Source organism: Cotesia glomerata, linkage group LG7 (assembly GCF_020080835.1).
Source record: "Cotesia glomerata isolate CgM1 linkage group LG7, MPM_Cglom_v2.3, whole genome shotgun sequence".
NCBI lineage: Eukaryota > Metazoa > Arthropoda > Insecta > Hymenoptera > Braconidae > Cotesia > Cotesia glomerata.
This window is the reverse complement of record NC_058164.1, coordinates 25627380-25755808: the sequence shown is the minus strand read 5'-3', so window position 1 is coordinate 25755808 and position 128429 is coordinate 25627380. Positions and strand designations below refer to the sequence as shown.

Sequence of the window (128429 nt, the reverse complement as noted above, 5' to 3'; positions counted from 1 at the left end):
ATTAAGACTGAAATATTTTATTTTATGGTTAAGTTTTACTTAACAGGACACTTTTGGGGGGAAATGGTAATTGTACAGAGGTAAGATTGTAAGCGTATACCTGCGTGAAAAGATAATGCAAAAGTATGAATTTTAAGATGGTAATTGTTCTATTCTTAGAAGAGTCCTTAGTAAATTCTCGGGTGATAAAATGCTTATTTAAAAGAAAGTTTAGAATTTTAGAAGGCATCTTGGATTTATTATTTTTACAATTGTAAAAGGATTTAGTAAGATTTGAGTGATGGTTAATAAATTATTTATTAAAGCTTATTTATTTCTACTAAATAAATTTTTAGTAGTATTTAATAAATGATTTATTGCTACGCAATAAATCGTTTGTTAGAATTAAATAAATTAATTTTTTTAACTAATTTTAGGGTATATAATTTTTGAAGTTAAAATTGAAATAATTAAAATAAATAATTTTGAGTAAAAATATAAGGTATTATATAAAGAAAAGAATCTTGAATTAGAATTTTTTAAAACTATGAAATTTAAAATTAAACAAATTTTTAATATATCGATGATCTTTATTATTAAGAGAATAAAAAATTTTTAGGGAAATTTAGTGTCATTGCGAAGGTTTTAAATTTGTGCCTTTTTGAAGTTTCATAGCATTCTAGATAATTTATTATGATTATTTAGGCTGAATTCGAAAATTATCTCTAGATACATAATTAAAAAATGGGCTTGTATCTTGTAAACTCTTGACATTTTTAAAGATATAAGCTCATCCTGATGTTAGATTCATCAAGAGCTTTCATTTGAGTACCCACATCAATTTTTCATATATTTTATATATATATATATATATATATGAATATATGAAAAATATATAAAAATGCATGTGGGTACTCAAATTAAAGCTCTTGATGAGTTTAAAATCGGAATGAACTTATATCGTTAAAAATTTCAATACTTAAGAAAGTACAAGGCATTCTAACAAATATCTTGTGAACTATTGATATTTTTAAAGATATAAGCTCATTCTGATGTTACTCTCATCAAAAGCTTTCATTTGAGTACCCACATGCATTTTTGATATATTTCTCATATATACATATGTATAATATATATAAATATATAAATAAATGAAAAATTGATGTGGGTACTTGAATGAAAGCTCTTGATGAGTATAACATTAGGATGAGCTTATATATTTAAATATATTAATAGCTCACAAGATATTTATTAAATTGCACTGTGATTTATTAACTATTTACATTTTTAAAGATATAAGCTCATCCCGATGTTACATTTATCAAGAGCTTTCATTTGACTACCTTATGCATTTTTAATATATTTTTCATATATACATATATATATAATATATAAATATATAAAATATATGAAAAATTGATGTGGGTACTCAAATTAAAGCTCTTGATGAGTTTAACATCAGAATGAGCTTATATCTTTAAAAATGTCAATATTTAAGAAAATACAAGGCATTTTAACAAATATCTTGTGAACTATTGATATTTTTAAAGATATAAGCTCATTCTGATGTTACTCTCATCAAAAGCTTTCATTTGAGTACCCACATGCATTTTTGATATATTTCTCATATATACATATGTATAATATATATAAATATATAAATAAATGAAAAATTGATGTGGGTACTTGAATGAAAGCTCTTGATGAGTATAACATTAGGATGAGCTTATATATTTAAATATATTAATAGCTCACAAGATATTTATTAAATTGCACTGTGATTTATTAACTATTTACATTTTTAAAGATATAAGCTCATCCCGATGTTACATTTATCAAGAGCTTTCATTTGACTACCTTATGCATTTTTAATATATTTTTCATATATACATATATATATATATAATATATAAATATATAAAATATATGAAAAATTGATGTGGGTACTCCAATTAAAGATCTCGATAAGTGTAACATCAGAATGAACTTGTATTTTTAAAAATGTAAATAGTTCACAAGATATTTCTTAAATTCCTCTGTACTTTCTTAATTATTGACATTTTTAAAGACATAAGCTCATCCCGATGTTACAATCATCAAGGCCTTTTATTTGAGTACCCACATCAATTTTTCATATATTTTATATATTTATATATTATACATATACATATATATGTATTTATGAAAAATATATCAAAAATGCATGTGGGTATTCAAATGAAAGCTCTTGATGCGTATAACATCGGGATGAGCTTATATCTTTAAAAATATCAATAATTAAGAAAATACAGTTTAATTTAATAAAAATCATTATTTAATAAACCAAAATAAATAACCAAAAATTTTGTTACTAAAATCAGTAATAGTACTCTATACTTAAACCTTCTATCAGCGTACAATCCATTTTTGCATTGTCATTTCAGGCAGGTATACGCTTACAATCTTACCTCTGTACAATCAATTACCATTTCCCCCCAAAAGTGTCCTTTTAAGTAAAACTCATCCATTAAATAAAATCTTTCAGTCTTAATTTTTCCTTGTGAGTGCACACGTGTTGAAAAATTTATTAAAATTTTAAAAAAAAATTTCTAAAATGCAAATCGATCAAGTTGCCAGATTGCATAAAGAATTGCGATTAAACCTCGCGAAATTCAGGGAATTCCGTGAAAATAAAGATTCAGACAAAGAAAAATTAAATAGTGATGTTAAAAAAATCGATAGTGAAGTTAATGAAGTAGAATGAAGCTTTAAGAGCGAAGAATTTGAATCAGTGGACGTAATTTTGGAAGAAGTGACGTTAATAAAAGAAGAAATAAAGAGTGCGAGGGAGGAAATGAAGAGTGAGATAAATAAACTCAGCGAATTAATTGTCAAGCTCGATCAAAAGTGCCGGAGGATTAACGACGGCTCGGAGGATCTTCAGGTTCGTCTAAACGCGGCTTTAGAGAAGGCGAAACTCGCGGAGGAGCAGTTGCAAAAAGAAAGGAAGAATAACATTTTCAGAGAAGAAACGGAGAGAATGTTGAAGCTTTCGGCAATGGAGAATTATGAAAAAATCTTGAAAGGATTTGAGCAAGAAGATGAAGAAGATGAAGAAGATGAAGGAGATAAAGGAGATGAAGAAGATGAAGATGAAGAAGATGAAGAAGCATCACCTAAATTCGACTGGGTAAATTACAGGTTTCGTATAAGGAATCTAATGCAAGAGCTATTTCACTCAGAGAATGCTCAGTTTTAATTTTTTAAATTACAAGGTCTCGAAAAAAGTCAGAGAGGTGGTCAGTGGAGTTTACTTACAATAATTATAATTATCTGTAATTAAAAAAAGAAATTTTGAATAATAAAAATTTTAATGTAAATTTAAATCAAAGGCTATTAATTATTTAAATGAAAATTAATTATTTACAAATTAAAATTATTATTTTTAACTGAAAAAAACTAAGTTATAATAATAATATTAAATTAAGAATTTAAATAAATCTGTATTATTAAGAGTAGACTGTAAAAAATTTGCGGAGTGAACGCGGAGTGAATGAAGAGTGAATGATTTTTAATTGAGTGATATTTACTCCGAGAAGGAGTTAATTTTTATTAATAATAAAATTCACTCCAAAAATAAATGAATTTAGAAATAAATAAATTTTTGTAAAGAAAATATTTTTATGAACCCCTTTTATATTTAATTATTAAAAATTTAATCTATTATTTTTAATAATATTTCATTTTAATTATTATTATAATGTTTTTATTTATTTTTTTTTATAAATTAATTATTATTAAAAATTGTCAAAAAAAAAAATATATATATATATATATATATATATATATATATATATATATATATATATATATATATATATATATGTATATATATAAATGTATTTATTTTATACATTTTAGTATATATATATATAATATATAAAATGACCGTGTATCTTGTGAACTATTGACATTTTTAAAGATATAAGCTCACTCCGACATTACACTCATCAAGACCTTTAATTGAAGTACCCACTTGAATTTTTGATATATTTTATATACTTATATATATATTATATATATGTATATATGAAAAATATATCAAAAATGCATGTGGGTACTCAAATGAAAGCTCTTGATAAGTGTAACACCGGAATGAGCTTATATCGTTAAAAACATCATTAGTTAACAATATACATTATCATTCGTTAATTATTAACATTTTCATAAATATAAGTCCATTATGATTTTATACTCATCGAGACCTTTCATTTGAGTACCCACATGAATTTTTTCATATATCTTGTAGATATAATATTTATAAAATATATGAAAAGTGCATGTGGGTAGTCAAGATCAACAACAATTTATAAATAAAAAATTAGGAAAACGGTTGACCCTGAAGGCCATCCCTGCAACTTCCCGCCAATTCTATACCTAAACGCTTGAAATTGAACTTATGACGTTTTAGAGCTCTCCGAGCTCATAAATACAATTTGTGTATTATTTTGAGCTCTCCGAGCTCAAAAAAATAGCTTTTGTATGCTTTTGAGCTTTTCGAGCTCAAAAGTTTGATAAAACACTATTTTTTTAATTTTCAAATCGCAATAACTTTTGAATGAATGAACCGATTATTCACGCGGTTGGTAGCATTCGACGCAGTTTTTTAAGCTTCATAAAAAATCTTTAAGTTTATATTGACAGAGTGGAAAACTTCGGAGTAATTCCGAAAAAACACTTTTTTCGGTTTTCTTTCGTCAACGATAACTGACGAACGAATCAACCGATTTTGACCGGACTGGCGGCGATCGACTTGGTATTTTTACAGTGTACAAAAGATAAAATTGTTTAAATAAATTAACTATTTCATTTTTAATTTTTTTTTGTTTATCGTTTTATTCAAAAACTCCGGCTATATATTTAGGATTAATTTTCGGGGATATTTTGTCGGAGAATCAAGAATCATAGAACCAATATACTAAATTTTATTTTAAAATTTTCTTCTAAATAAGCTTTCTATTATCCAAAAATGAATGATAAATCTTCAAAGTGAGTGATTTAAAATTTACTAATGACTTTCTTCCAAGAATAGAAAAATTACCGTCTTACAAATTTATTTTGCATTATCTTTTCATGCAGGTATACGCTTACAATCTTTCCTCTGTACAATACAATTACCATTTCCTCCGAAAAGTGTCCTTATAAGTAAAACTTAACCATAAAATTAAATATTTCAGTTTTTATTTTTCCTTGTGAGTGTAAACGTGTTGAAAAATTTATAAAAATTTCAAAAAAAAAATTAGGAAAACGGTTGACCCTAAAGGCCATCCCTGCAACTTCCCGCTAATTCCATACCTGGGCGCTTAAAATTTTACTTATGATGTTTTTGAGATTTTTGAGCTCAAAATCTAATTTATGTGATATTTTGAGCTCGCTGAGGTCAAAGAGATAGTATTTATATGCATTTGAGCTCTTCGAGCTCAAAAGTCTGATAGAAGTTTCATAGAACACTACTTTTGGAATTTTCAAACCGCAATAACTTTTGAATGGATCCACCGATTTTCACGCGGTTGGCGGCATTCGACGCAGTTTTATCAGCCCCATAAATAATTTTCAGGTTTTAATTGTTCGAACCGAAAATTTCGGAGTAATTTCGAAAAAACACTTTTTTCGGTTTTCTTTCGTTCACGATATCTCTCGAATGAGTAAACCGATTTTGACCAGCTTGGTGACGATCGACGTGGTTTTTCATTGTCTAAAGCTGATGAGTTTTTGGAATCGATCGGTAGAGCCGTTTAAAAGTTATCCAAAAAAAACCACGTTTGAAAAAATTTTTTTTCTTAGTTTTTTTAAGATTTCTAAGTTGGGCCAAGCCCTTCCAAATGGCACCAATCGCGATAAAATCGGATGAGTCGTTCAAAAGTTATAAGTGGTTCACATACTTTCACACACACATACACACGTACAATCTTGGACATTAATTTGTGTCAGTTTCTAAGTTTAAGGATTTATGGCCATCAATAAATTTGGCCGTTTCTAAACTCTAAAATTGGAAAATATGATATTTATATATTTTATATATATATATCATATATATGTATATATGAAAAATATATCAAAAAAGCATGTGGGTACTCAAATGAAAGCTCTTGATGATTGTAATATCGGTCTGAGCTTATATTGTTAAAAATGTCAATATTTAAGAAGGTACAGTGCAATTTAACAAATATTTTGTGAACAATTAACATTTTTTAAAATATAAGCTCATCCTAAAGTTTCACTCATCAAGGCCTTTCATTTGAGTACCCACATCAATTTTTCATATATTTATATATTTTATATATATATCATATATATGTATATATGAAAAATATATCAAAAAAGCATGTGGGTACTCAAATGAAAGCTCTTGATGATTGTAATATCGGTCTGAGCTTATATTGTTAAAAATGTCAATATTTAAGAAGGTACAGTGCAATTTAACAAATATTTTGTGAACAATTAGCATTTTTTAAAATATAAGCTCATCCTAAAGTTTCACTCATTAAGACCTTTCATTTGAGTACCCACATCAATTTTTCATATATTTCATATATTTATATATATTATATATATATATATATATATGTAAATATGAAAAATATATCAAAAAGGCATGTGGGTACTCAAATGAAAGCTCTTGATGATTGTAACATCGGTCTGAGCTTATATCGTTAAAAATGTCAATATTTAAGAAGGTACAGTGCAATTTAACAAATATTTTGTGAACAATTAGCATTTTTTAAAATATAAGCTCATCCTAAAGTTTCACTCATTAAGACCTTTCATTTGAGTACCCACATCAATTTTTCATATATTTCATATATTATATATATATATATATATATATATATATATATATATATATATATATATATATATATGTAAATATGAAAAATATATCAAAAAGGCATGTGGGTACTCAAATGAAAGCTCTTTATAAGTGTAACATCGGGATAAGCTTACATTTTAAAAAATGTCAATAGTTCACAAGTTATTCGTTAAATTGCACTGTAATTAAAAAAGTAAAGTTTAATTAAAAAAGTACAGTGCAATTTACCAAAAATCAGTATTTAATAAAGCAAAATTTTATTTATTTATAGCTATAAAACTAGTTTACAAGTCACAGCAGTCACGTAGTGACTGCAAGGTTCCTAGTTAATAATTATTTCAATAATATTTCACTATTTAAATTTTATATAATTATAAAAACTTTCTAACTCTTTTTTTTAGAATAAAATTATATATAATTTTCTAAAAAAAATTTTTCCCGCCACATTTCAAATCTTACTTTCAAAAAAACTTAATACAAAAACCTTTTCAAATTTAACTAAAGATGTCGCTAGTGTTCTCCAAGGTCACTGTCATTTTCAACACAAAAACCTCACTTATCAATTTCATTTAAAATTTTTAACAATAACAACAACAATCAAAATAATTTTCTACTTTTTTAATAAAAATCCAACTTACCCCAGTTAAGACTTGTAAAAAACATTCAGGTAATATAAAACTAATTTTTAATATTTATAATCTAACCTAAATTACAAAAATTATTAAATTTTAATTAATATAAAAATATATGAAATAAATAATTATTAACATATATGATTATTATATAATTTATAAATTTATTTATAAATTTGTAAAATTTTATTTTATAATTTTTGTTTTATTATTGCGTCAGGTTGTGACACAATAATTCCTTAGCAATGGTGCGCCCATGGAGTTCCGATTTAATTGGAGTAATAAAAGGCGCTCAATTAGTCGGAAATGCATTTTTAAAACACCAAAAAGATTGTATTAAAAATGTTGTTGTTAATTCAAGTGTAAAATCTGCTGCGGAGGCGAATTTAAAAGGAGTTGTTGAAAAATTTCGAGATATTGATCCAAGTAAGGTTCCAGTAAGTTTAGAAATTTTTTTTTTTTACTATTAAATTAAATTTTTTAACAATACTAATTTATTTATTTTGATAAATTTTTAATTTTTAATTATTAATAAAAATTTTATTAATAATTCTTTAAAATTACTTTATGTAAAATTTTTTTTTATCAATTATTTAATATTTAAAATTAGGATTAAATTTTAAAATTTACCTTGTTAATAAAATTACTCAAAAAAAATTAATTCTACAAAAATTATTAATTAAATTTTTGATAATAATTTTTTTTAACTAAATTATAACAAAAACAAATTTTATTTTAATTAATTAATTTTAAATAATCATTTTTTATTTTATATATCTAATTATTAATAAAAAATTTTGTAATATTGAAATTTTTTTAATAAAAAAAATTATTAAAATTTTAAATGAAATTTTTAAATAAAAATTTTAAATAAAATTTTTAAATAAAATTTTTTTTATTTATTTTATTATTTATTAAAAATTTTAAATAAAATTTTTAAATAAAAATTTTAAATAAAATTTTTGAATAAAAATTTTAAATAAAATTTTTTTTATTATTTATTAAAAATTTTAAATAAAATTTTTAAATAAAATTTTTAAATAAAAATTTTAAATAAAATTTTTAAATAAAATTTTAAATAAAATTTTTAAATAAAATTTTTAAATAAAATTTTCAAATAAAAATTTTAAATAAAATTTTTAAATAAAAATTTTAAGTAAAATTTTTTTTATTTATTTTATTATTTATTAAAAATTTTAAATAAAATTTTTAAATAAAAATTTTAAATAAAATTTTTAAATAAAAATTTTAAGTAAAATTTTTTTTATTTATTTTATTATTTATTAAAAATTTTAAATAAAAATTTTAAATAAAATTTTTAAATAAAAATTTTTTTTATTATTTATTAAAAATTTTTAAATAAAAATTTTTAAATAAAATTTTTAAATAAAATTTTAAATAAAATTTTTAAATAAAAATTTTAAATAAAATTTTCTTTATTTATTTTATTATTTATTAAAAATTTTAAATAAAATTTTTAAATAAAAATTTTAAATAAAATTTTTAAATAAAAATTTTAAGTAAAATTTTTAAATAAAAATTTTAAATAAAATTTTTAAATAAAAATTTTAAATAAAATTTTCAAATAAAAATTTTAAATAAAAGTTTTAAGATTTTAATTATAAAAAAATTTTTTTAAATTCCAGCAAAAATTATACACAGAGACAAAAGATCTTCTGGATAGGCTTTGCGTAGTTGAAAAAGGAATCCGAGAGTATACAAAACAATCAGCCTTAGAATTAACAGGAGTACCTTTAGAAAAAAGTCATTTAGGTTCTAAGTTAGAAGTTTTAAATCCCGCAAAAGACCCTCGAGAAATAAAGCCAAAAAATGAAGAGCCACCACCAGCATCACCAGCATCACCAGCATCACCACCATCTACTGAACCAACTGTCGTAGAAGTTTCCATCAAGTACAGCAGCGTCAAAGAAAAAATAGAGACGATTGGTACCCTGGAAAAAACTATTCCTAAAATAGAATTGAGTGATAAAGACAAACAACTGCTAAGGAAACTCGAAATTGAACATGAAAAAAAAATTGGTGATAAGACAGAAGGTGAAATTATTGAACCGAAGGTTCAAGTAACTTTGAGTGAGAAAATTATTGAACCAGATGCTAAGAGACCTGTTGTTAAACCACGAGTTACTGTAAGAAATTTTTTTTTAAATTAAAATTTTTTTCCAAAAAATTTTATTAATTTTTTTTTTTTGATTTTGTTGAAATTTTTTTCCAAAAAATCTATTATTAATTTTTTTTTTAAATTTTATTCTTTCAATTTTATTGAAATTTTTTTTCAAGAAATTTACTAAAATTTTTTTTCAAAAAATTTACTAAAATTTTTTTTCAAAAAATTTACTAAAATTTTTTTTCAAAAAATTTACTAAAATTTTTTTTCAAAAAATTTATTATTATTTTTTTTAGTTATCAACAGAAGCAAGAGAAAGAAAAGTACCAAGCACTAGAATAGGAAGAATGGCTAGTTTTGCAACTCTAGGAGTTGGATTAGGTATTGGAACTCTTGCTGAGTTCAGCCGAAGGACTTTTGGTCTCAAAGAAGAAACTAGCGTTGGAAATACTTTGGATAATGTTTTTTTGACTAAAGCTAATGCTGAGAGAATTGTTGCTACGCTTTGTAAAGTTAGAGGTTGATAAAATACTTGTTTCATTTTACATTAATCTAAAGAATTTGAAATACTTATTTTATTTTACATTAGTCTAAAGAATTTTTAATTCTTTGATTAATGTAAATATATTTATTACTTTTTTTTTTTGTTTATTTATGTATGGTTAATTTTTTTAGGAGCTGCATTGAAAATCGGACAAATTTTAAGTATCCAAGATAACAATGTAATCAGTCCAGAACTTCAAAAAGCTTTTGAAAGGGTCAGACAAAGCGCTGATTTTATGCCAACTTGGCAAGTTCATGTAAGTATTTATTTAAGTAAATATATATTAAATAATGACTTTTGTTAAATTGCACTGTACTTTCTTAACTATTCACTTTTGTAAAGATATAAGCTCATCTTGATGTTACACTTATCAAGAGCGTTCATTTGAGTACCCACATGCATTTTCATATATTTTTCATAGATTAATATATTCATATATATATATATATATAAATATATTAATCTATGAAAATGAATATATATATATATAAATATATATATATATATATATATATATATATATATACTATATATATATATATATATATATATATAGAATATATATATATATATATAACATATATATATATATATATACATATATATATATATATAATATATATTTTAAAGATATAAGCTCATCCCGATGTTACACTCATCAAGAGCTTTCATTTGAGTACCCACATGCATTTTTGATATATTTTTCATATATACATATATATAATATATATTAATATATAAAATATATGAAAAATTCATGTGGTTACTCAAATGAAAGGTCTTAATTAGTGTAATGTCGGAGTGAGCTTATATCTTTAAAAATGTCAATAGTTCACAAGATATTTGTTAAATTGCACTGTTCTTTCTAAACTATTGACATTTTTAAAGATATAAGCTCACTCTGACATTGCACTCATCAAGAGCTTTCATTTGAGTACCCACATGCATTTTCATATATTTTTCATATATTCATATATATAATATTTATTTTAAAGATATAAGCTCATCCCGATGTTATACTCATCAAGACCTTTCATTTGAGTACCCACATGCATTTTTGATATATTTTTCATATATACAAATATATAATATATATTAATATATAAAATATATGAAAAATTGATGTGGGTACTCAAATGAAAGGTCTTAATTAGTGTAATGTCGGAGTGAGCTTATATCTTTAAAAATGTCAATATTTCACAAGATATTTGTTAAATTGCACTGTACTTTCTAAACTATTGACATTTTTAAAGATATAAGCTCACTCTGACAATACACTCATCAAGAGCTTTCCTTTGAGTACCCACATGCATTTTTGATATATTTTTCATATATTTATATATATGTATATATGAAAAATATATAAAAAATTGATGTGGGTACTCAAATAAAAGGTCTTGATGAGTATAACATCGGGATGAGCTTACATCTTTAAAAATGTCAATAGTTCAGAAGATACAAGGTCATTTCTTAATGATTGACATTTTTAAAGATATAAGCTCACTCTGACATTGCACTCATCAAGAGCTTTCATTTGAGTACCCACATGCATTTTTGATATATTTTTCATATATACATATATATAATATATATAAATATATAAAATATATAAAAAATTGATGTGGGTACTTAAATGAAAGCTCTCGACGAGTATAACATCAGGATGAGCTTATATCTTAAAAAATGTCAATAGTTCACGAGATACAAGATCATTTCTTAATTATGTATCTAGAGATAATTTTCGAATGCAGCCTTAATTTCTTATCATCATAAATTGACTCTTATTGTTATTATTCCAGAAAGTGTTAGTAAATGAACTAGGTCCCGATTGGAGATCCAAAGTATCAACTTTCGACGAAAAGCCATTTGCAGCAGCATCAATAGGTCAAGTTCATCTAGCGACTCTCTCAAATGGACAATCAGTCGCTATGAAAATCCAGTACCCTGGAGTCGCAGAAGGAATTCAAAGTGACATTGATAATTTGGTGGGTGTATTAAAAGTCTGGAATATTTTCCCCGAGGGAATGTTCATTGACAATGTAGTTGAGGTTGCTAAGCGTGAATTATCCTGGGAGGTTGATTATATCAGAGAAGCTGAGTGCTCCAAGAAGTTTAAAGAATTATTGGCGCCTTATCCTGATTATTATGTCCCTAAAATTGTTGGTAAGTTTTTTTTTTTATATTAATTTAATTATTTATTATGTAAATAAAAAAAATTATTAATTAAAAAATACAAAAAAATTTTTTATTAAAAAAATTATTTAAAAAATAATTTAAAAAATAAAAAAAATTTTTTAATTAAAAACTAAAAAAAAAAATTATTAATTAAAAAATACAAAAAAATTTTTTATTAAAAAAATTATTTAAAAAATAATAAGAATTTTTTATTAAAAAATTATTTAAAAAATAAAAAAAATTTTTTAATTAAAAACTAAAAAAAAAATTTTTAATTAAAATATTATTTAAAAAATAAAAAAAAAATTTTAATTAAAAAAAATTTTTTTTTTAATTAAAATATTATTTTAAAAAATAAAAAAAATTTTTATTTTTATAGATGAGCTGTGTTCTAATCAAGTATTAACCTCAGAATTAATCGACGGAGTACCAGTAGACAAGTGCATAGAAATGGATATAGAAACTCGCGAGCACATATGCAAATTAATAATGCATTTATGCCTAAAAGAACTCTTTGTATTTTACTACATGCAGACGGATCCTAACTGGGCGAATTTTTTCTACAACCCAGAGACCAAAAAAATGATTCTTCTGGACTTTGGAGCTTGCAGGTCTTATGAAAAAAAATTTATGGATAATTATATTGAAATTATCAACGGAGCGAGTTATGGAGATCGAGATAAGGTGCTCAGATTGTCCAGAGAAATGAAATTCTTGACCGGGTATGAGTCTAAGCTCATGGAAAAGGCTCATGTAGACGCTGTTATGATTCTCGGGGAGATTTTCAGCGAGAAAAATGACGCTTATGACTTCGGCGGGCAAAATGTTACCAAAAAGTAAGAATGTTATTTTTTATTATTATTTATTTAGGCTGCATTTAAAAATACTCTATCCCTAGATATATAATTAAGAAATGATCTTGTATCTTGTAAACTATTGACATTTTTAAAGATATAAGCTCATCCTGATGTTACACTCATCGAGAGCTTTCATTTGAGTACCCACATCAATTTTTCATATATTTTATATATTTATATATATGTATATATGAAAAATATATCAAAAATGAATGTGGGTACTCAAATGAAAGCTCTTGATGAGTGTAACATCAACATGAGCTTATATCTTTAAAAATGTCTATAGTTTAGAAAGTACAAAGTAATTTAAGAAATATCTTGTGAACTATTGACAATTTTAAGGATATAAGCTCATCCTGATGTTATACTCATTAAGACCTTTCATTTGAGTACCCACATCAATTTTTCATATATTTTATATATTTATATATATGTATATATGAAAAATATATCAAAAATGCATGTGGGTTATCGAATGAAAGCTCTTGATGATTGTAGCATCAAGATGAGCTTATATTTTTTAAAATGTCAATAGTTAAAAAAGTACAAAGTAATTTAAGAAATATCTTGTGAACTATTGACAATTTTAAGAATATAAGCTCATCCTGATGTTATACTCATTAAGACCTTTCATTTGAGTACCCACATCAATTTTTCATATATTTTATATATTTATATATATGTATATATGAAAAATATATCAAAAATGCATGTGGGTACTTAAATTAAAGCTCTTGATAAGTGTAATATCGGAATGAGCTTATATCTTTAAAAATGTCAATTGTTATGAAAGTACAGAGCATTTTAACAAATATCTTGTGAACTATCGACATTTTTAAAAATATAAGCTTATCCTGATGATACACTCATCGAGACCTTTTATTTGAGTACCTACATCAATTTTTCATATATTTTATATATTTATATATATTATATATATGTATATATGAAAAATATATAAAAAATGCATGTGGGTAATCAAATGAAAGCTCTTGATGAGTGTAGCATCGAGATGAGCTTATATTTTTTAAAATGTCAATAGTTAAAAAAGTACAAAGTAATTTAAGAAATATCTTGTGAACTATTGACAATTTTAAGGATATAAGCTCATCCTGATGTTACATTCATCAAGACCTTTCATTTGAGTACCCACATGCATTTTTGATATATTTTTCATATATACATATATATATAATATATACAAATATATCAAAAATGCATGTGGGTATTCAAATGAAAGCTCTTAATGAGTGTAACATCAAGATGAGCTTATATCTTTAAAAACGTCAATATTTAAGAAAGTACAGTGTAATTTAACAAAGTCATTATTCAAAAAAGTAAAATTTTTTTTTCTTATAATAATAATTTTTTTTTAGAATGCAAGCTTTGGTGCCAACAATTATTACTCACCGACTCTGTCCACCCCCGGAAGAAATTTACAGCTTACATAGAAAACTCTCAGGCGTGTTTTTACTATGTGCAAAATTAAAAGTCAAAATTAATTGCAGAGACATGTTCCGTGACATTTATAAAAATTATCGCTTCGGATAATTATATATTTTACTTACAAATTGTTGAATATTTTTAATTTTTTTGAACATAAAATATTGTAAATAAACGCTTGCTATTATATAAGTAATTTGACCATTAAGTTTTTCAACTGATCAAATTTAATTATATAATTGATGAATTTACTAGTACTATAATTTATTTACATCCCATATAATAATCTTTTACAAGGCTTGCGCAAAACTACTCTAAAGTTCGATAGTTAAGGAGCTGAGTTTCAAAAGGGTATCTTTTCATTTTTGATTAATCGAGACAAAAAAGTGGTTATCTTCAATTGTAAATATTTGTATTGAACTTTTTTTAATTTAGCTATAAAGTTCTATCAGTTATGAAGCTGCAATTAGATTTTCATTTATAAATCTTAATAATTCTCCAAGTAATTAATATTTAAAAGTTCAGAAAACTGGTCTTTTGAAATATGAAAAGATACCCTTTTGAAAATCAGCTCCTCAGTTGCTAATTTCGTTAGAAATTAGCTAAGTATTTTACAATAAGCAAGACTATTTTTTTTTTTTTAGTCTCGAGTGAAAAAATGTCAATTTTTGATGTTTTAAGAGCCCTCTCCAAAGAACAGCTCAAAAAAAAATTTTTAAGAGGTCGCTCCAAATTCTTTAAAATTTCAAAAATCGAAATTTTTTTTTTTTTTTTTTTTTTCTCGTTACGTTATATAATTTTATAGACAAAAAAAATAAGTTCCTGAAAGTTTCAATTCAAAATTTAAATTTTAAAAGGTCGCTCATAATTTTTTTTAAATTTCAGAGAAAAAATGCTAATCCAATTAAGTAGTCACTAATAAATTTAAAAAAAAATTATGAGCAACCTTTTAAAATTCAAATTTTGAACTGAAACTTTCAGGGAAACCTTTTTTTTTGGTCTATAAAATTATGACGTAACGAGAAAAAAAATTAAAAAAAAAGAAATTCGATTTTTGGCGATTTTTAAAATTTTTAAAAATTTGGAGCGACCTCTTAAAAAATTTTCTTTAAGTTGTCCTTTGGAGAGAGCTCTTAAAACATCAAAAACTAACATTCTTTCACTCGAGACTTAACAAAAAAAAATAGTCGGTTTTTTTGCGCCACCCTAATATATCGCGTTACTAGAACCATAAGGGCGTATAAAAAAATTTTTTTTGCTCCAATCAATGTAAAAATATTGAAAACATTAACATCTATGGAAAAAACGAAAAAAAAAATTTTTTTTTGTGATACGCCCTTATGGTTTTAAGAAAACATTTTTCTAAAACCATAAGGGCGTATCCTGTTTCTTCGGTTTATTATCAATTATGGGTCAGAGTAAGAAAAAAAATTGCAAAGGTGATAGAAATTATCACTCCACAACTTAATTTATATCAACAAATATTTATTTGAGTGAAAAAACGAATGAAAAATTAAGAAAAAATAAATTCATAACAACTTGAGAACAATCGGTATGTCTTCAAGTTAATAAAATTAGCCTCAAAGTTTTTCAAAATTGATTTTTTTTTTACTTCAGACCTATTTACAATTAACAAAAGAATTTTGTAAGCCATTTAGAACTGTAATTTTAAAAAAGTCATTCAAAAAGAACTTTGTTCTTGAGAATTGTTATGACCCTTCAATACCAATATCTTCAAGCAAGTTTGATGATCTAAATCATTTTTGTACATCAGGCACTGTCCCACAAAATATCATCGGTATTATCAAAGTTTAATTTTCAGCCATGGTCATAGTTTATAAATTTTTTTGTCATTATCTAGTTAAAAAAAAAGTTAACAAATCTTTTTTTTTACTTTTATAATCTTAGACACAGATGATCCTGACGATAGCGATGGCATTGGAGTAATACTCTGATGAATTTATTTTTCCTTAATTTTTTATTAGTTTTATCACTTAAGTAAATATTTGTTGACATAAATCAAGTTGTGGAGTGATATTCTATTACCTTTTGCAATTTTTTTTCTTACTCTGACCCATAATTGATGATAAACCGAAAAAACAGGATACGCCCTTATGGTTTTAGAAAAATGTTTTCTTAAAACCATAAGGGCGTATCACAAAAAAAATTTTTTTTTTTCCTTTTTTTCATAGATGTTAATATTTTCAACATTTTTACATTGATTGGAGCAAAAAAAAATTTTTTTATACGCCCTTATGGTTCTAGTAACGCGATAAGGTAAAGGGCCCAATAGCGGAACGACAAAGACCGTGTATCAGTATTTATTATTTTAAAATTATACAGGCAACTTGGAAAAAAAAATAATTTAATAGATCGGTTGAAAAAAACATTTAGTTGTGTGAAAACAAATTCAAATATAAGTTTAATAAATAAAAAAAATATTTTTCGAAAAAGTCCAAAAGACCCAGTACCGGAACGCTAAAAATGACTAGTCCTAATAGCGGAACATAGTTGTCCCAATACCGGAACAGTGAATCATAAAAATTTCTCCAAATGCTAAAATTATGCTTCATCTAAATTATAATGAAGTTAATGATTAGTTGAGGAATTAAACTTGTTAAAAATAGTATTTAATTATAAAAGAGATAATTTTATTTATAAAAAATATAATTTTTATACTGAACATTTATTATTCCCTTTGACCTTTGGCATCTTAATAAAACCTGTACACAATTTATTAATTGATATATAAATTTAACGACGAATATTTTTTCATAGTGTGAAATACTCTTGAATTAAATAATATTTCATGAAAAAATATATCATTTCAATTTGGTAATACAAATAAACACAAGATTTGGAGGTTGAACTTTATAAATTAGTTTTAGAGAAAAATATTAACTACAAAAATTTAGTTTTATTTTTAAAACTGAAGTTTATGCATATTTGATGATATTGTTATAACAAACGTACGCACTGTATTAATTATTAAACCACAAATAATTTTTTTATTGCACTAAATCTTGCTCTTTAGTACAATACACTGCATGTGTCAGGCAGCAGAGTGAACATGGCAGTCTGTTCCGGTACTGGGTCGAGCTAATTTTAAGTGTACCAATAGACGAACAGCAACAATTAATACTTTTAATTAATTTTGATTTTATAAACACTTAAGACTGTGAATTCTTAATAGCTCTACGAACACATAAAAAAAAATGACTGAAAAAGTTGCTTTTTAAATTTTTTACAAGCTTAAGACTACTGACTATTTTCTTAGCAAATTCCTTAAGGAATCGAGGTAAGTCATAGGACTCAGCTTGGTCCGATAACTTTTAATTTTTTTTAATATTTTTGATAGACTTGTAAATTTTACTTATATTTTATTTCATACCCAAAACATTGAGATTTCGAAAAAATAAAAATTCTTAAAATTCCACATCATACTCAACAAGATATAATATAATAATCCTGAAATCGTTCCGGTACTGGGTCTCGTTCCGCTATTGGGCCTTTTACCTTATACGTAGATAAACTTAATCAATTAATTTTAATTTCAATTAAAAAATCAACTTCAAAAGTTCAAAAAATCGTTATTATTCCAAACAATCTTAAATACTTAACTTTTAGTCTCATCGTCTTCAAGCTTGTTATTTTCTCCGCAAAATCTTCATTTAAAAACACACTTTTTATCCTAAAACAAAAAAAAAACAAAAAAAATTACCTTTTTATTCTTCAAAATTAAGGATCCAAAAAAACAGCCAAAATTTCAAAATAAAAAATCTTTAATAAACCTTCTACACAAAAAATTAAACCCTAAAATTTAACTCCTGTTGTATCTATTTCCCCACCCGCGTTTATGAGTGTCCTTGTACTCGTCCATAGCCCTGATTTTATCCAAGTACTCCTGATCATCCTTCTCAGCCAGCTGCTCCTTCTCCAGCACCTCAGGATCCTCTTGTCCTTGACTCTCAGCCATATCCTGAAGACTCTTCCCCCCAACATTAGTCCCAGGAGCAGCCCACTCTCCATCAGCAATCTTCTTCTCATAAAACTCCTCCACAGTCATCACCGGCAGGCTAGGATAGCCTGCACCCATAACCTGTTTCTGGAGCTGGTTCTTAGTAATAATAATCGGCTGGAGTTTAGGAGGCTTGTAGTTCAAGTTGTCCTTGTTATCCTTCTTCTTATCCTCCGGCTTGATCATCTTCATCTGCTCCAAGATTGCTTTCTCTTCCTTCAAAGAATTAATCTCATCAACTGCCTCAAGCGCGTAGAGATTAATTAAAGTGGTAAAATAATTCCTCTTTGTTTCATCATCAAGGTTTGGGTTGTCCATACTCTTCTGGTAGACTTCCAGCTTCTCCTTAAGGTCCTTTTGCTCCTTATAACGCATTAACTTGAGCTTCCTGATGCTTACCATGTCTTCAATCTTCTCCAGGTTGCTTGTTTTCTTTTTTTCACCTTCTTTTTTAGAATCTTCTCCATTGTCATCATCTTCTTGGCTCTTTTTCGGAATTTCAAAGTTGATAACTCCGTAGGACTTGACTCGCTCCAAAAAATCATAGAAATAAACTTCAGACACTTTAAGATAATGCATTCTATTCTCCCGGTCGCAGATTTTACTCGCTAAAGTACCCAGTAATGCAGGAAGTAAAAAGTACTTGATATTTTCAGTAGGAACTTCGCTGAATTCTTCATTCCGGCTGAACATGTCGGCAAGGGACACTAATTTTGTAGCGGTTTCGAAGGTACTTATGCATTTTTTTACGTCCAGCTGCACTTCAAGGCTGTTGGTGGCTGATTGGGTGTTCTGGATGCTGGTGAATAGCTTGAAACCGCTGTCGAATAGGTCTGATAGGTTTTCTTCACTTTCTGCACTTGCCATTTTTGATAATTGGGGATAAATACTGAGTTACGGAGTTACTGAGTTACTGAGTTACTTTTGAGGTTTGTTTTTAATGATAGGTTAGGTTTGTTGTTGGTGGTACTATGATTATTATTGTTATTATTAGTAGTAGTGTTATTATTATTATTATTATTATTATTATTATTGGTACTTACTGGGGTGAAGTTGGCGACGGATGAAGCTTCTGAAAGGTATTTAAATTTGTAGAATTAATTTTGTGGATTTTTATTACATTGAAAAAGAAAATTTTGTGTTTTATTTTTATTAAATTTAAATTAATTTAGTAGATATTTAATTATTTAGAAAATTTTTTTAATCATGAAATTATGGAGAGGAAAATGATTTTATAAAATTGACAAGTAGGAATTTTAAAAAATTAAAATTAAAATTTTTTTTAAGTGTCAAGTTTTTAAAAATTGAAAATTTTGTATGAAAATATTTATTATAATAAAAAATCCAAAATTTTGGACAATTTAATTTAATAAAAATAAAATACACTAAATTTTCTAAATTTTAACTGTAAATTTGATTTTTTTCTGTGAAAAATTAAAAAAATAACAAATTTTTCAATTTTTGAAGTTTGAAAACTTATTTTTGTGTGATTTTCTCAAATTTTTGGAATTAAAAATTATAATTTTAGATAAATTTATTAAGAAAAATAAAAAATTCAAAATTCTTAACACTTGTTAATTAGAAACTAAAAATTCGCAATTTTTGACACTGTTATTAATAAAAAACTAAAAATTTATAAATTTTCTAAATATTAACCTTAAAAATAATTTTTTTCAGTCAAAAATTTTGAAAAATACAAAATTTTTAAATTTTCTAAATTTTAAAATCAATTTTTATGTTATTTTGTCAAATTTTTAGAATTAAAAATTTTAATTTTACACAAAATTATTATTAAAAATAAATTATTGTAAATTCTTGACACTATTAATAATAAAAAACTAAAATTTCAAAATTTTTGACACTTTTATTAATTAAAAAACTAAAAAATCATAAACTTTTGACGCTTTTATTAATAAAAAACTAAAAATTGATAAATTTTCTAAATATTAACCTTAAAAATAATTTTTTTCAGTCAAAAATTTTGAAAAATACAAAATTTTTAAATTTTCTAAATTTTAAAATCAATTTTTGTTATTTTGTCAAATTTTTAGAATTAAAAATTTTAATTTTACACAAAATTATTATTAAAAATAAATTATTGTAAATTCTTGACACTATTATTAATAAAAAACTAAAAATTCCAAATTTTTAAATTTTCTAAATTTTAAAATCAATTTTTATGTTATTTTGTCAAATTTTTAGAATTAAAAATTTTAATTTTACACAAAATTATTATTAAAAATAAATTATTGTAAATTCTTGACACTATTAATAATTAAAAACTAAAATTTCAAAATTTTTGACACTTTTATTAATTAAAAAACTAAAAAATCATAAACTTTTGACGCTTTTATAAAAAAAAAAACTAAAAATTGATAAATTTTCTAAATATTAACCTCAAAAATAATTTTTTTGTCAAAAATTAAAAAAAATACCAAATTTTTCAATTTTTTAAATTTGAAAACTAATTTTTAATTTATTATCAAATTTTTAAGATTAAAAATTTTAATTTTACTTAAAATTAATGATAAAAATTAAAAATTCAAAATTTTTGGCACTTTAATTAAAAAATTTGTGAATACTAACCTCAAAAATAATTTTTTTGCCAAAAATTAAAAAAATATCAAATTTTCTAAAATTTATTAATCAAATTTATGAATTACCTAATTGTGACATTAAATTTTTAATTTTGTCTGCTATAATAATTAAAAATTGAAAATTTTTAGATAATTTATCCAAAACGAAAACAAATTTTCAAATTTTGACAAGTAAATAATAAATAAACAAAAAAAAACTAAATAAATAAATAAAAAATGTCTGACCAGTCTGAAGTTGGCGCTAGCTCCGTTAAATTGAAAATAAAGAATCGATAGTCGAAGACAGGCCAGCAATTTTGTTGGTCTTGAGTCTTGATCTGTAAAAAATAATAAATAAATAACAATTAAAATATATAAAATATAAATTTATTATTGATTAATAAAATAAATAAATAAGATGGTAGTTACGGAAAAAACACCATTACCTACTGAAGAAGAATTAACTGTGCCAGAAATAAATTTATCTTGGCCAGTTCTCCACGCTGCTTCATTTTATCTTGGAAAATATTGCGAAAACCAAAACAATGTAAGTCTCAATTATTTTTTTTAATTATTGAAGTTCTTAATTATAATTAATTTTGTAGAATTTTCAAGATTATATATAATAAAATTATATATATTTTTTTTTTAATTGTTTAAGTTACGTAATTTAATCATAACCAAGAAATTTAATCATAATAATGAATGTCAGATTTATTAATTGATTTATTGTTAATTGTTTTTTGTTTTTTTAGGAATTTATGCTCTGTCGAAATGAACTTGATGAAATCAAATGTGTCAATGAAGGAAAAGCTGTCACGGCGTGCGCTTTTGAGTTTTTAAGGAAACTTAAGAAACATTGCTACCAGGAATTCGATCAGTACTATAATTGTGTTTATAAATCAAGTCGGAATAGTTCTTTTATGCCGTTAGTATTTTTATTTATTTTATTTTTTGATAGTAGAATTTTCTTTTATTATTTTTTAATACGAAAATTTTATTAGTAAAAACATTTTTTATCAATTTTATTAAATTTGTTGATGAAAAAAATTTCTCACTTGTTTTTTAATCAAATTTTTTATGAAAAAATTGATGTCTTGAAAATTGTCAATAATATATATTATTAAGAGAATTAGAAAAATTTTGTCTCCTGGATACATAATTAAGAAATTACATTGTATCTTGTGAACTATTGACATTTTTAAAGATATAAGCTCATCCTGATGTTATACTCGTCGAGAGCTTTCATTTAAGTACTCACATCAATTTTTCATATATTTTATATATTTATATATATTATATACATGTATATATGAAAAATATACCAAAAATGCATGTGGGTACTCAAATGAAAGCTCTTGATGAAAGTAACATCGGGATGAGCTTATATTTTTAAAAACGGCAATAGTTAAGAAAGTACAAGGAAATTTAACAAATATCTTGTGAACTATTGACTTTTTTGAAAATATAAGCTTACTCCGAGATTACACTCATGAAGAGCTTTAATTTGAGTACCCACATCAATTTTTCATATATTTTATATATTTAAGTATACTATATATATGTATGTATATATGAAAAATATATCAAAAATGCATGTGGGTACTCAAATGAAAGGTATCGATGAGTGTGACATCAGGATGAGCTTATATCTTTAAAAATGTCAATCGTACACTAGATACTGGTTAAAATTCCCCGTATTTTCTTAAATATTGACGTTTATAAAGATATAAGCTCATCCCGACATTAAACTCATCAAGACCTTTCATTTGAGTACCAATATGCATTTTTTATATATTTTTCATATATACATATATATAATATCTATAAATATATCAAATATATGAAAAATTGATGTGGGTACTCAAATAAAAGGTATTAATGAGTGCAACATCAAAATGAGATTAGATCTTAAAAAACGTTAATATTTAAGAAAGTACGGGGCATTTTTACAAATAGCTTGTGTACTATTGACATTTTCAAAGCTGATTTCAAAGCTTACAGATATAAGCTCATCTTGACATTACTCTCATCAAGACCTTTCATTTGAGTACCAATATGCATTTTTTATATATTTTTCATATATACATATATATATATAGATATGAAAAATTGATGTGGGTACTCAAATGAAAGGACTTGATAAGTGTAACATTAGAATGAGCTTATATCTTTAAAAATGTCAATAGTTCACAAGATATTTGTAAAAATGCCCTGTACTTTCTTAAATATTGACATTTATAAAAATATAAGCTCATCCTGATCTTATACTCATAAAAAGCTTTCATTTGAGTACCCACATGCATTTTTTATATATTTTTCATATATACATATATATATATAATATCTATAAATATATCAAATATATGAAAAATTGATGTGGGTACTCAAATAAAAGGTATTAATGAGTGCAACATCAAAATGAGATTATATCTTAAAAAACGTTAATATTTAAGAAACTACAGGACATTTTAACAAATAGCTTGTGAACTATTGACATTTTCAAAGATATAAGCTCATCTTGACATTACTCTCATCAAGACCTTTCATTTGAGTACCCACATGCATTTTTATATATTTTTCATATACACATATATATAATATATATAAATATATAAAATATATGAAAAATTGATGTGGGTACTCAAATGAAAGGTCTCGATGAGTGAAACATCAGGATGAGCTTATATCTCTAAAAACGTCAATATTTAAAACAGTACAGTACAATTTAACAAAATTTATGTTCAATTAAACAAAATTTAATTTATTTAAAGCTTACAACTTTTTGCAGTCACGTAGTGACTGCAAATTGCTAGTACAATTTTATTAAATTTGTTACTAAAAAATTTTTCTTACTATTTTTTACGAAAGATTTAATATCTTTTAAAAATTCATTTTTTTTTTTTTTTTTTTTCATAAATTCCCAAAAATTAATTTATTAAAAATTGCAGATGCCGCAATACACAAGAAGCACTAGACAAATGCGTCCTAAAACACATGAACCTTGAGCGACCACCCTACGGTTACTTCTGCGAGGTAAAAATCCACGACACTAAGCGACCCAAGCCCGTAGAAGAGCTTCCAGTCTACGAGCCGATTCAGTCGCTTCCTGAGGACGCTCCTAAGCCACCAGCCAAGTTCGGTCCCAGATGGATGCTCTAAACAAACTCTTTAAATTTAGAATTATTGGGAGCAAAGATTTCCAATTATTATTAGTCCTTAAGTCTGTACACCGCCCGAACATCAGAGGTTTGTAACATAACACAATATATATCTTCGATCTAAAATAATAATAATAATAAAATTCAATTTTATTTATTCTGTCACCCGTCTTGTAACAGGATATTTAAGTTGTACAGACAATAAATAAATCATACTGTAATTAATTTTATTTATTATTTATATTGCACATTTAACATAAATTGCATTAAAATAATAATATTACGTCGGAAGACTTTTTTTTTATTGAAATTTGATTTAATTTTTTTAATAAAAAAATTTTATTAAGTTTTTTTAATCGATAAATTCTATTTAATTTATTAAAAAAAAATTATTCTAATAAAATTTTTTTTTAAAAGAATCTCTAGACGCATAATTAAAAAATGACCTAGTATCTTGTAAACTATTGACATTTTTAAAGATATAAGCTCATCCTGATGTTACACTCATTAAGACCTTTCATTTGAGTACCCACATCAATTTTTCATATATATATATATATATATATATATATATATATGTAAATATGAAAAATATATCAAAAATGTATGTGGGTACTCAAATTAAAGCTCTTGATGAGTGTAATGTCAGAGTGAGCTTAAATCTTTAAAAATGTCAATAGTTAAGAAAGTACAGTTCAATTTAACAAATATCTTGTGAACTATTGACATTTTTAAAGATATAAGCTCGTCTTTATGTTACACTCGTCGAGACCTTAAATTTGAGTACCCACATCAATTTTTCATATATTTTATATATTTATATATATTATATATATATGAACATATGAAAAATATATGAAAATGCATGTGGGTACTCAAATGAAAGCTCTCGATGAGTGTAACATTAAGATGAGCTTATATCTTTTAAAATGTCAATATTTAAGAAAGTAAAGAGCAATTTAACAATTATCTTCAGAACTATTGACATTTTTAAAGATATCAGCTGATCTTGATGATACACTCGTCGAGACCTTTAATTTGAGTATGTACATGAATTTTTCATATATTTTTCATATATACATATATATAAATATATAAATATATAAATATATGAAAAATGTTTAAAAATGCATGTGGGTACTCAAATGAAAGCTCTTGATGAGTGTAAACTCGGGATGAGTTTATATCTTAAGAAATGTTAATAATTAAGAAATGACGTTGTATTTTGTCTTCCAATGACATTTTTAAAGATATAAGCTCACCCCGACATTGCACTCATCGAGACCTTTCATTTGAGTACCCACATCAATTTTTCATATATTTTATATATTTATATATATATTACATATATGTATATATGAAAAATATATAAAAATGCATGTGGGTACTCAAATGAAAGCTCTTGATGAGTGTTACATCAGGATGAGCTTATATCTTTAGAAAAGCAAATTTTTAAGAAAGTACAGTGCAATTTAACAAAAGACATTAATTAATAAATCAAAATTTTAATTTTTTATAGTTCACAAATCAAGGCAGTCTCAAAGTGACTGCGAGGTTGCTAGTACCAAATAATTTATAAAAAAAAAAATTGTTTTATTTAAATAATTATTTTTTTTTTTTATACAACTGCACTAAAATATATTTACAAAAGCAGCAGATAAAAAATTCAAAAATCTAAAATTTTTTTTTAACAAGCATAAATAAACTCGTAAGAAATTTCTTCCGAGCTCTAGCTATTTTTTATAAACTATATTAATGTATAATATATATTTGTATATATATTTATTTATAATGGAATTAAGAGGTTACTTTAAAACTCGACTCAATTACAATTACAAATTAGCTAATTTTAAAATTTACGGGAGGTAGTCGATCGGCAAAGTTTTCCCTTTGGCTTTTCCAACAGTACATTGGAGTGTTGGATCCCTTTGCCAGGTACGAATTTATTGATTTTTTTTTTTATTAATATCATATTAATATTAATATTTTTTTTTTAATTGTCTCGTTCTCTCTCTTCTTTTGAATTTAATTTAATAATCTACAATTTTTATTTTAAATGAACTGGTAAGCTATCACTGGTTCCAGATTACGGGACTGTTTAGAGTGGCGCACTTTGTGTTAGCTCCAACTTATGTCGTAACCTTTCCAGTTCATGTTTGGTGCGAGGTGCACTCGTCTTTTGTTGTAAAAGAAGGTTATTATGCCTCTGTAGCCGGTTCTTGGAACTCCGCTCTGAAAAAATAGTTTTTTTTTTTTCAATTATAATTTTTAATTTAATTGTAAACTATTGACATTTTTAAAGATGTAAGCTCATCCTGATGTTACACTCATCGAGACCTTTAATTTGAGTACCCACATCAATTTTTCATATATTTTATATATTTATATATATTATATATATGTATATATGAAAAATATATCAAAAATGCATGTGGGTACTCAATTGCAAGCTCTTGATGGGCGTAACATCATGATGAGCTTATATCTTTATAAATGTCAATATTTAAGAAAGTACGGGGCATTTTTACAAATATCATGTGAACTATTGATTTTTTTTAAGATATAAGCTCATCCTGATGTTACACTCATCAAGAGCTTTCATTTGAGTACCCACATCAATTTTTCATATATTTTATATATATTATATATCTAAATATATGAAAAATATATCAAAAATACATGTGGGTACTCAAATGAAAGCTCTTGATGAATGTGACATCGGGATGAGCTTATATCTTTGAAAATGTTAATATTTAAGAAACGATCTTGTGTCTCGTGAACTATTGACATTTTTAAAAATATAAGCTCATTACGATGTTACACTCATTAAGAGCTTTTATTTGAGTACCCACATGTATTTTTGATATATTTTTCATATATACATATATATAATATATATAAATATATAAAATATATGAAAAATTGATGTGGGTACTCAAATGAAAGGTCTAGATGAATATAACATCAGGATGAGCTTATATCTTTAAAAATGTCAATATTTAAGAGAGTACAGTTCAATTTAACAAATATCTTGTGAACAATTGATATTTTTAAAGATATAAGCTCATTTTGACGTTACACTCATTGAGACCTTTCATTTGAGTACCCACATCAATTTTTCATATATTTTATATATATTATATATCTAAATATATGAAAAATATATCAAAAATACATGTGGGTACTCAAATGAAAGCTCTTGATGAATGTGACATCGGGATGAGCTTATATCTTTGAAAATGTTAATATTTAAGAAACGATCTTGTGTCTCGTGAACTATTGACATTTTTAAAAATATAAGCTCATTACGATGTTACACTCATTAAGAGCTTTTATTTGAGTACCCACATGTATTTTTGATATATTTTTCATATATACATATATATAATATATATGAATATATAAAATATATGAAAAATTGATGTGGGTACTCAAATGAAAGGTCTAGATGAATATAACATCAGGATGAGCTTATATCTTTAAAAATGTCAATATTTAAGAGAGTACAGTTCAATTTAACAAATATCTTGTGAACAATTGATATTTTTAAAGATATAAGCTCATTTTGACGTTACACTCATTGAGACCTTTCATTTGAGTACCCACATCAATTTTTCATATATTTTATATATTTATATATATATTATATATATAAATATATGAAAAATATATCAAAAATACATGTGGGTACTCAAATGAAAGCTCTTGATGAATGTGACATCGGGATGAGCTTATATCTTTGAAAATGTCAATATTTAAGAAATGATCTTGTGTCTCGTGAACTATTGACATTTTTAAAAATATAAGCTCATTCCGATGTTACACTCATTAAGAGCTTTTATTTGAGTACCCACATGTATTTTTGATATATTTTTCATATATACATATATATAATGTACATAAATATATAAAATATATGAAAAATTGATGTGGGTATTCAAATGAAAGGTCTAGATGAATATAACATCAGGATGAGCTTATATCTTTAAAAATGTCAATATTTTAGAGAGTACAGTTCAATTTAACAAATATCTTGTGAACAATTGTTATTTTTAAAGATATAAGCTCATTTTGACGTTACACTCATTGAGACCTTTCATTTGAGTACCCACATCAATTTTTCATATATTTTATATATTTATATATATATTATATATATGTATATATGAAAAAAATATATAAAAATGCATGTGGGTACTCAAATAAAAGCTCTTGATGAGTGTAATCTCAGAATGAGCTTTTATCTTAATTTTTTTAATAAAGAAATTAAATTAAATTTTGCGGATATTTTTTACTAATAAAAAAAACTTACTCTAAAATCATCCATCAATCCCAGCATCTTGGCAGTATTTTTAAACGCTTGCCGTGAATGATAAGGAATTCTCACGGATCCAGAAGTTATAATATTACCGCTTTTTAGTTCCGAGTAACTTACTACCGTCGAATGATAGACTTCATTAACAAAATTAATGTCATAATTATCCTAAAAAAATAAATAAAAGAAATTATCTTGTAAAATATTTTACACTTTACTCGAAAAATATAAAAAAAATTATTAAAAAAGAATATTACTTACTTTCAATAAATAACTTAAATTCATTTTAGTAAAAGGCACAGATTGATCGTTGAGTTTAATATACTTAAGATGTTTTTCATAAAACAATCCACTAAAAAAATTATTATTATTATTATTATTATTATTATTATCAAGAAAAAAATCTTATAAATAGAGAAGAAAAAATTAAATAAAATTCTTACTTGCTAACGCCAACTTTTCCAAAAGTTCTGGTCCTAGAGAGTTCCGGCCGGATGCATGCTCTATTTTTTCGTTGTTCCGGTTGACGAATCCAGTCGTCCCAGTACCTACAAAATTTTTTAATGATAAAAAATTGATTAACAATTTTTTAAAATAAAAATAAAAAATTACTAACGCTTTGGGCCACTTGTCAGATAATTCCTGCCAGAGATCTTTGGTGAGCATCCAACCTAGACCAGGAAAAAAATCAGTGCGATAAAGCAAGTGAGGCGCGTTTTCATCAACTAGCCCGGATTTGCCATTATCGTTCCAGGCTGACACGCACCATAGTGATTTATCGGCTACTAGGAGCGGATATGTGCCTAGGAAATATTCGTAGAAGTCTGGAGCGACATCCAGATCATCTGGAATTATTTTTGAAAAATTTATTAACTTAATTAAATTCATTAATAATAACATATAAAATATTCAATATAAGGTAAAAGACCCAATAGCGGAACGATTTCAGGATTATTATATTATATCTTGTTGAGTATGATGTGGAATTTTAAGAATTTTTATTTTTTCGAAATCTCAATGTTTTGGGTATGAAATAAAATATAAGTAAAATTTACAAGTCTATCAAAAATATTAAAAAAAAATAAAAGTTATCGGACCAAGCTGAGTCCTATGACTTAACTCGATTCCTTAAGGAATTTGCTAAGAAAATAGTCAGTAGTCTTAAGCTTGTAAAAAATTTAAAAAGCAACTTTTTCAGTCATTTTTTTTTATGTGTTCGTAGAGCTATTAAGAATTCACAGTCTTAAGTGTTTATAAAAACAAAATTAATTAAAAGTATTAATCGTTGCTGTTCGTCTATTGGTACACTTAAAATTAGCTCGACCCAGTACCGGAACAGACTGCCATGTTCACTCTGCCGCCTGACACATGCAGTGTATTGTACTAAAGAGCAAAATTTAGTGCAATAAAAAAATTATTTGTGGTTTAATAATTAATACAGTGCGTACGTTTGTTATAACAATATCATCAAATATGCATAAACTTCAGTTTTAAAAATAAAACTAAATTTTTGTAGTTAATATTTTTCTCTAAAACTAATTTATAAAGTTCAACCTCCAAATCTTGTGTTTATTTGTATTACCAAATTGAAATGATATATTTTTTCATGAAATATTATTTAATTCAAGAGTATTTCACACTATGAAAAAATGTTCGTCGTTAAATTTATATATCAATTAATAAATTGTGTACAGGTTTTATTATGATGCCAAAGGTCAAAGGGAATAATAAATGTTCAGTATAAAAATTCTATTTTTTATAAATAAAATTATCTCTTTTATAATTAAATACTATTTTTAACAAGTTTAATTCCTCAACTAATCATTAACTTCATTATAATTTAGATGAAGCATAATTTTAGCATTTGGAGAAATTTTTATGATTCACTGTTCCGGTATTGGGACAACTATGTTCCGCTACTAGGACTAGTCATTTTTAGCGTTCCGGTACTGGGTCTTTTGGACGTTTTCGAAAAACATTTTTTTTATTTATTAAACTTTGATTAAACTTATATTTGAATTTGTTTTCACACAACTAAATGTTTGTTTCAACCGATCTATTAAATTATTTCTTTTTCAAAGTTGCCTGTATAATTTAAAAAAAAGGCCATTCGGCAGCCGAAATGGAAGTAGATTTTTCAAATAAAGAAAATTGATTTTTAATAAAATAATATAATAACACTAATAATGGATAACTTAATTTATGAATTAAAAACAAAATTCAATAATAAATTTAAAACTGTTTGGAACAAATTTTGGAAAAAAAATTAACTTTTGAAGAAAAAGTTTCTCAAAGAATTGCAAAGATTATAAAATTTGAATTATAAATGACCAAATTTTAAATAACTGCTTAGGAACAACAATTTGCAAATCAATCAGATGTTTGAAACCGGATAAAATTTTAATTGAAGAAAACAATATATAGAACTAATTTATGACATATTTACTGACAAATTACCTGAAAACATTACACGAGAGACTAATCATTATCGTAATTATTGAATTTACATCATGATTAAGCTATGATGCAGACAATAATTCTAAAACGGCTGCAACAGTAAAACTGTTTCATTAAACGAATTCTAAAAGGAGTAATATTGAGGCTATTACCACTTCTGAGTAGTGGAAATTGAAGCTTATTAAAAGAGCTTTACGATGCATTTTACCGAATTTTTATATCTTGTCTCGATCAGTAATTATATCAAGTTGAAGTAGTAAAAACATCAATTTTTACGATTTTCAAAATTTCAAAATCCTGTCATTTCCAAATTACTCGCCCGATTAAGCTCATCTTCGAACTTAACCTTGGTCTTGATTGATAGATAAAGCATGTTGAGTTTGAGAAGAATCGGTTATAAATTGAAAACGCTATCGTGCTGACAAGCCGCGTTATATCGTATAAATATATATATATATATATATATATATATATATATATATATATATATATATATATATATATATATATATATATATATAATAGGGTGGCCCAAAAAAACCAACTATTTTTTTTTTTTGAGTCTCGAGTGAAAAAATGTTAGTTTTTGATGTTTTAAGAGCCCTCTCCAAAAGACAGTTCAAAAAAAAATTTTTAAGAGGTCACTCCAAATTTTTTTAAATTTCAAAAATCTACAAAAATCGAACTTTTTTTTTAAATTTTTTTTCTCGTTACGGTATAATTTTATAAACTAAAAAAAAATAACTTTCTTAAAATTTCACTCCATAACTAAAATTTCAAAAGTTTGCTTATAATTTTTTTCAATTTATTAGTGCATTAGTTTAGATTTTTCGGAGCGACCTTTTACTATTCAAATTAAAATTCCATGCATTTTTTTTTTATTTAGTACCATAATTGATAAAAATACATCACGAGATGAACTAAAAATCAAGCACAACATAGAAAATATAATTTTTTTTTAATTTAATAATTTTATTTAATCAACTGCCAGGCGTGGGTTCGAATCCCAAGCTGGTCTTAGAAACCAGCTTGGTTGAGATTTGACCTTGCCGCGTAGGTTAAGATTTTTACAAACCAAAAAGACCCCAACGTACCACTCCCAACATTTAAAGTCAGCGATATGACTAATTAAAGAAAAAAAAAAAAAAATTATGAGCGACCTTTCAAAATTTAAATTTTGAACTGAAATTTTCAGAAACTTATTTTTTTTTGGTCTATAAAATTATACCGTAACGAGAAAAAAAAAATTAAAAAAAAAAAAATTCGATTTTTGACGATTTTTGAAATTTTAAAAAATTTGAAGTGACCTCTTAAAAAATTTTTTTTTGAGCTGTCTTTTGGTGAGGGCTCTTAAAACATCAAAAACTAACATTTTTTCACTCGAGACTAAGAAAAAAAAAATAGTCGGTTTTTTTGGGCCACCCTAATATATATATATATATATATATAAACTTTTGAACTATATACATTTTCTGACTCAGCTCGACAAACTGAGTCAGAAAACGACTAAATTTTTTCAAAGTTGCGCCATGAGGACGGCTGCAATAGTTAGATTTTTATAAAATCTACTAATAATAAATACTGATACAAGGTCTTCGTCGTTCCGCTATTGGGCCCTTTACCTTATGATTTTAAAATCATTAAAATAAATTTTAAATATTTTTATCTTCAATAAATAATTACCTTCAACGATAATTGTAGTATCAAATCCAAATTCAAAGAATACTTTATTTAAAGCCCAGCCGTAGTGGCGAGCTATTTTAAAATAGCCTTTGAATTTTTTCTCTCTTGGTGGAATGTCAATATCTGATTGATCTGGTTGCTAAATTAATTCATTAATCAATTAATTTATTTATTTATTTAACCAAAAAAAAGTATTTATTAATTTTAATTTATTAAAAAAAGTATTTATTAATTTATTTACTTGTAAATAAATAAAAAAAAATCTTACTTGTATATGCACAACTTGATCACCGTATGACTTAATAACATCAGCAGTCTGTTTATGCTCGCAGTCTTGTGAAACAATTATTGGAAATTGATCGGCATTAGTCCGTAATTTTATCAACTGGTCCAAGCATCTCTGGACTGTGATTCTGTTGCAAGAAATAACTAACACGGCTATTATTGGCGAGTCGTTAACTAATTTTTTTGATGATAGTGCTTGGAGTCTTTCACTTATTATTTCTTCCTGAAAAATTTAATTATAATTCTTACAGTAATTTAATTAAATAAAAATTATTAATTAGTTAAAAAAAATTATAGAAATTTTCTTTTAATAAATAATATTATTTAAAAAATTACCTCTGTTTTTAATTTAACAGTTGAAGCTACTGGGTAAGTAGCATTTAAAATTTCTTCTATTAGCGGACTGCGTGTTTTGATTTGTTCTGCAAGTTCTAAAAAATTAAGGGATAAGTATCATAAAAAATTAATGTAAAATAATAATAAAAAAACTTACTTTTTTGTTGCAATTCAATAAGACGTTTCAGCAGAATTTGATTGTCAGCAATCCTCCTTTCAACTTGTGCCTTTAAGCTGTTTATCTGATTCGAGAGTACATTCTACAATTAACAGTGTTTATAATAACAATAATATTAATAATAATTTTCAAAAAAAATTAATTATTTAAAATTAAATTTTTAGGATTTTTTAATAAATTTTTTTATTAACAAATTTAATAAAATTTTATTAATATTATTATCATTTTTATGATTTATAAAATAATAATAATAATAATAATAATAATAATAATAATAATAATAATAATTTTTAAGAGTTTGGAGCATTATTATAATTTTCATTATTATTATTATTATTATTATTAATTTGTGTTGATTTTAAATTGTTAACAATATAATTATAAAAATGATAATAATATTAATAATAAAAAAAAAATAATAATAATTTTAAGAGTTTGGAGCGTCATTAAAATTTTCATTGTTATTATTATTATTATTATTCTGCGTTGATTTTAAATTTTTAACAATATAACGATGATATTTATAATAATTTTCAAAAAAAATTAATTATTAAAAAAAAAATTTCCAAGATTTTTTAATAATTTTTTTTATTAACAAATTTAATGAAATTGTACTATTATTAGTATTAGTTATAAAATAATAATAATAATAATAATTTTTAAGAGTTTGAAGCATTATTATAATTATTATTATTATTATTATTATTATTATTCTGTGTTGATTTTAAATTGTTAACAATATAATGATAATAATAATAATAATAATAATAATAATAATAATAATAATAATTTTTAAGAGTTTGGAGCATTATTATTATTATTATTATTATTATTATTATTATTATTATTATTATTATTATTATTCTGTGTTAATTTTAAATTGTTAACAATATAATGATGATGATAATAATAATAATAATAATAATAATAATAATAATAATAATAATAATAATTTTTAAGAGTTTGGAGCATTATTATTATTATTATTATTATTATTATTCTGTGTTAATTTTAAATTGTTAACAATATAATGATAATAATAATAATAATAATAATAATAATAATTTTTAAGAGTTTGGAGCATTATTATTATTATTATTATTATTATTATTATTATTATTATTATTATTATTATTATTCTGTGTTAATTTTAAATTGTTAACAATATAATGATGATGATAATAATAATAATAATAATAATAATAATAATAATAATAATAATAATAATTTTTAAGAGTTTGGAGCATTATTATTATTATTATTATTATTATTATTATTCTGTGTTAATTTTAAATTGTTAACAATATAATGATGATGATGATAATAATAATAATAATAATAATAATAATAATAATAATAATAATAATAATAATAATAATAATAATTTTTAAGAGTTTGGAGCATTATTATTATTATTATTATTATTATTATTATTATTCTGTGTTAATTTTAAATTGTTAACAATATAATGATGATGATAATAATAATAATAATAATAATAATAATAATAATAATAATAATTTTTAAGAGTTTGGAGCATTATTATTATTATTATTATTATTATTCTGTGTTAATTTTAAATTGTTAACAATATAATGATGATGATAATAATAATAAATAATAATAATAATAATAATAATAATAATAATAATAATAATAATAATAATAATAATTTTTAAGAGTTTGGAGCGTTATTATTATTATTATTATTATTATTATTATTATTATTATTATTCTGTGTTATTTTTAATTTGTTATTAATATAATGATGATGATAATAATAATAATAATAATAATAATAATAATAATAATTTTTAAGAGTTTGGAGCATTATTATTATTATTATTATTATTATTATTATTATTATTATTCTGTGTTGATTTTAAATTGTTAACAATATAATAATAATAATAATAATTTTTAAGAGTTTGGAGCATTATTATTATTATTATTATTATTATTATTATTATTATTATTATTATTATTATTGTTATTATTCTGTGTTGATTTTAAATTGTTAACAATATAATAATAATAATAATAATTTTTAAGAGTTTGGAGCATTATTATTATTTATATTATTATTATTATTATTATTTTGTGTTGATTTTGAATTGTTAACATTATAATGATGATATTAATGATAATTTTCAAAAAAAATAAATTATTAAAAAAAAAATTTGCAAGATTTTTTACTAAATTTTTTTATTAATAAATTTAATAAAATTGTACTATTATTATTATTATTATTTATAAAATAATAATAATAATAATAATTTTTAAGAGTTTGAAGCATTATTATAATTTTTATTATTATTATTATTATTCTGTGTTGATTTTAAATTGTTAACAATATAATGATAATAATAATAATAATAATAAAATGTAAAAAAATAAATAAAGATTAAGAATAACTTAAAATTCAAAATAAAGAAGTTTAAACATATATTTATATTAATAAATAAGTCACCTTATCTCTATTGTCAGTTGTTCGTGTAAGGAAAAGGAAGTATGTAATGATACCCCATACCAATAACGACAGCAGTAATAAACTAATAGACTTTTTCCGCATTGCAGAATTAAATGTCACCTCATCTAAAAAAAATTTAAACAATTAATAATAAAATTTTTTTTTTCAACAAAATAACTTTATAAAAAATATATAAATTTTTTTTTTTTATCAAAAAAAAACTAAATTTTAGTGTCTCATTGTAATAAAATTGACTCACCATTCTGGTTGAAAAATATTTGACACAAATTTTAAAATAAAAAATTTGTTTATTAAATAAATAAACTTGATGGAAGTCAATATAATATAAAAGTGCAGTTTGGAGTCTTGAAAGTCTTAGCTTTCAAGTTAAGTGTCAATACTTAGTCGCTTTAAATTAAGTCCGGTGTTAATATTGAGCTAGGTCTGGAACTGATAATTAAGTAATTAACAATTGATAATGGTTTGTTGATTAATTGATTAATTGTTGGGTAATGATGCTCGAGTGAAACAATTATTAGTTTTTAAACGATTAAAATACCACATGACGTATCACTTGTCATATAACTATATATATGTACACGATGTCATTATTTTAAGGCGGATTTCCAAGAATTTTTATTGATTTACAATTATCTGCTGTTTTTAAAAAAAATTTTTAAAATTAATTAAAAGTCAAAATTATTTATTAAATTTTATTAAAAATTCTAAAAAAATATTAAAGTATTTTTTTTTAATTTTATTAAAAAAATTTAAATGTCACAAAAATTTAAATAATTTCACTGTTTTATTATTTTAATAATAAAATTTATCAAATTAATTTATTTATTAACTAAAAAAAAATTAATTAATAATTTTACTAACTAATTTTTAATAACAAGAAATTTTTTTTTAATTTTATGACAAAATTAAATTAAAAAGTTCCACGTGAAAATTAATTAAAATTTATGACATTAAAGTTTTGACAAACAATTTTGTTTGAAAAAAATAATAAAGTCAGCCGACATTTTTGATTTATTTTATTTTGCTTAATTTATTAAATTATAACTAAAAAATATTTTTTAAAAATTGTATTTATAGTTTTAGAAGTTTTTAACAAATGAAAAAAATTTTTTTTAACTTTTCTGTTATAATTATTTAATAAAAAAAATCATAAAAATTTTTAGATGTCGGCTAACTTTATTTTCATTCCAAAAAATTATTTTTAAAAAAATAAAAATGAACCCGTGTAAAAAAAAATTGTCCCAAAAATGTCCCAAGCGTGGGACATCCAAACGTGACACAATTTGGGACAATTTTGGGAAATCTTAAAAAAAATTGAAATTTTAAAATAGTGCGTTTAAGTAATTTTTCGTCGATTTTAGGTATTTTTTTGAAGATTTTCAGAAGACTTCACAATTTCATGACAATTTTACTACAATTTTAAACGGTTTTTAAATGATTTTGAAGAAGATAATTTATTTTTGCACAGCTGTAGATTTGTCTAGAAATTAATGGATGAAACATTTATTGAACATTTTTGGGACAATTTTAGGACATTTTTGGGACAATTTTAGGACATTTTTGGAACAATTTTAGGACATTTTTGGGACAATTTTAGGACATTTTTGGGACAATTCTGTAATGTTTCTACAACAAACTTTGAAAATTTTTAGAACTATTTCACGACACTTTTGAAAAAATATTTAAAAAATGTTCGAAAATTTCCTAAAATTGTCCTAAATTTGTCCCAAAAATGTCCTAAAATTGTCCCAAAAATATCCTAAAATTTTTCATCTATTAATTTTAGTACAAATCTACAAGCGTGCAAAAATAAATTATTTTTCTTGAAATCGGTCAAAAGTGTCGTGAAATAGTTCTAAAAATGTTCAAAGTTTGTTGTAGAAACATTACAGAATTGTCCCAAAAATGTCCTAAAGTTGTCCTAAAGTTGTCCCAAAAATGTCCTAAAGTTGTCCCAAAAATGTCCTAAAGTTGTCCCAAAAATGTCCTAAAATTTCTCATCTATTAATTTTAGGACAAATCTACAACCGTGCAAAAATAAATTGTTTTTTTTTTTTTAATTATTTGAAAAACTTTCAAAATTGTCTTAAAAATATTAAAAAAATGTTCCGAAAATGTCCTAAAATTGTCCCAAAAATGTTCAATAAATGTTTCATCCATTAATTTCTAGACAAATCTACAGCTGTGCAAAAATAAATTATCTTCTTCAAAATCATTTAAAAATCATTTGAAATTGTTGTAAAATTGTCATGAAATTGTGAAGTCTTCTGAAAATCTTCAAAAAAATACCTAAAATCGACGAAAAATTACTTAAACGCACTATTTTAAAATTTTTAATTTTTTTTTTAGATGTCCCAAAATTGTCCCAAAAATGTCCCAAATTGTGTCACGTTTGGATGTCCCACGCTTGGGACATTTTTGGGATAATTTTTTTTTACACGGGAAGTTAGCTGACATTTTTAAATTTTTAGAAATTTTTTATTGAAAAAATTTCAATTAAACAATTAAAAAAAAATTGTTGCATGGAAAAAACTTGAGAAACTTTTATAAATATCTTTTTAGTTGTAATTTAATTAAAAAAAAAAAAATCAAAAATTTTTAATTATTTTAATTTTCTACATGTCAATTTTTTTTCCATTATTTATTTGTTAAAAAAAATTATTAAAATAATTAAATATCTGCTAAATTAATTTTCATAATATTTTTACAAGCATTTTTTTATTGTAATTAATTTGTTAATAAAATTTTTAAAATTGACAGCTGACGGCTAACTTCAGACGTAATTTATAATTAAAAAATAAATTTCTAACTTACCGAAAAAGTCCATAGTTCACTAGCTAACTTCAGAGCAGTCAAGTCTTAAAATAAAAAGCCAACTTCAAGTAATTCTCCAAAACGTGTGCCGGCACGCAATAGTTTCACTAATTTCGTAATAACTCAGCACTTTTGCAAATAAATTTTTAGATCGTTGATTTAAAAACTCTAAAATGGCACAAAGCACTTTGAATGACCTGGCTGGGAAATTTGGAGGAAATCCTCCTAAAGGAGTTGGAGTCGGTCTCAAGGTTCTGGCTGTAGCTGGAGCAGCGGCCTATGGAATTTCACAATCTATGTTCACAGGTTAGGTTCTAAAAAAATTTTTACAATTATTAAAAATTAATTAATTAATCTATTAATTCACTAAACAATTATTTAGTTAAAAATCATTTTTTTTTAATTAATTAATTTTTATAAAAAATTAATAAATTAATTTTTTATTAAAAAATAAATGATTAATTTTTAGTAAATTAATTAACAAATTAATTTTTGATAAATTAATTTTTATTAAAAATTAATTTATTAATTTAATAAATATTATTTAATTAAAAATCATTTTATTAAAAATTAATTTATTAATTTTTAGTAAATTAATTTTTAATAAATTAATTAACTAATTAATTTTTGATAAATTAATTTTTATTAAAAATTAATTTATTAATTTATTAAAAATTATTTAATTAAAAATCATTTTATTGAAAATTAATTTATTCATTTTTAGTAAATTAATTTTTATTAAAAATTAATTTATTCATTTTTAATAAATTAATTTTTATAAAAAATTAATTTATTAAAAATTATTTAATTAAAAATCATTTTATTGAAAATTAATTTATTAATTTTTAGGAAATTAATTAATCAATTTTTGATAAATTAATTTTTATTAAAAATAAATTAACTTTTATTAAAAATTGATAAATTAATTTTTTGTAAATTAATTTTTATTAAAAATTAAATGATTAATTTTTAGTACATTAATTAACAAATTAATTTTTATTAAAAATTAATTCATTAATTTATTGAAAATTATTTTATTAAAAATCAATAAATCAATTTTTATCAAAAATAAGAAAATTAACTTTTATGAAAAATTAATTTATTAATTTTTAGTAAATTAATTTTTATTAAAAATTAATTTATTAATTTTTAATAAATTAATTAACAAATTAATTTTTGATAAATTAATTTTTATTAAAAATTAATTTATTAATTTATTAAAAATTATTTAATTAAAAATCATTTTATTGAAAATTAATTTATTAATTTTTTGTAAATTAATTTTTATTAAAAATTAAATGATTAATTTTTAGTGTATTGATTAACAAATTAATTTTTATTAAAAATTAATTTATTGAAAATTATTCTTTTAAAAATCAATAAATCAATTTTTATCAAAAATAAATAGATTAACTTTTATGAAAAATTAATTTATTAATTTTTAGAAAATTAATTTTTATTAAAAATTAATTTATCAATTTTTAATAAATTAATTAACTAATTAATTTTTGATAAATTAATTTTTATTACAAATTAAATGATTAATTTTTAGTAAATTAATTAACAAATTAATTTTTGATAAATTAATTTTTATTAAAAATTAATTTATTAATTTATTAAAAGTTATTTTATTAAAAATTGATAAATCAATTTTTACTAAAAATTAATAAATTAATTCTTAATAAATTGATTAATTCATTAAGAATTAATCAATTAAGTTATTAATAAATTGAAAATTATGTCATTAAAATTCATTTTATTGAAAATGATTCAATAAAAATTAAATAATTAATTTTTAGCAAATGAATTTATTATTTAATTAATTAATTTAAAAATTTATTTAAATTCAACAGTTGAAGGAGGTCACAGAGCAATCATTTTCTCCCGTCTTGGTGGAATCCAAAAAGACATCTTCACCGAAGGTCTTCACTTTAGAATGCCCTGGTTCCAATACCCAATCATCTATGACATCAGAAGTCGTCCCAGGAAAATTTCTTCCCCTACAGGATCCAAAGATTTGCAGATGGTTAATATTTCTCTGAGAGTTCTTTCACGACCTGACGCCATGGCACTGCCTGTTATGTACCGACAATTAGGATTGGACTATGATGAAAAAGTATGTCATCTTTATAATTTTCATAATCATAAGCAAGGCAAAAATTTATTTAATTAATTATTAGTTTTTTTTTATTTTGAAAATTCATTTTGAGAAATTAATTTTTGTTTTTTAATTGAAAGAATTTGTTGTTTTTTTTTTTATTAATTAATAAAATAATATTAAGGTTCTGCCGAGCATCTGCAACGAAGTCTTGAAATCAGTCGTCGCTAAATTCAACGCCTCCCAGTTGATAACAATGAGACAGCAGGTCTCGATGTTGGTCCGCAGAGAGCTGACCGAGCGCGCCAAAGACTGGAACATTGTCCTGGATGATGTTTCTATTACCGAGCTTAGTTTTGGTAAAGAGTACACTGCTGCTGTTGAAGCCAAGCAGGTTGCTCAGCAAGAGGCTCAGAGAGCTGCTTTTGTTGTTGAGAGAGCTGTTCAGGAGAAACAGCAGAAGATTGTTCAGGCTGAGGGAGAAGCTGAAGCTGCTAAAATGATATCCTTTTTTAAAATTTTTTATTTAAGAATTTTTCAATTCAGATTATTTTAAGTTAAAATTTTACTTGTACATAATTAAGAAATGACTTTGTATCTTGTGAACTATTGACATTTTTAAAGATGTAAGCTTATCCTAATGTTACACTCATCGAGACCTTTCATTTGAGTACCCACATCAATTTTTCATATATTTTTCATACATACATATATATAAATATATGTATATATGAAAAATATATCAAAAATGCATGTGGGTACTCAAATGAAAGCTCTTGATAAGTGTATCACCGGTCTGAGCTTATATCGTTAAAAATGTCAATATTTAAGAAGGTACAGTGCAATTTAACACATGTCTTGTAAACTATTGAAATTTTCAAAGATATAAGCTCATCCTGATGTTATACTTATCGAGAACTTTAATTTGAGTACCTAAAACAATTTTTCATATATATTTACGTATATTATATATATCACAAATACTATATATATAAAATATATAAAAAATGCCATGTGGGTACTCAAATAAAAGGTCTTGATGAATGTAACATCGGGATGAGCTTATATCGTTAAAATTGTCAATTTTTAAGAGAGTACAGTTCAATTTAACAAATATATTGTAACTTATTGACATTTTTAAAGATATAAGCTCACTCCGGCATTACATTTATCAAGACCTTTCATTTGAGTACACACATCAATTTTTCATATATTTTTCATACATATATATATATATATATATATATATATATATATATATATATATATATATATATATATATATATATATATATATATATATTTAAATATACGAATATATGAAAAATATACCAAAAATGCATGTGGGTACTCAAATTAAAGCTCTTGATGAGTGTAACATCAGGATAAGCTTATATCTTTAATGAAGTCAATAATTAAGAAATGACCTTGTATCTGGTAAACTATTGACATTTTTAAAGATATAAGCTCATCCTGATGTTACACTCATCAAGACCTTTAATTTGAGTACCCACATCAATTTTTCATATATTTCTCATATATACATATATATAAATATATAAATTTATGAAAAATATACCAAAAATGCATGTGGGTACTCAAATGAAAGCTCTTGATGAGTGTAACATCAGGATGAGCTTATATCTTTAAAAAAGTCAATAATTAAGAAATGACCTTGTATCTGGTAAACTATTGACATTTTTAAAGATATAAGCTCATCCTGATGTTACACTCATCAAGACCTTTAATTTGAGTACCCACATCAATTTTTCATATATTTTACATATTTATATATATTATATATATATGTATATATGAAAAATATATCAAAAATGCATGTGGGTACTCAAATGAAAGCTCTTCATGAGTGTATTATCAAAATGAGCTTATATCTTTATAAATGTCAATAGTTAAGAAAGTACAGTGCAATTTATCGTCTCAATTTTAGTATAATTTTTTTTTACAAAAAAAAAATTAATCCTTAACTCCACAGCACTTAGGTATAGCAGTAGGTCAAAACCCTGGTTACTTAAAACTGAGGAAACTCCGTGCAGCTCAAAGCATTTCTCGCACAGTAATTATTATTATATTTTTTTTAATTAATATAAAAATAAATAGTATAATTAATTATTTATTAATTTCAGATCGCAAGTTCTCAGAACCGTGTTTACCTGAACGGTAACAACCTAATGATGAACATCCACGACTCGTCGTTCGACGAAGCCGCTGAGAAGTTAAAAAGTAAGAAGTAAAAAAACCGCAAGCTGATTAAAAGTCCAAAAAAAAAAAACAAATGTTAAATAAATGTATTAAGCTCAAAAATTTCCGGTGCTTTCAACAAACAATTATTTTCCAAACAGCAAAGGAAGTATCTGAGCGGCATTTTTATTTCTATTCCTGATTGTTAATCACTGTAGACCGTCAATAAGACCTGTTTAGATATAAAACAATTTATTGAGATTTGTTTAATTAATTTGTAATCCTAAAACAAGGACAAGACACCTTTTGAGAAGTTTGGATGTTTTTTAGGTCGCACCGGGAATAAATGGAACAAAGCTGCGAATGATGCTCTCGAGTCATTTAAAAAACAGAGTACGAAGGTGCATGTTAGTATTGATAAACCCAAATCTGAATCTGGAAACAACAATAGTAATTTTTATTTGACAAATGCTGCTGATGCTGCTAGAATTATTTTATAAAAGTGTCTTGTCCTTTCCTTGTTTCTTTTTTTAAGTGTAATAAAAATTATCTTTCAAGTTATTTTATTATTTTTATTTTTTATTTAATTTTTAAGAAATTCGTTTTTATTTTTAAAATTAATTCAATTTTTAAATTTCATTTTTTTATAAAATTTATTTATTTTTAAAACTAACTAAATTTTTTTTTCTATTAAAGAATTTAATTTTTTTCAATATGAAAATTTAAGTAATTTTTCATCTAAAAAATTATTTTTTTAATTTTTTATTCAAGGATTTTTTTAGTATAAAAAAGTTTTTTTTTTTTTTCATTTTTGATCTTAAAAATTAATTTTTACAAAAAAAATTTTGTAATTTTAATTTTTTTGTTAAATAATTAAAATATAAATATCTTTCAAGTTCTTTTATTAATTTTATTTTTTATTTAATTTTTAAGAAATTTACTTTTATTTTAAAAATTAAATAAAATTTATTTTTAATTATTTTTAAGTTTAATTTTTATTAAAAAATTTTTTTTCAACTTTTTTTATCTTAAAAATTTATTTTTTTTTATCTTAAAAATTAATGAAAATTAAATTAGTCATCTGAAAATGTTTTTTTAAATTAATGTATTAAAAATTATTGAAAAAATTTTACATATAAAAAGTTATAAAAATTATCCGTGTAATTTTTTAAAAATATTTTTCTAGCTCTAATTTAATTAATAAAAAAAATTATAAGTTGTTGAACGTCGTCTAATTTTAATATTACTAAAGATAGCCGACAATTTTAATTTTTTGGCTATTTTTAATTTATTTAATTAGAACAAAAAAATATTTTTTTAAAATTGCACATGATGATAATATTAGCAGATATTTAATAATTTTTTTTAACAAATAAATTATGTAAAAAAAAAATTGACATTTAGAAATTTTAAAAAATTAAAAATGCAATTTTTTTTAAATAATTTTTTGGAGCAAATTTTTTTGTTAAAAAAAAATAAAAAATTCTTTAGTGACTGCTAACTTTGATGTCATAAATTGCACTGCCACCCGTGTAAAAAAAAATTGTCCCAAAAATGTCCCAAGCGTGGGACATCCAAACGTGACACAATTTGGGACAATTTTGGGACATCTCAAAAAAAAATTAAAAATTTAAAAGTAGTGCGTTTAAGTAATTTTTCGTCGATTTTAGGTATTTTTTTGAAGATTTTCAGAAGACTTCACAATTTCATGACAATTTTACAACAATTTCAAATGGTTTTTAAATGATTTTGAAGAAGATAATTTATTTTTGCACAGCTGTAGATTTGTCTAGAAATTAATGGATGAAACATTTTTGGGACAATTTTAGGACATTTTTTTAATATTTTTAGGACAATTTTGAACGTTTTTCAAATAATTAAAAAAAAAAAACAATTTATTTTTGCACGATTGTAGATTTGTCCTAAAATTAATAGATGAAAAATTTTAGGACATTTTTGGGACAACTTTAGGACATTTTTCGGACAACTTTAGGACTTTTTAGGACAACTTTAGGACATTTTTGGGACAATTTTAGGACATTTTTGGGACAGTTCGGTAATGTTTCTACAACAAACTTTGAACATTTTTAGAACTATTTCACGACACTTTTGACCGATTTCAAGAAAGATAATTTATTTTTGCACGCTTGTAGATTTGTACTAAAATTAATAGATGAAAAATTTTAGGACATTTTTGGGTCAACTTTAGGACATTTTTGGGACAATTCTGTAATGTTTCTACAACAAAAGTCAAAAATTTTTAGAACTTTTTCACGACGTTTTTTTTTTTAATTATTTGAAAAACGTTCAAAATTGTCCTAAAAATATTTAGAAAATGTCCTAAAATTGTCCTAAAGTTGTCCCAAAAATGTCCTAAAATTTTCCCAAAAATGTCCTAAAATCTTTCATCTATTAATTTTAGGACAAATCTACAACCGTGCAAAAATAAATTGTTTTTTTTTTTAATTATTTGAAAAACGTTCAAAATTGTCCTAAAAATATTAAAAAAATGTTCCGAAAATGTCCTAAAATTGTCTCAAAAATGTCCCAAATTGTGTCACGTTTGGATGTCCCACGCTTGGGACATTTTTGGGACAATTTTTTTTTACACGGGCAATTTTTCAAGTTTTTTACAAATGAAAATTTTTTTTATTTTTCTGTAGTGATTTTTTCAATAAAAAAAAAAATTCTAAAAACTTTTAGATATCAGCTAACTTAATTTTAATTATTTTAATATCATTAAAAATTAATTTTTTCTGAGAAAAACAAATTTTTTAATTTTTTTTTTACTTACTAAAATAATTAAAATTGAAATATTTAAAAATTATTTTTTTTTCTCTGCTCGAATTTCAATTACATCACTTATTTTCCCGAGTTCAGTGAACGCAACACGACAGTGACACGTGATAGGTATTTTCTCGGCAAATTTGACATTTTAATACTTAAAAAATATTTTTAATCTATTAAATACTGTAAGGTAAGTAATAATTATTAAAATTTTAAATAAATTTCCAAATAAATTGCATAAAAAATACTTTATTTTTAATTTTGTAAAACTTAACCTCAAAATCTGATAAATTTTCAATTAAAAAAAAAAGTATAAAATTCTTGCAATATAAAATTATAAATTCTAAATACTTGCAACCCAAAAATATAAAATTATTGTTAATGACAGTGAAAATTGATTTTAATAATTAGAATTGACAATTGAGAAAAAAAACTGATGCAATTTTTATTTATAATTTGCAGATGGTGGAAGGAAAAACAGAAGGGTAAGTTTTATCTTTAATTTATAAATAAATATATGATATTTGATAAATTGAGAGGTTGTTAATTATTGCGTTTAATTATTTACTGGACAATGGACGATCAATTTATAAATAATTTTGTATTTGTTCGTTCAAAGTAAATTTTATAATTTGTAAATTTTATTTTTAATATTTTTTAGTTTAATTTTTTTATAAAAATTATTTTTATTTTAGAACTGAGCCATCCAAAAAGGCTTTAAAAAAGCAACAAAAAGAAGCTGAAAAAGCTGCTAAAAAAGCTGAACGTCAACCTCAGATGGTAAGTACATTATTTTATTAAATAAATTCATTAGAATAGAATAGAATAATTTATTGAGCTTCTAGGACAAGTACATAATCCACTTTTACAATAAACATAAAATAATTAATAAATTTACAATTAGACGAATAAATTGATTAAAAAAAAAATTGAATAAAAAAAAGGCCATTCGGCAGCCGAAATGGAAGTAGATTTTTTAAATAAAGAAAATTGATTTTTAATAAAATAATATAATAACACTAATAATGTATAACTTAATTTATGAATTAAAAACAAAATTCAATAATAAATTTAAAACTGTTTAGAACAAATTTTGGAAAAAAAATTAACTTTTGAAGAAAAAGTTTCTCAAAGAATTGCAAAGATTATAAAATTTGAATTATAAATGACCAAATTTTAAATAACTGCTTAGGAACAACAATTTGCAAATCAATCAGATGTTTGAAATCGGATAAAATTTTAATTGAAGAAAACAATATATAGAACTAATTTATGACATATTTACTGACGAATTACCTGAAAACATTACACGAGAGACTAATCATTATCGTAATTATTGAATTTACATCATTATTAAGCTATGATGCAGACAATAATTCTAAAACGGCTGCAACAGTAAAACTGTTTCATTAAACGAACTCTAAAAGGAGTAATATTGAGGCTATTACCACTTCTGAGTAGTGGAAATTGAAGCTTATTAAAAGAGCTTTACGATGCATTTTACCGAATTTTTATATCTTGTCTCGATCAGTAATTATATCAAGTTGAAGTAGTAAAAACATCAATTTTTACGATTTTCAAAATTTCAAAATCCTGTCATCTCCAAATTACTCGCCCGATTAAGCTCATCTTCGAACTTAACCTTGGTCTTGATCGATAGATAAAGCATGTTGAGTTTGAGAAGAATCGGTTATAAATTGAAAACGCTATCGTGCTGACAAGCCGCGTTATATCGTATAAATATATATATATATATATATATATATATATATATATATATATATATATATATATATATATATATATATATATATATATATATATATTTATACGATTTTATAAATTTTTTATAAAAACTTAAATTTTTTTTATGTGCCCTTTTAGCTTTAGGCACTACTTTTCTAAAACTATTCTAAAAGCTAAAAGGGCGCATGTCTTGAGTTACGTCCTTTTAGTTTTAGGATACTCGAATTTTTTTAACTTCCCGCTAAGAAAATCGAAGATTTTCAAAAATCGGGAAGTTATTGTTTTCACCCCGTTTTGCAAAAATCGAGTTTTCATCAGATTTCGACGTTTGAAGGTCACAGGAAGCTTCCCTGACTATCCCCGCGAGGTTGTCACGGTGTCTGTATGTGTGTGTGTGTGTGTGTGTGTGTGTGTGTGTGTTGTGTGAAAGTATGTGAACCGCTTATAACTTTTGAACGGCTTGACCGATTTTATCGCGGTTGGTGCCATTCGAAAGGGCTTGACTAAACTTAGATTTTGAAAACTATTTGGACCGATTCAGATCAATAGATTTTGAGAAATCTTCAAAAAACTGAAAAAAAAAATTTTTTCAAATGTGGTTTTTTTGGAATAACTTTAAAACGGCTTAAAGGTTCAATTCCAAAAACTAATCAGCTCTTAACCTCAAAAAACCACGTCGATCGCCACCAGTCCGGTCAAAATCGGTTGATTCGTTCGAGAGATATCGTGAACGAAAGAAAACTGAAAAAAGTGTTTTTTCGGAATAACTCCAAAATTCCTAGCGCGATCAATTCAAAATTTGAGATTCTTTGTGAAGCTTGAAAAACTGCGTCGAATGCTTCTAACCGCGTAAAAATCGGTTTATTCATTCAAAAGTTATTGCGGTTTAAAAATTCAAAAAATAGTGTCATCAAATCTCTATCAGACTTTTGAGCTCGAAGAGCTTTAAAGCATAGGAAAGAGATCTCTTTGAGCTTGGAGAGCTCAAAATAACCCAGAAATTGTATTTTTGAGCTCGAAGAGCTCAAAAACGTCATTGGTGCAATTTTAAGCGCCTAAGTATGGAATTAGCGGGAAGTTGCAGGGATGGCCTTTAGGGTCAACCGTTTTCCTAATTTTTTTTTTTACAGATCTTTTGAGCGATTTCAAGAAGAATGGCAAAAAAAAATTTTTTTATGCGCCCTTTTAGCATGGATCCCTACTAACCTGTAGCTATGCGCCCTTTTTGCATTAGTCACGCGATATATTTTTGTTTAATTGTATACTTTTAGCGCGAGCGTAGGTATGCTCTACTCGCTTAAAAATTCAAACCACCGATTCCGTTGCGTAAAATTGGAGTTAAAATCCATAATATGTATGTATAGAATGAAAAACACCTTAACGGAAAGTTAAAAATTATACGCCCTTTTGGCTTTGGAAATTTTATTTTTATTTTTAGGCTTAGAACATGTTTACAAAACGATTGGCAGCAAAAAAAAAAAAATTATACCCCCTTTTGGCATTAGGCACGCGATATTATATTATATTGCAAGTATTGTATAATTAGTTGTAAGAAAATTTATACATTGTACATTGTATTAGCTAATGATTTTTTAACTTGATGTTTATATAATTAAATATAATTGTATTTTTCTGGTGTCTATGCACAGGTCTCATGCACTTCTATAGAATGTACACCAGAAGTAAAATAAATAAATAAATTATTAAAAATTAATTAATTAATTTTTAGCCTGAACAAGAAGCGACTGAAGATGTTTCCGTCGGACTTTACGGAAATATGGAGATGATTCGGAGTACAGAATATCATTCAGATAGAAAGTATGTCCACATAAAAGAATTAAATTTAAAACTTACCGATGAAACTGTTTGGATTCGCGGTCGCTTGTATACCAGTCGTGCAAAAGGTAAACAAGTTTTTATAGTGATAAGACAAGAAGGCTCGACGGTCCAAGGTTTAGCTTCAGTCAATGACAAGATCAGCAAGCAGATGATTAAATTTATCTCTGGGTAATTTTTTTTTCCTACAAAATTATAAAAAATTATTTTTAAATAATTAATTAATTATATTTATACAGGATTACAAAGGAGTCAATAATTGATTTAGAAGCTACCATAAAAACAGTTCCAACAAAGGTGACGTCTTGCTCGCAGCAAGACGTCGAGTGCTCGATCCAAAAGATATTCGTAGTGAGCGCAGCCAAGTCTCAGCTTCCAATTTTAGTGGAAGACGCCGCGAGGCCGGAGAATGTTGAGAGTGGGCCCGCGATCACTGTCAACCAGGACATGCGGCTGGACTATCGCTTCTTGGACTTAAGGACTCCCGCGAACCAAGCGATTTACCGCTTAGAGTCCAGGATTACTAATTTGTTCAGGCAAATTCTTTTGGAGATTGGCTTTGAGGAGATTCATACTCCGAAGATGATTTCTGCCGCTAGTGAAGGCGGTGCTAATGTCTTTGAGATGCCTTATTTTGGAAAAAAAGCTTATCTTGCTCAGTCACCTCAGTTGTATAAGCAGATAGCTATTGCTTCTGATTTTGATAAAGTATTTACTGTTGGTTCAGGTAAATTATTATCTATATTATTAAGAGAGTAAGAAAAAATCTGGAATTGAAAAATGACCTTGTATCTTGTGAACTATTGACATTTTTAAAGATATAAGCTCATCCTGATGTTACACTCATTGAGACCTTTCATTTGAGTACCCACATCAATTTTTCATATATTTTATATATATTATATATATGTATATATGAAAAATATATTAAAAATGCATGTGGGTACTCAAATGAAAGCTCTTGATGAGTGTAACATCAGGATGAGCTTATATCTTTAAAAATGTCAATATTTAAGAAAGTACAGAAAATTTTAACAAATATCTTGTGAAATATTGACATTTTTAGAGATATAAGCTCATCCTGATGTTACTTTCATCAAAAGCTTTCATTTGAGTACCCACATCAATTTTTCATATATTTTATATATTTATATATATAGTATACATGTATATATGAAAAATTGATGTGGGTACTCAAATGAAAGCTTTTGATGAGTGTAACATCAGGATGAGCTTATATCTTTAAAAATATCAATATTTAAGAAAGTATAGAGCAATTTAACAAAAATCTTGTGAACTATTGACAATTTTAAAGATATAAGCTCATCCTGATGTTACACTCATCAAAAGCTTTCATTTGAGTACCCACATCAATTTTTCATATATTTTATATATTTATATATATGTATTTATGAAAAATATATCAAAAATTCATGTGGGTACTCAAATGAAAGGTCTTAATGAATGTAACATCAGCGTGAGCTTATATATTTAAAAATGTCAATAATTAAGAAAGCACAGCTCCATTCAACAAATATCTTGTGAACTATTGACATTTTTAACGATATAAGCTCATCCTGATGTTACACTAATCAAGACCTTTTATTTGAGTACCCATATCAATTTTTCATATATTTTATATATTTATATATATGTATATATGAAAAATATATTAAAAATTCATGTGTGTACTCAAATGAAAGCTCTTGATGAGTGTCACATCGGAATGAGCTTATATCTTCGAAATATATATATATATATATATATATATATATATATATATGAAAAATATATCAAAAATGCATGTGGGTACTCAAATGAAAGCTCTTGATGAGCGTCACATCGGGATGAGCTTATGTCTTCGAAATATGTATTATATATATATATATATATATATATATATATATATATATATATATATATATATATATATATATATATATATATATATATATATATATATATATGAAAAATATATCAAAAATGCATGTGGGTACTCAAATTAAAGCTCTTGATGAGTGTAATCTCAGAATGAATTTATATCTTTAATAATGTCAATATTTAAGAAAGTACAGTGCAATTTAACAATATATAAGATACATAATTAAGAAATGACCTTTTATCTTGTAAAATAATGACATTTTTAAAGATATAAGCTCATCCTGATGTTACATTCATCGAGACCTTTAATTTAAGTACCTACATCAATTTTTCATATATTTATATATATTATATATATGTATATATGAAAAATATATTAAAAATTCATGTTTGTACTCAAATGAAAGCTCTTGATGAGCTTATATCTTCGAAATATGTATTATATATATATATATATATATATATATATATATATATATATATATATATATATATATATATGAAAAATATATCAAAAATGCATGTGGGTACTCAAATGAAAGCTCTTGATGAGTGTAACATCGTAATGAGCTTATATCTTTAAAATCTATTTGATTTTTTAATAATAATAATAATCTATCGAATGTTTTAAAGTTTTCAGAGCCGAAAATTCAAACACCCATCGTCACTTGACAGAGTTCATAGGTCTTGATTTAGAAATGGCTTTCAAATCGCACTACCACGAAGTGGTAGACACCATTGGTTACATGTTCACAGAAATGTTCAGAAGACTTCGTGATAAGCACTCTGATCTAATTGCACTAGTGAACCAGCAGTATCCAGCCGAGCCCTTTGAGTGGCTGGACCCGGCGCTGAAGCTTGAGTTTTCTCAGGCCAGAGAAATGCTCGCCGAAGCTGGGGTTGCACTTGGAGAAGAGGATGATCTTTCCACTGCTGATGAAAAGTTGTTGGGAAAATTGGTCAAGAAAAAATACTCTACTGATTTCTTTATACTGGACAAGTTTCCTTTGGCTGTCCGTCCTTTTTATACTATGCCTGATCCTAAAAATCCTGTAAGTATTTTTTTATTTTTAATTTTATTTTTTTCAATATAATGACATTTAAATTAGGTGTTACTTGACAATTTTTTGATTTTATTTAAAAAAATTTGTTCCAAAAAATTATATTTAAAAAATTGCATTTTTTATTTTTTAAAATTTTTGTATATTAATTTTTTTTTTGTATATTAATTTTTTTTTTTGCTGTAATTTATTTGTTATAAAATTATTAAATGTATGCTAAATTAATTTTTATTCAATATTTGTAATTTTTAACTGTAATTTATTATTAATAATTTTTTTTTTATTTATAGAAAGCTTCAAATTCATATGACATGTTTATAAGAGGAGAAGAAATTTTATCAGGCGCTCAGAGAATTCACGACCCGGCATTTTTAACTGAGCGCGCAAAACACCATGGAGTTGGTAAGAAAATTTATTTTAAATAATTAAATTAAGATACCCAGTTATTAACACTGGCTTAATTAATTGACACTTGCAATTTTATTCTGATTAAAAAAATGAAATTTTTTTAAAAAAACAAATTATCTTAAATAGATACGAACACGGATAGAACAAGATGACACTGGATATAATCCCAGATTATACTCAGTGATATCTGTGGTGAAAAATTTTTTTAGATAGTAGCTAGAAAAATCCCGATTATACTGCGTGATATCTGGATTATACTCATTGTAATCTGGATTATACTCATTGTAATCTGGATTATACTCATTGTAATCTGGATTATACTCATTGTAATCTGGATTATACTCATTGTAATCTGGATTATACTAGCTACTATCTGAATTTTTTTTCACTGATTATAATCCAGGATGATATCCAGTGCCATCTCGTTCTTTATGTGAAGTTAGCCAACATCTAAAAATTTTTATAATTTTTTTTATTGAAAAAATTATTTTAAAAAAATTTTTAAAAAATTGCAGTTGTAAAAAATTTTAAAAACTTTAAATGCATTTTTATAAAAATATTTTTTAGTTCTAATTTAATAAATGAAGTCAAATTAAAAATTAAAAATTAAAAATTAAAAATTAAAATTTATAATTTAAAAATTGTATTTATTAATTTATTAAAGTCGATTTATTTTATTTTATTAAAATAAAATTGCAAGTGTCAATAATTGGGTCTTTTACCTTATTCTTATTAATTAATAAATTAATTAATTATTAATGTTGTTGATATTTTTTTTTAGAAATTGAAAAAATAAAATCATACATAGAATCCTTTGAGTACGGCTGCTCTCCACACGCAGGTGGAGGAATTGGTTTAGAGCGCGTGGTGATGCTTTATCTCGGCTTGGATAACATCCGGAAGACTTCTATGTTCCCACGCGACCCTAAACGCCTTACACCTTAAATAATTATAATGATTAAATTCATTTAATTATTCTGCTTTATATTTTCATAATTAATAAAGTTCAATTATATAATAATTCATTTTTTATTTATTTTTAATCACTCATTATTTTTTTTTCAAAAATTTTATAATTTTTTTTTTGTAAAAAAAAATTATAAATTATTAAAAAAAAATTTTTTTTTAATTATTTAACCTCAATTTATTTAAAAAAAAAAAATAATTAATTTTTTTTTAATTTATTTAAAAAAAATTAAATAATTAATTTTTTTTTCATTTATTAAAAAAAAAATTAAATAATTAATTTTTTTTTCATTTATTAAAAAAAAAATTAAATAATTAATTTTTTTTAATTTATTAAAAAAAAAATTAATTCTTAATTTCAAATTTCAAAATTCCCGCCTTAGAATTTTAGTGCGCATGCGCGCCGCGCCGCGCCGCGCATGCGCGCAGTATAACTTGTAAAAATTTCCACGAAACATTATTCAGGTTATGTTCATGCTTTTAACAAGTTCTAAATAGTTAAAATTTAATAATATTTCCAATTATTGTTATTAAATTAAATATATAAACTTAAAAAATATTAAAAGTGCATAATTTAAATTATTAATTTGCCATCAGCTGTTTAAAATAATAAAAAATTATCAGAAGTATAAAATAAAATGCAAAAAAAAGAATCTGGTGACTAAAATTAATAAAAAATAAATAAACAATTAAACAAAAATGGCGTCAACACTGTGCCGGTCTTTTCATCGGCTGAGAGTCTCCATCGGTGAGTAAATAAATAAATTATTATTATTATTAAAAAAATAATATTAAATTTAGTAGACGAAATTAATTATATAATACTAAAGTTAGCTGACATTTTTAATTTTTTCTTTATTAAATTTATTAAAAATATTTTTAAAAAATTACACTTTCAATAATAATAATAATAATTTTTTTTTAATAATTTTTTGACATTAAATTTAGCTGTCATTTTTTTTAATTTCTGTCAATTTTTTTTTGCCACAATTTATCATTATTATTATTATTAAAAAAATATTAATTATTTAAAAAATTGCATTTTTTATTTTTTAAAATTTTTACGTCAATTTTTTTTTATAATTTTTTTTTGCTATAATTTATTTGTTATAGAATTTTAAAAATTATGAAATAAATGCTAAATTTATTTTCATCTAAATTTCTACATATGGAAATTTTTTGTTAAATTTTTTTCATTATAATTTAATTACTAAATTCAGTATCTTAACCTCTAAATAAAATAATAATAAAGTTAGCCGAGATTTTTGATTTTTTTATTTTGCTTAATTTGTTAAATTATAACTAAAAAATATTTTTAAAAAATTGTACTTATAGTTTTTGAAGTTTTTAAGAAATAAAAAAATTTTTTTTTTAATAATTCTTTAATAAATAAAATTAACAAAATTTTTAGATATCGGCTAACTTTATTTTCATCTAAATAAAAATACTTCCAAAAATTTTTAAATGTCAGCTAACTTAATTAAATTAGTTAAAAACTAAAAAAGCTAACCTCAACATGGAAAAATTTCATGTTCAGGTTTAATACCTAAGTCAAATTACTCTTCTCTCCACCAATCACGGAGTAGTCCAACCATAATTCCGCTAATCGACCCAAAGTCATGCCAATTGTTGTCATTGAGTCCATCACTGAGCTCCCTGGACCTAAACATCCGGAACCCGGGTCTGATTTCGCAAATCATAGATCTACCGGTAGTAGATCACAGAAACGAAGTGATCAACCCTCGGAAGATCATAGACCAGGTCGAGAAAGGCTCGCCTGGATCTGCTCCAGTAGAGCTTCCGACGAATCAAATTATTGAGAAGGAAGCTGCTAGATTGATTGTAATCCGGCGGCACAAGATGAAGAAGCACAAGAAGCGCAAGCTTAAGAAGAAGATGAAGTTCCTCTGGAGGAAATATAAACAGAGAAGAGTCCTAAAGAAGGAAAAGAGGTTCCACCGGGAAATGTTAGCTCAGATCCGGAGGGCTGAGAGGTTTGACCCGGCAACTTACATCCGCTCCAGATTGGATATCCTGGACAATGTTAGGATCCCCAATGTATGGAAGGGAGAAGTCATGTCCGAATCGATGGTAAAGAAGTTTATGCAGGAAGAGGAAGAGAAGAAGCTTAGAAGACTCAATCGCCCTAGGCTCACTTTGGATTGAATTTTTATAAGCTTTAAAAGTATCTAATGTAATATTAAATAAAGTAAATAAAGTAAATAAAATGGTTGTTAAGAATAATTCTGGAGTTTTATTATAAATACTTTACAATAAATTAATTTTAAGTCTTAGTTTTAATATTTACAAATGGCTTGGTTAGATTTTGTAAAGTTATAGGCTAAAAATTTAGGAATAATTGACGCCATTTTGAAAAAGGCGTTAAAGATTTTAAATGGTTGAACAGTCTGTAATTTTATTTACAAATGGCTTGGTTAGATTTTGTAAGGTTATACGCTAAAAATTTAGGTAGGAAATATTTTACGCCATTTTGAAAAAGATGTAAAATGGCTGTAATTTCTTTATAAATTAACAAGGATTAATTTATTATTTAAGCTATCAAAAATTGACAGTCGTATAACCCTTAAAAATAAAATAAATTTAATACATAATTGGCACATTATTAAAAAAGTATAAAGCAGCTTTTGGCACGCTTAGAATACTTCCAGAGCCTTGATATCATTTTTGGTTATTGATAATCTATCACAATAATTACTAACTAAAAATTTATCATTAGTACCAAAATAATTTGTCTTTTTAAGGATAAAACCAATCTAAAAAAGAGTAAATCTATAAAAACGCCCAATTACTTGGGCAGAACATTCCCTTTTTGAATCTGCAGACTTTTCTTCCTACTACAAAGTCTTCCGGTCTTAAGAGTAGAACTTCTGCCTGAAAAATAGTCCTCAATCTCTTGGAGCGACTTGTTTTTCGTCTCCGGTAGGCAAATGTAAAAGTAAATGGTCCCAAACAAAGAAATGAACCCGTAAAGCAAGAAAGTTCCATGCTCCGTAATGGCCGCTCTCAAAAACGGGAATGTTTTGACCACCATGAAGACAAAGCAATGAGCAGACATGGTGGTGAGTCCCCCGATGATGCCTCTGACTTGGACGGGATACACTTCGCCAATCATAACCCAAGGGATCACCAAGAATCCAATTGTGCAAGCGATCGTGTACGCAAAGATGCAGACTACTGGCACCCAAGTGAAGGTAGCGGGTATGTTGTTGGCCTTCCAGACGTCGTTGAGCCACATATAGGTGCCAAGACCTAGCATAGACAGACCGCAGCCTATGGAAGATACCATGGTCAGTGGCCTTCTTCCGCACCTTCTGCACAAAACGCAAGCCAGGATGGTCGAAAGTAACCTAACAACGCCTAGAATTGTTGTAGCAAGGTACTTATTCATTGTGGCACCAGATTTCTGGAAGATATCCACTGCGTAGAAGGTTACCGCGTTGGTTCCCGACCACTGGTAGATCAGGAAGTAGAAGAAGAGCAGCGCGAAAGGCTTGAGAGCGTTTGGCTGCATGATGGCATGCAAGATCTCCTTGGGATTGGTCAGTCTTTTGAGGTTGTTCTTGTTGGAGAAGTTTATAAGCGTGTCCATCTCCTTGGTCAGGTTGTAAGAGCTGCCCCGAAAGTGTTCTAAAGCACGACGCGCTTTTTCGGGCTTGTTCCTGGAGATCAGGTACGAAGGCGTCTCCGGGAACATGAACATTAGGATCAAAGCTGATGCTGGAATCAGACTGCTGACCATCGCACAAATCTTCCAGGTGGTCACTCCACCCATCGCGTATTCTAGCAGGACACCTGTACTGACTCCCACGCTGGAAATTGCAGTTAGCATCCCTCTTAAGTGAGGTTGGGTCACTTCGCTGGTGTAAACTCTAGCTGGCGCTCCAACCATCCCGGATCCTAGACCGGTGAAGAATCGCCCGGCGTAGATCATGTCGATGTTGGTTGCGAAGCTTATTAGCAACCAGCCGAGTAAAGCTGGGATTTCGGTGATGATCAAGGAACGCTTTCGGCCTATTTGGTCCATCAGGTAGCCCGATAGGAGGCAGCCTATTGGCGTTCCTATTGATGACATGCTTGCTGGAAGATAGAAGGTTTAATTAGTTGGATCTAGAGAATTCTTGTATTTATTGGATAGTATAGCTAAAGCGATTTGTTTTAGCAATGAAATATGAGCAAGACTAAGTGAAAAGAGCAAAGGTTACCTCTTTAACCAATTTTGCATTGCAAAAATAGTTATTTAATGATTGGTATCAATTAGAAGTCAGTTAGATTGCAGATTAGTATCCGACTAAATTTTATATAAAATGATTTTGCATTGAAGTAATATTTCCTAATCTTTGTCCTTAATTAGGAGACGTGGTAAGTTAGCCAAATTTACTTATATTTCATTGGAAAACAGGAATTTTAATATAATAGTAGTTAAAGTCGATTCTAAATATTGAAATCTAATTTATAAATCATAAGATAGTAACTTTTGAGCTTGTAAACTAATTATTGGAACAAGATAAGGGTTAGAGTATTTTTTCTTACCAATCCAAGACTCCTGAACGTCATCAATAGGCATGGTGCTGTTGACCGCTCTTAGCTGCGGAATTGCAATGGCGGAGAATCCAAAGGCCATGCCGGTATTGACGGTTCCCAATTGGGCGACAAACGCCGCAAGGATTTGTCTGGTGGCGCTCCCGTGGGATAAATGCGGATTGGCTGGTTCCTGTTCCAGGTGGCCATTTTGGGGCAGTGGCTTGTCCATTACAAAGGAGCCTTGGATCTTCGGCGGCTTTGTGTCCACCATCAAGGCTTCCTTCTCTTTAGAGTCTGCTTTGCTGTAAAATTCGTTTTGAAATTGCTTTTTAATTTGTTAATTTGGATTTTGGTAAAAATTGCACGCCTTAAAGCGCGTGAGCGCTTTATTCCTTCGTCAAGGTCAAGCAGTTTTGTAATCACGATAATTCCTAGACGAAATCATATATTAACACCGGGTTTTCTTTATTAGGTCTAGAATTTGATAAACTTGTGCCGTATTTCATATCATTATTCTATTATATTTTTTTTAATCAATTTTTTAAAATTTATTATGATACACATTTTAAAAAAATTTCTTAGTTCTCTAACGTAAAAATTATGGCGCTACTTAATCAAGCTAAATTTTTTTAAACTGCGCGCGCATTTGACAAAAATAAAAGGCGCCAATAATTTAAATTTATAAATTTTATGGCGGCAAAAATTGAATTAAAAATTTTTTTAATTGGAATTATAAGAATTTTTTAAATAATTATTATTTTTTAACAAATTTTGAAATTTCTTGTCCCATGTATTCAAAAGATTCTTTAATTTTCTCTTAAAGAAATTTTGTTTTTTTTTCTCAAAAATCTACACAATTTATTTTTAGCTTAAAAAATGAATCAGCGTTATCAGGCGTGCACTTTTAGATTTTCAAAATTTTTTTAGACTGCGCGGCAATATGATAAGAAAAAAGGCGCCAATATTTAAAAAAAAAATAATTTTATGGCGCCAAAAATTGAATTTAAACTTTTTTAATTTGAACTAAATAAAATATTAATTTTAAAAATATCATAATTTTTTAACTAATTATAAAAATTTAATATGTTTTGTCCCATGTATTCAAAAAAACTTTAATTTTCTCTTAAAAAATTATTTTTTTTCTCTTAAAAATCTACGTAACTTATTTTTAGCTTAAAAAATGAATCAGCATTATAAGGCATGCACTTTTAGACTTTTCAAACTTTTTTAAATTGCGCGCGTATATAAGAAAAAAAAGGCGCCAATATTTAAGAAATAAATTTAATTTACAAATTTTATGGCGCGAAAAATTGAATTTTAACTTTTTTAATTTGAATTAAAAGAATTTTTTAATTTTTTGTCCCAAGTATTCAAAAGATACTTTAATTTTCTCTAAAAAAATTTAAGCTAAAAATTTGTAGATTTTCAAAAGAAAAAAAATTTTTTTTCGAGAAAATTAAAGTACCTTTTGAATACTTGGGACAAAAAATTGAATTTTAACTTTTTTAATTTGAATTAAAAAATTTTTTGTCCCAAGTATTCAAAAGATACTTAAATTTTCTCTTAAAAAAAATTTTTTTTTTTTTTAATTAATGTAATTTATTTTTTGCTTAAAAAATAAAAGTTTAAATTTTTCTAAATTTTTTTCCGTCTCTAAAATTTCAAAGTAAAATTAAGTATCAATTAAAAAGAAAAATAAATAGAATAATTGACCGGTCAAGGAAATATGATAATTTGATCTGCGATTAAACCCAATAAACCGTCGATTAGACGTTTTTAAGAGTAGCGTATCCCAACAAATAATAATCTTGTTAGTAGAGTTTATTGTTGTACGCTCGAGTCACTATCAATTACATCACACGCTGTAAATTTTATCAACACACACCTTAATACTTATTATTTGATATCATTGACAACTTATTAAATGAAATAAAAAATAATATCACAAAAAAATATTTATTCAAAATTTATAATAATTTTTTTTTCTAATTAATAATCATCGACTTTATTTTATTGCACGAATAATAAACAATATAAAATAAAAATATAAGAGGATTAGATTTCAAGGATAAGCGATCAAACGTTTGAAATGTTGCCCAAAGTTAGCTAATAATAGGCGACCTCATCTATTTATGCTCAATAAAATTTAGTAATATTATAATTGCAACTTGTGAATCCATATTTACGTTTTTATTTTGCTGATTAGATAAAATATTTGATTAATGTGTAATTTTTGAGTTGAATAAACTGTAATACTGTTAATTATATTAATTTATTGTTTTATAAAGAATGTTGGCATCTCTGTTAATGCTTAGACACGGATATTGTTGTAACTTCAAACAAAGAAGTTTGTAAGGTTCGAGATAATGATCTAGAAAACGGTTATTATGTACTTTAATAAAAGACTAGAGTTTAAATAAAGTAGGAAGGTTGGGATACGTATATCGTCTATTTTATTTTACTAATTTCTTTTTATTACATCCCTGGGATGATTCATGAGACGAGCTAGCTTGTCTATGATATTTTTATTGCGGAAATTTTTCACTTTTTTATTAAATTGTTTGTTTATTAATTTTTTAGGATTTTAGGTCAATTTTTTGCAGCAAAGAATTTAGTTTTTATAAATTCTTTAGCTTAATTCTAATTTTTGAGGCATTAATTTTCATTAATTTATTAATTTTATTTCAATAAATTGAATTTTGATAAATTTTATAGCCAAAAAAATTGAATTTTAGTAAATTTGTGAATTTTAAGTGTTAAAAATTGAATTTTGATCAATTTTATGGCTGAAAAAAATCGGATTATAATTAATTTTTGAATTTTAAAGCTTAAAAATTAAATTTTAATTAATTTGTGAATTTTATGCCACAAAAAATTGAATTTTAATCAATTTTATGAGACAAAAATTAAATTTTGATTAGTTTATTAATTTTATGGCACGAAAAATTGAATTTTAATCAATTTTATAGGACAAAAAATTGAATTATAATAAATTTATAAATTTCGAGTCTTAAAAATTAAATTTTGATCAATTTTGAAGCCAAAAAAATTGAATTTTGATCAATTTGTGAATTTCAGGTGTTAAAAATTGAATTTTGATAAGTTTTATGGCTAAAAAAAATTGGATTTTGATAAATTCATGAATTTTAAGTCTTAAAAATTAAATTATGATTAATTTGTGAATTTTATGGCACAAAAATTGAATTTTAATCAATTTTATGGGACAAAAATAAAATTTTGATTAATTTGTGAATTTTATGGCAGAAAAAATTGAATTTTAATTAATTTTATGGGACAAAAAATTGAATTATAATAAATTTATAAATTTTGAGTCTTAAAAATTGAATTTTGATCAATTTTTAAGCCAAAAAAATTGAATTTTGATATTCATGAATTTTATAGCGTAAAAATTGAATTTTAATCAAATTTATGTGGTAAAAAATTGAATTTTCAATAAATTTATATATTACAAGTCTTACAAATTGAATTTTGATAAATTTTATGGCTAAAAAAATTGGACATTGATAAATTTATGAATTTTATGTCTTAAAATTGAATTTTGATGAATTTTGTAGCCAAAAAATTGAAGTTTAATTAATTTATAAATTTTATAGCGCAAAAAATTGAATTTTAATAAATTTATAACTTTTATGCCGTTAAAAATTAAATTTTGATCAATTTTATGCTGCAAAAAATTGAAATTTAATAAATTTATTTATTTCTTATTTTAAAAATTACATTTTGGTTTATTTTATCCCACAAAAATTGAATTTTGATAAATTTATAGATTTTCAAGTCTTAAACGTTGAATTTTAATAAACCTATTAATTTTTTTTGCGCAAAAAATTGAATTTTGACAAATTTTATAGTGGAAAAAATTGAATTTTAATAAATTTTTATATTTTTAGTCTTAAAAATTAAATTTTGATGTATTTTACGTAACAAAAAATTGAATTTTGATAAATTTATAGATTTTCAGTCTTAAAAATTAAATATTGATAAATTTTCTCGTGCAAAAAATTGAATTTTAGTAAATTTATCTATTTTAAGTCTCTTTTTTTTTGCGTAATAAATTTGAATTAATTTATAAATTTTATGCGACAAAAAATGGAATTTTATGAATTTATAAATTTTTATATCAATTAAATAGAACAAAAAAATTCTAAAAAATTTCTTTTGATAAAAATCAAACAAATAAAAATTTCCAACAAGCACATTAATAAAACTTAACAAAAAGATAAAACTTCTCAGTCTCAAAAAAACTAAAAGATGTCATCAGAAACCGACAAAAAATTTCCAACTTATTTTTGCTTTATCTTAGTTTAATGCTCCCTCTCTCGCAAGGTCAATCCGGCAGCATTTACCCAACACGTGCGCACAGTGCAATAATTACACGAGTGACATAATTCAAAAGTTGAAAACAAAAATTAAATTCACGGATTTTAATGACACTGCTCTAAAAAAAAGTCACCCGTCGCGTAGTTACTTATATATTGCCCAAGAAATAAAGAAATAAAGAAATAAAAAATAAAAATAAAATGATGGAAACATTAATAGTTGTGTGCTCATGTGTGTTTATCATTTGATAAAGAATTAGCGGAATTTTTCATACATCTGGTGAATAAATTTAAGCGAAGGACATCGAATAACAAATTGCAAATAGCAAATAACATTAAATATTCATAATCGATTCAATCGAGCAACATTATTGATTTAAATACAATTTATCAACAGTTTGTAAACTTACGTGTCCATTGTGCCGTTAATTCAAACAAATAAGTATAAATAGTCACACAATTTTATTTTTTTCTCGTCCGATTCATTTGTAATTTATTTATTTATTTATTTTATTTTTAGTAAAACTTTTTACAACTTATCATTCTTATTTTTACTATTTATTAAGAGTTAATTGGTGATATTTTTGTTCACTGAGGAGCGTTAGACTCGTACAAGTTACTTTTATGCAGAAACAAGTGTATTTTGCCTCTAGCGCGAACTACAAAGAAATAAAAAATATATAAAAGCATGATAAAGACGTTTCAACCGCTAAAGCTAGTGGAGGGGATTCCCAGCTTGTTTTATTTTATGTTTTTCGTTGCAATCGCCCGGTTTAAACTTTCACCTTCAGAGGGCGTCTTTTTTAGATTTTTTTTATCTGTTTTTTTGTAAAATTGTTTTCGGTTTTTTGGGAATTTTTTTTTAGTCGACTTTGAATCATTTTTTATTAATAAAAAATAAAATTTATGTTATTTTTTGGGAATTGAAATTAAAAAAGGTCTTAATAAGAATTTTTGGTGGAAAATTTTGCAATTTTGTAAAATAAAAATAATTTGGAAGGTTAAAATGTATTTAAGAAATAATTTGAAGAGTTTTTTTAATTAATAATTGAAGTTTTTAATGTTTTAGTTTAAAACATTTAAAGTTTTATAGAATATGCTTAAAAAAGTTGAGAAAAATTCACTAAAAATAATTTTGAGTCTTGTTTTTTGGTATTATAAAGTAAAGTTTGAGAAAAAAATTAATTTTGGGGATATAATTTCAACAAAAGTTAGAATTTTTTTAATTTGAAGGATTTTTTGTTGCCAAAAATGGAATTTTAAATAAAAATTATATTTTAGAGGACTAATAAGGTTGAAATTAGTAATTTCTTAAGATTTTTCTGATAAATAAAATTTAAAGAGTTATTTTTTAGGAATTTAAGTCGAATTTTGATTGAAAATTTAATTTTGGCGCTCTAAAAAGGTCAAATTGAATAATTAACTTGAAATTTTTTAGTAAAAAGACTTTAACGACTTTTTTTTTATACTAAAAATGGATTTTTGATCAAAAATTTCATTTTGACGCTTAAAAAAAGCCAAAAATTTTATAATTTCTTCAATTTTTTTGAGTAAATGAACTTATAAGCTTGCTTTTTGTATTTAAAATTGAATAATGATTAAAAATCAAATTATTGCGCTTTAAAAAGTTAAATTTGATAAATTATTCAAATTTTATCAATAAATAGATTTTGAAACTTCTTTTCTTACAAAAAAATTCATACTTCGATCAAAAATAGCATTTTTACGCTTCAAAAAAGCCGCAAATTGATCATTTCTCCAAATTTTATCAATAAATAACACTTAAAGATTCATTTTTATAAATTTAACCTGAACTTTGATTAAAAATTTAATTTTTTCCCCCGAAAAAGCCAAAAATTGATAATTTCTTCAACTTTTTTTGAATAAATAAACTTTTAAGCTTTTTTTTTTGTATTTAAAATTAATTAATGATTAAAAATTCAATTTTTCCGCTTTAAAAAGTTCAAATTTGATAATTTATTCAAATTTTATCAATAAATAAATTTTTTAATTATTTTTTTTTACAAAAAAATAACATTTTAATTAAAAATTACATTATCATGATTCAAAAAAATTAAAATTCAAAATTTCTTGGATTTTTTTCAATAAAAAAGAATTTTAAGACAATTTTTTCACTAAAAATTGTACTTTTTAATTAAAAATTCAAATTTTATTGCTTTAACACTTAAAAAATTTTCCAAATTTTTATAATAATTATTTATTTTTTTTTTTCAAAAAAATTAATCAATTTAAAAAAAAAATTAATATAAAAATTTTAAAGCTTGCTTAAGTTAAATTGAACTTAGATATATAATCCTTCAACATAAATTTATTATTATTGATATAATCACATAATCCATAAAAATGAGTCTAAATTGTACTAAACAATTTGTTTATCAGCACATCAAAAGCGAGACTTAGATAATACATTAGAATATTAAAATGTTAATGCACGAGCAGAGGATAATCACGCATGTTGAACGTGAAGGCAACGTGATAGTTTTTTTTTAATATATTATATATTTATAGTTTTTAACATTATAACCAACTAAACGTTTCACGGCTTATTTACTTATTTACTGAATAATTAGCATGAGTTTCGTAATTAATCGCTCATTTTACTCAATTCACTTAGTTCAATTAACAGCTCATTAAAATTAAATTTTTATCAAAACTCACCCTGATGGGCCGCTTCCCTCGAATGTATCATAATTTTTAACCATTTTTTAACTTTTAAAAATTATTGATTAATTTTAATTAATAAAAAAGTAAACATCAACATGCTCACAAGCTAAACTTAAATCAAACTGTGAATGCTTAATATAATTATCGTCGTTTTATATTACACAATTATCGTTTAATAGATTATTCTTATAATTCTAATCGCTAGATGATATTATTATTTTATTATTATTATTATTATTATTATTATTATTATTATTATTATTATTATTATTTTATATTATTATTATTATTATTATTATTATTATTATTATTATTATTATTATTATTATTATTATTATTATTATTATTATTATTATTATTATTATTATATAAAAATATTAAATTAATATTAATAATAACAATTTTTACAAATTTAGAGTATATTTACTATTTTTTTTAAAGAATCAAAATCAAAATAAAAATAAAAATAATAATAATAATAATAATAATAATAATAATATTAATAATGATAATAATAATAACAAAAATTTAATTTTATAAATTTCACATTTATATTTATTTACATATTCTATTTGATCCTTTAAATTAAAAAAATATATTATTATTATTATTATTTCTAAAAAATGAAAATAATAATAATAATAATAATAATGTGTCATTGCAAAGATCTTAATTTGAATTTGTGCTTTTTCAAGGTTTCATATCATTCTCACAAATTAAATAGTTAATTTATGATGATAAGTATTTCGGCTGCATTCGATAATAATCATTAGGCCCAAAATTAAGAAATTACCTTGTATCTCGTGAACTATTGACATTTTTGAAGATATAAGCTCATCCTGATGTTATACTCATAAAGACCTTTCATTTGAGTACCCACATGCATTTTTGATATATTTTTCATATATACATATATATAATATATATAAATATATGAAAAATTGATGTGGGTACTCAAATGAAAGCTTTTGATTAGTTTAACATCAGGATGAGCTTATATCTTTAAAAAGCTCAATATTTAAGAAAGTACAGTGCAATTTAACAAATATCTTGTGAACTATTGACATTTTCAAAGATATAAGCTCATCCTGATGTTACACTCATCAAGACCTTTCACTTAAGTACCCACATCAATTTTTCATATATTTTATATATTTATATATGTTATATATATGTATATATAAAAAATATATGAAAAATTGATGTGGGTACTCAAATGAAAGCTCTTGATGAGTGTAACATCATGATGAGCTTATATCTTTAAAAATGTCAATATTTAAAAAATTACACTGCAATTTAACAAAAGTCATTATTTATTAAAGTAAAATTTTATTTATTCATAGTCCACAATTCACTGCAGTCACGTAGTGACTGCAAGGTTGCTAGTTATTATTATTATTAAAAAATATCAAATTTTAATAATGACTTAATAATTGATTAATAATTAATTAATAAATTTTTTATCATTATTTCAACGAATTTGGAGTATTATTATTATTATAATTATTTTTAAAAAATAAAAATAATAATAAAAATTTAATGAAATGAATCTTACATCAACATTTATTTATAAAATTTGATGTTTTAAACTTTTAAAATTAATAATTATTATTATTGTTGATATATTTTTTTTTAATAAAAAATTCAGCACTTTAACGGTTAGAAACATTTTAAATAAAATCCTGGAAAATTTTCCCGTCAATAATAAAGGTAATAAAATTACCTTCAATATAAATTCGAAGCCAGTATATAAAAATAAATCAAAAAATATTTATTTATATGTGAGCATAGCTTGTTATCATTATTGTATTAATTTTACTCATTGCTTATATTTATGAACTGGTCGGCTATAAATATAAACCGTGTAAATTAAATTAAATATCAATATAAATATTATCCTTTTTTTTTTTTTTTTAAAAAAAAAGAAGTATTTATTCCTATTGCATCACTTTCTCGTGCATGGATTTATTGCAAAACTTTCACGAGGTGCGTGATTATTGCGTGTGCAGGACTGCACCGAAGGATATGACTTTTTTATTTCCCTGAAAGACTGGCAGACGTGAAGCACATATTTGATGACTCTCAAGCTTTTCCAGTTGATGTTGATGTTGATGATGGAAACTCGTTTTATATTAACGATGAGAATGTTAATTTTTTCGCTGATTGGAACTAAATGCTCCGTGCATTCCGAGGTCGGCTAAATGGATTACAAATGTTACACAAGGTCATAATAATATTGTTGACGGGTGATGTTTATCTCCAATTTATCAATTTGTTAATTTGGGGTAGTTGTAGGTCACTGTGAATTTGTGATAAGGTTAATTAAATTTATTTAAGTCACCTTAAGAGTTATTAAAAGTTTTCTTCAAAAATTCAATTTTACTCACTTTTAATTTTTATCTTAAAAAATATTTATCCTAGAAAAAAAATTTGAAACTAAATTTGTAGCTCTCCTCTTTATTTTATTATTTAATCTTTATTTTACTTACCTCTTTATTTTATTATTTAATTAGTTCAAAAGTTATAAACACTTAAAGTTTGCCCAAAAACTCAAATTTTTACAAAAATTCAATTTTACTCACTTATAATTTTCTTTGATTTTTATCTTAAAAAATATTGGTCCTAGAAGATAAAATTCAAAGCATTAATTGTAGCTAAAAGTCTCCTCTTTACTACAAAATTTTTCTGGTTCCAAAATATCAATTAGTTCAAAAGTTATGAACATTTAAAATTTGCCCAAAAATCCAAAAGTTCAATTTTACTCACTTTTAATTTTCTTTAATTTTTATCTTAAAAAATATTCGTCCTAAAAAAAAAATTTAGGACGAAATTCGTAGAAAAAAGTCTCTTATTTACTACAAAATTCATCCGGTTCCAAAATATCAATTATTTCCAAAGTTATGAACATTTAAAATTTGCCCAAAAATCCAAAAATTTAATTTTACTCACTTTTAATTTTCTTTAATTTTTATCTCGGAAAATATTTGCCCTAAAAAAAAAGTTTGGTATACAAATTGTAGCTAAAAGTCTCTTCTTTACTCCAAAATTTGTCCGGTTCCAAAATATCAATTATTTCAAAAGTTATGAACATTTAAAGTTTGCCCAAAAATCTTAATTTTTTTCCAAAAATTCAATTTTACTCACTTTTAATTTTCTTTAATTTTTATCTTACAAAATATTCGTCCTTAAAAAAAATTTTGGGATAAAATTTGTAGTAAAAATTCTCCTCTTTACTACAAAATTTATCCGGTTCCAAAATTTCAATTATTTAAAAAGTTATGAACATTAAAAGTTTGCCCAAAAATCCAAAAATTCAATTTAACTCACTTTTAATTTTCTTTAATTTCTATCTCGAAAACTATTGGTCCTAAAAAAAAAAATTTGGAACAAAATTTGTAGTAAAAATTCTCTTCTTTACTACAAAATTTATCCGATTCCAAAATTTAAATTATTAAAAAAGTTATGAACATTTAAAAATTGCCCAAAAATCCAAATTTTTCCAAAAATTCAATTTTTATTTTCTTTAATTTTTATCTTGAAAAATATTCGTCCTAGAAAAAAATTTTTGAAACAAAAGTTGTGGCAAAAAGTCTCCTCTTTACTACAAAATTTGTCCGGTTCCAAAATATCAATTATTTTCAAAGTTATGAACATTTAAAGCCTGCCCAAAAATCCAAATTTTGAACTTTCACTATTAAAACCCACTTTTTCACTACAAATCTTCAATTTTAAATATCTCAAGACCTATAAACGCTATAAAAAAACTTTCTTAACAAAAATTGTAGCCCAAAGCTTCCTTAATCCCCCAAAATTAACCCAGCTCCTCAATTAAAATTCCTCACAAAGTTACAGAGGTTCAAATAATTTGTAAAAATTTGGAAATTCAAATCTTGAAAAAAAACATCGAATTTGTTTACGCAAAAAATTTATTTTATAATTTATAAGGAAGCTTGACCCAAAGTTCATTGACTTAATAGTTCAAGAAGATTACAAACTTTCTATTTCCATGAAAAATATCCAAATTGACCTGTAGATAACGCAAGAGCTAGAAGTTATCTATAAAAAAATAGAATTATTAAAAACTAATAAATTCAAATGTAAAATCATCAGACTGCGTGGCGGCAATTACAATCGATTACATCACCTTCCAATCCAACACATCAAATGCCACACGCTATATAATAGCCGACCGTAACCTATATAACAAAAAGATTTCGCTAGATAATAATCCTTCTTATCAAATTGTAAATCAATCTATCCGGTTTTTAATCCTCCGTATGGATTTTTATCCAATAAATTAATTACAAGACAAATAACGATAGCTAGCTTATCAATCACGAGGATATTGAGCGAACTGTTACTCTTACATAATTGCTTTTTAATTAACAAGGGATAGATTCAGATCATAGGAATTAAAAGCGCGGCATTTATTGCAATCATAGATTTTTTAATTTATTTATTTTTTCCGCGGGTCTATGTTAGAGAAAGCTGATTTTGCAAGTCAAAGGTTCAGTATAATAATATAATAATAATAATAATATAATGAACAATATTGATAGCGATATATTTATCAATACTTGTACATTATACTATTTACATGTGATGAGTCGTCACGTGCCTCAGTCCAAATACCTCTCCTCGGGCTTTATCATATCTCAGACAAAACATCCATGTGACTCGTCATGTGATTTTGAAAGTAATCTGTAAACTTTTTTTTTCCCTTTATTAAACTCATTTTGATGTAAATATTTATTATTAAATAATTTTTTAAATAGGTCAATTTGTTTTAGAAATTTGTTTTATAACAATAATAATAAGAAGAATTAATTGATATATCCAAGATTTTAATATCAATTTTTATGTATTAAAAAAGCCCCTACAATCTTTTAATTTGACTGAAATAATTATTTTAAAATTTTTAATTTAAATTGTTACAATTGATTAAAAATTTTTGACTTTTTGGTAGATTAATAATGAGATTTAAAAGTTAAATATATATTATATACTAAAAAGTATATAAAAAAAAAAAAAAAAAAAAAAAAAATTGGTATTAGACCGAGCCGGGTTTCGAACCCTGGTCTTTACGAATACCTCTAAGGACCTGCTATTATTTATTTTTTTTTTTAAATTCAACAGCTAAAAGCCACTAAGGATCACATAACTTTACGTTTGATATATTGTACATAACTTTTATAAAATTACATTTTTACATATTGTTTAGTTACAAAATAAATTGTGCACTTAGGTACCATAGCTTGGGTATTATCGTCAATTCCTAAAAAATAATGATTGATTTAATTGAAACCAAAATTTGATTTATTTCAGACCTAAAAACAATTTTTTTCTGATTTTATATCATTTCTATAATTATGTAATTTTATTTTTTTTTTTTATAGATATTTTTTATCCTATAATATAAAATAAATTATTAAAGTGAAGTTAGTTTAGTATCGAAATTCTTGATAATAATTGAAAAAATGGACCTTAATTCCTTACTGGTTTAAAATTAGTGCGCGCAATTTAAATTTCTAAAATTTATTTAAATTTAGAAGCATCTAACATGTAATATTAAAGATCTGGGTTCGATTCCCGGCTTGGTTCAATCCCAATTTTTTTTTTCGATTATTCTATATTTTTTTTTTAATTTTCAATAATTTTACATTAATAATTTTTATTGTTAATTAACAAAAATGACAAAAACCGCAAAAATTGTGAATAAAGTTTACATTAAAAATATAAAACCAAATAAAAAAATTTTGACAGCTTTAATATTTTAAAATTAGTATATTAAAAGCTTAATTAATAATAATTTTAATAAAATTTAATTATTTAATTTTTTTTCATCATAAATAAAAATAAAAATAATAATACTTAATTAAATAATCTTAAATTATATGCAATAAAAGTAATAAATGTCATGGTCACACAATTCTCTGCATTACTGGTCGTCCGTAAACATGAAAAATTCATAAAATGCATTAACCTACAAGTTGTTACTCCGTATAAGTTTGTTATTGTTATGAAGTTTGCATTACAATTATAAAATTAGTTATTCTAGAACTAAAAAAACTATAAATAAGAGTTTGTTTACCTAATCATCAATACAATCAATAAATAATAAAAAAAAAATGCGTCTATTGTGTGCTAATAATACGACACTTGCAATGTTGCGATCTATTTGCAATGTTTACAAAACAATCGGCTCAGAAAAATATCTCAGAAAATCTCCTAATTTTGTGATTAGCATCCGGACGGTAACTAGTCAAATTCACAGAATTTCTGAATTTTTTCCGGTAAGTAATATATTTTTATTTGTATTTAAAATTCACGAGTTTTATTTATAGCATACATTTATTATAACTTTTTTATTTATTGACAGAATTATAATAAATAATTTTGCTAATTTATTAAATTTAATCTTGTTTATTATTTCTTTTTAGATTTTAAATTAAAGAAAAAATTATTTTTAATATTTATTAATCAGTTTCATGATTTATAACCCGGAAAACAATAAATTATTGTATAATTCTTACAAATATTGATTAATTTACATATTTCATTAACATTACAATAAATTATTTAAAAAATAATATTTTTCTCTAAAAATATAAATTTATTTATAAAAACACTAAAAATAACTTTTAACATATAATAGATATCAATATTTTTATTAAAAAATTTACACTATTTTAAAAATTTTAAAAAGATAAATAAATTATATAATTGATTTAAAGTAAAATACTTATCACTTTTTAATTTTAAAAAAAAAAAAATTGGATCCCGAGACCGGACTCGAACCCTGTTCGGTCCGGGATATTACAAAAGAGTATTACCATTTAGCCAGTAAGCATAAGTTAACCCACGACGGATTTTTTCCAAAATAATTTTATTTTTAAATCCACAAAATTTCTTTGATGTTTTCAAGGAATATAATACTAAATACACTATTTTAGCAAATTTAAAATTAAAAAATAAATAAATTATAAAATTAATTTAAATTAAAATACTTTTTTTTTTATTTTTCAATTTTTAAATAGTATTTTTTAATTATAAAAAAAAAATAAAAAAAATTGAACCCCGCGACTGGACTCGAACCCTGTTCGGTCCGCGCTGTTAAAAAAGAGTAATATCGCTTAGCAACTAAGCATAAGTTGACCCATTACGGATTCCTTTCAAAATAATTTTATTTTTAAATCCACAAAATTTCTTTGATGTGTTCAAGGAATATAATACTAAAGACACCATTTTATAAAATTTTAAATAAAAAAATAAATTAATTATAAAATTATTTTTATTATTTTTCAATTTTTAAATAGTATTTTTTAATTATAAAAAAAAAATTGAATCCCGAAACTAGATTCGAACCCTGTTCGGTCTGCGTTGTTAAAAAAGAGTAATACCACTTAGCCAATAAGCATAAGTTAACCCACGACGGATTCCTTCCAAAATAATTTTATTTTTACCTCCACAAAATTCCCTCGATGTTTTCAAGGTAAATAATAAAAAAACTCCAAAAATAAATGGTTAAATTGAGTAAAATAAGTAATTTGTACAAGGAAGTAACTATAATTGAATAAATAAAAATGAACTAATAATAAGAACGTCTAAAAATGTTGGAAACCTAGCACGTGCCTAACTAACTAAGCAGAATAAGGAAAGACCGAAAAAAACACGTGTATCAATAATAAAGTGTTTATAAGGCTTCAATTGACCGAGGGGGGTAGATTAAGTGATTACGCTCTAGCCGGCTGAAGGTCACATAAAGATTCCCTTAAAAGGTCACGCTCACGGCCAGTGTTGTAATTTAAATTTAAATACTCGTCGTGACAACATTCCAATAAAAAAACAGTTCTAACTTTTACCAAATAAAACTATGGACTTGCCGAAGAAACACATTAAAAAAATTCTGTCCGCTATTCTGAGACCGCTGATTACTTCCGCGACTGAAAACCGGCTACCGATTGACGAAGACAGTGATTAATTAAAAATTTAATTACGTGATTAGTTACCGTGATAATGTTTTGCAAAAAATCTCGTTCGGTTGATAATATATCAGGTTATGGGTCCAAGACTATTGATAGATACTTTACGCCCAAATTACAGAAGGATATCAACAATAATACCAAGCCGAAATTTAAAGATGCCGGTGAAGAAGTTGATTATTATCCGAATTGTGATACTTCCGTTTGGATGAGATCTTGTGAGAAGGAAGTTGTCGAGCCGATTTTTGGAAAGACTATAGGTGAGATTCCTAAATGGCTTAAAGGAACTTTGCTAAGAAATGGACCGGGGAATTTAAAAGTTGGGGATCATGAATTTGATCACTTGTTTGACAGCTCTGCGTTGTTACACAGGTAATTTTCTTTTTAGTTTGTTAAAAGTGAAGCAAAAAAAATTTTTATTTTATTTTAATATAAATTTTGATTTAGAAAATTGAAGAACAAGTAGTTTATTAAGAAGAGATTTTTTTAGCTGAAATGTAGAAAATTAATCAACGATTCAAAATAAAATTGATTTTTAGTTAAAAATCTTTTTAATTTACTTTTTTTTTGCATAAATTGAAAATTTTTTTTAAAATCGACCTTATTAGGAACATATTTAGGTTAAAAAAGCTTAATAAGCATGAATATTAATTTTTTATAAAATTTAGTACCAAAAATTTCCAATAGGTGGCGCATGATCGCTAAATTTTCTCACTACTAGAGAGTTAAGTTTCAAAATATAAATAATAATTATTTTTTTTTTCTCTAAAAAGCTTATCTGTCATTAATTATCAGTTTAATAAATTATTCAATCAATTTAAAAGTAATATACTATAATTGACGTGGAAATTCTCCTAAAAAATCCAAAATAAATATTTTTTTCCAATTTAATCACATAATTTTCTAATTAAATAATATTTTGCTATGACATGTTATGAAAATAGACCTTATTAGGATATATTTAGATTAACAGGGCTCAATATGCTTAAATATAATTTTTTTATAAAATTTAGTACCAAAAATATCCAACAGGTGGCGCATGATCGCTAAAATTTCTCGCTACCAGAGAGTTTAATTCTAAAGTATAAGTAACTTTTTTTTTTTACTTTAAAAAGCTTATCTATAATTAATTATCAGTTTAATAAATTACTCACTCAATTTTTAAGCAATAAAAAATTATACTGGATAATTTAGCTACAAAATTTAAAGAGTTTCTTTAGTAATTTATTACAAAATTTTTGCTTCATTTTTAATCCCCACCAAATTATCAAAATACAAAAAGTAAACTAATTGATAGGTTCCACATTTCTGACGGAAAAGTGACGTACCAAAGGCGCTTTATCCAAACAGACGTTTACAAAAGAAACCAACAAGCCCAAAGAATTGTCTTGACGGAATTCGGAACAAAAGCAGCTCCGGATCCTTGCCAAAGTATTTTCCATCGGTAATTGTCTTTCGCAAAAATTATTTAATCCAATCCTAGTAGAAATAATCAAATTTTCACTCGAATCTAACCAATAACTGGCAAGTCTAGTTAAACTAGCTAATTATTAGCCAAAAACTTAATTTCATTTCTACACTGTAAATCCAAGTGTTTTAAAAATGACTACAAATGGGCATTTAAAATAGGAAATTTAAAACACGTGGAAGTGTTTTAAAAGTGACTATAATTCTTTAAGATAGAAACAAAACACTTTATGTGTGTTTTGTTACACTGTAAAAAAAAACCGGTGTGAGTCCATGCGGTGTACGGTGTTAAAAATTCCGGTGTTAAATTCAACACCGAAATCGGTGTAAATATTTTTAACTTCCCGCTAAGAAAATCGAAGATTTTCAAAAATCGGGAAGTTATTGTTTTCACCCCGTTTTGCAAAAATCGAGTTTTCATCAGATCTCGACGTTTGAAGGTCAAAGGATGCTTCCCTGACTATCCCCGCGAGGTTGTCACGGTGTCTGTATGTATGTATGTATGTATGTGTGTGTGTGTGTGTGTGTGTGTGTGTGTGAAAGTATGTGAACCGCTTATAACTTTTGAACGGCTTGACCGATTTCATCGCGGTTGAAGCCATTCGAAAGGGCTTGACCAAACTTAGATTTTGAAAATTATTTGGACCGATTCAGATCAATAGATTTTGAGAAATCTTCAAAAAACTGAAAAAAAAAATTTTTTTAAATGTGGTTTTTTTGGAATAACTTTTAAACGGCTTGATGGTTCAATTCCAAAAACTAATCAGCTCTTAACCTCAAAAAACCACGTCGATCGCCACCAGTCCGGTCAAAATCGGTTGATTCGTTCGAGAGATATCGTGAACGAAAGAAAACCGAAAAAAGTGTTTTTTCGGAATAACTCCAAAATTCCTCGCGCGATCAATTCAAAATTTGAGATTCTTTGTGAGGCTTGAAAAACTGCGTCGAATGCTTCTAACCGCGTAAAAATCGGTTTATTCATTCAAAAGTTATTGCGGTTTAAACATTCAAGAAATAGTGTCTTATCAAATCTCCATCAGACTTTTGAGCTCGAAAAGCTCAAAAGCTTAGGAAAGCAATCTCTTTGAGCTTGGAGAGCTTAAAATAACCCATCAATTGTATTTTTCAGCTCGAAGAGCTCAAAAACGTCATTGGTGGAATTTTAAGCGCCTAAGTATGGAATTAGCGGGAAGTTGCAAGGATGGCCTTTAGGGTCAACCGTTTTCCTAATTTTTTTTTTTAATTTCCGGAATACTTCTAAGATAATTTTAGAATCAATGCAATTTATTTGAAGCAATTTAGTTGAAATTATGTCCTTAAGGGGTTATACGCAGTTGCAAAGCTAAAAAAACAACATTTTTTTATGAATTTTTTCTAGACACAGTTTTTAATTATCAATTACAAGTGATGGTTATTTAAATAGAGCCTACTTTCAAGAATACAATAGTGCGTCAATCATGTAAAAATATAAATGTGCACCGCTCCTGTAGAAGATGTTCTGAACGACCTCTAAAAAAAAGGCCCTTGGCGGTGATCTCTATTTCGGTGGTTTGGATTATCTGAAATCAAAAAATATGGTGAATTCTTTTACAGGATAGATTAATGCAGGTATTGGACGAAGGAATAAGATTCAAAAAAATTATTACTATTTTTTTTTTAACAATTTGGAAAATTGTTTTTCAACAAAAACGCAAAATTTTTTACAAATAGACGCCATTTTGTCAAAAATCAAAATTTTTCTTATTCGTATAAGAGACACTTAGAGATCGGCACGCTCAGTAGCTAATAAGTGTTTATAACAACTTGTTTTAAATATTGCTAGTGAGTCAGCTGCTGTTATTGATGGGGGCAAGGAATTCCAAAAGGAAGTCCCCAGAACCACAAAGGAGTGCTGAAGAATTGAAGTACGTGGAATCGGCGCCAGAAGTGTATCAGTCAGATTATTGTCCCTATGTCTCGCGACATTATGGTTCATCCTTATTCTATCCTTTAACAAAGCATTTTTATTCACGACTAACATTCCGTAATAAATGCAGCCCATCAGGTGAAGCCGACGATGATATGGCGAAAGCCACCCAACATCAAGCCGCGGTCCATTAATGTGTTCTCCAAGTCGTTTACGCAGCACAAAGCGCGCACAGTTGTTCAGAGCAACTTTCAGCTTTTTCTCAAGGCCCTGATTTAGGTTAGTGAGAGCTACGGCACAGTAGTCAAAAATAGGAAGCACCAAACTAGTTACTAATTAGTTACTAACTAGTTACTAAGTAGGCACTATTTAAATAACCATCACTTGTAATTGATAATTAAAAACTGTGTCTAGAAAAAATTCATAAAAAAATGTTGTTTTTTTAGCTTTGCAACTGCGTATAACCCCTTAAACCTTATGTGGAACCTTTTTTGAATAATCTTAAAACATTTTTTTAACTATTTGAGAACAAATTTTGAATACTTTTGAGACATTTTTCGGATATTTTTGAGTCAATTTTGGAACATTTTTTGGACAGATTTAGTGTTTTTACAACAAATTTGAAACATTTTTAGAATAATTTTACGACAATTTTGAACGTTTTTTAAATGATTTTCATATAGATAATTTATTTTTGCACAGCTGTAGATTTGTCATGTTTAAAACATCCATTATACTATGAGAAACATCATGGTTACGATAAAAATAATTATTATATTGTTCCTAAACATCTAATATTGTAAATACTATTTAACTTGTTGTATAACATTCATTAAATCGATTTCTGCGTAATTTAATAAATTGAAAATTCTTAAATAAATGTTACTTGTCTTATTTTGATAAATATTGAATATTAATTGTGTTTTATTGATCATGTAATATTCATACTCCAATACGGTGTAAATTTATTCTACTGTTACACCGGTATTACACCGGTTTAACACCGATATTACACCGGTTTAGGACCGGATTTTTAACACCGCAAAAGAGCACCGCTACACCGGTGTTAATACACAGGTGTTACATAGCGGTGTCAAAATGAGTCCATTTTAACACCGCTTTTTTAACAGTGTAAAACACTTGGATTTACAATAAACTAGGAAGAATTAATAAAAATTGAAACTTTCGTAGAGTTTCTGCTATTTTCAACCCAGCAGACAACGCATCAGACAACACAATGATATCCGTCTACCCTTTCGACGATGAGTTCTACACATTCACGGAATTCCCAGTAGTCCACAAAATCGACCCAGTAACTTTAGAAACCAAGAAAAAGGTCAACATCTCGAAACACGTGGGTATTGTAAACCACACATCGCACCCACATGTGATCAAAGATGGGACTGTTTTCAATGTGGGACTAAGTGTGGGTTCCAAGGGCCCGGAATATAGCGTCATCAAGTTCCCAATTGCTCGGAACGCTGGTACCCAAAATTAATCAATAGATTTGCTTATCAAAGCTAATCATTAGATTAGCTTACTTTCTATTTTAAATTTGATGTCTTACAATTAATGTTTGATGTTAAAGACAAATCGATGTTCGACCAAGCCGAGATAGTTGGTAGCGTCCCTGCTAGATGGCGCATGAATCCATCCTACATGCACACTTTTGGAATTACCGATAACTACTTCGTTATCATCGAGCAGCCGCTGGCTATTTCATTCACCAAGATGGTCAAGTGTCATTTGATGAACCAGCCGCTCTGTACTTGCCTCAAGTGGCATGATGATCAAAATGTAAATAACTATTGTTTAGAGAAAGTCTCTTCTTTACTAGAAAATTTTTCCGGTTTCTAAATATCAATTAGTTCAAAAGTTATGAACATTTAAAGTTTGCCAAATAATCAGAATTTTTCCAAAAATTCAATTTTAATTTTCTTTCATTTTTATCTTGAAAAATATTCGTCCTAGAAAAAAATTTTGGGACAAAATTTGTAGCTAAAAATCTCTTCTTTAATACAAAATTAGTCCGGTCCCTAAATATCAATTAGTTCGAAAGTTATGAACGTTTAAAGTTTGTCCAAAAATCCAAATTTTTCCAAAAATTCAATTTTACTCACTTTTAATTTTCTTTAATTTTTATCTCGGAAATTATTGGTCCTAAAAAAAAATTTATATCAATTTATATCAATTAGTTCAAAAGTTATGAACATTTAAAGTTTGCCAAATAATCAGAATTTTTCCAAAAATTCAATTTTAATTTTCTTTCATTTTTATCTTGAAAAATATTCGTCCTAGAAAAAAATTTTGGGACAAAATTCGTAGCTAAAAATCTCTTCTTTACTACAAAATTAGTCTGGTCCCTAAATATCAATTATTTACAAAGTTATGAACATTTAAAGTTTGCCCAAAATCCCAAATTTTGAACTTCATTATTAACACCCACGTCTTCATTACAAATCTTCAACCTTTAATATCTCAAGACCTATAATCGCTATAAAAAAACTTTTTCTACAAAATTTGTAGCTGAAATTCTCTTTTTTACTACAAAATTTGTCCGTTTCCAAAATATCAATTAGTTTAAAAGTTATGAACTTTTAAAATTTGCCCAAAAATCAAAAAATTAAATTTTACTCACTTTTAATTTTCTTTAATTTTTATCTCGGAAACTATTGGCCCTAAAAAAAAAATTTGGGACGAAAGTTATAGCTAAAAGTCTCTTCTTCACTACAAAATTTGCCCTGTTCCAAAATTTCAATTATTCAAAAAGTTAAGAACATTTAAAAATTGCCCAAAAATCCAAATTTTTCCAAAAATTAAATTTTAATTTTTATCTTGAAAAATATTCGTCCTATAAAAAAATTTTGGGACAAAATTTGTAGCTAAAAATCTCTTCTTTACTACAAAATTTATCCTGTTCCAAAATTTCAATTATTTAAAAAGTTATGAACATTAAAAGTTTGCCCAAAAATCCAAAATTTCAATTTTACTCACTTTTAATTTTCTTTAATTTCTATCTCAGAAACTATTGGTCCTAAAAAAAAAGTTTGGAACAAAATTTGTAGCAAAAATTCTCCTCTTTACTACAAAATTTATCCAGTTCAAAAATTTCAATTATTTAAAAAGTTACAAACATTTAAAGTTTGCCCAAAAATCCAAATTTTGAACTTTCATTATTAACACCCACCTCTTCATTACAAATCTTCAACCTTTAATATCTCAAGACCTATAATCGCTATGAAAAAACTTTTTTCACAAAATTTGTAGCTAAAATTCTCTTTTTTACTACAAAATTCGTCCGGTTCGAAAATATCAATTATTTCCAAAGTTATGAACATTTAAAGCCTGCCCAAAAATCCAAATTTTGAACTTTCATAATTAACACCCTTTTTTTCATTAGAAATCTTCAACCTTCGATATCTCAAGACCTATAATCGCTATAAAAAAACTTTCTCAACAAAAATTGTCGCCGAAAGTGTCCTTAATCCACTAAAATTCACCCGGCTGCTCAATTCCAATTCCTTAGCCCAGTGACAGAGTTTTGAAATTTTTGGAAAAATTTCTATTATAACTATTGTTTAGTTTTTAGCAATACATTAATCATAAATGTATTTCTAGACGCTTATTCATCTAATATCAAGAACCGACGGGAAATTAAAAAGAACATTTACCGCTGAAAAATTCTTTTTCTTCCACACTATAAATCAATTTGAAACGCTTGATAAAGATTACATTGTTCTTGATTTGTGCTGCTATAAAGACGCTAAAATGCTTGACTGCATGTACATAGAATCGATTAAAAATATGCACAAAAATCCTAATTACGCTGAATTGTTCCGCGGACGGCCTTTGAGATTCATTTTGCCGATTGGCAAGCCAAAAGATGGATATGATCATACAAGCCAGGATAATTTGATTAAGATTGAATCTGTCCACCAAACTCTCAATTCTAATGACAACAAAAACAATTGTAACATTAGAGACACAAAGGATATGTTAAGCCGCAAAGCATCAGCTTATAAACTTCCCGACGGAAAAATTTTCGTAAAACCAGAACTAATTTGCGATCTGGGTTGCGAAACTCCAAGGTTCAATTACGAACTTCTCGGTAAAGAGTATCGTTATTTCTACGCTATTTCCAGCGATGTTGATCTTGATAATCCCGGAACGGTAATTAATCATACCTAATGCTGCTTTGTTTTATATCTTGGATTCGGTATCATGATTCTTGATCTTCCGACAAAATATCTTAAATAATTAAATTACCAACACATTAGGTAGAAGTACTGTTTATGGCCATTTATTGTTCAAATAAACGATAGAAATGAATTTATAATAATAAACCATTATGATCTCACTTTATTTTAATATAAATTTTTTGAAATTCAACAAAAATATGGTTATAATAAGGTAAAAGACCCAGTTATTGACACTGGACTAGTTATTGACATTTGCAATTTTATTTTAATTAAAAAAAACAAATCAACTGTAATAAATAAATAAACATAATTTTTGAGCTATAAAGTTTAAGAAAATAGGTTCTTTGAAAACATTTAATTTTTAACTTCCCGCTAAGAAAATCGAAGATTTTCAAAAATCGGGAAGTTATTGTTTTCACCCCGTTTTGCAAAAATCGAGTTTTCATCAGGTCTCGACGTTTGAAGGTCACAGGAAGCTTCTCTGACTATCCCCGCGAGGTTGTCACGGTGTCTGTATGTATGTGTGTGTGTGTGTGTGTGTGTGTGAAAGTATGTGAACCGCTTATAACTTTTGAACGGCTTGACCGATTTCATCGCGGTTGGTGCCATTCAAAAGGGCTTGACCAAACTTAGATTTTGAAAACTATTTGGACCGATTCAGATCAATAGATTTTGAGAAATCTTCAAAAAACTGAAAAAAAAATTTTTTTCAAATGTGGTTTTTTTGCAATAACTTTTAAACGGCTTTATGGTTCAATTCCAAAAACTAATCAGCTCTTAACCTCAAAAAACCACGTCGATCGCCACCAGTCCGGTCAAAATCGGTTGATTCGTTCGAGAGATATCGTGAACGAAAGAAAACCGAAAAGTGTTTTTGCCCTCCGGGCGGAAAGTGGCAGCTTTCGTCCCGCTGCGCTAAACTAAGTTGCCGCTTTCCACCTTCGTCGGACAAAAATAGTATACACTCCTCGGGAAGTAAATAAAGCCTCAGATCACATGTTTGTTGACCTCGGCTTCGCCTCGGCCAACAATTACATGTGATCTGAGACATTTCTTACTTTACTTCCCTAGGTGTGTAATATACTATTTTCGGAATAACTCCGAAATTCCTAGCGCGATCAATTTAAAATTTAAAATTCTTTGTGAGGCTTGAAAAACTGCGTTGAATGCTTCTAACCGCGTGAAAATCGGTTTATTCATTCAAAAGTTTTTGCGGTTTAAAAATTCAAAAAATAGTGTCTTATCAAATCTCTATCAGACTTTTGAGCTCGAAGAGCTCAAAAGCATAGGAAAGCAATCTCTTTGAGCTCGGAGAGCTCAAAATAACCCATAAATTGTATTTTTAAGCTCGAAGAGCTCAAAAACGTCATTGGTGCAATTTTAAGCGCCTAAGTATGGAATTAGCGGGAAGTTGCAGGGATGGCCTTCAGGGTCAACCGTTTTTCTAATTTTTTTAATTAGAATAAAATTGCAAGTGTCAAACAACTAGGCCAGTGTCAATAACTGGGTCTTTTTCCTTATTATAATTTTTTATAAATTAATTCAAATGTTAACTGGCCAAAAATGGTGCTAAGGTGGCCAAAAACGGTACTTCTACCCTAAGCTTATTTATTTCTTTTATTTCTTTTCTGTTTTTTGTTTTATCAGCTATAGTCATTTGTACTAAGCAAATTATAATTTATATCGACTTTGCTTTGAGACAACGTTATTTATTATTAACATTATTATTATTATTACTATTTTATTTGTTATTATTGATATTTATCTCTTTTGTATTCATTTTGTAAGGCTCTTAAGGAGCTACGGCTTCAGAATCTAAAATTTTAATAAATAAATAAGCTTTTTACCGTGTTGCGCCCTTTTATTATGGACTTTTTTTTGATATTTAGTCTCGGGAATATTTATTTTTGGTATATTTTGTCGAAGAATCAAAACGCCTGATACACTTGAATTCTATATTCAGGATATATTTATAGGTTATAAAGGTCGATACTGCAACTAAAACTCGGGTAACTTGGAGCGAAAAAGGTCTCTATCCAAGCGAGCCAATTTTCGTCCCAAATCCTGAAGGACAGGTTCGTACCATAGATTTGGTCAATACCTTTTTGGCCGTAAAAAATGCTTCCCTTGACATTTTTCAGACTTTTTTTTTTTAAATCACATCTACAAAACCTCCCAAATCCAGAAAAAAATACCCGAGCCTCTAAATTGACACCTAAGCCCCGAAAAGTTGCTCACACCTTTTGATTCACGATTCCTCAATTGCAAGATTAAAGTGACCCTTCTTTCCCGTTTTTCTCGGCCGCAAATGAACTTAGGAGCTTCGGGTATTTTTTTCTGGATTTTAGGGAGTATATAGATGCAATTTGTGCCCAAAAAGTTAAAAAAAAAACGATTCTAAGATTTTTTACGGCCAAAATAGAAAATGTCAATTTTTGGAAATTGATGAAAATGGCGGTTTTTTAGGATGAAGATGACGGAGTTATCGTCAGCGCAGCTGTTTTTGGGAAGAGCAATGAGTCTGAAGTGTGTTTGATGATTATAAATGCAAAAACAATGAAGGAAATCAGCAGAACTGTGTTTTCCACGCCCGGGCCAGTTCCTAAATGCTTGCACGGGTGGTTTTCTATGGACAAATAAATATTTTTAATACTTATCATTAAAATTTGTATTTCTAATAATAACAAACTCAAATAATATGTAAAATAAAATAAATTATTATTTGTATTGTCTTTTTTTTGCATTTTCATTTTAAGATTTCCGTACACAACTATACAATATTTACAAAATTACATTACTAATTAACAATTGTGTTTAGTTTATTTATAATTTTATGTACATTTTACGCAGTTGAATTTGTTCAGTTCAATATAATATATTTGATAGCATTATTACCGGTCTAGATTTTAGACAGATGGAATGTTGGATTTTAAACGGTATTTATAAGTTATAATTATTTATTAACTATATTTATTGCGTTTGATTATATTGGCACAACTTGGTCACAATGTTTGGATATTTTGTCGAAATTAAGCAAAATGGCGTATATTTGATCGAAAATTGTGCATAACAATTTAATTTTTTTGAGCATAAATTACGGGTCCATTTTGCTTACAAAATATGTGGCCTTTAAAATTAGTCTCCTCAATAAATACACAATACATATTAATATTTAAAATTAATATGTAAAATCCTCGTAAATGTATTAATAAAAATAAATATCTAATTTGGGCTACGGCCAGCCGTAAAATCCTACTTAAACAAAAAAAATAAAAATATATAGCAATCCATAGATCACTTTGTATTAATGGTCACGTCCCTAGATTGACGAGACTATCACAATAATTAATGTTAATAATTACAACGATAAACTTATAAACATTGCATTTAATTGCATAAAAGTATTTATTTATCATAAATAGGGCCAGAACTTTCGCAGTTAACCTCTAATTTGAATTGAATAAAGAAAAAACGCAAGCTTCCTGGCTCTACTTTTCAACCTTAGACGTTTTCAACCTTAGATTTGTCGTCTGTGATTACGCTTATAGAGTTTAGTTTATCTTCGTCCTTTAGGATTTCCGTTTCAGCGTCACTTTTGGTTAGACTGGACACTGATACTGTTGGGTTTATGTCTGCGTGGACTGGTGGTATACCTGAATTCGCGTCTTCGATTGCTTTTCTTAACTAAAAGCACAAAATAGTGTCAAAATTAATGAAAATTAGCCTTAAGGCTTCAAATTGGTATTTGAATTTGAAGAACATAGTTAATGAAAATTAGCCTTAAGGCTTCAAATTATTAATTTTAATTTACGTAATTACTGAAAATTAGCATTAAGGCTTCTAATTGTAATTTACATTTGAACATTACAATTTATGAAAATTAGCCTTAAGGCTTTAAATTATAATTTGAAGAACATAGTTAATGAACATTAGCCTTAAAGCTTCAAATTGTTATTTTAATTTGAAGAACATAGTTAATGAAAATTAGCCTTAAGGCTTCAAATTGTAATTTTATTTTACATAATTACTGAAAATTAGCATTAAGGCTTCTAATTTAAATTTAAATTTGAACATCACAATTAATGAAAATTAGCCTTAAGGCTTTAAATTGTAATTTGAAGAACATAGTTAATGAAAATTAGCCTTAAGGCTTTAAATTGTAATTTGAAGAACATAGTTAATGAAAATTAGCCTTAAGGCTTCAAATTGTTATTTTAATGTAAAGAACATAATTAATGAAAATTAGCCTTAAGATTTTGAATTGTAATTTGAAGAACATAATTAATGAAAATTAGCCTTAAGGCTTCAAATTGTAATTTGAATTTGAAGAACATAGTTAATGAAAATTAGCCTTAAGGCTTCAAATTGTTATTTTAATGTAAAGAACATAATTAATGAAAATTAGCCTCAAGGTTTTGAATTGTAATTTGAATTTAAAGAATATAATTAATAAAAATTAGTTTTAAGGCTTCAAATTGTAATTTGAATTTAAAGAACATAATGAAAATTAACCTTAAGAATTCGAATTCTAATTTGAATTTGAAGAACATAATTAATGAAAATTAGCCTTAAGAAGACAAATTGTAATTTTAATTTAAAGAACATAATGAAAATTAGCCTTAAGGCTTCAAATTTTAATTTTAATCTGAACATCATAATTAATGAAAATAGGCCTTAAAGCTTTAAATTATGATGAATTATAAAGAAACTTCAAAGAAGATTTATAAAAAAATGTTTAAATAATAGCACCGTACCTCTTTAAGCGCCACAACACCAACAAGTCTCCCAATAGCAGTCACATAAGCATGATTAACGCCTACCATGCTAAAAAGACTATGAACTTTGAGCAGCGAAGTTCTTTCCACCAATTGAAAAGGAGCTGGATCAATATGACACCTAGAGAAGTCAACATCAGCCGCCATTTCGCTTTCTTCCCACCGTTTCTGGTCTTCCGGGGACATATCTATCACCCTTTCCCTCGGCTAAAACAGAAGATCACCCAATGACCAATCAAGACCTAACCAAACCCTCCTTCAAGCTACAATCTCAACCTACCAACTGGACCTTCTTGGAAGTAGCAGGACTGGGCGCCAACATAGGAGTATGTGGCGGAATATTAGCTTCATCAGAACTGTCCCTCCTGGTTCCATCAACAGTTCCAACTTCTGGATCAGGATCGACATCTTGAAGCGTAGCAGACTTGCGGAAGATGGCTTCAAAGGCCAACCTGATCCTGCTCTCAGCACCAGTGACTGTGGTGTAGGGAGTCATCGCTGGACTTACCAACGGACTGAATCCTTTGAGTGTAAATGAGTTGGTTTTCTTAAGGATGGACTTTTTGGGCTGAGTTCCGAAGCACGGAGTGTGAAATATGTGATGATCTACATTCGTCAAGTCACTGACACTTTGCCTCTGCATCTTCAGAATATCCGGAGCTGGAATCACTTCAAAGCGCGATGGCCGCCTAGTTCGCTCCGGATCTCTTAATTGCCTTTCCATTTCTTCCTTAGCGCGTTCTTCGGCTTCTTTATGAAGCTTTTGAGCCACCTGGAGCCTCCTTTCCCGGCCGATCTGCTTTTCGATCAGCTTTATCAGTTCTAATCTCTGGATCGAGCCGAGGAGGATCATGGAGGCTGGATTGTCGACTAATGGGAATCCCCGGAGCTTGCGGTTTTCCTTTAAGGTGTCTTTGAGCTTCTGGTAGCTGATGCCGTGGTAGATGTACTTAACGTCCCTGACCATGAAGTCTTCTACGTAGATGTTGTACATGCCTGGAAGAAGGTTAAATTATCAACATAAGCTAATCAAAATGGGAATTGTGGGTCTTTACCTTGGATCCTATCGCTAGCGATAAAGAAAAGGTGTTATTAGTGTTATAAGTGTTTGTTAATGTAGAATTAATAAATAAAGTAGTTACCTGAACTCGAGGGCAATAAATCTGGCAGATAAGGTAGTTTTTTAATGAGAATAATACTGTCGTATATGCTCGGCTGAAGTAATGCTGCAATGGCGTTGCTAATCAGCACGGCGATCATTATTGGAACAATGTGAGTGATTTGCCCGGTCATTTCAAAAACTATAACGCTTACGGATATGGTGTGGGTCACTCCCGCTGAAAATGCTGCAGCTCCAACAGTTGCGTACCCTCCTGAACACAAAAACACTAATTAAACTGGTCCTAAGTAGGGATGGTAAACTCGATTCCGATTCTAATCAAGAATTGAGTTTTTTCGTAAAATAATCGATTTTTAAAGTCGATTAATACCATTACAACAAACCTTGTGGTTAAAAGTCATACAAATATAAATTTATTGTTTGATATTTATTTATACTAAATATTATTTCTTTTCAATATATTTATTAAAGTAGCGCCTAGCAGCGTGTTGATTTATACTAAAAAAGGAAACAACGGATCTACTGCCCAATGTAACTAATGTGCGAAGCAGCCAAATATAATAACAGTATGACGGTTTTAAAATTCAAAAAATAGTGTTTTATCAAACTGCTGCCAGACTTTTGAGCTCGAAAAGCTCAAAAACATCATAAGTGAAATTTTAAACGCCTAGGTATGAAATTAGCGGAAAGTTACAGAGATGGCTTTCAGGGTCAACCGTTCTTCTAATTTTTTGAATTTTAAATTTATTTAAAACTTAATATATGAAGAACGTTTTAACGTAAATTATTTAAAAAAATTTTAAAATTAAATGTGATATGCTTAACACGTTATTCAAAAATAAAGAAATATAATTCTTCTCAACTATTTTTATGTTTTATTTAATAAATTTGTATTATCCATTCATGGCATCGCGATTTGTTAAATAAATTTATTAACTATAAAAATTATTAATCTTTTAATTTATAATCGATTAAAATCGAAAGAATCGATTCTTAGAAAAATCTTTCTATCCTTAGTCCTAAGTGGTGAGATTAATGAACCTTACCTGGAGTGATAGGAGTGTTGAATCTGCCATATCTGACCCCGTTGGGAAAAGAAAGAGCCATTGCTTCACCAACAGCCCGCCCCAAAGCGGCGCCAATCTTGAACACCGGAATGAAGATCCCCGAAGGTACAGGAACTGTCGAGCATATAATCGAAAACACAAAGGTGAACAACGCGTAAGCAAACAGTCCCACGAAGACATCAGAATATGGAGTGGACCAATGTTGAACTACGCTCATTTCTTCGACACTGAGTCCGGACTTGGTCCAGGTGAAGTTGGTGAAGAGTCCTTGGACCTGATTGTGGGTGTTGAGCTCCCCTGCCATGAACTGGCCCAGTCCCATTGGGAAGGACACCGAAGCTACCATCAGCGAAACGATTCCTGGGTACAGAAATCGGTTCTTTTGTAGGAACAAGTTCATACTCTTGTTCTTCCGCATGAATATAACGTACTGTCGGTGCAACCAGACGTAAAAAGCGCCACCTAATCCACTGCCCACCCCAATTAGGGCAAAAATGAACAATTCTTGAGGGTCAAACGGGAAATCCATCGTGAAGTTGGTTGCAAACATTGCGGTTATCGTTTCTTCCCTCTGGAACCAGATTGCTAGCAGCCTGAACATGGTCGCTCCGCAAACCGCAGCGAAGAATCCTCGCCAGTAGTTTCTTACCGCGAAGTAGACGGTAGTTACTTCGATGCTAAACAGGACACCTCCAATTGGAGCCGCGAAACACGAAGCTACTCCAACAGCACACGCTGCGGCTAACATTTCGCAGTTACGGCTCTCGTTTTCGTAGATTCCTTGGAAACTGGTTACTAATTTGGACAGCAAGGTTGCTACGATACTGGCGATGTGGACGAACGGACCTTCCTTTCCTAGAGGCAATCCTGAGCCTAGGGTAGCTGTTAAGCCGATAACTTTCGCTACCAAGGTCCTGAAGGTCAAGTATTCCTTCAAGGCGACTCCTCTTAAAATGGTCTTCATTTCGGGAATCCCTGACCCGATACTCTGAGGAGCTACTATGTGGACGAACCCCGCGCTGAAAAGGATCAGACACACTGGTAAGGACACCCATGCCAGGTACTGCAACGCCGGATGCGACGTCAAGTCTTGATACAGCCATATCCTGGCTGAAAAAAGTTTAAAATCAGTTTCAAGGTAGGTTTTCATGAAGCTTTGATACTAACCGTTGTTGCACATGGATATTCCGCGGTCCATCGCGTAGCTGATCAGCGCCATTATGATTCCAAGCAGAGCCAGGAACACCCAATCTTCACCCAACCTCGCTCCAGTGTGCTTCCAGATGAAAGCTAACAACGCTACGGCTTTCCGACATACTGGTCCACGTCGTGATTTTCTCAAGTCTTCAGCTCTGACCTTGTCCAGCTTTCTTCGGGCCTTATCGTGGGACTTAAGTTTCCGTGCTTCTTCCTTTGCGAATTCACCCAGGTCCTTCGTATAGCGACCATACATCTAGAAATTCAATATAAAGTCAATTTCAAGGTAAGAATTTGAATTTTCTAGTTTGTAGTTTCATGCTTGACCGCTAGGTGGCTACTCGGCGGATTTTCTCTCGCTAGCAGACGGGCAATTTTGTAGTATATAAAGAGCTCACACGGAAAAGTTAGTAAACATGCTAGTGATTAACAAACTTACAACGTAATCATCATTGCAGACGAAATAGGCTTTGTTCAGGAGACTGGCCGGCATAAATACGAAAAGTAATATAAATTGTTTATTTAAATAAACAAACTAACATTGATTCAAGTGACAGAGGAATTCATTATTAGATATTACGGTTTATTAGGAATATCCACACAACTTTTTATTTTAAATTCTTGAATTGAATCACGCAACAGATGTTGAATGGCGCCGTCGGTGGTTAAACGCAAACTGACTCGAGGATTTGAGCATTTTAGATTTGTCGAAATTTGGCAAGAGAGGCTATTATTATTTTTAGATTGTAGCTAATGCTAGTCATAGGTAGATCGCTTTCCACTACATCTCTCTTACCTATTGTTTACTTAATACATTAACAGACAATTGTCAGACATAAACTATTTATGTTCCCACTTATTACTGTCATTGTTCCTGAATTTTTCCGTTTTTTTTTTTTTAAATTTGTTATTCTATTTATTGATCGAAGGTAATCTATCGAATTGTTAGCTATTAACTTTATTTTTGCTTATGGTTTACTTTTATTTCTATACTAACTAGTAGAAAAAAGACGACTGTCTTAATGGGAATACTGCACTAGACTGGGGTCAAATGCTGGCTGTTAATCATTTGGCAACCTCGACATTGAAGATGTCTACCTATATTTCTCCGCAAGCTCTTTTGCCAAAAATAACTATTTTTATTGAAAATTTGTCTTGTTTATATGGTTTAGATTTACAAGTCACTATTTCTTTTTTCAATTTTATTTTTTTAATTAACCTTACCATCAAATCCGGAAAAAAAATTTTTTTTTGGTTTTGCGCAAAAAAAATTTTTTTTTTTGGTTTTGCGCAAAAATAATTTTTTTTTTTTTTTTCCTTAATTTCGGTCTCTAAAATTATTTTTACACCCCAAAAGACGAAACCTATCAATTTTAAATTGATTCCGATGAAAAAAAAAAAAAAAATTTTTTGTCGGAAACCCTATAAGTTAGTAAATTCGCATTTTTAAGGGCCAAAATGAAGGTTTCTCGCAACTTTTCAATCACGTTATCAAAAAGGGGGTAAAATGGTTACGGTAAATTTAAAATTGTCAGCTAGCAAGCATAATGTATAAATAGTAATAGTTGTAATTTATCTTTTAATGCTATAATTTTTTGCTATTTAATTTGAGGCTTGAATTGACGTCAACAATGACCACGTCCTACTGGGCAATGGTTAGCAAGTCCAATTTTAGTGATCGGACCTACATTATTAGACACCATTGTCTATTATTATCGAACACCCGGCTTTAAATAATATCAATAAGAAACAAGTTGCAAAAAATTGTTAGTAACGTAACATCGCGTGTAACAGAATCTGTTATTGGCACGATTTTTTTTGAAATCAGTCACGCGAGTGTAAATAATGTATCTTTTAGTGATTTCAATTCCGACGGAGTTTTCCATCATTTTTATTCATTTTACAAGTAACTACATATTATTCATCAAAAAAAGATCCTTTGGATCTGCAGATGCCTGGCGAGTGACTTCCTGCGAACCTGACGCAGATTTCAGAGCAGCAATGACTGCTCCGTAAGCACTAGAAGAAAAAAGTGCAGAATTATAATCAATTTCTTTAATTGAGATCAAAAAATAGTATGCAAAGGATTACAATGTATCCATTAGAACCACAACGCGGCTTTCTTCTTACGGTTGGTTTCGACGTTGTGGAAAAGTAACCTTCTGGCACAGAAATACAGCTATTGAACCCGATGTTTACAATCGCAAAACACTTTTGGTTGCAGCATTCAAAGTCTTCTTAACACTATCAAGGGAATTTTGGTTTTTTGTATCAATAATTCAAATTTCAAGGTTAAAAGCTGTCTAATACTTACTATAAATCCGTTTTCTCTGCATTTGCCTATTGGATGATCAGGATGGATCAAATGACCCGTTGCAAAAGTTATCAACAAAAGCACTAAGATTTTTTTGAACATTTTTAGTCGGTAAAAAAACACTAATCACGCTTTGGAGTCCAATGTCTTCTAAGCCAGTTTTAATGATAGAAAATTGCCGAAAGCTATCGAATTTGAAAAACAACATTTTTCTAATAGTCTTAATGGATTCTTGATGAATTTCGAAGGAATTTAAATTGCCCCAGACGCTAATTATAATTACCAAGCATCAAAGATTTAGTATACACAATTGAAATTATATGCAAAACAAGTTATATTAGCGACATATATAAGCGTCATGCGCATAACGGTTGAATTGTCACCAAGCGTTTGTGTTTATATTAAATTCTATCAAAGATTCTATCGTTGTACTACTCTAACTGCTAACTGCAATTGTATCCTCGTAACCGTGTTATTAAAATAGTTCCAGTCGCAGTGGTTATTGCTTGTATGCGAACTACTACTACTTCAATTAGATTTAAATATTGTTCGGATAATTTAGTCGCATATTTGTGGATTTTTCTTTGAAATTTTTGATTATATATCTGTAATGACAGGTACATGAATTTTAATCAAGGCCATCCGTCTCTGTTCAAATTGCACTTTTTCTGTCAAGGTCATGTTAATTTTATAACCATGCCCACGCAATTTGCTATGGCTTGATAAAAATTATCGTTCTTTTTAGAGTCACTATTTTTGGTAGAAATAAAAGAATCTTACTTGTAATTTAATGTTCGTTAAATTTAATCATTAATTTTGAACAATTTTTTTAAAAATTGTCCTTTAGAGACTATATATCAATTTTATATAATAAAACACTTTATTTAGAATTTTTTTGGTGTTTAGTTCGTAAAACTACCGCTAGGTGGCGATTTGGCGCTTTTATTCTCGCTTCCAGAAACTTAAAATCCAAATTTTTATCATTTAAATTTTGAAATATTAATTTCTATTTTAAATTATCATAAATTGAATATTTAACAACAATATTAGAAAAAAAATTATTGATATATTAGGAATATTAATTAAAAAATATATAAAATAACAAAATTTCTAACTAATATGTCCTTTAAACTTGAATTCTTAATTATTTAGCCAAAAAAAAAAGTTATTTTTTGGCAATCAAGCCAAAAAAAATTATTATTTAGCAATTAGTTCGTAAAGCTACCGCTAGGCGGCGATATGGCGCTTTTATTTTCATTTGCAGAAACTTAAAATCCAAGTTTTTATAATTCAAATTGCCTTTAAACTTGAATTATTATTAATTTAACTAAAAAAAGGTTACTTTTAGAGAATTAGTTTGTCAAGCTACCTCTAGGTGACGATTTGGCGCTTTTATTCTCGCTTGCAGAAACTTTAAAACCAAGTTTTTATCATTTAAATCTTTAAATATGAATTTCTCTATCAAATTGAAATAAATTAAGCCATTTACAGCAAAATTAGAAAAAAATATATATATATATATATATATATATATATATATATATATATATATATATATATATATATCAGGAATATTAATTAAAAAATATATAAAACAACTAAATTTCTAGCTAATATGTCCTTTAAACTTGTATACTAATTACTTAGCCAAAAAAACGTTATTTTTTAGCAAGTAGTTTGTAAAGCCACCGCTAGGTGGCTCCGTGGCGCTCTTATTCTCGCTTGTAGAAACTTAAAACCAAAAATATATAACTATTTCAAATTTTCATTGAAATTTCAGTAAATTAAAGTAAGAATTGTTCCAAAAGTGACTTAAATTATCAAAAATACCTTTAAACTTAAATTATTGATTATTTAGTCAAAAGAAGTTACTTTTCAGCAATTAGTTTATAAAGCCACCACCAGGTGGCTCCGTGGCGCTTTTATTCTCGCTTGCAGAAACTTAAAACCAAAAATATATAACTATTTCAAATTTTTATCAAAATTTCGATAAATTAAAGTGATTAGTGTTTCAAAAGTGTCTTAAATTATCAAAAATAGTGTCTTTAATTAATAAAAAACGCATGCGCATGCATAAAAAATATATCGAAGGCCTTACAATAGTGTTAAGATAATCAAAGGGATCAAACTCTTGCTGGTCATCTTCTTTGGGTGGCGGGCAGGGGTAGAATGCCTGAGAAGGTCTATTGATAAAAATGATCATTCAAAAATCGGTAGAATAATAATTAAAAACACTAAAGGGATAATTAAAGTACCTATTTGGTCGATTGGACCGACTGTCCCTTAATTTGGACATCAAACGAGTGAAATCTTCCCACTCTTTATCAACATCTTCTTCATTTCCATCCAAAACAGCGGCATCTGGATGATGATGTCGATGTCTGTGCTGATTATCTTCCTCTTTTTTTCCGGAACTCGCCATAATTATTTTATTAAATAATTCCCGTAAAAAAATCACTTTCAATTACAGAAGATCACTTTAAAATTTCCACCAGTCAATTACACATTGTTGATTATAAAAAATGTATGAATGAATGTGCACCACACCATTGTCAATGGTGGACTGAGTCACGCAGCAATTCGCAGGCGTCACGAGTCACCACTGGTTCAATTTATAAACTCATTAGACTCACACATCAAAGAGGTACTAACTATCGAATTATTTTATCTAGCGGGTATTTATTTCCGCTTTTATTATCAATGTTCTTTCGGAGAAGTAATTTTGGGAAGAAATTTTCGGAAGATTTGATTAGTATGTTTGGGATATTGTAAATATTTTATTTAGATAATTATTTAGCTGGAGGAGTGGAAGAGGTAGTGATAAAAAGAAAATTAGTGGATTGTTTGAATTGTGCTGCAGACTGTACTAAGTAATGGGCTACTTCCCTCTAAAGAGAGAGGCTGAGGTATAGAAGGGGCCGTAGGAAGCTCGAGTCAAAGTCACAAGTTATCTGCTCTTTTATCATTAGGTCAAAATTGTATGTGATTAAATTAATGTTTTTTAATGCGGTAACGAGGATTTTATAACTATAAGCTTAGTTTTATTTGTCGATGAAGGTTTTTTTGATTTTTAGGAATTTACGGGCTAAATATTAGGGCCAAAAAAATATAAGAAACCTTTTTGGTAGTTAATTTGATCCTTAATTAAAAAGAACCTTATCAATTTTTTGATATCTTCAACCGTTTATTTTATTTATTTATTTATTTATTCAATTTTTATGTCAAGGCAAACTAGCCGAATGAATTGAATTGAATTGAATTGAATTTATTGATTTATGCCAAAGCCTTCACTGGCCAGATGGCAAAAGAAAAATATACATTTTGTGAATACAATACATTTTTAAATTTTTAATCTAAACATAATAATTAGAACTTATATATAATTATACATAATAAAATATTAGTAAAGGTACACGGAAATAAAATTGAAGGAGTTTTTACTAATTTACTATTGTAATTTTTACTAAATAAAAGAGTAACGGTAGACTATACTTCTTATTTAGTAATTTTTACGATCTACTATTGTAAATTTTATCCAACAAATAAGACAAGCAAGAGTCTTAAAAATTCGAATACTATAGAGCAAATTATACAATATGTGTTTGTGAACTTTACCATTCAACTATTGTAAAAATTCACAGTTGGTTTTTTTAAAAGAAATATTAGGGAGGGAGAGAGATAGAAGGTTAGACTAATTGGTACCTGTACAGTAATCGAAAAAAGAAACCGACATTTTCGTGCTGTCTGGGAATCGAACCCAGAACTCTGTGTTGGCAGCCAGAGACTCTCCCTCTACGCTATCTGAGGTAAACTAAGACACATATCCTTTAACATTTACATAAACTCGGAGTCTAGCGCTGTGCACGGCCATCACTCACACTAATTGAGAAACATTCCAATTCAACTATTGTAAAATTTGCTATAGTTCTATTGGAAAGATACAGAGGCAGCACTGGAAATTTTCATCTCTTACTTTTTACAATAGTAATATCGTATTTTTTCATGAATAAATAGTATTTTTTCTTCTAAAATATTTGAAAATTAATAGTAATCAAAGTATAGTCCAGCTTTACAATAGTTGTATCGTAAATTTTCCCAGAAATTTTTTCCCGTGTATATGGTGTAATATGTTCATCCTTTTTCAAATTATAAATAAAACGAATCGCTGTATTTAATGAACGTTGTAATTTGCAATTCTCATCAGCAGTACAACTAGTTAATACTACAGAACAATAGTCAATAAGTGGTAATATAGTTGCTGAGACTAATAACCTCCTAATGTCTTTAGTATAGATGTTTTTTCTTATTTTTAAACTATATAACGCTGAATTAATTTTATTTACAGTCTTTGATACATGCAAACTCCAAGATAAGTTATTTATGATATAAAGACCTAAGCACTTAGTTGACCCGAGTAAAAACAGAATTCCGCCCTACCACCGCCGCAACACCGCTGCACGGCTTTTTAAGCGCCGCACCACCGCTGCACTACAGCCGTGACAATTTTGGTTATTTTATAAGTGCCGTATCACCGCCGCACCACCGCCGTGACAAGTAAAGAATTTATCTATTCGCCGCACTACCGCCGCACCAGCGCCGTGACAAGTAAATAAATTTCTATTCGCCGCACCACCGCTGCACCACCGCCGCACCACAGCTGTGACGCGCCCGGGTAAAAATGAAATTATTAATTTTTACGAAAAAATAATAAATTTCGTTCGACCGCCGCACCACCGCTGCACCACCGCCGCACCATACCACTGTTTGATGGTATATACATTGAAATAATATATTCGTTGATCATTCAAATAGCTTAACTAAATTTTTTAAGTTAAGTATGGCTTGCAGTGCAGTTGGCAATGTTCGAGACTTCCATGCAGACGATCCAGGTTCGAATCCCATCACAGTTCAATTTTTAAAATTCTTTCAGAGTATTTCAATAGGCGTACCGCTTTTGTGCAACCCGAGGACGAAATTAAAAATCTACATCAACAATACGACTAAAAAAATCAATAATTTCGCGGTGCTTTGGCCTGATTTAAAAAAAATTTGTTTTTTTAATATTAGGCATTCGATTAAAAGGAGGTTGATCAATAGGTCTTACATAAAGATTTCTAGTCGCATTATTTATTAATTAATTATTGCGTGATAAATTAATTATGATACCATTTTTTGTGAAATTGTAGGTGTGATTTAGCATTGGTGCGGCGGTGGTGCAGCGGTAGTGCGGCGATGCTAGGGGGAGTAAATTTTTAGCGTGCGGCGTAATAGTCAGCCAAACGGCGGTCGTGCAGCGGTGGTGCGGCGGTATGGTGCGGCGGTCGAACGAAATTTATTATAATTGAGGTTATAATTGAGGATGGTTTTACTTGTATCACTGTAGAGTGTTTTACAAGGGAGGGTGGGGAATTATTGTCTCTCCACTTTTTTCTCCGCAATATAGTCTCTCAACCCCGTCATTATAACTCTCAACCACTTTTTTCGTCCCCACCCCCCTGCATGTCGGGATTTTTTCTTTCATGCCCGACACACATGTGCTGCGACTGTGGCCGACTTACGCGTTATAATCAGTACCTGCATTTGCATTACGGTCTTAAATAGTATGGAGGTACTTCTATAATGACATTTTACCTCCATAACTATATGGGAAAACCACAGAAAACCCGACCGGTACAGAGGCTGGCAATGAAACGCACATATTCTTAGTTTATAATCATTGAAAAATATTGGTGCGCGCCGGAATCGAACCCTGGTCCCACTCTTTCGAAATGCAGGTACCGAGCCGATTAGGCTATTGCCAACCTACGAAATTTATTATTTTTTCGTCAAAATTAATAATTTTATTTTTACCCGGGTGCGTCACAGCTGTGGTGCGGCGGTAGTGCTGCGGTGGTGCGGCGAATAGAAATTTATTTACTTGTCACGGCGCTGGTGCGGCGGTAGTGCGGCGAATAGATAAATTCTTTATTTGTCACGGCGGTGGTGCGGCGGTGATACGGCACTTATAAAATAACCAAAATTGTCACGGCTGTAGTGCAGCGGTGGTGCGGCGCTTAAAAAGCCGTGCAGCGGTGTTGCGGCGGTGGTGCGGCGGAATTCTGTTTTTACTCGGGTCACTCGAAAAACCGAGTTCAACTAGTGTAGTCAAAATGACTCTTGGATTAACATAATCAAAAGCTTTTGTTAGATCCAATAGGACAATAAGAGTTAGATTGTTTTCATCCATGGAACGCCTAATATCATCTATAAGTCCTAGTAAGGCTGATTGAGTGCTATGAATGACAATAATATACATAATTTTTATAATAAAGTACACGTATAACAATATTAAATATATAAGACTAACATCATCATATTTTAAGGAAGTTAATAATTTTGAATGATTTAATAATATAGTTGCAAAATTCAATAGTACTGTACTATTTATAAGAATGAGAACAACAATAGAATCAATGAGCAATATTTGAAAGCTAATTTTTTCAATGGTAACATATTAGATACTTTAGTAATTAAGAATGTAAATTTTTGATTTTAAATTTTTAAATGGCCTGTTTGACATTTATAGTACATTTTCTCGTTCTGGTTTCACAAAAAATTCAAAAGCTTTATTTTTGAAGGAGTCTCTAGGCTGAGTGATTCTATGACTTCAGTGGGTAGCTCTTTCCAGATTCGAATTGCAGAGATTACAAATGAATGCTCGTAGATTGTAGTCGAGAAATTTGGCATTTTGATAAGAATGTTATTCAATTTCGCTGCAATTCTGTCAGATCTTCTGATATCAGATGGTTCTTCTATAAAAAGACTCCTAAGGAACTTGGGTTATATTCACCCGAGTTTACAAGCTTGAACATCAAGCAAGCTAAAGCGTAAAGTCTTTTGGATTTAATTGTGAGCCAATTTAATTTATGCCTGTAAGAAGTGATATGTTCATCACGTCTAAGATTGAATATGAATCTGATAATGTTATTCACGAGACGCTGCAGTTTGTAGTCTAACTTTTTTGGTGAATCAAAAAAGACTAATGAACAATATTCAATAATTGGGATGATAGTGGACATGACTAAGAGCTTGCGAGTGGACGTAGAGAGAATATTTCTCCTATATTTCAGGCAATTTAACGTAGCGTAGACTTTACGAGTAGTATGGGCAACATGGACATCCCAAGAAAGATTTCTGGTTAGGTGAATTCCCAAACGCTTGGTTGTATTAACATAGGGTATTACATTTCCATCTATAATAATTGGAGGAAGATCACAGTTGTCTAAGAGTTTGAGTCTTCTGTTGCTTCCAAGAATCATAACCTTAGTTTTTGAAAAATTTATTTCAAAGCCAACTTCTTTAGCCCAATCAGCTACTGCTTCCCCATCAGTCGTAAGTTTAATTGCACACGGAAAATAATGTGCAGTATCATTTACTACAAGATTGCAGTAAATGTTTCTGTAGTTACAAATATCATATAAATGATAACAGTTACTCAATATGCGTCAAATTCTACTAAGTCAATAAGTTAAATTTACTCCAATCTTGCGGTAAATTCTACTGCACACTGCAGTAACAAATACTCCACGTGGGAGTTGAAAGTACTACAGAAGGAACCGTTCCCGCTATTTCGCCATTTTGGGGTTAGTCTCTTGTTAGTATACTCGTTAATTTTACCGTCTCATAAATAATCATCTGTAAATAAAATACTAAACGTCATATAAAAATAAAAATTAAAAAAAATACAGACATCTTTTTAAATTCATACTTTTTTAAAACCCAAATATATTTAGGGTAATTATTTACAAGTGGGGTCCACCCTATTTTCGGCCATCTATAGGTGAAGCATTAACATTATTTAATTTTTTTATTCTGCTTATTTTTATGACGTATTTATGATAAAAAATGTCGTGAGAGAAAAAAAATAAAGATTTCATTTTTTTGGATAAAATTTCTATTTTATCTTTTTTGATGTTTTTGATATATATATATATATATTTTTTTTTTGAAAAATACATAAAAAACGAACAATTAGAAAAAAATGATCAATTTGATCAAAAAAAAAAAAAATTAACATGGCCCAGTATGCGTGAACCCCACTTGTAAATAATTACCATATTTATTATCTATAAATAACTCAGTAAGTAATTTTTTATTATAAACTATAAAAATTTAAGGTTATATACCGTTTATTTTTATGCAATTGGTTAACCGTATATTAAGTAAATTGAACTACAATTGGAGTTACAAATACCGCATGCTGTAGCATATCTTACTTTTTACTACAGTTAACGCTTAACTACAATATTGGAGTAAATCTACCTACAATTTGGAGTTGTCTCAGGTGATACTACAGCCTGCGGTAAATGGAACTACAGTTGTTGTTGCCACTACCACAATTTATTTTCCGTCCAGCTTCATTCAGTTGAAAAATTTTGAAATTTGCAACAGAAGTCCTTATAGATTTGCGTTCCATCGAAAGAAGAAGAGCAAATGACAACAACTAGAAGGAAGGTAAAATAACACCTTAGCTACCAGAAGAAAGAGCAGTAGCTAGATCCTCCCCTCACGAAGTAATGCCTAACGGCGGTTTCCATGAGGGATTACGGGAAAGAGGAAAAGGGGTTTAGGGTTTAGTGGGTAGGGGCGCTAGCGTCGAGTTTTAGTATGACACTGCGTCGAGTCGCCACATATCCAGGCCAAACAACTATGCCTAGAATCCGTAAAAAGGATTCCCCCCTCCCCCTTAAAACAAAAAAAAACAAAAAAAAAACACACACACACATACAGACATACAGACACCATCACGGGAATAGTCAGGGAAGCTTCCTAGGACCTCGAAACGTCGAGATTCGATGAAAACTCGATTTTCGTAAAACGGGGTGAAAACAATAACTTCCCGATTTTTTAAAATCTTCGATTTTCTTAGCGGGAAGTTAAAAAACCGTGACAAAATAACCGATTAAAGAAATATTTGCAAAAAATTAAAATGTTCAAAAATGGTACTTCTACTCTATTAGCGCATACGATAACAAGCTTATATATTGGTCTAATTTCGATTAAACACACAAAAACGATGATAAAGGGGCACAACATCATTATCTGCGTTTGTGTTGGTCTAATATTGAATAAAGACACACAAAATAACTACGAATTTTTCATAAAGTTTGATATTTTGGATAAATTCTGGATAAATTTGGATATATTTATGTGCCACTCACACACGGAAAAAAAATCCTATGAAAAATTACTATAGTAACATCGTAATCCAGGACTAGACTTTCAGTATCTCGATTTTTACGGTGCTGCCGTCTACAGAATACAATTTGAATTATTGAAAATTACGATGTTATTTAGTAAATTTTTTTTCCGTAAGAGCAAGTGAATAAGGATGCATACTATATGTTTTAATAAAAGAGAGACAGAGTCTAGTAGTTTGCGACGCCACCACCAAAAGATAACCAACTACTGTATCGAGGGTCTTATTATGTGACTGAACAGAAACTTTAGAGATTCCCTCCGATAGCGTGAGGGGATAAACCTTGGACTTGAGGCGGAGAGGACACCGGGTTCGATTCCTGGATGATACAGTATTATTTTTTCGGTGACCTAAACCTCTTTTTAATTTGAGTGATAGAAATTTACGATGTTGCATCGTATAAATTACGATGTTTGAGTTCTGGTCCGGCACTGCAATGTCCTATACTAAAAATTACGATGTTTTCATTGTAATTTTTCGTACAATTTTCTTTCCGTGCACAATCACATAAAAATTGTTATAAAAACTTTGAATATATTTTCCTATTCACCGTTATTATATTATTATATCATTATTTTTCAATGGTAATTAATTTAATAAAATTTCAATGTGTAATAATATTTTGTTTTTTAAAATAATGTTAATTTTTAAAATAAAATATTTCAAATATAAAACGTAATAATAAAGAATTCATAATTCCCGCTCAGTTTGATTATCAATTTTTTATTTTTTGATATTTCCAACCATTTAGCCGAAAATCGAGGTCAAAGTTTGGATCTAAAATCCGCGATTCATGAAAACTGCCCTTAAGATAATTAAAAACTCAAAATATCTCGATAAATATCGAAAATATCGAAAATATAAGAGACCTTTTTTATAGTAAATTTAATTCTCTATCGAAAAGGTCAATCACTTTTGCCGTATCTCCAACCCTATAGTCAATATTCTAGTTTTAGTTACACCCCCCCCCCTTATTTTCTAAATTGTTATTTTTTGTTTTAAATTAATTAAAAAAAATTAATAGTTATAATGAATATAATGATCTTTACCTGTTGTTGAGAAAAACAAAAAAACGACATAGCAAAGGGTTAACCCGTCAAAAGACAATTTAAAACTGAAGATACATTATCCTTTATGAGCGTTAATAATTATTGTTTTCATTTAGGCCATAAATTTTCGATTTTATGAGCCTAGATAAGCGGTAAGAGATAAAACGACTGTTGGAACCAAATATTTAGACTTTACCGCGATAATTTGTTAAGTGCTACCTTAATTTCTCGAAAAAAATCCCCCGTAAATTGGTAATTGCTCCAATAAGATGGATTTAAACGGAAGTACCATGGGTTCCATGACCTTAAGATAATATAATAAGAAGAAAGGGGAATAAATGAAAGCTTGTTAGCTAATGCGAGGCATTATTTACTATTAATCATTTATTCTTTTCCGTTTACAATAATTGAACTTCCTCTTCGCATTTTTATTCTTAAACCTACAATATAATAATAATTAATCTAATAAAATTTTATTTAAAAATATATTTAACATCTTTGATTTTCAGTACAAAAATATTGACCATTTTGCCCCATTTTTATAAACTACAAACTTATTATTAAATTGTTCAGTATAATAGATTATTTTTTTTAATCTGATATTATTAATGATAAAATATTAATAACAAAACTATAACCTTCAAATTATCACTATCGCTTCATATTATTTACTGCTTTATATTTTTAGCGGTTTTATATATGTGTATGTCTTATTTATCTCTATATATGAATTTATTTATTATACTTTAAGTTGTTAACTATGTAAATTTTAAAATTAGGTTATCAGTTTATTTTTAATAGAATTAAAATAAATTATAGAAAAGCTCAGTAATTGTGACCTCAGTTAACTTTTTTTCTTATAAAAAAATTACAGTACTAATATAACCTGGGTTTTAAGTTTCTGCAAGCAAGAATAAAAACGACATGTCGCCACCTAGCGGTAGCCGTACGAACTATTCGCTAAAATAAGCCAGAATGTTGTAAAAAAATATTATTATTTTTGCTGAATAATTGCGATAAAATTACAGTAATTAAAAGAAATTTTTTTAATTAAAATTAATTAATTTAAATTAATATTACTTGCAAAACAATGTCTTATTGATAAAATCTTTATAAAAATAAATATTTAATAATTTTAGTGATAAAAATCTGGGTTTTAAGTTTCTGCAAGCGAGAATAAAAGCGCCACTTGGCCACCTAGCGGTAGCCGTACGAACTAATGATTAAAAAATGGCAATTTTACAAGAAAATAATTAAAAAATTACATTTTATTCTTTCTTAATAATTAAATGTTCAAATTTTGAGTTGAAAATAATTAAAAAATATGTTTCTAATTTATATAATTAATTTTGATTAATTCTCTTCAATTAATTTTAATTTGGTTGAACAGTTTTTGTAACAATTTAATCAAAATAAGTACTTAATCACCTGAATGATAAAAATCTTGGTTTTTAAGTTTCTAAAAGCGAGAATAAAAGCGCCACTTTGCCACCTAGCGGTAGCCGTACGAACTACTTATTAAAGAATGGCAAACTTATATGAAAATAACAAACAAATTACGCTTTATTCTTGCTAAATAATTAATAGTTCGGTTTTAAAGTTTTGAATTATGAAAAAATAATTTTCTAATTAATATAATTAATTTTGATTAATTCTTTTTAATTAATTTCAATTTTCACACAATATTTGTAACAAATTTTATAAAAATAAGTACTTAATGTCTTGTGTTAAAAATTCGGGTTTTAAGTTTCTACAAGCGAGAATAAAAACGCCACTTCGCCACCTAGCGGTTGTCGTACGAACTAATCGTTAAAAAATAGCAGGCTTTGATTAAAATGAGTAAAAACCAAATTTTTATTCTTGCGGAATAATGATTAATTCAAACTTTGAGTTTATAATAATTAAAAAATGAGTTTCTAATTGATGTAATTAATTTTAATTAATTCCAATTTGGCTGTACAGTGCCTATGACAATTTAAAAAAAATAATTACTTATTTACTTTGCTGACAAAAAAATCTTGGTTTTTAAGTTTCTACAAGCGAGAATAAAAGCGCCACCTGGCCACCTAGCGGCAGCCATAGGAACTACTTGCCAAAAAAAGCCCCAAAAAGCAATTTTATCAAATGGAGCTTATATTTGTAGTCTGTAGTGTACAATCTATAAAAATTTCTTCAAAATTCATTACTAAAAAAATAAATTTTTCTAAATTATAATAATTTCTTTGCAAAAATAAATTTTCTATGACTTTTAAAAACTAAAATTAATCATAATGTTTTTTTTTTATCAATTCCATCGCCTTAACCCCCAATTTTCCCGCGAGTTCTTTACAAATTCTAATCTGATTTTTATGATACTCAATTCCGCCGCAAGTGTCAACTTTGGCCATAGCTTTTCTCTCGAGATCCCCGGCGACAAGGACGCCCTCTCCACTACTAACTGGCAGCGCCCTCAGTTGGGAAAGAAGATGACTAAGTCGATTCTCAGCGCCTGACCCAAAAGCTTTAGGGTCAATAGCCATAAAACAGTGGCCCAAATTAGCGGTCCTATTAGCGTCGGTCCAATATCTGATATTAGGCCCGTAAAAACTTCCGCTTAAAATTCCACACAGCAGTTCCACCATGACACCCAGCCCGTAGCCTTTGTATCCCGAGTGCTCTTCCGCGCCACCTAGCGGCATTAATTTGTGGTTCTTGAGTGCCTCGCCTGAGTTAGTTGTAATTTTTCCGTCGCTTCCTAGGGCCCAGCCCCGAGGAATGTCTTGTTCCTTGTTGAAAGCGACCTCTATCTTTCCCAACGCAACTGCAGTCGTCGCCATGTCTAGGACGAATTCGTCGTTTTGGGCTCTCATGCCTATTGAGAGTGGATTGGTGCCCAAAGCGGCCTGTGTTGAACGTGTTGGGACCATCAGAGGGCTCGTATTAGTCGCGCTGAACCCAATTAGGTTCTTCTCCATCGCCATTAGAGTGTAGTACCCGCAAATTCCGTAGTGGTTTGAACCCCGCGTTGATACTAGCCCGATCCCGTATTTTTCTGCTTTTTTTATCGCGAGCTCCATGCTGTACTTGCCGACCACTTGGCCCAGGCCGTTTTTCCCGTCTACGAGGGCGATAGCCTGGAAATTGAGGAATTTTTGGTTTTTTATTCAAAAAATTGGTCCTTTGGGACACTATTCAGTGAAATTGGAAGTTAGTTTAAAAATTTTTTGGGGAAAATTTGGACCACATTAATTAGAGACTTTTAAGAACTTTTTTCTCATTTAAAATTGAAATTAATTTTTTTGGAAGAAATATTTGAAAAAATTGGACCGTCAAACTGGACAAAAATGGACCATTGTCCATTTGTTTTTATCAAAAACAAAATTTTTTTGTAATTTTAAAAGTATCAAAATTTTATGCTTGGAACAAAATGGTCCAAGGCCCAAATTTTGGACCATTAAAGAGTCTTTCTTTCAAAAGTATTCCCTACAAGAATACCCAAATTTTTGTTTTTAAATATTAAAAGTGTCCCAAAATTGACATCTGTCCCGAATTCAAAAAAAAAATTCATTTTTCGGAATTTTATACTGTTAAAAAATAAATTTTTAAATTTAAAATAAAATCAAGTGTCCCAAAAATTGTTACCTGGGCCAAAAATGGACAATGTCCCAAATTTTGTACTTTAAAAAAAAATAGTTTTTCTAAATTACTTTACACAAAAATACTATGGTTTTTAATCAAGTGTCCCAAAAATTGTTACCTGGCCCAAAAATGGACCATGTCCCAAATTTTTCATTTTTTTACGAAAAATTGTTTTTCAAAATTATTTCATCCAAAATTACTTTGATTATATCAAGTGTCCCAAAAATTATTATGTGGATCAAAAATGGACCATGTCCCAAATTTTTTACCATTTAAAAAAAAAATTTTTTTCAAAATAATTTCATATGAAATTACTTTTTTTAAAAATCAACTGTCCCAAAAATTGTTACATGGCCCAAAAATGGACCATGTCCCAAATATTTTATTTTTCTACAAAAAATAGTTTTTCAAAATGATTTCATCCAAAAAAAAAATTTTTTTTTAATCAACCGTCCCAAAAATTGTCACCTGGCCCAAAAATGGACCATGTCCCAAATTTTGTACTTTTTAACAAAAAATTGTTTTTCAAGATTATGTCATCCAAAAAAAAATTTTTTAACCAAGTGTCCCAAAATTGGTACATGGCCCAAAAATGGACCATGTCCCAAATTTTGTACTTTTTAACAAAAAATTTTTTTTCAAAATTATTTCCAAAAAAAAATTTTTTTTTTAAATCGTGTCCCAAAAATTGTCAACTGTCCCAATTTCTTTCTTTAAAACTAGAATTCCAAAATTTTTTTTAAAAGTCAAAAATGCCCCAAAAAACTTCCAAATTAAAAAAAAACAAATAACCTGAAAATCATTAACAGTTTCCGGACAAGCAATAGGATTAGTGAGTTTATTATCAATGTCACTAATATACATTGCAAGTCTATTCATTCCGTGGCTGAAGTGTCCGCGATAATCGGCCGTCATCAAGTGTTGAGCGACGACAGCAGCGTCCTCTCGATTGGCGCCTACTTTATGCATGCTCTCAGTGATAAACCGGATGACCTCTTGCTTAGGTACAACAAGGTCGTCGACTTGGGAGTCGCTGCAAGTTGTAATTGTCCGCCAATTGCAGAGCATCCTCGATAATTTGCTAATGTTTTTCTTAATATTAACATTTAATTTAACACTTATACTCCTGGCTAGCATTGTAACACTACAACTACACTTAAATATGAAAAAAAAAAAAAATTCAACTAATTTTAATATCAATCACCAATTAATAAAACAAAATTAAACTGACATAGATAGAGAAATAAAATTGTTGACACAAGCCTTACAAGTGTTTTAACATAATGAGTAAAAATATTCAATATGCTTTTTGTTCGAGAGCAAACTCTCTGCGTAGATAACAAAAGTTATACAAGTAATGAATCCCACTAACGTATGTCACTAAATAACTGATATTAACTACGCACGTTCCGACTAAGTGTTTATTATTTTAAAATATTTTGGAGTGGGAGCTGTCCCTTTCTCAATTTTTAAAATTAGGTCACTAGGACCGAACTTTAAGAAAGGGACTCAAACTTTAACTCTTAAAATTAATATTAATTTATTTTTGTTATATAATTTTTTTAGGTGGGGAGTCATTTAAATACTACGCAGTTAACTTCTGTGAAGAACATTATTATTTAATTACATCGGGAAATTTTTTATTACCAAATCGTTATTTTTTGATGCGTTAAGTACTATATTTAACAGAAAACTTGTACGCTAAGTGGGGGAAATTTGTCTGTGATACGTAGAGTGTGTTATGTCAATTTAAATACTTTCATTTGAGACGAGTGGGAGAATGTTATGTAATAACACGCGGGAAAATTTATTTTTTTTTAATAATAATTTGCTGTTCTTAGATTTTAAAATTATTTATTTTAAAAATTAAAAAAAAAATTTTTTTGAATAATTTTTGAGAAAATAAATTAAAAATTATCGTAATTTTCTGTAAATTAAAAAAAAAATTTTTTGGTTTTTTAATTTCTGCAAGCGGGAGAAAAAGCGCCAAAACGCCGCCTAGCGGCGTTCATAGGAACTATTGGCGAGAAATAGCGAAAATATGTTAAATAAAAGAAGAAAAGTTGAATTTTGGTTTGGATAAATTATTATTGATTCAAAATCAGGGTTACGGTAATTAGGAATTAATTTTTTTTAATAATAATTTGCTGTCCTCAAATTTGAAAATTGTTTATTTTTTAAATTTTTTAATTAAATTTTGAGAAAATTAATCAAAAATGACATTAATTTTCTATAATTTGAAAAAAAAATTTTTCAATCTATAAAAATTTGGATTTTTAGTTTCTCCAAGCGAGAAAAAAAGCGCCAAATCGCCACCTAGTGGTGTTTATAAAAACTATAGGCTGAAAATAGCGGAAACAATTTAAAAAACGAGAAAAAACATTGAATTTTATTTTAGATAAATTATTATTGACTTAAAATCAAGGTTACAGTAATTAGAAATTAATTTTTTCTAATCAATATTAATTATGTGGCCTTAAGTTTTAAAAATAATTGATAATTTTGTTATGTAGGAATTTATTTACGACGATTGTGATAAATTAATTATATTAGAGATGTATTATCTAGATTTTAAGTTTCTGCAAGCGAAAATAAAAAGCGCCACCGCGCCACCTAGCGGTGACTTTACAAACTAATTGCTAAAAATTGCAAAATGGCGATGTAAAACAGGAGAAAAGTTAATTTTTACTGCAGGTAAGTGTTTATAATGTTCAATTGGGTTTAAAATGATTAAAAATTAATTTTTTAAATAATTAATTTCATTAATTTTATATTAATTAAGTTGTATAGTATCTAAATCATATAAATTATAAAAAAATAATAAATTTTTCAATAAAATCTTGGTTTTAAATTTCTGCAAGCGAGAAAAAAGAGCGTCACCTCGCCACCTAGCGGCGAATTTAAAAACTAATTGCTAAAAATTGAAAAATGATGTAAAATAATAAAAAAGTTAATTTTTATAGTAGATAAGTTATTAATGCTCAATTTTTAGGATTTAAAGTTGATTAAAGATTAATTTTTTTAATTATTAATTTTATACAATTTATATTATTTATCTTTTACATGATAGAAACTTAGAATTGATGTTAATTTTTTTAAAATAATTACTTTTGTAATAAAATCTTGGTTTTTAAATTTCTGCATGCGAAAAACAAAGCGCCACATCGCCACCTAGCGGCAGCTTGAGGAACTAATTGCCAAAAAAAATTACAACCGAGTGTTTTATAGGTAGAGAATGTTTATAATAGTCTATAAAATAGAGAATTAAAAGAAAAAAAAAAGGATTTAATAGCGATTAAATTGAATTATCGAGGATTAAAGAGCAGATTGATCCAAGAGATAAACAAAAACATCTAGAGTAGATTACACATGAGTTTTTTGTGTACAATAAAACGATAGATTATTAAATTGAAATGTTAAATCGAGTGTGTAGGTGCTAAGTGACTCGTGCTAATCGATGATAACACTTTACGTTACGTAACTCCAACACACGTGAGACCAACGTGGTGCAAAGAGCCGAAGGACTTGTTTATACTTGTAGTAAATTATTTGCTCGTTTTTTAGCCATCAAAAGTCTTCCTTTTAATTATCTATTGAATACTTTTTCCTCAAACATTCTTTTGTTATTATTATTATCATTATTATTATTAATTTTTAAGATAAGGTTATTTAATCTGCCGGTAGCTATATCAAACATATTACACCTTCTTTTTAATTATTTAATTAACATTAAGTTAAGTTATTAAATTTTTTGTAATAATTAGATCTTTTTTTTTCTAACAAAAATTAATTGATTTTTTTTTTTTAACAATTTTAAAATTTTTTTGCAAACTTAATTTTCAATTAAAAAAAAAATTAAACTATGAAATTAATAAAAAATTAAATTATCAATTAAAATTACAAAAAATTGTTTAAAAAAAAATTAATTTGTTAAAATTAATTAAAAATGTAATTTTCAATTAAAATTACAAAGAATTATCCAAAAAAAAAATTTTTAATTTATTTGCCAATTAAATTTTCTTAAAAACAAAAATGAACTAAAATTACAAAAAACGATTTGATTAAAAAAAAAAAATGATTTTTTTTTTAATTAATTAAAAATGAAATTATCAATTAAAATTACAAACTCTATACAAAAAAAATTTTTAATTTATGTTAAATTAAATTTTCATTAAATAAAAAATTAATTTTAAAATTATTAATTAAAATTACAAAAAACAATTTTAATAAAAAAATGAATTTTTAAAATTAATTAAATATGAAATTATCAATTAAAATTATAAAAAACTGTTAAAAAAAAATAAATTTTTTGAAATTAATTAAAATTGAAATTTTCAATTAAAATTACAAAAAACTATCTAAAAAAAATTTTTTAATTTTTTTGCACATTAAATTTTCATTAAAAAAAATAAATTCTGAAATTACCAATTAAAATTACAAAAAACTGTCTAAAAAAAAGAATTTTTAATTTATTTTCAAATTGAATTTTCATTAAAAAAAAAAAAAATTAGCTCTAAAATTATCAATTAAAATTACAAAAAACTATTTTGAGAAAAAAAAATGAATTTTTTAAATTTTTTCGCAAATTAAATTTTCATTAAAAAAAATAAACTACAAAATTATCAATAAAATTTACAAAAAATTATTTAAAAAAAAAACTTTTTAAAATTAATTAAAAATGCAATTATCCATTAAAATTACAAAAAACTGCTTAAAAAAAAAGAATTTTTTAAAATTAATTCAAAATGAAATTATTAATTAAAATCACAAAAAACTACGAAAAAAAAATTTTTTTAATTTATTTGCAAATTAAATTTTCATTAAAAAAAATGAATTACAAAATTATCAATAAAAATTACAACAAATTGAAAAAAAAAATGAATTTTTTAAAATTAATTAGTGTTATTATCAATTAAAATCACAAAAAACTACAAAAAAAAAAAAAAATTTTTTTAATTTTTTTGCAAATTAAATTTTCATTAAAAAAAATAAACTACAAAATTATCAATAAAATTTACAAAAAATTATTTAAAAAAAAACTTTTTAAAATTAATTAAAAATGCAATTATCCATTAAAATTACAAAAAACTGCTTAAAAAAAAAGAATTTTTTAAAATTAATTCAAAATGAAATTATTAATTAAAATCACAAAAAACTACGAAAAAAAAAAATTTTTTAATTTATTTGCAAATTAAATTTTCATTAAAGAAAATGAATTACAAAATTATCAATAAAAATTACAACAAATTGAAAAAAAAAATGAATTTTTTAAAATTAATTAGTGTTATTATCAATTAAAATCACAAAAAACTACAAAAAAAAAAAAAAATTTTTTAATTTTTTTGCAAATTAAATTTTTATTAAAAATAATAAACTAAAAAATTATCAATAAAATTTAAAAAAAATTATTTAAAAAAAAACTTTTTAAAATTAATTAAAAATGCAATTATCCATTAAAATTACAAAAAACTGCTTAAAAAAAAAGAATTTTTTAAAATTAATTCAAAATGAAATTATTAATTAAAATCACAAAAAACTACGAAAAAAAAATTTTTTTAATTTATTTGCAAATTAAATTTTCATTAAAAAAAATGAATTACAAAATTATCAATAAAAATTACAACAAATTGAAAAAAAAAAAATAAATTTTTTAAAATTAATTCAAGTGTTATTATCAATTAAAATCACAAAAAACTACAAAAAAAAAAAAAATTTTTTAAATTTTTTTGCTAATTAAATTTTCATTAAAAAAATAAACTAAAAAATTATCAATAAAAATGACAAAAAACAAAAAAAAATAAAAAATTTAAAAAATAAAAATTGAACTAATTAATATAAAAATTATAATGTTCCAAATAACATAATGAATAAATTAAAAACCACACATTATTGATGTCAGTTTATCAGCGCTTATCAATAGAGTCAATGTTGTCGTAGGATCCAGACATATATATTATATGTCTATACATATATTCCTATAAAATCGTCGCTCAAAATTACCATATTGCTTTCCCGGCGTGAGCTCTCTTTGCGCTCTAATCTCAATAAAAAAATAAAATAAAATAAAATAAAATCTTACCAACGTATCTTGGTAGCCCCAACTGTGGCCCCCGTTCTTCGGCACGTAATTCGGCGCCATTTTGCAATTAAAATTAATTGTATAAAAAAAAAATTAAGTAAAAATTGATTATAAATTAAAAAAAAATTTCTTCTGTGCAAAAATATTTTTTTAACGAGCAAAAATCACATGATTAAACTTCCTATCGATGCTCGGTTGCTTAATAAATTACCATATAAATTATGCAAATCCGCGCACTTAATTTTAATCCACTTTTTTTTAACTCAAATAATAATTTAAAAAAATTTTTCTATCACAGACAAAGTTATAAAAAAAGAATTAAAAATTTTTAATTAAAAAATTAGCACCGCACATTGACGCTAAAGCGTCTCGACGTACGGCGACGTCTGCTCGGCGTAGCGGTCGTGAGTCAACTGATAGGTAAACTGTGATTTCATTTATTACATTAGTAGTTTACTTGTATGATAAAAAATAAAAAATAAATAATATAATGTGTAACATTGAACGAAATTGCCAATTTATTTTCATCATTATTTTTTTACAAAGCGATTGTTTCGCTTGGACTATTGTTGGTTTATGCAAATAATTTTTTTATCTCATTACTGAGCATCACACTCTTAATCATGTGATTTATTTTTTTTTTTTTGTGAGATAAATTCCGAGTTTTGTTGCGGAAAATTCAAAGGATTTATCACGAGATTCTTTTATTTTTTTTTGTTTAAGAAAAATTATTTTCTTCAAGGATTTTAATTTTTTTGTTCGGAAATTGTAATGGTAATTTTTTTTTTAATTATTCTTTTCGGCTTAGAATTATTTTTTTGAAAGGAAAAATTTTTTTTATTTATTTAAATTGTTCAGAAAAAAAATCAAAAATATTTTTTTGAAAATTTTTGTTTTAGAAAAAATAAATTTTTTTTGTAGAAAATTTTAAAAATTTAAAAATATATAAAAAAATTTTGAAAAAAAAAAAAATATTTTGATTCAAGAAAATTATTTTTATATTGAAGATTTTTAAATAATTAAGTCAAATTTATGAAAATCAAATTAGTCATCTAAAATTTTTTTTTATGAAAAAATTTAACGAAAATTTAAAAAATTATTATTTTTTTATTTTTTTACTTGTAATTTAGTGAAAAAATATAAAAATTCTTGGCTAATTTTAGTATCACGTAGTTTAATTATTTTTCAATAAATATTTATATTTTTCCATTTAAACATAAAATATTTCGGACTAAGAAATAAAATCTCTCTTACACAAGAGCTAAATTTTAACTACCTCCAAAACAAAATAATTAAACTCTTGATGTTCTCGGCTTTAGACAATCCGACAGCAGCGCCGCCTCAAGATGCCCAAAAAAAGACACATTACTAATGATATATTAGCGAGCTCACGCTCAGTCTGTTGATATGACTGAGCGTGAGCTCGCTTACGCTGTGATTGCTAAGTGGTAGCACTCTTTCTTTGCTGCTTGGTCCGATCAGGGTTCGAGTCCGGTCTCGGGCGTATTTTATATTATTTTAAGTTTCTCAAAAAATAAATATTCTCAAGTCTGGAACATTGATGTTCAGTCAAGTATTTACTTCTCGAGCTTAGAGAATAATTTCTCAAATTTCCAAGTCCTGGACATTTAAATAAAAATGTCTTTTTAATTCAACTTTTTGAATCCTATTAATTTAAATAAATTTTTTGAATTAAGAAAAATAATTTTTTTAGCTCTAAAATTTTATTAATTATTAATTATTAATGTTACAATAATATTTTATAATTTTAAAAAATTTTTAAGCTAAGCTTTAAAATGTTCAAAAAAATTCTGGGGACTTAAATAATTAATTTAAAAATAACTTTTATCGTTAAATTGAAAATAAACGCCAAGCGCAATTAGTTACTTCATAAAGAATTTTTATTTCTTTTCTCACACTCAGAAATAGCTCACCGTCTTTAAAATTCTTTAATTTAAAAGAGTGATGAGTAAATTTTTAGAGAACTAAAAATGCTCAAAAAAATATTACTTTTTTGGTTAATAAAATTTGCGGCTGCTTGTTTCTACATTTCGGCTGGTGAATTTTATCCAAATGACTTCGTGGTGAGTGTTAGATCATTTTAATATAAATGAAAATTAAGTTAGCCGACATTTAAAAATTTTTATAATCTTTTTTTTGATTGAAAAAATTATTAAAAAAATTTTTTTTTAGTTCTAATTAATTAAATAAAAAAAATTAAAAACGTCAGCTAACTTTAGTATTATTTAATTTTTATATTATTAATAAAATCAAATAAATTTTAGCCAGATGTGTCTTTCAAATTGCCGATAGTTTATGTTTCGACTCCAAAACCTCCGTTAGAAAATGACAAATTTAAATGTTTTTCCGCAGGAGTATCTGTAAGTTTTACAAATTAATTTAGATTTTTCAAATAAAATCTGTAAAATTTTGTATTTTATGTTCTAGTGTTTGTTTAACAGCCATTGTTGTTCCAAAATATGCATCAAAGGTTTGGCTGTTTTTATGCCGGGCTTGTGTAGCGCTTAAAGAGGTTATGCCGACTTAATGGCCGCTCTTGATTAAACGACTCGCGAAAAATTTTTCTTATATGATCTTCATTTTCTTTTCTTAATTTTTTTTTTTTTTATTAAGTTCTTGATTACAAAAAATCAAATTTAAATTATTTTTAATACTTCTGAACATTTTCAATACTTTTTAATTATTTTTTATAATTAAAATTAATAAATAGACCTTGCACAAAAAATTTCCATTTCTTCTTTTGTAAAATTTCATTTTTTTCAATCAAGATCAAAAATTGGTCTAGAAAATATTTTTTACACTAAATTAACCTCCAAAAAATATAATTTTTACAATTGTTTAAATTTGTAATTATTATTTATAATTTCACAAAATTAAAAATATCCCGAGAAAAAATATTTATATATAAATTGGTTATATATGATTATATATGAAAAATGGCCAAATATAATCATATCTAATCATATATAATTATGTATTATATATAACTATATATCAGGTTAGCGCAAAAAAAACGACTTTTTTTTTGAGTCTCGAGTGAAAAAATGTTAGTTTTTGATGTTTTAAGAGCCCTCACCAAAGGACAGCTTAAAAAAAAATTTTAAGAGGTCACTCCAAATTTTTTAAAATTTCAAAAATCGTCAAAAATCGAATTTTTTTTTTTTATTTTTTTTCTCGTTACGGTATAATTTTATAGACCAAAAAAAAAAAGTTTCTGAAAGTTTCAGTTCAAAATTTAAATTTTGGAAGGTCGCTCATAATTTTTTTTTTTTTTCTTCAATTAGTCATATCGCCGACTTTAAGTGTTGGGAGTGGTACGTTGGGGTCTTTTTAGTTTGAAAAAATCTTAACTTACGCGGCAAGGTCAAATCTCAACCAAGCTGGTTTCTAAGACCAGCTTGGGATTCGAACCCACGCCTGGCAGTTGATTAAATAAAATTATTAAATTAAAAAAAAATTATATTTTCTATGTTGTGCTTGATTTTTAGTTCATCTCGTGATGTATTTTTATCGATTATTGTACTGAATAAAAAAAAAAAATGCATGGATATTTAATTTGAATAGTAAAAGTTCGCTCGAAAAAATCTAAACTAATGCACTAATAAATTGAAAAAAATTATGAGCGACCTTTCAAAATTCAAATTTTGAACTGAAATTTTCAGAAACTTGGTTTTTTTTAGTCTATAAAATTATACCGTAACGAGAAAAGAAATAAAAAAAAAAAAATTCGATTTTTGACGATTTTTTAAATTTAAAAAAATTTGGAGCGACATCTTAACAATTTTTTTTTAAGCTGTCCTTTGGAGAGAGCTCTTAAAACATCAAAAACTAACATTTTTTCACTCGAGACTCAAAAAAAAAAATAGTCGGTTTTTTTGCGCCACCCTAATACTTATATATAATTATATGTGGGACTATATATCGCGTTAAAAATGCCATAAGGGCGTACCAAAAACTTTTTTTCGGAAATCGATAGTAGTTATGCCTAAAACGGGCAGAAATGCAAAAAAAAATTTTGGTACGCCCTTATGGCACCCAGGGTACCTACCGGAAGCCATAAGGGTGTACAAAAAATTTTTTTTCGGAAAACAACGTATTTTTACTTGAAACGCGTAGAAATGACGAAAAAAAATTTTCTTCAAATTTGAAATTTTTTGGTACGCCCTTATGGCACCGGGGGTACCCACTGGGGGCCATAAGGGCGTACCAAAAAAAAATTTCAAATTAAAAAAAAATTTTTTTTTGTCATTTCTACGCGTTTCAAGTAAATGTACGTTGTTTCCCAAAAAAAAAATTTTTTGGTACGCCCTTATGGCTCCTGGTAGGTACCCTGGGTGCCATAAGGGCGTAACAAAATTTTTTTTTGCATTTCTGCCCGTTTCAGACATAAATACGTCGATTCCCGGAAAAAAATTTTTTATACGCCCTTTGGCCTTTTCAAGGGTATTTTTTTCGGGATACGCCCTTATGGCATCAGTAACGCGATATATAATTATATACAATTCCATATATAATCATATATGATTATATACAATTATATATGATTATATAAAAAATTTTTTTCTCGGGATTTCATTATTAAGGTAGTTTTTTTTCCGTTAATCCATTAAAAAAGTCAAAGATCACTATTTTATTTATATTATGTAAGTTGGCGGGGATTTTTGAACTGTGAGTGAGTTGGCGCAACGAGCAGAATGTGTTTGCTGACACACGAGCGCAGAAAACTCTAATTAACTCAATTAAACTACCTTTAAATAAAAAATTACTCAATATACACACATCCCAGGTTTCATAATGATTTCGTTTTTGTAACAGTTCCGGGAACAGCAGTTCTTGTTCACAATACACTGAAAGAAAATTTAGGTTAAGTTCATCATAGTAGTTAAGTACTGATTATCAAACAATTACCCTTCTTCCCACCGGATCACAGCTATAATTATAACTATCAAAATCATAAATTTCAATTTTCGGAGTTGTACTAGCCGTACGAGTTGTTATTTCTTCAGGAATTTGAATACAACTTCGCCATCCAATGTTGCCAATTTCGAAACAGACTCCCGAACAACACTCCGCATGATCTTTACACTAATAAAAAATTTATTTTTACTTAAAAAAAAATTTTGGTTCAATTATTTAATTTTAAATAATACTTACTAGAAGTCCAGGTCGTTTGCACAATTCATGGGAATAATCAGGAAAAAATCCAAGTGCGCAACTAATTGACAACAACAGGAAGATTTCTTTCAACATGGCGGCGACGCATCAGCTGATAAGCTTCTGGCGACTTGCATTAATTTATACGGATTGTTTTATTACCAAATTTTACTGTCTTTTTATTATATTAATTTACAGACCTAATAAAGTATTAAAATTTATTTTAAATTATTTTTAGAATATTAAAATAATTTTATAACCTCCCATTAAAATTTATTTTATTGGTTATGGAATTATTCATAAAAATATTGTTATTTAATTATAATATTATTGTTTTATTTAAAATTAAAAATTTATAAAATTTTCTTCAACTAATAATTATAATTTTTTTTATAAAAATATTTTTTAGTCAAGCAAATAAATTTATTTAATTACAAAATTTGTTTAATATATACACATGCCGGGACTAGAAATAATTGACTTTAAAAAACAACGTTTAGAACAACATTTAGATCCTACGAAACACTGCAACAAAACTTAACCTTAATTAATGTGTTAATAATAATTAAAATTTATATTGCACGCCTCATAACGCAAAAAATTATCAAGGTCAAGCAATATTACTATTTTTAATAATAATAATAATAATTGTCGAATATAAGTTGACAATTATTAATTTTTGACTTGTTAAATAAAATTTACCAAAAAGTTAACAGTTTTTTATGTGACGCTTAAGAAGTAGCTATTTTTGTTTTACAATTAGTTCTATACAATTCATTAAAACATATTTTAGTTTTTAATAAAATTAGAGTGGAAAATTATCAGAAGAAATTCAATGAATCTACTTAATTTTACATTGTATGTAATCACAATAACTCAAAAAAAAATTGACATATTAAAATCGGGTTTTTTTAATTAGCTTTAGAATTACTTTAACTACTCCCGTATTAAATATGACTGCTTAATTTAGCGTAGTTTAATAATAATTAGTAAAAAACAAAAATTTATTTGTAAATAGAAACTAGCCTTAAGTTACATGTGAGTTTATTGGCGCTTGCGCGCTTTTTTAAAAATCCCGCGAAAAATTTGAATTTAAAATTAACGCGCAATTTTTTAAATAGTAAAAATGATTTTTTTTTTTAATTACTGAGCATTATAAGGTGTGCAATTTTTAATTATCAAAATTTTAATTAATCTACCGGTGATCCTATTTCTGAGCATACTATAGCTGCAACTACTGTTGGAGAATCTTTTTTTGGTTTTGCACTACAAATTTTGGCGCCAGTAGTGCCAACTTTTGAACAAAGTTCAGAACAACAAGCCGCATTTTCATTACACTGTCAAAAATAATTAAATTAATTAAAAAAATTTTAATAAATTGTATTAATAATTAAAAAAAAATAATAAATTGCATTAATAATTAATTAAAAATAATTTTTAATAAAATTCTTACTTTTGCGCCATTTAATGTGCATTTTCTTTCTTGATTATTAATCAAACGTCCATTTACAAAAAAAGAGGTTACCAACAACAAAATTATTATTTTAAACATGGCTGCTTCTTCTATAGGATAGCTTCAACTTTCTTAATAAGTAAAAATTAAATTAACCTTCAATATATACGTCCGGTAGGTTAAAATAAATTTATTTATTGCTGGAATAAAATAAAAAAAATAACTTCCGGTGATTTAACCTAAATTGATCTGACAATTATTTTTTTGGTAGTAAAAATTTTTAATTCTTCAAATAATAATAAATAAGCAAAGTTTATATATTAAATATTATTATTTATAAACGCCGTATAATTATAACCAATATAACAATAGTAATATTAATAATAATAATAATAATAAAAATACAAAGAGTAAGTAAATTAATGCATTATTTTAATACAGTAAGACTAATTATTTTTTTTTTTTTTTTTGGAGATTTATAATAATTGTAGAAATTTTTCAGCTGTGCAATCTGGATATAAAAATAGTTGGGATATTTTGTTTTTTTTTTTAGATTAATTGCTTTCTTTAGATTCTGTTGACTCCGAATTTTGAAGTAGTGATACTGTAAAAAAAAACAAATAGTTTTATTAAATAAACTGCATTCGAAAATGCTCTATCTCTAGATACATAATTAAGAAATGACCATTTATCTTGTGAAATATTGACATTTTTAAAGATTTAAGCTCATCCTGATGTTACACTCGTCAAGAGCTTTCATTTGAGTACCCACATCAATTTTTCATATATTTTATATATTTATATATATTATATATATGTATATATGAAAAATATATCAAAAATGCATGTGGGTACTCAAATGAAAGCTCTTGATGAGTGTAACATCAGGATGAGCTTATATCTTAAAAAATATCAATAGTTAAGAAAATACAGGGCATTTTCACAAATATCTTGTGAAATATTAACATTTTTGAAGATATAAGCTCATCCTGATGTTACACTCGTCAAGAGCTTTCATTTGAGTACCCACATCAATTTTTCATATATTTTATATATTTATATATATTATATATATGTATATATGAAAAATATATCAAAAATGCATGTGGGTACTCAAATGAAAGCTCTTGATGAATATAACCTCAGGATGAGCTTATATCTTTAATAACGTCAACAGTTAAGAAAGTACAGGGCATTTTCAGAAATATCTTGTGAAATATTAACATTTTTGAAGATATAAGCTCATCCTGATGTTACACTCGTCAAGAGCTTTCATTTGAGTACCCACATCAATTTTTCATATATTTTATATATTTATATATATTATATATATGTATATATGAAAAATATATCAAAAATGCATGTGGGTACTCAAATGAAAGCTCTTGATGAATATAACATCGGGATGAGCTTATATCTTTAAAAATGTCAATATTTGAGAAAGTACAGTCCAATTTAACAAAATTCATTATTTAACTCAAGGTTGCTAGTTCTCCCTTATTTATTATTAATAACGAAAAAAAAACTCACCAATAATAATGATAAGTATGATCGTGCAAATAATCCCAATAATAATCATCATTTTCAAATTTTTCCACCAGTATTTGCGCTTGAGTTTTCCTGCTTGCTGCTCAAACTGAGCAGCACCTTGTTGAAGCGCATCCGCGCGGTTGTCTAACTCCGACAGCTTCTGGTCCCTCTCGAGGACTTTTTCCACGTTTACCTTCATGATGTCGACAACCTCGTTGACTTTCGCCTGTGTCTGCTGTAACTTTTTGCTGGATATCGACTGCGAGGTTCTGTTCCCCAAGTCGCCGTCTCCGGAGTATCCGCCGCCGTCCATTTTTTATTGGTAACTATACAAAATAATTATTAATTATTAATCATTAATCGTTACAAAAAAAATGACACTTTTTTTTGCCATAATTTATTTCTCAAATTTTATAGATACATAATTTAGAAATAACTTTGTATCTTGTGAACTATTGACATTTTTAAAAATATAAGCTCATCCCAATGTTACACTCATCGAGACCTTTCATTTGAGTACCCACATCAATTTTTCATATATTTATATATATTATATATATGTATATATGAAAAATATGTTAAAAATACATGTGGGTACTCAAACGAAAGCTCTTGATGAGTGTAACATCAGGATGAGGTTATATCTTTAAAAATGTCAATATTTGAGAAATTTCAATACAATTTAATGATATATAAGATACATAATCAAGAAATGACCTTGTATCTTGCAAACTATTGACTTTTCTAAAGATATAAGCTCATCCCGATGTTACACTCATCAAGACCTTTCATTTAAGTACCCACATCAATTTTTCATATATTTATATATATTATATATATGTATATATGAAAAATATGTCAAAAATACATGTGGGTATTCAAAGAAAAGCTCTTGATGAGTGTAACATCAGGATGAGCTTATATCTTTAAAAATGTGAATATTTAAGAAATTTCAATACAATTTAACGATATATAAGATACATAATCAAGAAATGACCTTGTATTTTGTTAACTATTGACATTTTTAAAGATATAAGCTCATTCTGATGTTACACTCATCGACACCTTTCATTTGAGTACCCACATCAATTTTTCATATATTTTATATATTTATATATATTATATATATGTATATATGAAAAATATGTCAAAAATACATGTGGATACTCAAATGAAAGCTCTTGATGAGTGCAACATCAGGATGAGCTGATTTTTTTAAAAATGTCAATATTTAAGAAAGTACAGGTTATTTTAACAAATTTCTCGTGAACTATTGACATTTCCCAAGATATAAACTCATTCCGATGTTACACTCATCAAGACCTTTCATTTAAGTACCCACATCAATTTTTCATATATTTATATATATTATATATATGTATATATGAAAAATATGTCAAAAATACATGTGGGTACTCAAATAGAAGCTTTTGATGAGTGTTACATCAGGATGAGCTTATATCTTTAAAAATGTGAATATTTAAGAAATTTCAATACAATTTGACGATATATAAGATACAAAATCAAGAAATGATCTTGTATCTTGTAAACTATTGACATTTCTAAAGATATAAGCTCATCCCGATGTTACACTCATCAAGACCTTTAATTTGAGTACCCACATCAATTTTTCATATATTTTATATATTTATATATATTATATATATGTATATATGAAAAATATGTCAAAAATACATGTGGGGAGTCAAATGAAAGCTCTTGATGAGTGCAACATCAGGATGAGCTGATTTTTTTAAAAATGTCAATATTTAAGAAAGTACAGGTTATTTTAACAAATTTCTCGTGAACTATTGACATTTCCCAAGATATAAACTCATTCCGATGTTACACTCATCAAGACCTTTCATTTAAGTACCCACATCAATTTTTCATATATTTATATATATTATATATATGTATATATGAAAAATATGTCAAAAATACATGTGGGTACTCAAATAGAAGCTTTTGATGAGTGTTACATCAGGATGAGCTTATATCTTTAAAAATGTGAATATTTAAGAAATTTCAATACAATTTGACGATATATAAGATACAAAATCAAGAAATGATCTTGTATCTTGTAAACTATTGACATTTCTAAAGATATAAGCTCATCCCGATGTTACACTCATCAAGACCTTTAATTTGAGTACCCACATCAATTTTTCATATATTTTATATATTTATATATATTATATATATGTATATATGAAAAATATGTCAAAAATACATGTGGGGAGTCAAATGAAAGCTCTTGATGAGTGCAACATCAGGATGAGCTGATTTTTTTGAAAATGTTAATATTTAAGAAAGTACAGTGCAATTTACCAAAATTAATTTTTTAATAAAGCAAAATTTTGATTGCTAATTTATTTTTTAAAAAGAATTTTATAAATTATCAACATATATCTAATATATTAATGTTGATTAAAAAACAATATTAACACAGTAATTGATAGTTGAATCATGAACACGCCCATAACCTCAATTTTGAATTTTTCTACTTTAAAATTAATATAATTTATTATAATTTAAAAATTCCTTATTAATTTTTTTTAGAAATTAATTAATTAATTTTTTTATAGATTAATTATTCATAATAATAATAATAATAATAATAATAATAACAATATTTAATTATAATGGGGACATGACACTGATGGTAAGAAAAATTACTTACTTAATTTTTTTTTTTAATAATATAATTAATTATATATTTTGTTTTTACAAAATTTTGACAGGCAAGATAAAATAGATCTGGAAGATTATAATTAATTTCCGGAGATTTTAACAAAAATAAATAATTAAAACAAAATAAAAAAAATAACACGACACGTCAAAGTTTAAGGACACAATATTATATACTACATTTATAACGGATGATATACTTTTAAAGATGGCGTCATTCAGTGACGTCACTTTTCATTTTTTGACAGCATGAGACATCGCTTATTATTTAGAGGTCAGTTTTAATAATAATAATTGTATTTATTATTGTTGTTATTATTTTTTAGGTAAATATAAACAAAATATTTATTTTTTAAGGTGATAATTATTTTTTTTATTTTTTTAGACGCTGAAAAATTGAAGATGGAATCAACAGGTGAGTTGTTTAAATTATGACATTTAAATCAGCTGTCACTTTATTATTTTTTTAATTTTTTTTTAACATTTTAATTAATTAATTAGTTAAAAAAAATTATTTTTAAATAATTGCTTTTTTTTATTTTTTTAAATTTCCTTCAATTTTTTTTGACAATTTATTTATTATAAAATTATTAAATTTATACTTAATTAATTTTTTATTGAATTTAAAAACTTTTAAAAAATTTGTAATTATTTTATATTATTTTTTAAATAAAATCCAGTGTAATTTTTTTTTGTATAAAAATTGACAGTAGCGCCATTTTTTTGGAGAGTTTGTCAGTAAAAAAAGTCGCTACTTTGTTGACAGTTGGATTGTAGGATTTTTTTTATCAGAGGGTATTATATAGTTTTTATTAAAAATTGATTTATATTTATAATTATTATTTATTATATAATTTTTTAAGTTTCATAGCAATATTTTGATTTATAAAAAATAATAAAATTATTAATAATTTTTTTAAAAAAATATTTCAATTTTTTTCTTAAAATTTTGAAAATAGAAAAAATAAATTAAAGAAGTGGCGATTTTATTGACAACTAGAGGCTCTGAAAAATTATTTAAAAATTCTTTTTTTAATTGAAAAATATATTTTTAAACTTGATAAAAATTTATTGTACAATAATTAATTTATTTCATTAAAATTAGTGAATTAACTATTTTTTTAGACCCAAACTTCAAACTTGTCAAAAAAAATCATTAAATTAAATTAAGTTAGCAGTCATTTTTAGATTTTTCAAAATTGGATTTTTAATTTAATTAAAAGAATTTTTTTTTGCACAATTGTTAAAAAAATTATAAAATATCTGCTAAATAAATTTCCATAAAAACATCATCTATATTATTAAGAGAACAAGGAAAATTTTGTGTCCAGGATGGTTACATGATAAAATCGGTAGATACATAATTAAGAAATGACCTTGGATCTCGTGAAATATTGACATTTTTAAAGATATAAGCTCATCATGATGTTACACTCATCAAGACCTTTCATTTGAGTACCCATATCAATTTTTCATATATTTATATATAATATATATATGTTTATATGAAAAATATATCAAAAATGCATGTGGGTACTCAAATGAAAGCTCTTGATGAGTGTAACATTAAAATGAGCTTATATCTTTAAAAACGTCATTATTTAAGAAAGTACAGTTCAATTTAACAAATATGTTTTAAACTATTGACATTTTTAACAATATAAGCTTACTCCGACATTACTCTCATCAAGACCTTTAATTTGAGTACCCACATCAATTTTTCATACATTTCATATATTTATATATATTATATATATGTATATATGAAAAATATATCAAAAATGCATGTGGGTACTCAAATGAAAGCTCTTGATGAATATAACACCGGGATGAGCTTATATTTTCAAAATATATATTACATATATATGTAAATATCAAAAATATATAAAAAATCATGTGGGTACTCAAATCAAAGCTCTTGATGAGTGTAATCTCAGAATGAATTTATATCTTTAATAATGTCAATATTTAAGAAAGTACAGTGCAATTTAACAATATATAAGATACATAATTAAGAAATGACCTTTTATCTTGTAAAATAATGACATTTTTAAAGATATAAGCTCATCCTGATGTTACACTTATCGAGACCTTTAATTTGAGTACCCACATCAATTTTTCATATATTTCATATATTTATATATATATATTATATATCTACATATATGTATATGTATATGTATATATATATTTATATATATATATTTATATATATATATATATATATATATATATATATATATATATATATATATATATATATATATATATGTATATATGAAAAATATATCAAAAATGCATGTGGGTACTCAAATGAAAGCTCTTGATGAATATAACACCGGGAGGAGCTTAAATCTTCAAAATATATATTACATATATATGTGAATATCAAAAATATATAAAAAATCATGTGGGTACTCAAATTAAAGCTCTTGATGAGTGTAATCTCAGAATGAATTTATATCTTTAATAATGTCAATATTTAAGAAAATAAAGTGCAATTTAACAATATATAAGATACATAATTAAGAAATGACCTTTTATCTTGTAAAATAATGACATTTTTAAAGATATAAGCTCATCCTGATGTTACATTCATCGAGACCTTTAATTTAAGTACCCACATCAATTTTTCATATATTTATACATATTATATATATGTATATATGAAAAATATATCAAAAATGCATGTGGGTACTCAAATAAAAGCTCCTGATGAATATAACACCGGGATGAGCTTATATCTTCAAAATATATATTACATATATATGTAAATATCAAAAATATATAAAAAATCATGTGGGTACTCAAATGACAGCTCTTGATGAGTATATCATCAGGATGAGCTTACATTTTTAAAAACGTCAATATTTAAAAAAGTACAGTGCATTATTTAAGCAAAATTTTATATGCTAGTATATATTTAATAAAAATTTAGCTATCTTCAAAATTAAAATTTTTTTTTAATAAAGTGCAATTTTAAAAGATATATTCTCAAATTAAATTAATTACTATTATATAATTAAATAACAATTAAAACGAACTTACCCGTCATCTTTAATAAAATCTTGTCAATTAAAACCCCAAAAAATCTCTCTCTTAATCAATAATTACCAGCAAGCCGAAAAGTAAAACTGAATAAGCTTAGTAAAGCTTCCGACTGAGTTACTGAGTATAGTAAGTACTTGGGGCCAGAATAGAACTAAACGCGACTGTCCATTAAGCAAAATCCATAAACCAAAGCATCCAACACTTATTTATATAAAATATATATATAATCGTGTGATTTGGCATTTGGTATTTCCGAGGGGGGTGTTAACAGTAGGAGTGAAGGCGGGTCTAACATTATTGACCCAATTTACACGCTTGCGCTCTATAAATTCTTCTGCGCACCCCCAAAGTAAAATCCTCGAGTTATCGAAGCCTCTACTCGCGTTTTTAAATTATTTCCATTGACAAATCAAAATAGCAAAGAACAATCTTGAAAATTGATCCGTAAAATTAATTCGTAAAATTAATTCGTAAAAATTTCTATTTAGAAAAAAAATTTCTTAATAAAATTTTCCTCCCACGCGTAATAATAATAATTTAACAATCGACTCTTCGATTCTCGATTCTTGACGTAAAATTTATCAATAACCGGCCACCAAACCCAGTCATTGGCAGTTCCGTCATCCTTTACGGGCTTAGCGTTCGCTCGGTTAATAATTTTAATTTTTTTCCCCAAGTGTTGAATAATTATTCTTTTTTTCGAGTTTTATCGCTAATTATTACTCATCAAACATGTAAGTACTTAATTATTTTATTAAATTAGTTAATTAATTTTTTTAGACACTAATTTTGCAATTTTAAGAAATAAAATTAATTCAATTTTTTAAAGAATTAATTTTTATTTTTTTTTTTAGATTAATTTTTATTTTTAATGATAATTTTAAAGACGCAATTCTCTAGTTGGACAATCGATTCTGTTGCACACCTACTGCAACTTTTCAATAAGTCAATGCAGCAATGGCTACTTAATATTTTATACATTTTTATTAATTTTTTTTAGAATTAATTTTGAATTAATTTTAAATTTTTGTGGATTTTAAATTTTTTTTAAGGGTTGAAAGAAAAAATTTTTTTTTTCTATATTTAGATAATCGATGTCGGTAATATAATACACATTAATAATAATAATAATAAAATTGTCAGAAAAAATTATTAAGATTATTTTTCTGCGAGAAATTGATTTTTTTTTGGGAAAAAAATAAATAAAATTAATAGGAGGAGCTCGAGGTTAACCCGCGCCGTTGACCTTTTCCTGGCATGGTGACCTTTTATGGTTGCCCCAAGGCGCCATAGAACTAATAATAATAATAATAATAATAATAATAATAATTGTTGATGCACCTGATATGAGCTTTGAGATAAAATGTTTTTTTTTTTTTTTTTTTTTAAATGTTTAACAATTTTGAATGAAATTTTTAAAATGAATTTTAAATTAAAGGGCATCTGAAGGTGGTCTTGCACCAGATGCTGCAGCGGGTGCAAATGCTGATGGGATTGTCGGTGGTCCGCGAACACCCCAACAAATAGCCTCACAAAAGCGTCTTCAGCAGACACAAGCTCAGGTCGATGAAGTCGTTGATATTATGAAAACTAATGTCGAAAAGGTGTTAGAACGAGATCAGAAACTTTCTGAGCTTGATGATCGAGCTGGTAATTTATTTATTTAATTTTAGGGATAATTAATCAAGAATTGTTAGTGTGGATAGTGATAATTAATTTTTTTTTTTAGATGCATTGCAACAAGGTGCATCACAGTTTGAACAACAAGCGGGTAAACTAAAAAGAAAATTCTGGCTACAAAATTTAAAGGTAATATTATATTTATATATGATCATATATAACATCATATGATCATAAATGACATTACATTATCATAATGACTTTATATGGTTATATATGACATCACATGTGGTCATTAATAACATCATATGATCATAAATGACATCATATGATTATAATGGCTTTATATGACATCACATATGGTCATAAATGACATCACATGATCATAAAAACATCATGTGTGGTAATAAATGACATTACATGATCATAATGACTTTATATGATCATTTATGACATCACACATGGTCATAAATGACATTATATGATCATAATGACATCACATGTGATCATAAATGACATCATATGATCATAATGACTTTATATGACATCACATATGGTCATAAATGACATTCCATGATCATAATTACATCACATGTGGTCATAAATGACATCATATGATCATTAACGACATCATATGATCATTATGACTTTATATGATCATTTATGACATCACACATGGTCATAAATGACATTATATAATCATAATGACATCATGTGTGGTCATAAATGATATCATATGATCATAATAACTTTATATGACATCACAAATGGTCATAATAGACATCACATGATCATAATGACATCAGATGTGGTCATAAATGATATCACATGATCATAATGACTTTATATGATCATTTATGACATCACACATCGTCATAAATCACATTAAATGATCATATGAACATCACATATGATCATAAATGACATCATATGATCATAATGACTTTATATGACATCACATATGGTCATAAATGACATCACATGATCATAAATGAGATCACATGATCATAACGACTTTATATAATCATTTATGACATCACACATGGTCATAAATGACATTATATGATCATAATGACATCACAAATGATCATATATATGATGTCATATATGACATCATAAATGATCATATATGATGTCATTATGATCATATGATGGCCAATTATGGTCATATATGACCATATATGATGTCATTATGATCACGTGATGTCACATATGACCAAATATGGTCATATTTGATCATATGATGGCAAAAATGATCATAAAAAACTCATTCAAATTAAAATGATAAAACAATTTTTCTTTATAGATGATGATTATCATGGGAGTTATCGGATTGATAATTCTGGCCATTATTGTCGGTAAGTAAAAAAAAAAAAAAACAAATTTTTTTACTAAAATTCTCCGAAAAAAAATCTTAAACACAATTAATATAA

General features: G+C 26.3%; 14 protein-coding genes and 3 long non-coding RNA genes across 29 annotated transcripts in view; 7 read left to right on the top strand and 10 right to left on the bottom strand.

Moving 5' to 3' along the window:
- The first annotated feature begins 7345 nt into the window (after positions 1–7345).
- On the top strand, positions 7346–14856 carry LOC123269119 (atypical kinase COQ8B, mitochondrial). Of its 2 annotated transcripts, XM_044734652.1 has the most exons (9): positions 7346–7496; positions 7682–7898; positions 9108–9300; positions 9331–9608; positions 9883–10105; positions 10262–10386; positions 11930–12293; positions 12685–13141; positions 14539–14856. In XM_044734652.1, exons 2-9 carry the CDS (start codon positions 7707–7709, stop codon positions 14711–14713), a joined length of 2007 nt encoding a protein of 668 aa, XP_044590587.1. In that variant the 5' UTR covers positions 7346–7496; positions 7682–7706; the 3' UTR covers positions 14714–14856. The 2 variants fall into 2 exon arrangements, with proteins under 2 accessions (XP_044590587.1, XP_044590586.1); XM_044734651.1 differs by having other exon boundaries at positions 9108–9608.
- A 3106-nt stretch (positions 14857–17962) lies between these two features.
- On the bottom strand, positions 17963–21250 carry LOC123268947. The gene is made up of 3 exons (XR_006510333.1): positions 21210–21250; positions 19667–19695; positions 17963–18296 (listed from the first exon to the last, which is right to left on the bottom strand). It is a non-coding gene; the product is annotated as an uncharacterized LOC123268947 (long non-coding RNA).
- LOC123268945 (immunoglobulin-binding protein 1) lies at positions 18370–19678 on the bottom strand. The gene has a single exon (XM_044734409.1). It carries the CDS (start codon positions 19488–19490, stop codon positions 18426–18428), a length of 1065 nt encoding a protein of 354 aa, XP_044590344.1. The 5' UTR covers positions 19491–19678; the 3' UTR covers positions 18370–18425.
- Positions 21251–21490: 240 nt separating the features above from the next.
- LOC123268946 (NADH dehydrogenase [ubiquinone] 1 alpha subcomplex subunit 8) lies at positions 21491–24585 on the top strand. The gene is made up of 3 exons (XM_044734410.1): positions 21491–21746; positions 21955–22127; positions 24151–24585. The coding sequence occupies exons 1-3, from the start codon at positions 21618–21620 to the stop codon at positions 24359–24361; spliced, it is 513 nt and encodes a 170-aa protein (XP_044590345.1). The 5' UTR covers positions 21491–21617; the 3' UTR covers positions 24362–24585.
- A 1540-nt stretch (positions 24586–26125) lies between these two features.
- Positions 26126–36687, bottom strand: LOC123268773 (alpha-1,3-mannosyl-glycoprotein 2-beta-N-acetylglucosaminyltransferase). Of its 2 annotated transcripts, none has more exons than XM_044734128.1 (11): positions 36344–36687; positions 36085–36209; positions 33594–33696; positions 33437–33531; positions 33084–33323; positions 32816–32954; positions 29292–29520; positions 29119–29223; positions 28937–29027; positions 28673–28843; positions 26126–26592 (listed from the first exon to the last, which is right to left on the bottom strand). In XM_044734128.1, the coding sequence occupies exons 2-11, from the start codon at positions 36184–36186 to the stop codon at positions 26479–26481; spliced, it is 1389 nt and encodes a 462-aa protein (XP_044590063.1). In that variant the 5' UTR covers positions 36187–36209; positions 36344–36687; the 3' UTR covers positions 26126–26478. The 2 variants fall into 2 exon arrangements, with proteins under 2 accessions (XP_044590063.1, XP_044590064.1); XM_044734129.1 differs by having other exon boundaries at positions 33594–33678.
- A 2254-nt stretch (positions 36688–38941) lies between these two features.
- LOC123268774 (prohibitin-2) lies at positions 38942–43731 on the top strand. The gene is made up of 6 exons (XM_044734130.1): positions 38942–39225; positions 40773–41035; positions 41202–41519; positions 43014–43091; positions 43162–43258; positions 43547–43731. Exons 1-6 carry the CDS (start codon positions 39093–39095, stop codon positions 43714–43716), a joined length of 1059 nt encoding a protein of 352 aa, XP_044590065.1. The 5' UTR covers positions 38942–39092; the 3' UTR covers positions 43717–43731.
- A 2334-nt stretch (positions 43732–46065) lies between these two features.
- Positions 46066–53956, top strand: LOC123269456 (aspartate--tRNA ligase, cytoplasmic). Its single transcript, XM_044735164.1, has 8 exons — positions 46066–46193; positions 46466–46488; positions 46699–46783; positions 49479–49756; positions 49825–50312; positions 52100–52518; positions 52818–52929; positions 53717–53956. The coding sequence occupies exons 2-8, from the start codon at positions 46466–46468 to the stop codon at positions 53878–53880; spliced, it is 1569 nt and encodes a 522-aa protein (XP_044591099.1). The 5' UTR covers positions 46066–46193; the 3' UTR covers positions 53881–53956.
- A 536-nt stretch (positions 53957–54492) lies between these two features.
- LOC123269458 lies at positions 54493–56129 on the top strand. The gene is made up of 2 exons (XM_044735166.1): positions 54493–54649; positions 55439–56129. The coding sequence occupies exons 1-2, from the start codon at positions 54601–54603 to the stop codon at positions 56065–56067; spliced, it is 678 nt and encodes a 225-aa protein (XP_044591101.1). The 5' UTR covers positions 54493–54600; the 3' UTR covers positions 56068–56129.
- Positions 56130–65582, bottom strand: LOC123269455 (facilitated trehalose transporter Tret1-like). Of its 2 annotated transcripts, none has more exons than XM_044735162.1 (3): positions 65460–65582; positions 58453–58745; positions 56130–57999 (listed from the first exon to the last, which is right to left on the bottom strand). In XM_044735162.1, exons 1-3 carry the CDS (start codon positions 65501–65503, stop codon positions 56708–56710), a joined length of 1629 nt encoding a protein of 542 aa, XP_044591097.1. In that variant the 5' UTR covers positions 65504–65582; the 3' UTR covers positions 56130–56707. The 2 variants fall into 2 exon arrangements, with proteins under 2 accessions (XP_044591097.1, XP_044591098.1); XM_044735163.1 differs by lacking the exon at positions 65460–65582 and adding an exon at positions 63191–63453.
- LOC123269464 lies at positions 60663–63174 on the bottom strand. Its single transcript, XR_006510420.1, has 2 exons — positions 62745–63174; positions 60663–60814 (listed from the first exon to the last, which is right to left on the bottom strand). It is a non-coding gene; the product is annotated as an uncharacterized LOC123269464 (long non-coding RNA).
- Positions 65583–71519: 5937 nt separating the features above from the next.
- LOC123269454 (carotenoid isomerooxygenase) lies at positions 71520–84295 on the top strand. The gene is made up of 8 exons (XM_044735161.1): positions 71520–71758; positions 73569–73819; positions 74745–74891; positions 78012–78304; positions 78409–78617; positions 80439–80990; positions 82996–83094; positions 83486–84295. The coding sequence occupies exons 1-8, from the start codon at positions 71594–71596 to the stop codon at positions 83657–83659; spliced, it is 1890 nt and encodes a 629-aa protein (XP_044591096.1). The 5' UTR covers positions 71520–71593; the 3' UTR covers positions 83660–84295.
- Positions 83741–111897, bottom strand: LOC123269453 (chloride channel protein 2). Of its 4 annotated transcripts, XM_044735156.1 has the most exons (8): positions 93748–94504; positions 93591–93675; positions 89149–89434; positions 87961–89091; positions 86937–87167; positions 86075–86790; positions 85774–86001; positions 83741–84703 (listed from the first exon to the last, which is right to left on the bottom strand). In XM_044735156.1, exons 1-8 carry the CDS (start codon positions 93912–93914, stop codon positions 84521–84523), a joined length of 3027 nt encoding a protein of 1008 aa, XP_044591091.1. In that variant the 5' UTR covers positions 93915–94504; the 3' UTR covers positions 83741–84520. The 4 variants fall into 4 exon arrangements, with proteins under 4 accessions (XP_044591091.1, XP_044591092.1, XP_044591095.1 ...); XM_044735157.1 differs by lacking the exons at positions 93591–93675; positions 93748–94504 and adding an exon at positions 111477–111897; XM_044735160.1 differs by lacking the exons at positions 93591–93675; positions 93748–94504 and adding an exon at positions 89975–90369.
- On the bottom strand, positions 91037–91486 carry LOC123269463. Its single transcript, XR_006510419.1, has 2 exons — positions 91270–91486; positions 91037–91197 (listed from the first exon to the last, which is right to left on the bottom strand). It is a non-coding gene; the product is annotated as an uncharacterized LOC123269463 (long non-coding RNA).
- Positions 102146–107216, bottom strand: LOC123269457 (uncharacterized oxidoreductase YjmC). The gene is made up of 3 exons (XM_044735165.1): positions 106190–107216; positions 103563–104892; positions 102146–102976 (listed from the first exon to the last, which is right to left on the bottom strand). The coding sequence occupies exons 1-2, from the start codon at positions 106532–106534 to the stop codon at positions 104041–104043; spliced, it is 1197 nt and encodes a 398-aa protein (XP_044591100.1). The 5' UTR covers positions 106535–107216; the 3' UTR covers positions 102146–102976; positions 103563–104040.
- Positions 111898–116065: 4168 nt separating the features above from the next.
- Positions 116066–116838, bottom strand: LOC123269462. Its single transcript, XM_044735176.1, has 3 exons — positions 116652–116838; positions 116406–116582; positions 116066–116344 (listed from the first exon to the last, which is right to left on the bottom strand). Exons 1-3 carry the CDS (start codon positions 116745–116747, stop codon positions 116264–116266), a joined length of 354 nt encoding a protein of 117 aa, XP_044591111.1. The 5' UTR covers positions 116748–116838; the 3' UTR covers positions 116066–116263.
- Positions 116839–118611: 1773 nt separating this feature from the next.
- The window catches only part of LOC123269461 (vesicle-associated membrane protein 2-like), a 21103-nt gene continuing 11285 nt past the window's right edge, over positions 118612–128429 (bottom strand). For 4 of the 7 annotated variants that reach the window (XM_044735173.1, XM_044735171.1, XM_044735174.1 and 1 more), the window contains 2 exons: positions 119635–119960; positions 118612–118708 (listed from right to left, as the gene is read on the bottom strand). In XM_044735173.1, coding sequence (XP_044591108.1) covers positions 118659–118708; positions 119635–119947 — 363 coding nt within the window. In that variant the 5' untranslated portion in view covers positions 119948–119960 and the 3' untranslated portion in view covers positions 118612–118658. Of the gene's footprint in view, positions 118709–119634; positions 119961–122317; positions 122413–125373; positions 125539–128429 lie in introns of those variants that run through there. The other 3 variants (XM_044735168.1, XM_044735169.1, XM_044735170.1) reach the window with 3 other exon arrangements.
- Positions 125724–128429, top strand: part of LOC123269460 (vesicle-associated membrane protein 2) — an 11844-nt gene continuing 9138 nt past the window's right edge. Inside the window, exons 1-4 of the mRNA XM_044735167.1 lie at positions 125724–126110; positions 126815–127026; positions 127106–127185; positions 128303–128354. Coding sequence (XP_044591102.1) covers positions 126109–126110; positions 126815–127026; positions 127106–127185; positions 128303–128354 — 346 coding nt within the window. The 5' untranslated portion in view covers positions 125724–126108. The remainder of the gene's footprint in view (positions 126111–126814; positions 127027–127105; positions 127186–128302; positions 128355–128429) is intronic.

Coding starts and splice junctions, on each gene's coding strand:
- LOC123269119 (XM_044734651.1), top strand. CDS start 7,707: ATGGTGCGCCCATGGAGTTCCGATTTAATTGGAGTAATAAAAGGCGCT. Junction 9,609..9,882: donor TTGTTAAACCACGAGTTACT/GTAAGAAATTTT, acceptor TATTTTTTTTAG/TTATCAACAGAAGCAAGAGA. Junction 12,294..12,684: donor TTATGTCCCTAAAATTGTTG/GTAAGTTTTTTT, acceptor TTATTTTTATAG/ATGAGCTGTGTTCTAATCAA.
- LOC123268945 (XM_044734409.1), bottom strand. CDS start 19,490: ATGGCAAGTGCAGAAAGTGAAGAAAACCTATCAGACCTATTCGACAGC.
- LOC123268946 (XM_044734410.1), top strand. CDS start 21,618: ATGGTAGTTACGGAAAAAACACCATTACCTACTGAAGAAGAATTAACT. Junction 21,747..21,954: donor ATTGCGAAAACCAAAACAAT/GTAAGTCTCAAT, acceptor TTGTTTTTTTAG/GAATTTATGCTCTGTCGAAA. Junction 22,128..24,150: donor CGGAATAGTTCTTTTATGCC/GTTAGTATTTTT, acceptor TAAAAATTGCAG/ATGCCGCAATACACAAGAAG.
- LOC123268773 (XM_044734128.1), bottom strand. CDS start 36,186: ATGCGGAAAAAGTCTATTAGTTTATTACTGCTGTCGTTATTGGTATGG. Junction 29,224..29,291: donor TCTGACAAGTGGCCCAAAGC/GTTAGTAATTTT, acceptor AAAATTTTGTAG/GTACTGGGACGACTGGATTC. Junction 26,593..28,672: donor GATTGATGGATGATTTTAGA/GTAAGTTTTTTT, acceptor CTATTTTTTCAG/AGCGGAGTTCCAAGAACCGG.
- LOC123268774 (XM_044734130.1), top strand. CDS start 39,093: ATGGCACAAAGCACTTTGAATGACCTGGCTGGGAAATTTGGAGGAAAT. Junction 39,226..40,772: donor TTCACAATCTATGTTCACAG/GTTAGGTTCTAA, acceptor TAAATTCAACAG/TTGAAGGAGGTCACAGAGCA. Junction 41,520..43,013: donor AAGCTGAAGCTGCTAAAATG/ATATCCTTTTTT, acceptor ACTCCACAGCAC/TTAGGTATAGCAGTAGGTCA.
- LOC123269456 (XM_044735164.1), top strand. CDS start 46,466: ATGGTGGAAGGAAAAACAGAAGG. Junction 52,519..52,817: donor TGCCTGATCCTAAAAATCCT/GTAAGTATTTTT, acceptor TTTTATTTATAG/AAAGCTTCAAATTCATATGA. Junction 52,930..53,716: donor CGCAAAACACCATGGAGTTG/GTAAGAAAATTT, acceptor ATTTTTTTTTAG/AAATTGAAAAAATAAAATCA.
- LOC123269458 (XM_044735166.1), top strand. CDS start 54,601: ATGGCGTCAACACTGTGCCGGTCTTTTCATCGGCTGAGAGTCTCCATC. Junction 54,650..55,438: donor TCGGCTGAGAGTCTCCATCG/GTGAGTAAATAA, acceptor TTTCATGTTCAG/GTTTAATACCTAAGTCAAAT.
- LOC123269455 (XM_044735162.1), bottom strand. CDS start 65,503: ATGGTTAAAAATTATGATACATTCGAGGGAAGCGGCCCATCAGG. Junction 58,746..65,459: donor GAGGGAAGCGGCCCATCAGG/GTGAGTTTTGAT, acceptor CGAATTTTACAG/CAAAGCAGACTCTAAAGAGA. Junction 58,000..58,452: donor CGTTCAGGAGTCTTGGATTG/GTAAGAAAAAAT, acceptor TCTATCTTCCAG/CAAGCATGTCATCAATAGGA.
- LOC123269454 (XM_044735161.1), top strand. CDS start 71,594: ATGCGTCTATTGTGTGCTAATAATACGACACTTGCAATGTTGCGATCT. Junction 71,759..73,568: donor GAATTTCTGAATTTTTTCCG/GTAAGTAATATA, acceptor CCCAAATTACAG/AAGGATATCAACAATAATAC. Junction 74,892..78,011: donor TGCCAAAGTATTTTCCATCG/GTAATTGTCTTT, acceptor AAACTTTCGTAG/AGTTTCTGCTATTTTCAACC.
- LOC123269453 (XM_044735156.1), bottom strand. CDS start 93,914: ATGGCGAGTTCCGGAAAAAAAGAGGAAGATAATCAGCACAGACATCGA. Junction 89,435..93,590: donor TTGATTATCTTAACACTATT/GTAAGGCCTTCG, acceptor TTGAATTTCTAG/ATGTATGGTCGCTATACGAA. Junction 86,002..86,074: donor CTTCCAAGAAGGTCCAGTTG/GTAGGTTGAGAT, acceptor CTTCTGTTTTAG/CCGAGGGAAAGGGTGATAGA.
- LOC123269457 (XM_044735165.1), bottom strand. CDS start 106,534: ATGCTAGCCAGGAGTATAAGTGTTAAATTAAATGTTAATATTAAGAAA. Junction 104,893..106,189: donor AAACTGTTAATGATTTTCAG/GTTATTTGTTTT, acceptor CTCAATTTCCAG/GCTATCGCCCTCGTAGACGG.
- LOC123269462 (XM_044735176.1), bottom strand. CDS start 116,747: ATGTTGAAAGAAATCTTCCTGTTGTTGTCAATTAGTTGCGCACTTGGA. Junction 116,583..116,651: donor GCAAACGACCTGGACTTCTA/GTAAGTATTATT, acceptor ATTTTTTATTAG/TGTAAAGATCATGCGGAGTG. Junction 116,345..116,405: donor GTGATCCGGTGGGAAGAAGG/GTAATTGTTTGA, acceptor ATTTTCTTTCAG/TGTATTGTGAACAAGAACTG.